The sequence below is a fragment of the Macaca nemestrina genome, chromosome 6 (assembly GCF_043159975.1).
Source record: "Macaca nemestrina isolate mMacNem1 chromosome 6, mMacNem.hap1, whole genome shotgun sequence".
In the NCBI taxonomy this organism is placed as follows: Eukaryota; Metazoa; Chordata; class Mammalia; order Primates; family Cercopithecidae; genus Macaca; species Macaca nemestrina.
In genome coordinates this window covers 148,001,881-148,146,059 of record NC_092130.1, presented here as the reverse complement: position 1 = coordinate 148,146,059, position 144,179 = coordinate 148,001,881, and the positions used below count along the sequence as shown (strand labels likewise).

Here is a 144,179-nt window from a genome sequence, read left to right as displayed (position 1 = left end):
ATCAATGGCATCTTATCATTCTGCACATCGAAAGGTTCACAGCATCTACATAGTTTTATCAAGTTATGAATTATTCTTAGTTGGGAGTGGGCTTGATATGATGCATTGAGATTTGTCACCCATTTCATTCTCTTCTGTGTTCCTCTTACAACACAGTGTTTGGGAAGGCTAAAAATGAAACTCTCCAGATTCCCTTGCTGTTAGGGTACTTGATGCATCTTACTTCCTCTTGAGACATTTGGAAAGCAGAAGGGAGGAAGACCTTTGTCCTTGTGGCAGTGGCAGCTGATGTGGGCATGAGTTTTCGAAGGACCCACAGTCGTGTTTTACAATTCAGCCACCATCTTGGAGAGGAACGGACAGCTGTGACATTGGCAGTAGGGCTGGATGTTGTGGCAGTAGGTTCCTGATCTTGAAATTGCAACCATGGTGGTGTGACCTTGAGGCTAAAAGTCTAGCCGAGATCTCCAATTCCGCTCCTCCAGTCTTTCCAATCATTTTTTCAAAAGCTGTAGTGTAAATAGTTCATTTTAAACAATATAGTCACCATATAACTTTCATTTCTGTTTTTAAAAAATGGGTTACGCCTATAATTATAATTAAGTTAATTTGGTGCAGACTGGGAAATATAGTAAAAATTAAACACATTTTCTGGGACTGGTATAATATTAACTCTGGAAATTTGGCACCCATCCCCACCTGTTAGAATTTGCTGGCATGGAAACACATTCCTACTCCTGGCACAGTGCCTGATGCAAAACAGGAGCTCAGTTCATGAGCACTGAACAAATAAATGCCAGTAGAAGTAATAAACAGAAGTTTTATGCTAAAATAATGTATAGAAATGAACTTTAAGAAAAATAGGAATCATGTAAGAAAGTTTGGGAGCGGTAGAAAGGGAGTTTAGTATTTTAATACAAAACAACTGCCAATTATTTTTAAGCATCTAAATCTTCGTATTAAAGTCCTTTCTGTTTGAAATAACTATGGTGGTTTCAATTTTCTGCAGTAACTCTTGAATGACACAGAGGATAGCTAATCTGAAGTAAGGAAAGATAGAAAGGCTGACGAATTTACTAGGTTTTATACTTTCAAATTTTCAACACTTGATTATCCCGCAAGACGGCTGGTCCACGCATTACAACAGCATTGGCTACTGATCTGAAAACTCTCTGATAACTGCATGGGTAGAATATGGAGGACCCCATAAAAATTTTTTCCCATTCAGGGTAGGGTTGAGGAGAAACTTGATTTTAGAATCTCTGGACCTCTAGGCTTTTTTGTTCACACTGGGGGTGAGATGGGGATCTTAGAAAAGAATCAGGAGATCAATTTGCACATTCCTTCATAGAAACCAGATAAATGTAGTCTGACTTTATAACAGAGCAAGCATGTCAGGGCGAGGTAGGGACTGAAAAGGAAAAAAAGTTAATATTGAGTTAATGTTGATGTCCTTATAGGTGTGAAGAGGGATTCCAAGAGAATATTTTGTTTTGTTTCTTTTTGTTGTTTCTCAATAGTTTGCTATTCATTGAAGGTGATTTATAGATGCTAAACCTAAAGGCTCCATAATAAAAAAGCAATGGGATGATTTAAAGTTGGCTTGAAGGAGTATCTATATTTGTTTTTAATATTTTGTAATCACATGGTTAAAAATACTAGTCCTGAGTTGCATCTCTTGCACTCTCAGCCCCCTTCCCTAAGGAAAGTTCTAGCTCATTTAATTTTTTGGAATGTTTTTGAATTAGGTTAATGAACAGCTGCAGGTGACCTCAAGTGAACATTAACAAGCTGTCCGCTATCCTATCTGTGGGTGCTTAGACAGGGTGTATCTTCATTTTGCCTAATGTTTGATGTTAGCAGAGATAGACATCTTCTTGGCATTCTGCTAATAGATTGTCAGTCAACCTTCCTTTATTTTGAGAGTAACAGGCTCAAAATGAGGTGTGGGGAAACAACTTAATACCATCTCAATGAATTGAGCTCAAGTGGAAGTGGGAAACTTGATTTTGGTGATTTAGAGTAACACGATTGTCTCAGAATTCTGTGACACAGTTAGTCCAGGATTTAAATCCTACCAGTTAATGATTATGTCCCTTTCTTGTTATCTCCTTCCCTTCTTGGAAGGATAAACCTTTGTGGTGGCGGCATGGCAGAGGGATGTGCTGTCTATGGAACGTGGCCCTGGGGAGGGATATTCCAGCCGTTCTGGCCTTCTGCTCTTGCTGGCCTCTGCTCCATAGGACTGGGTTGGCCTGGTCTTGTTCTTTACCTCCCTGCATCCTCTGCATCCCCTGCATCTTTACCTACTCTCTGGCTCCCAGGGTTGTCTCTGACATACAGTCCTTGTTCAGCCATTGCCAGCATCTGCCTGTCATTCTGTGAGGCTTCTGCTGGTCTTTCAGCCCTTCCGGCTATTTCTGCTTCTCTCCTGGGGGTATAGAACACATTCAGTGTCACCTGCATCTCACAGTGATGGGGCAGACTGTTCTTTTGGTATTAGCTCTGTTTAGAGCAGAAAACTGTTGCTGCTCTCTGAGTGATAGGAAACCACCTGGACCATACTGAAGAGTAGAGCTTAATAGAAAAAAATTATTTTGCTACATGAGATGACTCTTTTTACTTTTGGGTATCATCCTTTTAGAAAATCATGGTGATAACCGACCCCACAGAAATACAAACTACCATCAGAGAATACTATAAACACCTCTACGCAAATAAACCAGAAAATCTAGAAGAAATGGATAAATTCCTGGACACATACACTCTCCCAAGACTAAACCAGGAAGAAGTTGAATCCCTGAATAGATCAATAACAGGCTCTGAAATTGAGGCAATAATTAATAGCCTACCAACCAAAAAAAGTCCAGGATCAAATGGATTCACAGCTGAATTCTACCAGAGGTACAAGGAGGAGCTGGTACCATTCCTTCTGAAACTATTCCAATCAATAGAAAAAGAGGGAATCCTCCCCAACTCATTTTATGAGGCCAACATCATCCTGATACCAAAGCCTGGCAGAGACACAACAAAAACAGAGAATTTTAGACCAATATCCCTGATGAACATCGATGCAAAAATCCTCAATAAAATACTGGCAAACCGAATCCAGCAGCACATCAAAAAGCTTATCCACCATGATCAAGTAGGCTTCATCCCTGGGATGCAAGGCTAGTTCAACATACGCAAATCAATAAACATAATCCAGCATATAAACAGAACCAAAGACAAAATCCACATGATTATCTCAATAGATACAGAAAAGGCCTTTGACAAAATTCAACAACTCTTCATGCTAAAAACTCTCAATAAATTCGGTATTGATGGAATGTATCTCAAAATAATAAGAGCTATTTATGACAAACCCACAGCCAATATCATACTGAATGGGCAAAAAATGGAAGCATTCTCCTTAAAAACTGGCACAAGACAGGGATGCCCTCTCTCACCACTCCTATTCAACATAGTGTTGGAAGTTCTGGCTAGGGCAATCAGGCAAGAGAAAGAAATAAAGGGTATTCAGTTAGGAAAAGAAGTCAAATTGTCCCTGTTTGCAGATGACATGATTGTATATTTAGAAAACCCCATTATCTCAGCCCAAAATCTCCTTAAGCTGATAAGCAACTTCAGCAAAGTCTCAAGATACAAAATCAATGTGCAAAAATCACAAGCATTCTTATACACCAGTAACAGACAAACAGAGAGCCAAATCATGAATGAACTCCCTTTCACAATTGCTTGAAAGAGAATAAAATATCTAGGAATCCAACTTACAAGGGATGTGAAGGACCTCTTCAAGGAGAACTACAAACCACTGCTCAATGAAGTAAAAGAGGACACAAACAAACGGAAGAACATTCCATTCTCATGGATAGGAAGAATCAATATCGTGAAAATGGCCATAGTGCCCAAGGTAATTTATAGATTCAATGCCATCCCCATTAAGCTACCAATGACTTTCTTCACAGAACCGGAAAAAAAAACTGCTTTAAAGTTCATATGGAACCAAAAAAGACCCTGCATTGCCAAGACCATCCTAAGTCAAAGGAATAAAGCTGGAGGCATCACGCTATCTGACTTCAAACTATACTACAAGTCTACAGTAACCAAAACAGCATGGTAATGGTACCAAAACAGAGATATAGACCAATGGAACAGAATAGAGCCCTCAGAAATAATACCACACATCTACAACCATCTGATTTTTGACAAACCTGACAAAAACAAGAAATGGGGAAAGGATTCCCTATTTAATAAATGGTGCTGGGAAAATTGGCTAGCTATAAGTAGAAAGCTGACACTGGATCCCTTCCTTACTCCTTCTACAGAAATTAATTCAAGATGGATTAGAGACTTAAGTGTTAAACCTAAACCATAAAAACCCTAGAAGAAAACCTAGGCAATACCATTCTGGACATAGGCACGGGCAAGGACTTCATGTCTAAAACACCAAAAGCAATGGCAACAAAAGCCAAAATTGACAGATGGGATCTAATTAAACTAAAGAGCTTCTGCACAGCAAAAGAAACTACCATCAGAGTGAACCGGCAACCTACAGAATGGGAGAGAAAATTTTTGCAATCTACTCATCTGACAAAGGGCTAATATCCAGAACCTACAAAGAACTCAAACAAATTTACAAGAAAAAAACAAACAACCCCATCAAAAAGTGGGCAAAGGATATGAAGAGATACTTCTCAAAAGAAGACATTTATGCAGCCAACAGACACATGAAAAAATGTCATCACTCACCATCAGATAAATGCAAATCAAAACCACAATGAGATACCATCTCACACCAGTTAGAATGGCGATCATTAAAAAGTCAGGAAACAACAGGTGCTGGAGAGGATGTGGAGAAATAGGAACACTTTTACACTGTTGGTGGGAATGTAAACTAGTTCAACGATTGTGGAAGACAGTGTGGCGATTCCTCAAGGATCTAGAACAGAAATACCATTTGACCCAGCCATCCCATTACCGGGTATATACCCAAAGGATTATAAATCATGCTGCTATAAAGACACATGCACACATATGTGTATTGTGGCACTATTCACAATAGCAAAGACTTGGAATCAACCCAAATGTCCATCAGTGACAGACTGGATTAAGAAAATGTGGCACACATACACCATGGAATAGTATGCAGCCATAAAAAAGGATGAGCTCATATCCTTTGTAGGGACATGGATGCAGCTGGAAACCATCATTCTCAGCAAACTATTGCAAGAACAGAAAACCAAACACTGCATATTCTCACTCATAGGTGGGAATTGAACAATGAGATCACTTGGACACAGGAAGGGGAACATCACACACTGGGGCCTGTTGTGGCATAGGGGGAGGGGATAGGGATAGCATTAGGAAATATACCTAATGTAAATGACGAGTTAATGTGTGCAACACACCAACATGGCACATGTATACATATGTAACAAACCTGCACGTCGTGCACATGTAACCTAGAACATAAAGTATAATAATAATAAAAGAAAGAAAATCATGGTGACAGAAAATAAGAATTAGAATTATTTTAATGCCTTTTTCGGGGCAGGTGATTAGTGGAAAGCTTTTGTCATCCTTTTTCTATTTCCTTAACCCTCCTTCCTGCCCTCTCCCCCTCCCTCCCTTAGTTTCAAGAGAGGCTGATCAGTATAGTTTTTAAGCAGAGCAGATTGTTTCCCTGAATAAAATAGAGTTCTGTTAATTAAGGACAAAGGGGAGAATGGATGTTGGATGGGCAATTAGGCGTCTCTTCTGCAGATGGCTTCCATGGCTCAGAAGCCCAGCTCGGTAGATGTCCTCCAGCTCCAAAAGCTGGCAAAAGCTCATAGCCCCATTGCTTGTATTTTGTCTGTTCTTTGAGCTTCTCTCCAGTCTCCATGTACAGGCGTCATCCTAGAACCATTACCTTGGTTCTCCCTCCATGTACCATGGGCTGGCTTAAGCCAGAGGAGCCAGATGGTTTTCTGGGCTTGTCCTTGGCTTCAGTTGTTGGACTGGAAGTTATACTTTTTCCTAGGGAACTCTTAGTGAAACTCACCAACTATCCTTGAGCATGGTAGAATTGTTATTTTGATGGCTCCCCGTAAATCACGTTCCTGGTTCTCACACCCTTGTGTAGTGTCTTCCCATATTGACTCTGGTCTAGGCCATATGACATGCTGTGGCAGTGGAACATCAGCAAATGTCATGCCAAAGGGTTGATGAGCACTTGTGCACTGAGGCTTCCCTTCTTGGAACACTGCACACCACTATGTAAGAAATGCAAGCTACCCTGTTGGAGAAGCTTCATGGATGAGAACCGAAATGTTCCAGCCGACCGCCCCAGCTATTCTCCAGACATGTGAGTGAGGCTCTCTTGGACCTCCTTGCTCCAGATAACCTGCCAGATGAGCAGATATTTTAATGCCTTTTTGATAGGCAGTGAGACACCTCACTGTAGCCATGTGAGCTGTCTTAGAGAAGACACTAGAAGAACTGCCCAGCTGAAGTTACCTGCAGAATCCTAAGTAAATAAATGGTTGCTGTTTTAAGATAGTAAGATTTGGGGTGGTTTGCTATGCAGAAATAGAAAACTGAGACATCTGGTTATTGTTCAGAGAAGTTGTGGCTTGGGTAAGGGTTATGTGTTGGTCATACCCCTACCTACAAAGTTGTGGTTTAAGCGAGCACTTGTTTACTTGTTTTTGAACATTAAGTGAGTCCTTGTTTTTGGAAATTATGCATCCATTTCTTCTATTTTCGGCACAATACTGGGATTTTACTTAGGGAAATCAATTATTCAATGTATCACATGCAATTCCTTTGACCACAATGTTTGGACCAGAAGAGGTGGGTGACCTAATTCAGGACAATTAAAGATCAGATCCAAAACTTATGTTCAAACTCTCGTTTCGTCCAGAAGACAGACTCTGAAGTTAGGAAAGATCTCAGGAAACTGGTTCAGCTTTTCTCTTTGGGAATGAAGACACACCTGAAAGGTGTTAGAAACATATTGAATCTGTACTGAAGGAAACCTCCTTGTAGAGCTGGTGAGAATGTAAGCTGATGCTGCCATTTTGCAGAGTAATCTGGCTGTACTAAGTAAAATAAAACACGTATACCTTTGAGCTGGAAACATGTATCCCAGGAAAATGCTCATGTAAGTCTATAAGGGGACACCGATGAAGAGCTTCATCAGAGCAGCTTCTAGTAACAGGCAATTAGCATAGGTGTCAAGAGCGAGGAGAAGGAATAAGTAAAACATGGTAGTATGTTAGGCAGCATGCAAAAGTAATGATGTAGATTTTACACTTACTATTGTTAAGATCTGTTCATGCTATTCTCTGCAAAAATAAGAAGTAGCACAATACAATTTCTATGTTGGAATAATACATGAATACACAAGAAGCACTCTTTTTCAGGAAAACAGATCTATTTGCAGCATATATTAAACACATTAAGAAGAATCCTATGGAATGAAAGGAATGTGAAGAGAGCAATGAAGGGGCAAATTAAAATAAGACAAGAACCTTGCAGATTGGAAATGAGAGTGTGCCAAGAATTGAGGATATGGCTAATTAAAACTGAGGTTAAAAATGAGCCCAAAGTGATTCACTAGTACATGAATGACTTGCAAATGGGGAAAATGTGTACATTTATATACACTTAGACATGAGAAATTACCCAAGTGGAAAGTCATTTCCATGTCATAACTCAAGACAACCAAGAGCTTGCAAAACAACAGGATTCAGGTTAAAATAGCCTTACTATTTCTCCCAGACAGTTAGTTCATAAAGGAAAAAGAATAAAAAGGCTGACAAAAGAATACTTTTGTAGGATAGATGAGGAATAAAGAAGAATATTTAAAGTGAAAGGAGTTACCAATAACTGAATAGGAACAATGTCAGCTTGATGAAATAAACTTCTCCACTAATGTGAGGGCAGAATTTGATGTTACAATATGATTACCAAAAATATGAGAGGACAAATGTCAAGAATTTTCCTGATGTTTTCCTTATGGCATTCTATTCTATTTTAGTCTCATGCATCAGTTATCCAAGATGTAATACCAACTGGAATGTACTTGCTGGAATGAAACAAAAAATTGTATCTCACAACATTGCACGTCATGGTGATAGAAATCTCCCTCATTATCTTTAATTTCTGTTCCTAGCATAATAAAAGATAATGCACTGATTCTTTTTTAGGATATTGCATTTTTCTCATTAGCAAGGAAATAATCAAGAATTAAGTATGGACTGGGGGTGGTGGCTCATGTCGGCAATCCTAGCACTTTGGGAGGCCAAGGTGGGATGATCAGTTGAGCCCAGAAGTTTGAGACCCACCTGGGCCACATAGTGAGACCCCTGTCTCTACAAAAAAATAAAATTAGCCAGGCATGGTGGCATGTGCCTGTAGTCACATCTACTCAGGAGGTTGAGACAGGAGAATCCCTTGATCCTTGATCCTGGGAGGTTGAGGCTGCAGTGAGCCATGACTGTGCCACTGCACTCCAGCCTGGGCAATAGAGTGAGACCCTGTCTCAAAAAAATAAAAAGGGATCTTTGATCTCTTATATTGTTTGTATAATCAGAAATACAACATTATCATATTGGAATGTTCTGAAAATTATGATTTTAGAAATATACACAAATAAATTTGTATATAAATGAGCTAATTTCAGTTTGAATTATCTATTTTTTCCTTTTTTTGTTTCATTCTTTCTCTTGTAAATTCTGTTTCTTTAACTTCTTTAAATTCTTATAAATTCTGTAATCTTTGCATTCTTTGGATTTATCATTGGTAAAATAAAATTTTAAGTGATCACATATTGTTCTTCAGGCAGGGAATGCAGGATTGAAGAGAAAATACCAGCCCTTATGGAGTTTATATTTTAATGGCTTAAGGCTGACTAATTTAGAGTAGAAAATGTTTAATATTGTGATGTAACATGATCAGAAAAATGATTTTTCCAAGGTGGTTTTGAAATTTGGTATATTTGAATTCCGGAGCAAGATGGCCGAATAGGAACAGCTCCAGCCTCCAACTCCCAGCGCGAGCGACACAGAAGATGGGTGATTTCTTCATTTTCAACTGAGGTACCAGGTTCATCTCACTGGAGAGTGCCGGACAATCGGTGCTGGTCAACTGGTACAGCCCGACCAGCGAGACCTGAAGCAGGGCGAGGCATCGCCTCACCTTGGAAGTGCAAGGAGGAAGGTAATCCCTTTAGAAACTGAGACACACAACACCTGGAAATTCAGGTAACTCCCACCCTAATACTGTGCTTTACCAAGGGTCTTAGCAAATGGCACACCAGGAGATTATATCCCACACCTGGCCGGGAGGGTCCAACGCCCACAGAGCCTCCCTCATTGCTAGCACAGCAGTCTGAGATCTAACTGCAAGGCAGCAGCTAGGCTTGGGGAGGGGCGCCCACCATTACTGAGACTTAAATGGTAAACAAAGCGGCTGGGAAGCTCGAACTGGGTGGAGCCCACTGCGGCTCAAGGAGGCCTGCCTGTCGCTGTAGACTCCACTTCTGGGACAGGGCATAGCTAAACAAAAAGCAGCAGAAACCTCTGCAGATGTTAATGACCCTGTCTGACAGCTTTGAAGAGAGCAGTGAATCTCCCAGCACAGAGGTTGAGATCTGAGAATGGACAGACTGCCTGCTCAAGTGGGTCCCTGACCCCTGAGTAGCCTAACTGGGGGACATCCCTCACTAGGTGCAGACTGACACCTCACACCTCACATGGCAGGGTACACCCCTGAGACTAAGCTTCCAGAGCAAGAATCAGACAGCAGCACTTGCTGTTCACCAATATTCTATCTTCTGCAGCCTCTGCTGCTGATACCCAGGCAAACAGGGTCTGGAGTGGACCTCAAGCAAATTCCAACAGACCTACAGCTGAGGGTCCTGACTGTTAGAAGGAAAACTAACAAACAGGAATGACAACCACACCAAAACCCCATCAGTACATCACCAGCATCAAAGACCAAAGGCAGATAAAACCACAAAGATGGGGAAAAAGTAGGGCAGAAAAGCTGGAAATTCAAAAAATCAGAGCGCATCTTCCCCTCCAAAGGAATGCAGCTCATCGCCAGCAATGGATCAAAGCTGGACAGAGAATGACTTTGATGAGTTGAGAGAAGAAGGCTTCAGTTGATCAAACTTCTCAGAGCTAAAGGAGGAACTATGTACCCAGCGCAAAGAAACAAAAAATCTTGAAAAAAGAATGGGAGAATGGATAACTAGAATAATCAATGCAGAGAAGGCCATAAACAAAATGACAGAGATGAAAACCATGACACGAGAAATACATGACAAATGCACAAGCTTCAGTAACCAACTCGATCAACTGAAAGAGTATCAATGATTGAAGATCAAATGAATGAAATGAAGCGAGAAGAGAAGTCTAGAGAAAAAAAAGGAAAAGAAATGAACAAAGCCTCCAAGAAATATGGGACTATGTGAAAAGACCAAATCTATGTCTGATTGGTGTGCCTGAAAGTGAGGGGGAAAATGGAACCAAGTTGGAAAACACTCTTCAGGATATCATCCAGGAGAACTTCCCCAACCTAGTAAGCCAGGCCAGCATTCAAATTCAGGAAATACAAAGAATGCTGCAAAGATACTCCTTGAGAAGAGCAACTCCAAGACACATAATTGTCAGATTCACCAAAGTTGAAATGAAGGAGAAAATGTTAAGGGCAGCCAGAGAGAAAGGTCAGGTTACCCACAAAGGGAAGCTCACCAGACTAACAGCAGATCTCTCGGCAGAAACTCTACAAGCCAGAAGAGAGTGGGGGCCAATATTCAACATCCTTTTTTTTTTCTTTCTTTTTTAATTATTATTATTGTACTTTAAGTTCTAGGGTACATGTGCATAACGTGCAAGTTTGATGTTACATATGTATACTTGTGCCATGTTGGTGTGCATCAACTCGTCAGCACCCATCAAATCGTCATTTACATCAGGTATAACTCCCAATGCCATCCGTCCCCCCTACCCCCTCCCCATGATAGGCCCCGGTGTGTGATGTTCCCCTTCCCGAGTCCAAGTGATCTCATTGTTCAGTTCCCACCTGTGAGTGAGAACATGCAGTGTTCGGTTTTCTGTTCTTGTGATAGTTTGCTGAGAATGATGGTTTCCAGCTGCATCCGTGTCCCTACAAAGGACACAAACTCACCCTTTTTTATGGCTGCGTAGTATTCCATGGTGTATATGTGCCACATTTTCTTAATCCAGTCTGTCACTGATGGACATTTGGGTTGATTCCAAGTCTTTCCTATTGTGAATAGTGCCGCAATACACATATGTGTGCATGTGTCTTTATAGCAGCATGATTCATAATCCTTTGGGTATATACCCGGTAATGGGATGGCTGGATCACATGGTATTTCTAGTTCTAGATCCTTGAGGAATTGCCATACTGTTTTCTACAATGGTTGAACCAGTTTACAATCCCACCAACAGTGTAAAAGTGTTCCTATTTCTCCACATCCTCTCCAGCACCTGTTGTTTCCTGACTTTTTCATAATCGCCATTCTAACTGGTGTGAAATGGGATCTCATTGTGGTTTTGATTTGCATTTCTCTGATGTCCAGTGATGGCAAGCATTTTTTCATGTGCCTATTGGCTATATGCATGTCTTCTTTTGAGAAATGTCTATTCATATCCTTTGCCCACTTTTTGATGGGGTTATTTGGTTTTTTTCTTGTAAATTTGAGTTCTTTGTAGGTTCTGGATATTAGCCCTTTGTCAGATGAGTAGATTGCAAAAATTTTCTCTCCCATTCTGTAGGTTGCTGGTTCACTCTGATGGTAGTTTCTTTTGCTGTGCAGAAGCTCTTTAGTTTAATTAGATCCCATCTGTCAATTTTGGCTTTTGTTGCCATTGCTTTTGGTGTTTTAGACATGAAGTCCTTCCCATGCCTATGTCCTGAATGGTATTACCTAGGTTTTCTTCTAGGGTTTTTATGGTTTTAGGTCTAACATTTAAGTCTCTAATACATCTTGAATTAATTTTCGTATAAGGAGTAAGGAAAGGATCCAGTTTCAGCTTTGTACTTATGGCTAGCCAATTTTCCCAGCACCATTTATTAAGTAGGGAATCTTTTCCCTATTTCTTGTTTTTGTCAGGTTTGTCAAAGATCAGATGGCTGTAGATGTGTGGTATTATTTCTGAGGGCTCTATTCTGTTCCATTGGTCTATATCTCTGTTTTGGTACCATTACCATGCTGTTTTGGTTACTGTAGCCCTGTAGTACAGTTTAAAGTCAGGTAGCGTGATGCCTCCAGCTTTGTTCTTTTGACTTAGGATTGTCTTGGCAATGCGGGCTCTTTTTTGGTTCCATATGAACTTTAAAGCAGTGTTTTCCAATTCTGTGAAGCAAGTCATTGGTAGCTTGACGGGGATGGCATTGAATCTATAAATTACCTTGGGCACTATGGCCATTTTCACGATATTGATTCTTCCTATCCATGAGCGTGGTATGTTCTTCCATTTGTTTGTGTCCTCTTTTATTTCACTGAGCAGTGGTTTGTAGTTCTCCTTGAAGAGGTCCTTTACATCCCTTGTAAGTTGGATTCCTAGGTATTTGATTCTCTTTGAAGCTATTGTGAATGGAAGTTCATTCATGATTTGGCTCTCTGTTTGTCTGTTACTGGTGTATAAGAATGCTTGTGATTTTTGCACATTGATTTTGTATCCTGAGACTTTGCTGAAGTTGCTTATCAGCTTAAGGAGGTTTTGGGCTGAGACAATGGGCTTTTCTAAATGTACAATCATGTCATCTGTAAACAGGGACAATTTGACTTCTTCTTTTCCTAACTGAATGCCCTTGATTTCTTTCTCTTGCCTGATTGCCCCAGCCAGAACTTCCAACACTATATTGAATAGGAGTGGTGAGAGAGGGCATCCCTGTCTTGTGCCAGTTTTCAAAGGGAATGCTTCCAGTTTTTGCCCATTCAGTATGATATTGGCTGTGGGTTTGTCATAAATAGTTCTTATTATTTTGAGAAACGTTCCGTCAATACCGAATTTATTGAGAGTTTTTAGCATGAAGGGCTGTTGAATTTTGTCAAAGGCTTCTTCTGTATCTATTGAGATAATCATGTGGTTTTCGTCTTTGGTTCTGTTTATATGCTGGATTACGTTTATTGATTTGCGTATGTTGAACCACCCTTGCATCCCAGGGATGAAGCCCACTTGATCATGGTGGATAAGCTTTTTGATGTGTTGCTGGATTCGGTTTGCCAGTATTATACTGAGGATTGTTGCATCGATGTTCATCAGGGATATTGGTCTAAAATTCTCTTTTTTTGTTGTGTCTCTGCCAGGCTTTGGTATCAGGATGATGTTGGCCTCATAAAATGAGTTAGGGAGGATTCCCTCTTTTTCTATTGATTGGAATAGTTTCAGAAGGAATGGTACCAGCTCCTCCTTGTACCTCTGGTAGAATTCAGCTGTGAATCCATCTGGTCTTGGACTTTTTTTGGTTGGTAGGCTATTAATTATTGCCTCAATTTCAGAGCCTGCTATTGGTCTATTCTGGATTCAACTTCTTCCTGGTTTAGTCTTGGAAGAGTGTAAATGTCCGGGAAATTATCCATTTCTTCTAGGCTTTCTAGTTTATTTGCATAGAGGTGTTTATAGTATTCTCTGATGGTAGTTTGTATTTCTGTGGGGTCAGTGGTGATATCCCTTTTATCATTTTTTATTGCATCTATTTGATTCTTCTCCCTTTTCTTCTTTATTAGTCTTGCTAGTGGTCTATCAATTTTGTTGATCTTTTCAAAAAACCAACTCCTGGATTCATTGATTTTTTGGAGGGTTTTTTGTGTCTCTATCTCCTTCAGTTCTGCTGTGATCTTAATTATTTCTTGCCTTCTGCTAGCTTTTGAATGTGTTTGTTCTTGCCTCTCTAGTTCTTTTAATTGTGATGTTAGAGTGTCAATTTTGGATCTTTCCAGCTTTCTCTTGTGGGCATTTAGTGCTATAAATTTCCCTCTACACACTGCTTTAAATGTGTCCCAGAGATTCTGGTATGTTGTATCTTTGTTCTCATTGGTTTCAAAGAACATCTTTATTTCTGCCTTCATTTCGTTATGTACCCAGTAGTCATTCAGGAGCAGGTTATTCAGTTTCCATGTAGTTGAGCGGTTTTGATTGATTTTCTTAGTCCTGAGTTCTAGTTTGATTGCACTGTGGTCTGAGAGACAGTTTGTTATAGTTTCTGTTCTTGTACATTTGCTGAGGAGTGCTTTAATTCCAACTATGTGGTCAATTTTGGAATAAGTGTGATGTGGTGCTGAATAGAATGTATATTCTGTTGATTTGGGGTGGAGAGATCTGTAGATGTCTATTAAGTCTGCTTGCTGCAGAGATGATTCAATTCCTGGATATCCTTGTTTCTTTCTGTCTCGTTGATCTGTCTACTGTTGACAGTGGGGTGTTGAAGTCTCCCATTATTATTGTATGGGAGCCTAAGTCTTTTTGTAAGTCTCTAAGGACTTGCTTTATGAATCTGGGTGCTCCTGTATTGGGTGCATATATATTTAGGATAGTTAGCTCTTCCTGTTGAATTCATCCCTTTACTATTATGTAATGGCCTTCTTTGTCTCTTTTGATCTTTGATGGTTTAAAGTCTTTTATCAGAGACTAGGATTGCAACCCCTGCTTTTTTTTGTCCTCCATTTGCTTGGTAGATCTTCCTCCATCCCTTCATTTTGAGCCTATGTGTGTCTCTGCATGTGAGATGGGTCTTCTGAATACAGTAAACTGATGGGTCTTGACTCTTTATCCAATTTGCCAGTCTGTGTCTTTTAATTGGACCATTTAGTCCATTTACATTTAAGGTTAATATTGTTATGTGTGAACTTGATCCTGTCACTGTGATATTAGCTGGTTATTTTGCTCATTAGTTGATGCAGTGTATTCCTAGCCTCGATGATCTTTACATTTTTGCATGTTTTTGCAATGGCTGGTACTGGTTGTTCCTTTCTATGTTTAGTACTTCCTTCAGGATCTCTTGTAGGGCAGGCCTGGTGGTGACAAAATCTCTCAGCATTTGTTTGTCTATAAAGGATTTAGTTCTCCTTCACTTATGAAGCTTAGTTTGGATGGATATGAAATTCTGGGTTTAAAATTCTTTTCTCTAAGAATGTTGGGAGCAAGATGGCTGAAAAGGAACAGCTCCAGTCTCCAGCTCCCAGCGCCAGTGACACAGAAGACAGGTGATTTCTGCATTTTCAGCTGAGGTACTGGGTTCATCTCACTAGGGAGTGCCAGACAATCGGTGCTAGTCAGCTGCTGCAGCCCAACCAGCGAGAGCTGAAGCAGGGTGAGGCATCACCTCACCTGGGAAGCACAAGGGGGAAGGGAATCCCTTTTCCTAGCCAGGGGAACTGAGACACACAACACCTGGAAAATTGGGTAACTCCCACCCCAATACTGCACTTTACCAAGGGCCTTAGCAAACGGGCACACCAGGAGATTATATCCCACACCTGGCCAGGAGGGTCCCATGCCCACGGAGCGTCCCTCATTCCTAGCAACAGCAGAACTAGAGAAGCAAGAGCAAACACATTCAAAAGCTAGCAGAAGGCAAGAAATAACTAAGATCACAGCAGAACTGAAGGAGATAGAGACACAAAAAACCCTCCAAAAAATCAATGAATCCAGGAGTTGGTTTTTTGAAAAGATCAACAAAATTGATAGACCGCTAGCAAGACTAATAAAGAAGAAAAGGGAGAAGAATCAAATAGATGCAATAAAAAATGATAAAAGGGATATCACCACTGACCCCACAGAAATACAAACTACCATCAGAGAATACTATAAACACCTCTATGCAAATAAACTAGAAAGCCTAGAAGAAATGGATAATTTCCCGGACATTTACACTCTTCCAAGACTAAACCAGGAAGAAGTTGAATCCAGAATAGACCAATAGCAGGCTCTGAAATTGAGGCAATAATTAATAGCCTACCAACCAAAAAAAGTCCAAGACCAGATGGATTCACAGCTGAATTCTACCAGAGGTACAAGGAGGAGCTGGTACCATTCCTTCTGAAACTATTCCAATCAATAGAAAAAGAGGGAATCCTCCCTAACTCATTTTATGAGGCCAACATCATCCTGATACCAAAGCCTGGCAGAGACACAACAAAAAAAGAGAATTTTAGACCAATATCCCTGATGAACATCGATGCAACAATCCTCAGTATAATACTGGCAAACCGAATCCAGCAACACATCAAAAAGCTTATCCACCATGATCAAGTGGGCTTCATCCCTGGGATGCAAGGGTGGTTCAACATACGCAAATCAATAAACGTAATCCAGCATATAAACAGAACCAAAGACGAAAACCACATGATTATCTCAATAGATACAGAAGAAGCCTTTGACAAAATTCAACAGCCCTTCATGCTAAAAACTCTCAATAAATTCGGTATTGACGGAACGTTTCTCAAAATAATAAGAACTATTTATGACAAACCCACAGCCAATATCATACTGAATGGGCAAAAACTGGAAGCATTCCCTTTGAAAACTGGCACAAGACAGGGATGCCCTCTCTCACCACTCCTATTCAATATAGTGTTGGAAGTTCTGGCTGGGGCAATCAGGCAAGAGAAAGAAATCAAGGGCATTCAGTTAGGAAAAGAAGAAGTCAAATTGTCCCTGTTTACAGATGACATGATTGTACATTTAGAAAAGCCCATTGTCTCAGCCCAAAACCTCCTTAAGCTGATAAGCAACTTCAGCAAAGTCTCAGGATACAAAATCAATGTGCAAAAATCACAAGCATTCTTATACACCAGTAACAGACAAACAGAGAGCCAAATCATGAATGAACTTCCATTCACAATAGCTTCAAAGAGAATCAAATACCTAGGAATCCAACTTACAAGGGATGTAAAGGACCTCTTCAAGGAGAACTACAAACCACTGCTCAGTGAAATAAAAGAGGACACAAACAAATGGAAGAACATACCACGCTCATGGATAGGAAGAATCAATATCGTGAAAATGGCCATAGTGCCCAAGGTAATTTATAGATTCAATGCCATCCCCGTCAAGCTACCAATGACTTGCTTCACAGAATTGGAAAACACTGCTTTAAAGTTCATATGGAACCAAAAAAGAGCCCGCATTGCCAAGACAATCCTAAGTCAAAAGAACAAAGCTGGAGGCATCACGCTACCTGACTTTAAACTGTACTACAGGGCTACAGTAACCAAAACAGCATGGTAATGGTACCAAAACAGAGATATAGACCAATGGAACAGAATAGAGCCCTCAGAAATAATACCACACATCTACAGCCATCTGATCTTTGACAAACCTGACAAAAACAAGAAATAGGGAAAAGATTCCCTACTTAATAAATGGTGCTGGGAAAATTGGCTAGCCATAAGTACAAAGCTGAAACTGGATCCTTTCCTTACTCCTTATACGAAAATTAATTCAAGATGTATTAGAGACTTAAATGTTAGACCTAAAACCATAAAAACCCTAGAAGAAAACCTAGGTAATACCATTCAGGACATAGGCATGGGAAGGACTTCATGTCTAAAACACCAAAAGCAATGGCAACAAAAGCCAAAATTGACAGATGGGATCTAATTAAACTAAAGAGCTTCTGCACAGCAAAAGAAACTACCATCAGAGTGAACCGGCAACCTACAGAATGGGAGAGAAAATTTTTGCAATCTACTCATCTGACAAAGGGCTAATATCCAGAACCTACAAAGAACTCAAATTTACAAGAAAAAAACCAAATAACCCCATCAAAAAGTGGGCAAAGGATATGAATAGACATTTCTCAAAAGAAGACATGCATATAGCCAATAGGCACATGAAAAAATGCTTGCCATCACTGGACATCAGAGAAATGCAAATCAAAACCACAATGAGATCCCATTTCACACCAGTTAGAATGGCGATTATGAAAAAGTCAGGAAACAACAGGTGCTGGAGAGGATGTGGAGAAATAGGAACACTTTTACACTGTTGGTGGGATTGTAAACTGGTTCAACCATTGTAGAAAACAGTATGGCAATTCCTCAAGGATCTAGAACTAGAAATACCATGTGATCCAGCCATCCCATTACCGGGTATATACCCAAAGGATTATGAATCATGCTGCTATAAAGACACATGCACACATATGTGTATTGCGGCACTATTCACAATAGGAAAGACTTGGAATCAACCCAAATGTCCATCAGTGACAGACTGGATTAAGAAAATGTGGCACATATACACCATGGAATACTATGCAGCCATAAAAAAGGGTGAGTTTGTGTCCTTTGTGGGGACACGGATGCAGCTGGAAACCATCATTCTCAGCAAACTATCACAAGAACAGAAAACCGAACACTGCATGTTCTCACTCACAGGTGGGAACTGAACAATGAGATCACTTGGACTCGGGAAGGGGAACATCACACACCGGGGCCTATCATGGGGAGGGGGTAGGGGGGACGGATGGCATTGGGAGTTATACCTGATGTAAATGACGATTTGATGGGTGCTGACGAGTTGATGCACACCAACATGGCACAAGTATACATATGTAACATCAAACTTGCACGTTATGCACATGTACCCTAGAACTTAAAGTATAATTAAAAAAAAAAGAAATTTGGTGTATTTTTGTCCTGATAACGTTACTTTTGAACATAGCATATTTGCCTGTTGTAACGCGATTGGCTATCACACAGATTTAAATATAAATTGGGCCAAATCACATCCTCAAACAAAAGGAATGAATGTCTGATACAAAAGGTTCAAGCCATAGAGCACCATGGTCCTTGACATACTGTAGATATTTCAAAGGTTTCTTGAGTTTAATAAGAGCATTAAGCCCTGGGCCGGACATTTTTATAAGCTGAGTATTGAGTACATTAGTACATTCTACTCTTCTCTCATTATTTATAATAACACCCATGATCCAAAATTTACATACACTCCCCCCAATGCAATCCTCTTTGTGCCTTCATACAATCTGTTTCTGGCTCTCCTTCATCCTCAAAGTCTTGCCCCTTGCATAGCCACTTTTATTTTCACCCTTTCTTTTCTTGTCACCCCTGATGACTTCCTGTCTTCTCTTGCTCCCTCTAGTTCTCTCCAGCTGGAGACAGCCTGAGTTTTTGGAGGATACTGAAAGCTGTTAAGGGCACCTGTGGTGTAGCAAACATGACTTCTGTTCTATTTGTCCCATTATGTAAGAGAAAGAATATTGAACAAGTGCTGGTCTCAAGCTTACTTGGAAATATCTGAAGTTGGGATACCAGGGCCAATATCAAGATGACTACTAAAGGGTTCCCCCAGGGAAGCCACTGTTAACAAGCAAACATTACGCAGTAAGGTCTGTTGTGATCAGGTCGTAGATAATTCCAAACAAGTTACAACATAACAATATTGTCTAGAGTTTTGGATTCATTTGCTCATTCCATAAGCATTTATTGAACACTTACTTGGTGTAAAACTTTTTACCAGGCACTGAAGGGAATGTAATAAAAAGAGCTGCCATTTATTAATATTCTGCTGTGTACTAAGCACTTCGCATCTGCTCTTTCTCAATCTTATTGTTACAACACCAGGATGATATCTGCATTTTATTTATTTTTATTTGTCTAATTTTTAATTTTTATAGCTACAGAGTAGGTATATATGTTTATAGGGTATATGAAATATTTTGATACAGGCATACAATGTGTAGTAATCACATCAGGGTGAATGAGATATCCATCACCTCAAGCATTTATCTCTTTGTTTTATTACACACAATCCAATTATACAGCTTTACTTATTTTAAAATGTATGACAAATTATTGTTGACTGTAGCCACCCTGTGGTGCTATAAAATACTATATCTTATTCATTCTATTTAAGTTTTTTTTTTACCCCATTAACCATTCCTATTTCCTCCCTCCCCGCACTGTCCTTCTCAGTCTCTGGTAATCGTCATTCTATTCTCTATCTCCATGAGTTCAATTATTTTAATTTTTAGCTCCAACAAATATGTGAGAATATATGAAGTTTGTCTTTCTGTGCCTGGCTTAGTTCATTTAACATAATGGCTTCCAGTTCCATCCATATTGTTGCAAATAACAGGATCTCATTCTTTATTATGGCTGAATAGTAATCCACTGTGCATATAAACTACATTTTCTTTATCCATTAGTCTGTTGATGGACACTTGGATTACTTCTAAATCTTCGCTATTGTGAATAGTGCTGTAATAAACATGGGAATGCAGATATACCTTCAATGTACTAATTTCCTTTCTTTTGGGCATATGCCCAAGAGGGGTTGTTGGATTGTATGGTAGCTCTATTTTTAGTTTTCTTTTCTTTTTCTTTTCTTTTTTAAGATGGAGTCTCGCTCTGTCGCCCAGGCTGGAGTGCAGTGGCACCATCTCGGCTCACTGCAAGCTCCGCCTCCCGGGTTCAGGCCATTCTCCTGCCTCAGCCTCTCCAGTAGCTGGGACTACAGGTGCCCGCCACCATGTCCGGCTAATGTTTTAAAATATTTTTAGTAGAGACGGGATTTCACCGTGTTGGCCAGAATGGTCTGAATCTCCTGACCTCATGATCCGTCCACCTCGGCCTCCCAAAGTGCTGGGATGACAGGCGTGAGCCACTGCGCCCGGCCCTCTATTTTTAGTTTTTGAGGAACCTCCAACTTGTTCTCTATAGTGGTTATTCTAGTTTACATTCCCACCAACGGTGTACAAGAGTTCCCTTGTCTTCACTTACTCACCAGCATTTGTTATTGTCTGGCTTTTGGGTAAAAGCCATTTTAACTGGGGTGAGATGATATCTCATTGTAGTTTTGATTTGCATTTCTCTGGTGATCAATGATGTTGAGCACCTTTTCACATAGTTGTTTGCCATTTGTATGCCTTCTTTTGAGAAATGTCTATTCAGATCTTCTGCCCATTTTTAAATCACACAATTAGATATTTTCCTATAGAGTTGTTTGAGCTCCTTACACATTCTAGATATTAATCCCTTGTCAGATGGATAGTTTGAAAATTTTTTCTCCCGTTTTATGTGCTGCCTTCACTTTGTTGGTTGTTTCCTTGGCTATGTAGAAGCTTTTCAACTTGATGTGATTCAATTTGTTCATTTTTTGCTTTAGTGCTTGTGCTTGTTGGGTATTGCTCAAGAAATCTTTGCCCATACTAATGTCCTGGATAGTTTCCCATGTTTTCTTGTAGTAGTTTCATAGTTTGAGGTCTTAGATTTGATTTTTGTATATAATGAGAGATAGGGTTTCAGTTTCATTATTCTGCATATGGATATCCACTTTCCCCAGCACCATTTATTGAAAAGGCTGTCCTTTCCCTAATGGATGTTCTTGTCCTCTTTTTCAAAAATGAGTTCACTGTAGATGTTTGGATTTGTTTCTGGGTTCTCTATTCTGTTACATTGGTCTCTGTCTGTTTTTATGCTAGTACCATGCTGTTTTGGTTACTATAGCTTTGCAGTATAACTTAAAATCAGGTAATGTGATTCTTCCAGTTTTTTTTTTTTTCTTTTTGCTTAGGATAGCTTTGGCTATTCTGAGTCTTTTGTGGTTCCATATAAATTTTAGAACTGTTTTTTCTAGTTCTGTGAAGAATGTCATTGGTATTTTGATAGAGATTATATTGGATATGTAGATTGTTTTTGGTAGTATGGGCATTTAACAATATTGATTCTTCCAATCCATGAACATGGAATATCTTTCCATTTTGTTGTGTCTGCTTCAATTTCTTTCATCAGTGTTTTATAGTTTTCATTGAAGAAATCTTTCACTTCATTGGTTAATTCCTAGGTATTTTATTTTATTTTTAGCTGTTGAAAGTGGGATTACTCCCTTGATTTCTTTTTAAGATTATTCACTATTGGCATATAGAAATGCTACTGATTTTTGTATGTTGATTTTGTATCTTGTAACTTTACGGAATTTACCAGTTATAATATCTTTTGTGGAGTCTTTACATTTTTCCAAATACAAGATCATGTCATCTGCAAACAAGAATAATATGACTTCTTCCATTCCAGTTTGAATGCCCTTTATTTCTTTCTCTTGTCTGATTGCTCTGGCTAAGACTTCCAGTACTATGTTGAATAACAGTGGTGACAGTGGGCATCCTTGTCATGTTCCATATCTTACAGGAAAGGCTTTCAGTTTTTCCCTATTCAGCATGATACTAGCAGCGGGTTTGTCATGTATGGTTTTTATTGTGTTGACATATGTTCCTTCTATACCCAGATTTTTGAGGGCTTTTTAAATTGTGAAGGGATGTTGAATTATATTTAATGTGTTTTCAGCATCAGTTGAAATGATCATATGGTTTTTGTCCTTCATTCTGTTGGTATGATGTATTACACTGATTGATTTGCATATGTTGAACCATCCTTGCTTCCCTGGAATAAATCCTACTTGGTTACAATAAATGACCCTTTTAATGTGTTATTGAATTTGGTTTGCTATTCTTATATTGAGGATTTTTGCACCAATGTTCATCAGAGATATTGGCCTGTAGTTTTCTCTTTTTTTTGATATGTCTTTTTCTGGGTTTGATGTCGGGGTAACATTGGCTGCATAGAGTGAGTTTGGAAGTATTCTTTCCTTCTTGATTTTTTGGAGTAGTTTGAGTAGAATTGGTATTAGTTCTTCTTTAAATGTCTGGTAAATCCAACAGCGAAACCATTTGGTTCTGGGCTTTTCTCTGCTGAGAGACTTTTTATTATGGATTCAATCTTGTTACTTGTTATTGGTCTGTTCAGGTTTTGGATTTCTTCATGGTTCAATCTTGGTGATTGTATGTGTCTAGGAATGTATCCATTTCTTCTAGGTTTTCCAATTTATTGGCATATGGCTGCTTATAGTAGCCTCTAATGATTCTTTGAATCTCTGTGGTATTGGTTGTAATGTTTCCTTTTTCATCTCTGATTTTATTTATTCAGGTATTCTCATTCTTTTTTTAGTCTTGCTAAAGGTTTGTCAATTTTCTTTATCTTTTCAAAACACCAACTTTTCATTTTGTTCATCTTTTGTATTGTTTTCTTTGTTTCTGTTTCATTTATTTCTGCTCTGATCTTTATTATTTCTTTTCTTCTACCAATTTTGGGGTTGATTTGCTCTTCCTTTTGTAGTTCTTTAAGATATATTATTAGGTTGTTTAATTGAAGTTTTTTTACTTTTTTTAATGTAGGGGTTTATAGCTATAGACTTTCCTGTTAGTACTGCTTTCACTGTATCGTAGGTTTTGGTATGTTGTGTTCCATTATCCTTTATTTCAAGAGATTTTAAACTTTCCTTCTTAATTTCTTCGTTAACTCACAGATCATTAAGGAACATATTGTTTAATTTTCGTGTGTTTATATAGTTTTCAAAATTCCCCTTTTGATTTCAAGTTTTATTCCATTGTGGTCAGTGAAGATACTTGATATAATTTCATTTTTTTTGAATTTCTAGAGACTTGTTTCGTGGCCTAACATATGGTCGTTCTTTGAGAATGATTCATGTGCTGAGGAGAAGAACGAATATTTTGCAGTCATTGGATGAAATGTTCTGTAAATATCTGTTAGGTCCATTGGTCTATAGTGCAGGTTAAGTTCAATGTTTTGTTGTTAATATTCTGTCTGGAAGATTTGTCAAAGGCTGAAAGTGGGATGTTGAAGTCTCCACCTATTATTGTATTGGGATCTGTCTCTCTCTTTAGTTCTAGTAATCTTTGCTTTATACATCTGGGTTCTCCAGAGTTGTGTGCATATATTTGCAATTGTTACATCCTCTTGCTGACTTGACCCTTTTATCATTATATAATGATCTTGTTTGTCTCTTTTTGTAGTTTTTATCTTAAAATATATTTTGTCTAAGTATAGCTACTCCTGCCCTATTTCAGTTTCTATTTGCATGGAATGTCTTTTCCATCCCTTTATTTTCAGTCTATGTGTGTCTTTGTAAGCAAAGTGTGTTTCTTGTACACAACAGATGGTCTGATCTTGTGTTTTTAAATCCATTCAGCCAGTTTATGTCTTTTGATTGGAGAGTTTAGTCCATTTACATTTGGTGTTATTATTGATAAGTAAGGACTTAAGTCCTGCCAGTTTGTTATTAGTTTTCTGGTTACTTTTGTGGTCTTCTCTTGTTTCATTCTTTCTTGTCTTCCTTTTAGTGAGGGTGATTTTCTCCGATGGTATGTTTTAATTTCTTGCTTTTTATTTTTTATGTATGTGTTGTATGTTTTTTATTTGAGGTTACTATGATGCTTGCAAATAATATAACCCACTTATTTTAGACTGATGGCAACTTAACACTGATTGCATAAACAAACTAACAGACAAGCAAAAAGCAAATGAACAAAAACTCTGCACTTCATTTTTGTATTTTTTATTATTTTATTTTACTTTAAGTTCCGGGATACAAGTGCAGAACGTGTAGGTTTGTTACATAGGTATATGTGTGTCATGGTGGTTTGCTGCACCTATCAAATCGACCCATCATCTAGGTTTTAAGCCCTGCGTGCATTAGCTATTTGTCCTAATGCTGTCCCTCCACTCATCCCCTAACCCCTGACTGGTTCCAGTGTGTGCTGTTCCCCTCCCTGTGTCCATGTGTTCTTATTGTTCAACTCCCACTTATGAGTGAGAACATGCGGTGTTTGCAAAAACTCTGCACTTTAACTTCATCCTCCTGCTTTTTAATTTTTTGTCATTTGTATTTATATTTTCTTGTATTGTGTATGTCTTGAAAAGCTCTTGTAGTTATTATTTTTGATTAGTTTATGTTGTTGTCATTCTACTCAATTTATGAGTAGTTTACACACCACAATTACAATGTTATAATATTCTGTGCTTTTCTGCGTACCTACTATTACACAGTAATAGTGAGTTTTGTACCTTCAGATGGTTTCTTATTACTCATTAATGTCCTTTTCTTTCAGATTGAATCACTCCCTTGAGCATTTCTTGTAGGACAGGTCTGGTATTGACAAAATCCTTAGCTTTTGTACTTCTGGGAGAATGTTTAATTTTCTTTCATGTTTGAAGAATATTTTCACCAGATATACTATTCTAGTTTAAAAGTTTTTTCCTTCACACTTTAAATATGTTGTGCCACTCTCTCCTGGCCTGTAAGGTTTCTACTGAGAAGTTTGCTGCCAGATGTATTGAAGCTCTATTGTATGTTATTCGTTTCTTTTTCTCTTGCTGCTTTTAGGATCCTTTCTTTATCTTTGACCATTAGGAGTTTCATAATTAAATGTCTCAAGTTCTTTTTTGGGTTAAATCTGGTTGGTGTTATATAACCTTCTTATACTTGAATATTGATATCTTTTTCTAGGTTAGGAAAGTTCTCTGTTATTATCCCTTTGAATAAACTTTCTGCCGCATCACTCTCTCTACCTCCTCTTTAAGGCCAATAACTCTTGAATTTGCCCCTCTAAGGCTATTTTCTAGATTTGGTAGATGTACTTCATTGTTTTCTTTTAAATTATTTTTTCTTTTTAAAATTATACTTTAAGTTCTAGGGTACACGTGCACAACATGCAAGTTTGCTACATAGGTATACATGTGCCATGTTGGTTTGCTGCACCCGTCAAGTCATCATTTACATTAGGTATTTCTCCTAATGCTGTTCCCTCCCCCAGCCCTGCACCTCCCAACAGGCCCCAGTGTGTGATGTTCCTCGCCCTGTGTCCATGTGTTCTCATTGTTCAGTTCCCACCTATGAGTGAGAACATGTTGTGTTTGGTTTTCTGTCCTTGTGATAGGTTGCTGAGAATGATGCTTTCCAGGTTCATCCATGTCCCTGCTAAGGACATGAACTCATCCTTTTTTATGGCTGTATAGTATTCCATGGTGTATATGTGCCACATTTTCTTAATCCAGTCTATCACTGATGGACATTTGGGTTGGTTCCAAGTCTTTGCTATTGTTAATAGTGCCGCAATAAACATATGTGTGCATGTGTCATTATAGTAGCATGATTTATAATCCTTTGGATATATACCCAGTAATGGGATGGCTGGGTCAAATGGTATTTCTAGTTCTGTATCCTTGAGGAATTGCTACACTGTCTTCCACAATGGTTGAACTAATTTACACTCCCACCAACAGTGTAAAAGTGTTCCTATTTCTCCACATCCTCTCCAGCATCTGTTTCCTGACTTTTTAATGATTGCCATTCTAACTGGTGTGAGATGGTATCTCATTGTGGTTTTGATTTGCATTTGTCTGATGGTCAGTGATGATGAGCATTTTTTCATATGTCTGCTGGCTGTTTTTTAAAAATTATTTTTTCTTTTGTTTCCTCTGACTATGTATTTTCAAATATCCTGTCCTCATGTTCACTAATTATTTCTTCTGCATGATCACTTCTGCTATTAAGAGATTCTGATGCATTTTTCAGTAGGTCAATTGCATTTTCAACTCCAGAATTTCTCCTTGATTCTTTTAAATTATTTCAATCTCTTTGTTGAATTTATCTTATAGGACTGTGAATTCCTTCCCTGTGTTATCTTGGATTTAATTGAGCTTCCTCAAAACAGCTATTTTGAATTCTCTGTCTGAACGATCACATATCTTTGTCTCCCCAGGATTGATCCTTGTTGCCTTATTTAGTTCATTTGGTGAGGTCATGTTTTCCTAGATGATCTTGATACTTGTGGGTGTTTGTCAGTGTTTGGGCATTGAAAAGTTAGGTTTTTATTTCGTCTTTGCAGTCTGGGCTTGTTTATACACATCCTTCCTGGGAAGGCTTTCCAGGTATTCAAAGGGACTTGGGTATGGTAATCTAAGATTTTGGTCACTGCCTCTGTATCTGCATTAGGGGGTATCCCAAGCTCAGTCATGCTGTGGCTTTTGCAGACTTATAGAGGTACTGCCTTGGTGGTCTTGGATGAGATATGAAAGAGTACTCTGGATTACCAGACAGAGACTCTTCTTTTCTTCCATTTATTTTCTGCCAAACAAATGGAGTCTCTCTCTCTCTCTCTGTGCTGAGCTGCCTGAAGCTGGGGAGGGCTGACATAAGTACCCCTGTGGTGGCCACCACCACTGGGACTGTGCTGGGTCAGACCTGAAGCCAGCACAGCAGTGGGTATTGCCCAAGGTCTGTAGTAATCACTGCCTTGTTACCAGTTAGGTTCACTCAAGGCCCTAGGGCTCTACAATTAGCAGGTGGAAAAGCCAGCTGGGCTTGTGTTCTTCTCTTCAGGATGGTGAGCTCCCCCTGTCCCCAGGTGGGTTCAGAGATGCCATCCAGGAGCCAGAGCCTAAAGTTGGAAACCTTAGGATCTACCTGGCTCTCTAGTCTACAGTGGCTGAGCTGGTACCCAAGCCACATGACAAATTCTGTGCCACTATTCCCTTCCCTTTCCATAAGCAAAGGAATCTCTCTCTGTGGTCATCACCACTTCAGGATTATGATGAGTGACTTCCTGGCTACTGCTGATGTTCACTTATGGCCCAAGGACTCTTCAGTTAGCTTGTCATAAATACTGCCAGGCCTGCAAGTCTCCCTTCAGGGCACTGGGCTCCCCTCTGGCCCAGGAAATATCCATAAATGCCATCCAATGGCTTCTTGGGGTCTCCATTTCCAAGAGCCAAGGCCTGGAATTGGGGACCCCAAAAGCCCGTTTAGTGTTCTATGCCACTGTGGCTGAGTTGGTACTTAAGCTGGTACTTAAGGAGACAAAGTCCCCTTTATTATTCCCTTTCCTTTTCTCAAGCAGAAGGAGCCTCCCCCAGTAGCTACCACGGCTGGGAATGTCCTGGGTCACACCTAAAGCCCACATAGCCCTGGGTTTCACCAAAGGCCCATAGCAAATACTTCCTGGCTATTACTGCTGACTATTCAGGGCCCAAAGGCTCTTTAGTCTGCAGGCGATGAATCCTGCCAGGACTGGGTCCTTCCCTTCAAGGCAGCAGGTTCCCTCCTTGCTCAGAGTATGTCTAGAAATGTCATCTGGGAGCTAGGGCCTGGAATGGGGGCCTCAGGACTCCTTTTGATGGCTTATCCTACTGTGGCTGAGCTGGTATCAAAATTGCAAGACAGTCCTCTTTTCTCTTCCATTTCTTCTCCTCAAGTGGAAGGAAGGAGTCTCTCATGGAGCTGCAAGCTGCACTGCCTGGGTTTGAGAGACGGTGGGGTGCAAGCACTGCTTTGGCCACCCTGGCTGGTGTCTCTCTAGGTCATGTGCCCCCCACGTCCACTGGCTCCACGCCTAGCACAGCACCAGGACTTGCCCACAAATTGCAATCCCTGTGGCCTAGACTGCCTTTCAAGTTTATCTAGAACCCAGAGCACTTTAGCCCACTGTGGCAAGGCTTGTTGTATCTCAGGTTCCAACCACTAGGATGGATGATTCCCCTCTGGTTAGGGCTAGTGTAAATGCTCCCTCCATAGGCACTGGCTGAGTTCTGCTCAGTGTTACTTTCTGCTGTTAAAGGGCAGCACTGAGTCCCAGTGCAAAGTCCCACAGTCATTGCACTCTGTCTCTCAAGTGCACAGATTCTGTCTCCACACCACGTGGCTGCTGCTGGGGGATGGGGGAAGGGGAAAGGGGGAAGGGTAGCATTGGCAATTCAAGGCTGTCTTTCCTACCCTTTTTACTACCCATTTCAGTGATATGAAATGAAAACCAGGTACTGTGATTTATCATCTGGTTTTTGGTTCTTATGAAGTGTTCTTTTGGTTGTGTGTGTGTGTGTGTGTGTGTGTGTGTGTGTATAGTCGTTCAATTTGGTGTTCCTGTGGGGAGGACAACTGATGGAGCTTCTATTTAGCTAGCTTGCTCTGTCTCCCAATTGATATCTCTATTTTAGAAGTGAGAAAATTGAGAAAGTGAAGGTTAAACAGGTTAGGTGATAATGCATAGACAGGTTTATGAGGCTTCTAAATGCATGATCTTAACACAGTATACCACCCTAGAGACTAGATCCCAACCCAGACATGTTTTCCTGCAAATGGAAATACAGTTTGGTGTGATCACAAATCTGAGCAATGTTATGGAAACTGAGATGGGAGAGGAGATCATTTCTGAGGATATTACAAGAGAGTAAGACCCAGTGGCTCTGCAACATGCACTGGCATTTGCACATGGCCCAATGCCCATTCCCCAGCCAGTGCAGGAAAGTTTTCTAAAATTTGATTTTATATATTTGTGTGCTTTCTTCAATCCTTTTTGGAAGAAGGCAGCGTACAACTAAATAAGTCCATTAAATGTAGTCAGTATTGGTATGCATGAAGTTGAAGTGCATATAAGGGGTCTTCAAAAAGTTTGTGGAATATGTGTATTATGAAAAAACTATGCATAGATTTCAAAATTATTTTTTAACAAACTTATACTAACTTTTTATGACACGTCTGAATAGGATTCAATTTGAGGCACTATCAGAGCAAAATGAATTCTGCTGAAATTGAAGGAAGGCGAAACATTAAATTTACAGTGAAGCTTGGGTTGAAAAATGGTGAAGTAATTGGTGCTTTACAAAAAGCTTGTGGGGACAATGCCTTAAGGAAATCAGAAGTGTATAAATAGATAACTCATTGTGAGAAGGGACAAGATGATGTTGATAATGAAGCCCACAGTGGCAGACCATCCACATCAAGTTTTGAGAAAAAACAAACAAACCAACCAGCCTTGTTCATGCCTGTATTACTCCATTCTCACACTGCTATAAAGAAATACCTGAGATTGGGTAATTTATATTAAAAAAAGAGGTTTGATTGGTTCACAGTTCTGCAGGCTATACAGGAAGCAAGATGATGGCCGTCTGCTCAGCTTCTGGGGAGACCTCAGGAAACTTACAATCACGGCAGAAGGCAAAGGGGAAGGAGGCATGTCTTACATGGCTGGAGCAGGAGGAGGAGGGATGTGGAGGGGGAGATGCTACACACTTTTAAACAATTAGATTTTATGAGAACTCTATCACCATGGCAGCACCAAGGGGGATGAGAAACTGCCCCCATGACCCAGTCACCTCCCACCAAACCCCTTTTAAATATTGGGGATTATAATTCAACATGAGATTTGGGCAAGGACACAGATCCAAACCATATCAACGAGGAAGACCAGCGATTAACAGCAGAAACAATAATCGACACCATAGATATCTCAATTGGTTCAGCTTACACATTTCCAATGAAAAATTAAAGTTCAGCAAATATTCCAGTCCATGGGTGACAAAACTGTTGCAGCTAGATTAGTTGAAGACAAAAGCAGAACTTTCAATGGAAATTTTAAACAAATGAAAGATCCCAAAGCATTTATTTGGAGAACTGTCCCTGCCAAATCTCATGCTGAATTGTAATCCTCAGTGTCAGTGGCGGGGCCTGGTGGGAGATGTTTGGGTCATGGGGGAGTATTCCTCATGACTTGGTGCTGTTCTTGGCAATAGTGAGTGAATTCTCATGAGATCTGGTTGTTTAAGTGTGTGGCACCTCCCTGCCAACTCTGCACTCTCTCTCAGCATGTGAGGTGCCTGCTCCCCATTCGCCTTCTGCCATTCTTGTAAGCTTGCTGAGGCCCTCATTGGAAGCTGAGAAGATTCTGGTGCCATGCTTCTTGTACATCCTGCAGAACCATGAGCCAATTAAACATCTTTTCTTTATAAATTACCCAGTCTCAGTTATTTCCTTATGTCAATGCAAGAATGGTCCCTGTGTTGTCATTTCAACACAGGGGATGAAACACTGCTTTACCAACATGATCCTGAAGACAAACACAATGGAAGCAGTAGCTACCAAGAGGTTGAAGTGGTCAAGAGCCAAGGTTATGGCAACGGTTTCTTGGAATGCTTAAGGCATTTTCCTTGTTGACTTTCTGGAGGATCAAAGAATGATAATTTTTGTTTATTGTGAAAGTGTTTTGACAAAGTTAGGCAAAACTTTGCAGAGAAATGTCTGGGAAACTTCACCAGAGACTTCTTCCCCACCACAACAATACTCCTCCTCATTCCTCTCATCAAACAAAGGTGATTCTGTGAGAGTTTTGATGGGAAATCATTAGATATCTACCTCATAGTCCTGATTTGGCTTCTGACTTCTCTTTGTTTCCAGATCTTAAAAAAATCTGTAAAGGGCACTCATTGGTTTTTTTTTTTTTTCCAGTTAATAAAGATGACATTGACATGGTTAAGTTTCCAGGACCCTTGGTTTTTTAGGGATAAACTACAAGGTTGAGATCACCACTCAGAAGAGTGTCTTGAACTTGATGAATCTTATGTTAAGAAATAAAGTTCATATTTTAAATTTTTATCTTTTAATTCCATTTTACATGAACTTTTTGAAGTCCCCTCATACACTTATTTTTGTGAATATAATAATCTACATAAAGTAACTTGTCTATAAATCAATGATATAAGAATTCTTCATATAGCTTGCAAATCTCATGCCAGTATTCAGGTTAAATCACAGACTATATATTTTTCAGAAGTCTTTCTAAATGTCACTTTGCCTCAGAACATCTTCAAAGAAGTGAAAAAAAGATTGTAGTTGATAGAAATCTAAGAGGATTATAATACAGAAACAACTATGTGTTTTCAAAAGAACCCCTTAAGGTCACATTTAGCTGCAGCTTCTGAAGAAATTGAATCATAAATTTAATTAGAAAAAAAATAAAATTACTATTATTTATAGTGCTGGAAAATTAAAATAATAGATTTGTATAATAGAAGAAAAAGGGTAAGTTAATGAAGTTCCTGCCAAGGAAAGTGAGAACCCAGAGGCAAAGTTTTAATTTAATTTTTTGGCATCCATTGATTTTTTTCCCCACTTCTTGAATAGTTCCCTCTAAAACAGCAACTGTATGTAAAGAATGAAATCTCAACACTCATTACATTATAGAAATGTTCTTGAATTATTTGTAATGTTCTTTCATCTTTTCTGCCTCTAGGGGGGAGTGTGTTTTCAACAATTCTGGCCTCAGAAGGTATTTTATTGTGGGCCACAGGCTTCACAGGGGTATTCTTGAGTACAACTTTAGGACTGGCTCAACGAGGTAGAAAAGGCCCTTTGAAAATCTGGATGGGTTCTTACTTTAGAGGTTGCAGCCAGGATGCCAAGGGAGAAGAGTTGCAGAGACTGTTACGGTTGGTGGAGAAAACTTACTTCTGATAGAATTTCTAATACACTTCAAAGAATCACATGTTAGTTTCCCTATATTAATGCTGTCGTTCCTGGTGTGAGAAATAACATATAGACAGTAATTTCATTTCATAGAGCTGAAAAACGAACCGTTGAATACTTTATAGAAAACTTGCCACCTTATTGTAGTAGCTTAAAAAAAAAAAAACAAATAACAAACAAAACAACGAAACATGGTTTGTGGATCTTAAGTAAGACATTTCTAAACCTCATAAAAAGTCTATTAGTTTTGGAAATATCCTGTTTAGGGCTAACATCGTCTTTCTTTCAAATGGCTAATTTTCTTTCATTTTGTAGCATTTTCCGATAATTTTCCTTTGGTTTCATTCAACAACTGAAGCCAGAAAGGAAGCACCTAGTAAAAAGGTTACCACTCTTTTGAATGTTAAAAAAAATACTTATTTTTTCCCCATTTCAGTGTTTTACAGAATTGAAAGAAATAATATTTAAAAATCGAGTCAAAGAAATGAGTTATTTCTATTTTTTCCTTTTTTTTTCTTTTGGTTCATTTTTGTGACTAAAGTGCTGTAAAAATTCTACTATAAAATGTTATTTGTGGGTTTATTGTGCTGTAGTGGCCTCAAAACTTAGCTATATATATAAAAAATTGATGTAAAGAATGTTATTACTTAGAGTAGGAATTAACTTTGTTCCTAACACTTTTACATGATGTAACTGGTGGTCCATGGTTTGTTTTGAATCCAATCCAATTTAAAAATATTCTCAGGGGATGAAGAGGTATTTAAGTATATAATTTATACTGTTTGGGCCTTAATTCATCTAGAGAGTAAGGGGTGTCAGGCTGGGTGATTTAAGTCTTCTGGCCTGAAGATTTAGAACTACATATTTACACAAACTTTTAGTTGGTTGCAAAAATTCTAATTTGATGGAAAGTAAACAAACCCATAACACTGAAATCCATACACTTACATTACTTGGTGGGTCCTCCTATAATCTTGTGACTCTTTTCATTTGAAAAGGTTTTAAAAAATCTTAATTGTTGCTCCTTGGAATTCATAAGGGGTGTTTTGAGCCTCAGCAAAAGCATAACACTGGCATTTGTTTTTTATTCGTTCCGCTGCATGGTTTGGGGTCTCTTCCCTTCCGCAGGTTGGTCTTGTTGGTGCTCTTAAGTGTGACAAACTGCAAGTCGAGAGCTCTTGTCCAAAAGCTGCGGAGAGGCTACGGGCACTCACCCCTAACTTAGGTGCACTGCCCTGCTGTTGAACTGCGGGCGAGGTTGGTTTGCATCTGGGATGGGACAGGCGTTCACACTGGTGCCACTGAAACCCCAGGCTCTCCGCATAAACCCACACCACACACAGCAGAATCATATCGCCATTGGCTGGTGTTCCCCAGACACAGGGCATACCGCGGAGTAACAGGAAACCCTGGTTCCTTGATGTCTCCTGGCAACCAGTTTTGAAACCCATTAAGACCCTTGGAATTCATGATTTAGCTCTTGTTTTGTTGTTGTTGTTGTTCTTTTTTTTTTTTTTTTTTAAATCCATGCTGTCATAAATGCCTGTCGTTCTGCAAATTCAGGAAAGATGTAATTGCTGTGAAGCACTAAATCTCAATTTTCAGTGTGTGTGGATTACCTGTTTGTGGAATTAAATTTTATACAGACGTCTCTTTTGCTCCTGGTTAGTGGCGCTAATTAAATAAATGGAAATTCTCGCAGGAATTAGAAGCTCCTACTTAACGGGGAAGATTTCAGGATCACAGTGCATAATCTGAAATCTAAATTTCCCAGAAGCTGAAACATTACCCATAGTCACATTGACGTTTCCAGAAAGAGTGATGAGAGTGCTGTTAAGGGCGGCGAGCGCTGACGCCAGAAGTTGCCATATCTCCAGAAACCCCAGTTTGCCTTTTTACCCGTCGCAAGTGAGAACCAGAGCGCATTAGGGCCTCGGAGTAAAAAACGCTGGGACTGCCTCACCGGGGTTGAGTCGGGTGCAAGTTTCTGCCGAAAGAGGGCGTTGGTCTGAGACTAGAAGAAATTTGTGGATACGGACGCCTAGTTAAATGAAAGACCATTTTAACACATTTTCAATGTATTTAAATGTGCAGGACTTAATTGTCAGAATTCTCCCTCCTAGTGTAGCACGTTCACATTGCAAATGACTTGCAGAAGAAGGTCCAGTTCCGTTTTGACCTGCCCAGCCGCACGGCGGACTCCCGCGATGCTCCTCTGGTCACGGACTTCTCCAGAGCCGCTTCCCTCCGGTCTCCACCGCTGTTGTGGCTGTGGCCAGTGAAAGGACTGGGTCTCCGAGGCAGAACTTTTCTTGGCGTCGCAGAACCACGGCACAGTGCCTGGAGCGCTCCAGATGAGGAGCGGTTGGATCTTTGAGCGCTCAGGTTGGAGGGGAGCGTGTGTCGTACTCGGGGGACCTACCGGGAACGTTTTGGGAAAGGCAGTCCCTTTATTTAGGTACCTGGTTTAGCAAACAAAGCCCCGAGGACGCTTTGGGGATGCTTTCCAAGCTTTGTGACACCTCCAGAAGTTGAACCGTTCGCTCGCCTTTGGGAGCAACAAGTTTCACTTTCCTGCGCTCAGTCAGCTGACGGAGGGTCCATGAACTGGGACACTGTGACCCCGGCACCACTGCGATTCCAGCGCGAACCTGCGTGGCCCAGCGGGAGGGGGCTGGCTCGGGGCTGAGGAAGGCGGGGTGTGGGTGACGCCCGGGCCAGCCGGGCACACCAGGTCCGCGATGGAGCCATCTGCACTGGGACCTTGGTCCTTGTTCCCTGACCTTGCACCGAGGGACCAGGAAGGTCAGGTGCTCGCCTCCCGTCGGTGCGTCGGGAGGGAATGTGGCCGCAACCAGAAAGGTGAGAGCAAGCGGCACCTAAGGATTATTGCACCGAAACCACAATTTCTAGAACCATCCCTTTCTCCCAGTCCTGTTGTTGTTGTTTTCTTTTTTTTTGCACGGTGTGTGTGTGTACGTGTGCGTGCGCGCGCGCATTTCTCTACTTTAAAGCACATTTCCTTGTTTAAAGCCAGGAGCTGGAGCTGGCAAGGGAGAGGCGGGGATCGCAGAGGCACGCGGCGTGGTGGGAGCTCCTGCCGGTGCAGACGTGGGCGATTTCAGCTTTAAGGAAAAGGCCGAGGGCCGGCGGGGAGTGGTGGTTAGGGACAGGGGCGCGATGGGTAGGGAAGGGGTGCGGGGAGGAGCCCTGATGTAAGAATGTTAATGAGAGACTCCCCCAGCCCAGCCCCCACTTCTTCCCACCCCTACCCACCCTACCCGCTGGAAATACAAGCCCGGCCTCGGAGCGCCATGTGTGGTAACACGCTCAGCCGCTGCCACGCTATTTAAACGCGGGCTATGGATCCAGGAACCGGCGCGAATCAATGAGATCAAACGCGAGGGAGATGCATCGTCAATTACAAACACTTGGACAAGTCTAACTTCTTTTTTTCTTTTACAAAAACGCTTTCAAAAGCAACCTTAGCAACGCCCAAATAAGAAGCCACCTCTAAGCAAAATAGTATATGTATAAAGGGAGGGCGAATATATACAAGTATATATGTATAGTACAGACGCACAGGTTTACACCCGGTGAACTTTTTCTTTTTTCTTTTTTTCTTTTTTTAAGAAAAACTAGTGACATTGCAAAGAAGGACGCTTCCTCTCTCTCTTTTGGCGCATTACTGAAGGGGGTATTCTATTTCGTTAAAGCGCCCAAGGGGGCGCAGGGACCTTGGAGAGAAGAGTGGGGAGGAAAGAGGAAGGGTGGGTGGGGGGCAGAGGGCGAGTCGGCGGCGAGGGCAAGCGCTTTCTTGAGGCACGATGCGGTCTCTGCTGGTGCTCACTTTCTCCCCGTGCGTCCTACTCGGCTGGGCGTTGCTGGCAGGCGGCACTGGTGGCGGTGGCGCTGGCGGCGGCGGCGGGGGCGCGGGCATAGGCGGCGGACGCCGGGAGAGAGAGGCGCTGCCGCCGCAGAAGATCGAGGTGCTGGTGTTACTGCCCCAGGATGACTCGTACTTGTTTTCACTGACCCGAGTGCGGCCGGCCATCGAGTACGCTCTGCGCAGCGTGGAGGGCAACGGGACTGGGAGGCGGCTTCTGCCGCCGGGCACTCGCTTCCAGGTGGCTTACGAGGACTCGGACTGTGGGAACCGTGCGCTCTTCAGCTTGGTAGACCGCGTGGCGGCGGCGCGGGGCACCAAGCCTGACCTTATCCTGGGGCCAGTGTGCGAGTATGCAGCAGCGCCAGTGGCCCGGCTTGCATCGCATTGGGACCTGCCCATGCTGTCGGCCGGGGCGCTGGCCGCCGGCTTCCAACACAAGGACTCTGAGTACTCTCACCTCACGCGCGTGGCGCCCGCCTACGCCAAGATGGGCGAAATGATGCTCGCGCTGTTCCGCCACCACCACTGGAGCCGCGCTGCGCTGGTCTACAGCGACGACAAGCTGGAGCGGAACTGCTTCTTCACCCTCGAGGGGGTCCACGAGGTCTTCCAGGAGGAGGGTTTGCACACGTCCATCTACAGTTTCGACGAGACCAAAGACTTGGATCTGGAAGACATCGTGCGCAATATCCAGGCCAGTGAGAGAGGTGAGCAGGGGCGCGTCCCGGACCCCGGGCCCTAACCCAACCGCTCTCCGAGGCTCTTCCTGCACACCCGTCCACTCTGCAGACCCCACTCCCCCTTGCGGCGCTGAGGGCGGGTACGCGCGGGCACTCGTTCAGGTATGCGCTGTGTGGCTGCGACGACCTTTGACGACCGCCCATCGCGGTCGAGGGGTGTACATAGAGGGTCCCAGGGAGGTGAAGGGGTTGGAGGGGAGGGCGTCTGAGCCCGCAGCTCCTGCGTGCCCAGGTCCAACAGGTGCTGTCAAACCACTTGGGTGCTTTTTCTTCCCGGTTTCCACTTTGCCAGCACTGGGCTGGCGATTAGGGGGCGCACTCCCAGTGACTGGCACCATCCACGGTCTGAAGCATCCGAGACGGAAAGAACTTGTTCCTCAGTCCTTTGCCGGCTTGCACCCCAACTTAGTGCGGAAGCGTCCGCGGACGCCTCGCAGCCAGGCGTCACCACTTGGCTGGCCAGCTCTCGAGGTTTCCCTGACTGTTGTTTCCACAGACCCCAGGTTTCTTTTAAAGGCTTGTTGAACCACTCTTCTCATTCCTTTCATTTCCCTTCCAGCCCCTTATAAACGAACTTCTGTGGTTTCCATCAAAAATGCCCCTGTGTGTCTGAATTCTGGCTGCACTCACTTCCCCCGGCGTGTTCTGCAACGCAGTCTCTAATGCGCCCAGAGCTAAGCTTTGCGGGAGTACCTTTAGAAGAAACGGGAGCTGAATCTTCTTTCCACCTGTCCTCCAAATTTTCTCCATGGGTCTTTGGGTGTTGGAATAAAACCCAAACTGAACAAAGGGCTCGAGGCTAAGGATGGTGGCTATGGCTGCGGGGAGCGGGTGGACGCGGACGTGTAATCGCCAGTGTGGCCCATTTTACTGTAGGGTAGAATCTGAGGGAAGGCGGGCTGAGATCCCAGCATAGCGGCGATCCCTCCTCCCTCCAGTCAGGGATTAGGAGCACAGCGATGAGGGAAAACGGTCTCTGCTCCCCCTCGGCGCTCACGCACCTGGAATCTGAGTGGTGCAATCCCGGCAAAGCTCCCCGAGACCCCAGTGCCACGCGAATGAGACCGAAGGGGAGCGGAGCTGAGCCAGGCGCGGGGTGCGTCCACAACTTGGCATGGCCGGGCACCTGGGCGTTGGTCGTAGGGGACAGCGCAACCTGAGGCCCAGGGCCCCAGGAACAGGTGAGAGTGGACAGAGAAGCCATCAATATTGGCGCTGCAGTCACCGCCTTGCCATCTTGGCCACCTGGGACTCACCCTTTAGAGCAAAGAGGCGAGAGGTGTTTGACAGTAGGAATGCCTGGCCAAGTTTTGAGCTCTCGAACTCCAGGCTGTCTGTGCCGAATCCCTGCCAGCCAAGCAGGCGGGGCGCGGGCTTTGCCGATTATGAAAAAGGGCACGTGTGTCCAACGGCTGCGGGCTTGCCACGCCTCGGCAAGGAACCCACATCTAAGCTCCCAACTCGCAGTCGCCGGGTTTCTGCAGCCTCCATGGGGGAGTCTGCGCCCCGGGCTGCTATGGTTCCCGGAACCTGCTTCTTTAGTTCTCGGCTTTCGAGGGCTAGGAGCTAAAAGTCAGAGACTTCCCAAGGCGGGCTGGGGCTTGGGGTGTGTCACCCTACGGGCGAGATCCGCGGTTTGCTGACTTGTCCGTAATGCCACTACCCTGTAGGTCCCAATGTCAGCGGCTGCCCCGGCGCACGTGGCCTGGGATACAAAACCAAGGGCGTGTGTGAGCCCAGAGGAGGGCAGATCGCTGCCCGGGCCCCTCAGCCTCACAGCAGTGGCTGAGGCCTGGGACTGGGCGGACAGCAGTGCCCTGGTGGGCCTGGGGACTGGTGCGCCCCGGGCTTCAGAGGACTAGGGCTGCAGTCGGCTGCTGGGAATTATTTTTTAATTCCAAAAGCCTTATAGACGTTCCGAAGTCTCCTTGCTTTTTTTTTTTTTTTTTTCCTCCAAGTTTGCATTGAGTGGTGAAAGTTTGCTTAACTGACCTGTATATTTTACAAGTGATAAGATTAGTATTTTACAATTCTTACTCTAAAAAAGATTTCCAACAGTGACCTGGCAGATATTTAGAAATAGGAAACACAAGTTTCTCCTCTAATCGTCCTCGCCCTGCCACCCTGAAATTCCTTACACTCAAGAGAGAAAGTTGCCTAATAACAAAGCTCTCTTAGGGGACCTTTTACAAACACATTGAAATAACACAGTTACTTTACCATAAGAAGTTAATGTATTAAATAGGGCTTCGGTATATGGTTGCAGTGAAGTTTGTGGCTCGGTCACCGACTGGGGATCTTGGACTGCTATGAAACCTCTGTACCTCAAGCTCCTTAGGTAAAGTGGGGGTAGTCAGAGCACCCACGTCTTTGGGAAACTGGGAGGGTTAGAGGAGCTAACCCAGGAATGCGTGGGAGCAGTGCCAGGCGAATACAAAGTGCTCAATAAATGTGCGGTTTCATTGTAGTTATTGTTTTATATATGATGACAATCACCTTTACCCCAAGGGTGAGGCCATGCCATGGGAAAGAACCCTGGACTGAGATGCAGATGCTCTGGACTTGGCTGGTTTCCTTATGTGAGTTTTCTTCTCTGTGAAGCAATGTGTGGGGTGAGAATCAGGCCTCTTCAAACTGATATTCTCACCCAAGTGTGAAAATGCAGCTGACAGTATTTTTGCTTTTGAAAATTCCCTATTAAGCATTATGAATTAAAGTAGAGAGAGTTCCTCCCTCTTTTGGTGAGAACATTGACATTACTTTTTTTTTGGACTTAAGTTTCTCTTTAAAACCAAATCACACATGTTTGAACAAGTAAAACACTGACATGCCAGCATCTCAAATAATAATGCGACTAAAATTTCACATGGCGTACTATAGAAAGAAAAACTAAGGGACGTCAATTATTCCTTCATTTTAAGGATTTACCATCTAAGTCAATAATTTAAAATCTTTTTTTCCTGTCATGTCTTTTGCTAATACCACTAAAATAAACAGACCTGAACATATATTATTTTTAAAAACAATGATCTTTATTTAAAATGGATTTTCTTATACAGCCAGCTACTGCCCTCAGTATTCCACACACTTAACAATAAATTTAGTTTTAAAAAGACAGGCTTAGAAATAATTTTTTCAAGCAATAAAAGCCAGTAGTTGTTTTGTCGATGCACTTTATATGGTGCAGAACTAGAAGTATCCTAATGCAAATGTTGTTATGTGAAGAACTGTAGTTGTATCCTTTTAGTTATTAGTATGTCATTAATCTGGGCCTGCATAATGACTGTATAACATTATACAGTTGGTAGAGATAGAGATAACAGTATTTAATCCATACAAGAGTCATTTATTTTTAGAATTAGTCTGGGGTAAATGACCGAGTGGTCAGTCAGCAGCATTTTTAAGGAAAGAACCCATGATAAGTGTAAAATAACTAACACAGCAGGGGAAAAAAGTAGCTTTGTAGGCTGCAGTGTGGAAATTCTAAAGGCCTTTGGAGTAGATGGAGCTTTATGAACAACAGAAATAAAGATTCAATCTCCATTTTGCAAACAATATCCATTGCTATGTAGTGTAGAAACAACCAGAGGGAAACTTTTTTGAAAAAAATTAGATTTACTTTTTACCAAAGTTTAGTTCTACAGCTATAGAAAGTGAGAAAACTACACAAGGTTTATGAGGATAAAAAGGTTCCTGTCTCCTACTCTCCATTTTTCACTCTCAATTCTTGTTAGCTGTTCCTGTAGGTATTGGCCTTCATATCTCTTAATAACATGCTACTTTTTTTTCAGTTTTAGGTCTTATCTCTTGGAATCCTAGTGGAAGAAAATTCTCTTCTCGATCATTCTATTGCCTGTTAACCACACATGCAAGCTTTCTTTCCAGTCATCTTTCCAATATGGTTGTGTCAAAATTTTTCTCAGTAGGCTGAGACAGGAGGATTGCTTGAGTCCAAGAGTTTGAGGCTATGGATTGCACTATTTGAATAGCCACTGCATTCCAGCCTGGGCAATGTAGCTAGACCCCATCTCTTACACAATCTTTTTAGTTAGCCCAGTATTCAGTATAAGCATTATCATTACTTTCTAAACGATAGTTAAGGTTAAGTCACATAGGCTCTTATGTTGCCATTTCCTTTTTTCCCCTAGTTATTTTCCTTGGAGTTAAAAAAGTCCATTTTTGTTTATTTGCTTAATTTCCTATGGATTTATAATTAAGTAATCTTCTAATTCTTTATTTTAAATCTCCTGAGTTTTTTTTTTAAATTATGCTACTTTAAGTTCTAGGGTACATGTGCACAATGTGCAGGTTTGATACATAGGTATACATGTGCCATGTTGGTTTGCTTCACCCCATCAAGTCATCATTTGCATAAGGAATTTCTCCTAATGCTATCCCTCCCCCAGTCCCCCAACCATCAACAGGCCCTGGTGTGTGATGTTCTCCACCCTGTGTCCAAGTGATCTCATTGTTCAATTCCCACCTATGAGTGAGAACATGTGTTTGGTTTTCTGTCCTTGTGACAGTTTGCTGAGAATGATGGTTTCCAGCTTCATCCATTTCTCTGCAAAGGACATGAACTCAGCCTTTTTTGTGGCTGCATAGTATTCCGTGGTGTATATGTGCCACATTTTCTTAATCCAGTCTATCATTGATGGACATTTCGGTTGGTTCCAAGTCTTTGCTATTGTGAATAGCACTGAAATAAACATACGTGTGCATGTGTCTTTATCCAGCATGATTTATAATCCTTTGGGTATATACCCAGTAATGGGATGGCTGGGTCAAATGGTAATTCTAGTTCTAGATCCTTGAGGAATCACCACGCTGTCTTCCACAATGGTTGAACTAATTTACACTCCCACCAACAGTGTAAAAGTGTTCCTGTTGCTCCACATCCTCTCCAGCATCTGTTGTTTCCTGACTTTTTAATGACTGCCATTCTAACTGGCGTGAGATGCTATCTCATTGTGGTTTTGATTTGCATTTCTCTGATGACCAGTGATGATGAACATTTTTTCATGTGTCTGTTGGCTGTATAAATGTCTTCCTTTGAGAAGTGTCTGTTCATATCCTTTGCCTACTTTCTGATGGGATTGTTTGTTTTTTTCTTGTAAATTTGTTTGAGTTCTTTGTAGATTCTGGATATTAGCCCTTTGTTAGATGGGGAGATTGCAAACATTTTCTCCCATTCTGTAGGTTGTCTGTTCACTCTGATGGTAGTTTCTTTTGCTGTGCAGAAGCTCTCTAGTTTAATTAGATCCCATTTGTCTATTTTGACTTTTGTTGCCATTGCTTTTGGTGTTTTAGTCATGAAGTCCTTGCCCATGCCTGTGTCCTGAAAGGTATTGCCTAGATTTTCTTCTGGGTTTTTTTTATGGTTTTAGGTCTAGCATTTAAGTCTTTAATCCATCTTGAATTAATTTTTGTGTAAGGTGTAAGGAAGGGATCCAGTTTCAACTTTCTACAGATGGCCAGCCAGTTTTCCCAGCACCATTTATTAAATAGGGAATCCTTCCCCCATTTCTTGTTTTTGTCAAGTTTGTCAAAGATCAGATGGCTGTAGATGTGTGACATTATTTCTGAGGGCTCTGTTCTGTTCCATTGGTCTATATCTCTGTTTTGGTACCAGTGCCATGCTGTTTTGGTTGCTGTTGCCTTGTAGTATAGTTTGAAGTCAGGTAGCATGATGCCTCCAGCTTTGTTCTTTTTGCTTAGGATTGTCTTGGCAATGTGGGCTCTTTTTTGATTCCATATGAACTTTAGAGTAGTTTTTTTCCAATTCTGTGAAGAAAGTCATTGGTAGCTTGATGGGGATGGCATTGAATCTATAAATTACTTTGGGCAATATGGCCATTTTCATGATACTGATTCTTCCTATCCATGAGCATAGAATATTATTCCATTTGTTTGTGTCCTCTTTTATTTTATTTTATTTTTGTTGAGCAGTGGTTTGTAGTTCTCCTTGAAGAGGTCCTTCACATCCCTTGTAAGTTGGATTCCTAGGTATTTTATTCTCTTTGTAGCAATTGGGAATGGGAGTTCACTCATGATTTGGCTCTCTGTTTGTCTGTTATTGGTGTATAGGAATGCTTGTGATTTTTGCACATTGATTTTGTATTGTGACACTTTGCTGAAGTTGCTTATCAGCTTAAGGAGATTTTGGGCTGAGATAATGGGGTTTTCTAAATATACAATCATGTCATCTGCAAACAGGGACAATTTGACCTCCTCATTTCCTAATTTAATACCCTTTATTTCTTTCTCCTGCCTGATTGCCCTGGCCAGAACTTCCAACACTATGTTGAATAGGAGTGGTGAGAGAGGGCATCCCTGTCTTGTGCCAGTTTTCAAAGGGAATGCTTCCATTTTTTGCCCATTCAGTATGATATTGGTTGTGGATTTGTCATAAATAGCGCTTATTATTTTGAGATACATTCCTTCAATACCTAGTTTATTGAGAGTTTTTAGCATGAAGCATTGCTGAATTTTGTCAAAGGCCTTTTCTGTATCTATTGAGATAATCATGTGGTTTTTGTTGTTGGTTCTGTTCACGTGATGAATTACGTTATTGATTTGCATATGTTGAACCAGCCTTGCATCCCAGTTATTTTGTAGATATTTTGCACAGTTGGCCACTGTGGGTTCTTCAGCATCCTCCTGGGGCTTCCATCACCTGTCTGTAGAGCTAGATCCCTGTGTGTTTCTCTTTTTTGATTATGTTTCTGTTTTGGTGGAGCACATCTACCAAGAGCTTTCTGAGAAAGGATGAATAAGGCCGAAAGTTTGAGATGTTTTGTGACTAAAAATTTTCATTATACCTTTATACATAATTATAGTATTCTAGGTTGGAAATAATTTCCCTCAAAATGTGACAGTATTGCTTTACTGTCTTCTAAATTCTAACATTGTTATTAGAAATCTGGAATCAGTTTGGATTCTGAACTTATTGTTCGTTGCTTTGCTTTCCTGGAAATTTTTAGACTCTTCTCCTCTTCCTTGTGTACTCAATAGGCCTCTTTTATCCAGAAACTCATATCTTTTAATTCTTTTAATTCTGGGAATACTTCTTAAATTATTTCTGTGATACTTGTATCCTTTTCATTTTCTCTATTTCCTCTTTCTAGGTTTTTTTCTAATTTGGATGCTAGACCTCTTGGAATAATCCTCTACTTTTCTTACCTTCTGTTTACCACCTATCTTTTTTTTTTTTTTTTTTGTAATTCATCTTGTTTGGATATTTCCTTGGCCACTTTTAAAGTTACTGTTGAGTTTTTCATTTTTGGTATCATATTTTCAGTGTGTAGGACATGGCATACTCTGCTTTGCTTCCATGCAGTAATATCCCTCTTTTCCTTCTAAATTTAGAATTAACTGGAAGTTGGGTACAGTAACCAGATGGAGAATATGAATATATCCCTATTATTGATAAAACCAGTTGAACATGGATTTAGATCTATTTCCAAAAGGGCCTGCTTGCTATTACTTCCTCCCAGAATTAGGCAGGAATATCTACTAAATCACAGACAGTGCCATTTAGCTGCAAATCTCCCCTGCTAACTCTTGACCATGTGACAAAAGAAGCCCATGATGTGTGCTCTCTGCAAACAGCCACAACCCAAAGAAGAAGGAAGAAAAGACTGAGCCAGCGTACTCAGTTTTAGGCTCAACAGTCAGACATTTCACTTCTTTTCCTCTTGTTGGGGGTGAGGGGAGGGAAAATGAAAGCACATTGAGAGATGAGAAATGTTAAGCCATTAGAGGTTTCTCCCAATGAAAACTTGAGGTTTTGGAAATAACTATTCCCCGGATTCAGGGATACTACCTGGAATGTTTTTGATGCTCTGAATTGATACCTCTTTGCATTTCTCTCTGCTGTCCTTAGAGTGATTGCAAGAACATGATGCAATAGTGAGAAGTCATTTACAGAAGTAATTGTGGGAACCAGATGATGGAGGGTGGCATGGAACATTGAAAGTTCTTTGGCAAGGAGGATAAAATAGAGTAGAATGAGGAAAAGTCTATACATAAAGTTAGAGTTACATCGTCATCCCCTCTTTTAGAATTTTAACAATTTGACCCAAAATTAATATTTATGTATTTAACTATACTGAGATACAACAAAAACTGCCTTAATTAACCTCCATTTATGTAGGTCGCAGGATTAGCTGATGTTCTCTGTTCTCTATAAATCTTATCACTTGTTGGTAGATGCTGGCAGCTAGTAGAGTTCTCCTGAGTGTGCCACACACTTCTCATACTTCTTCATATATTTTCTAAGAGTTGTCCCCAAGTCCGTTGATGCTGGTTGTGCTTATTATGATAAATATGTAATTTAATTAGTTATTATATAAATTGATGAAACATAAGCAGGAAAAGAAAGTTATTTTAATTAGAACTATTCTAAACCTTTTGATTGTATAAAGGCAAGTTACTAAAAATACTTGCTGTTCAATTAGGCATGAGTGAGACAACCCTAAGAGATTGGGGAGCATCATAAAAATCTAGGATCGTGTACTCTGACTGCTTTGCCAGTGTCATTAGGTGCTTGTTCCAGTTTGAACTGAAACTGGATGATAATGTGCATTATGGGTTTGGTTTATTCAAGAAAGACAATGCTCTGCCTATGAACTTGGAAATTAGGGCTTCCTTTTGAGTCTTAAATCACATGGCCAACACAAAATGGATAAGATCTAAAATAATCAAAATCTGCTTAGATAGACACAGTGCCACTCTATGTCTCTCTTGCTCAGTCTAAGTGGGTACTAACATTTACCGAAAGAATGTAGGCTGGGTCTGATGGCTCATGCCTGTTATCTCAGTACTTTGGGAAGCCCAAGATGGGCAGATCACTTGAGGCCAGGAGTTTGAGACCAGCCTGGCCAACATGGTGGAACTCTATCTACACAAAAAGTACAAAAATTAGCTGGGTGTGGTAACATGCACCTGTAGTCCCAGCTACTTGGAAGGTGCTGAGGTGGGAGGATCGCGTGAGCCCAGGAGATGGAGGTTGCAGTAAGCTAAGATTGAGTCACTGCACTCCAGTCTGGGTGACAGAGTGAGAGTCTGTCTCCAAACAAACAAACAAAATAACAACAACAAAAAACAAAACAAAGAATGTGTCCATCAGAAGGACTTGGTGGTGGTGGGGTGTCTGTTAGTTTGTTTTCTGTTGCTATGACAAAATACCACAGACTGGGTGATTTATAAAGAAAGAAGTTTATTTAGCGTATGGTTCTAGAAGCTAGGAAGTCCAAGAGCATAGTGCCAGCATCTTGTGAGGGCCTTCTTGCTGTGTCATAACACTATGGAGGGCATCACATGGTAAGAGAGCAAATTTGTGCCAACTCAGGTCTCTCTTCCTCTTCTTCTAAACTGCCAGTCCCATCTTAGGGGACCCACCCTGATGACCTTATCTAATCGTAAGTATCTACCAAAGGCCCCATCTCCAAATACCACCAACAAATGATTTTGAGCATTAAGTTTCCAACACATGAAATCTGGGGGACACAACCAAACCATAGCAGGAAGAGAGAGAAGGAGATGGGCCAGGAATGTAAAAATAGAAAAAAGGTGCCACAGAGGCCAGTGTTTAGGGAAACTTCAGGCAAAGTTTAGGAAAACTGGTCCTCTGGTCCTTGGACCCTGCCTGTTTGGTCCTGAACCAGATATATCTCTTAGATGGATGCCTAGGGTCATCAAGTCCTGGTGACTTTGACAGCTGAATCCTCTACTGGCCTCCTTGATTCTGATTTCATCCTTACTTGCATCCTACTGCTTATAATTTGTCTCTCCAGTTAGCATGCCCAGTTATAGGGCATGTTGACACAAATATATTCATAACCATCCTGGACCTCATTGAATTTAAATAGTATGCATTTCAGATTACCTACACATATCTGAGTTAGGTTATTGGAAACTTGCCCCTAAGCAATGATTCTACTCTCTATATGTTGACAGAATCAGGTTCTGCATCTTGGAATTGAGAGCCAGATCCTGGACTATGATCACTTGCTCGAAAAATGATGAGGGCTGCTTGGTGGCCAATCAGCCAGAACTTCCCAGAACCTCCTGGAGACATCTACTCTTGGAATCCACATTCTTCAAACTTGTCCAGCCTCAGTCCCTTGTTGAATGTGTTATGGGACACCTTGACTCTTTGTTCATTTAAGAGGCTAGAATCAAATCAGAGGTAAAACAAGGGTCTAAGTCATAACAAATAATTAGGAGTTTCTTTGAAAACTTTCTTACTGAGGCATCTTGGAATTGATTATCCCAAATATATACCTATACTTTCAGGGCAGAAACAACACCTACTCCCATTGTTACAGATCTTTAAGAATTTTGTATTGTTTTAGAAACTTTTTCTCTAGAGCTTTTATGCTGTACACCTAGCCCTTCTGGGGTATGAAATGTCAGAGTCATGATCTAACACTGAATTAACGTGTGCAGTAAACTAAATATCAACAAGAGCCCAACCTCCATGCAGGTTGCCAAGGCTGCTTTGGCATAGCCTGAAGTTTGTTTTACGTCTTTCAGCACCCATGCTTTTACAAAGAATATACACATCTTGGAGGGCTGGCATGCATCGTGATAATGCGGTTTATAGCACCCAGGTCTCTCCAGGTCTCTCTGCACAGTATGTGTGCAGCAAAACACAGTGGATCTGGTCACGGAGACCTGGGTCTATCAACAGGGGTCAAATTGACTGGGTAATGGTCAAGCCCTACTTCACTCTAGCCTGTGTAGCCCTTATATGGTAGGCAACAATATCCAGTTCGAGAGGCTTTCGAGTTGTGTGAAGCCTCTTGAATCCAACAGTGTGGATATAAACTGAGAGAACAGGGGAGAGACACCTGGAATCTTACAAATGATTTCTTATGTATGTTGAGACAACCTGAAAATAATGTTTTAAAATTCAAACAGCAGAAAGCTTGTAGCACTCCCTGAATCCTCTGATTTGTCAAGTTAATGTTCTCTCTAAAATCATTAAGTTTGCTTTTTCAGGAGAGTGCATTTACTATGCTATTAAGTATAAAAAGCAGTTGACAATTTTCACTATCTTATATTGGGCAAATCTGGTGATTTATTTGATGCAGTTTTTTTTTAAAAAGAACTTTTTTCTTTTTTTTAAAAGAAAAGGTCCAGAATCCAATCCAGCATCACACACTGTAGTCAGTAGCCTATTCCTTTAAGCCTCTTTCAGTCTAGAATGTTTCCTCAGCCTGTCTTTGTTGTTCATGAAATTGACCATTTTAAAGAGCATACGCTGATTTTCTACAGACCATCCCCCAAGTTGGGTTTGTGACTTTCTTCCTTCTGATTAGATGTAGACTGCCCATCTAGACATTTTGGTCCTTAGAGTGTTATTCCACGTGTCCCATGAGTGTGTGTTCCCATGGTTGGTGATGTTGGCTTCCATCTCTTGGTTATGGAGGTGTCTGCTAGGTTCCTCCATGGTCCATTTGTAGTTTATAAGTGATTGTGAGGAGATACTTCAGGACCATACAAGTATCCCATTCCTTGTCAGATGCCCCTCACTGGTGTCAGCATGCTCAAAGTGCTCTGCAAAGGGGTGCCTCATGTGTGTTGTTTGTTCCTCCCCTAGTGGTGATCATGTGTGCGAGCAGTGACACCGTCCGGAGCATCATGCTGGCGGCACACAGGCATGGCATGACCAGTGGAGACTACGCCTTCTTCAACATTGAACTCTTCAACAGCTCTTCCTATGGTAACTCTGCTTCCACTTTCCCCTCCTCTGCTAAGGTTCCAAGAGAGGTTATCAGATGCCGATGAATGGTGGGTTGGATAAATAATATGTGGTACATAAACACCATGGAATACTATGCAGCTATATAAAAGAATGGAATCATGTCCTTGGCAGCAACATTAATGGAGCTGGAGGCCATGATCCAAACAAATTAAAGTGGGAACAGAAAACCAAACACTGCATGTTCTCACTTATAAGTGGGAGCTAAACATTGAGCACACATGGACATAAACATGGAAACAATAGGCACTGGGGACTCCTGGGGGTGGTGGGGATGGGTTAGAAAACGCTGTTGGGTATTTACATTCACTACTTAGGTGATGGGAAACATACTCCAAACCCCAGCATCACACAATATTTCCATGTAACAAATCTGCACATGTACCCCTTGTATCTAGAATAAAAGTTAAAATAAAAAACAAGGGGGTTGTGAGAAAGATTCAAAAATTTGAAATATGTCCATAAATGCGATTGCCATAAATGCAATTTTGGAAATTTGTGACTCTGAACACTCCTACAGCTTCTCAAATTTCTTGAATTTGCTTGATCTCTAACAATTCAATTAGAGCAAAAAGATACCATAGTCCTGTGATGTCAAGACTCCTGTCTGGGTATGAGCGTAGCCCAGTCCTGCACTCCAAATGATCATAAATCCAGGTCCCAAAGACCCCTTGTCCAGTGCTTTTCCAACTGCATGTTGCTATCATCATGAAAGTATCATGAACAGAATAATTTCAATGAGATTTGGGCAGAATTTTTAATAGAATGGAATAGACTAGAACATAACACTACTGAACAGGTAAAGGTGTGTCACACTTAGCATGTGTATTGTTTTAGAAAGTTTTTACTTTAGTAATATTATTGCACATTTGTGTGTATATGTGCATGTTACACCTGTGTTTACAATGGGCCACAGTGTGAAATAAAATAACTGTTATTGCAAATTGAGGTAAAAATCATTTGAAAGCTACTGTTCCCAGTCCCCTTTCTTTCAGATTACTGCACCTTAAACCTCTCCTATAGAGAAATTGTGAGCCACTAATGTATAGAGTTGAAAGCATTTAATTCCCTATAATGAATCTGGGGAAGTTTGCAGGGTTCCTGTTATGGAGGGTGTTTAAGGAGATCATAAAGATAATAGGTACAAGACATTTCTCCCCCAAATGTGGTTAGGGCTCTCTCTGAAGCAGACAGCACAGGGCTACAGAACATGTTCTCAAACGCTGCATGCTGGCTGCTCAGAGTGGAGCAGTGGTAAGGGAAGTGTAAGTGTGTATATCACAAATGGCATGTTTATACTGAGCTTCACGTCCCAGTTCTTGCTGATGAGATATAGTTGGACAGGATCTAAACCTTAAAACATAAGCCCCGGTTTCCTGCTCTGATATCCTGGTTTACTGGAGCAGTACATCATTGTGCATATACAGATAATAAAACACACTTATCATGGAGATAAAGAAAAGTTGATGAAACAAAAGTAGCCACTGCTTCCTGTAGCGGATAAAATTGGAGATTTGAGGTTTGCAAGATAAACACCCTATTTTGCCCTCCTTGCTGCCATGATGGTCTTTTCCTCTCTGTTTCACACAAGCAGAGTGGTGGTTTCACTTCTTGACTCAAGATCAGAATGCAGTTTTACTACGAGCTGCAGGGTTGAGTTCATTGAAATAATGGTAGAAACTAGTGAAAATGAAAAACATGTATGTTGAGTTTTGCAAGTTGGCAACTACAAATACAGAATTTAGAGGCAGTGCATGTGAATTTAGAGACATTAGGTCTGGCAAGTACCTAATACAAATGTTAGGTACTAGAATTCCTCTCATCCACAGATAAAGCCTTTATTACTTTTCCCTGTTAATTACAATACGTGAGTATTGTAGACAATTTAGAAAACACAGAAAAGCACGGGAAAGTAAATAAGTTATCATAATTCTGCCACGCAGACAAAAGTACATTGATAATTTTTAGAAGTATGTACATCCTGCCTATTTTATAAATATATGTCTTACAAAAATATTCTTCAATATATTGATCATACTATTTATGGTATGGCTCTATGTTCTTTCATAATGTTGATAATCATCTTTTATAAGTCTTATTTTTCAATATTGATGTTGTTCCCAGCTTTTTGCTATTAAGAACGGTGCTGTGTTGAGTATACACACACACATATACACACACTCTCTCTCACATATTTGTACATATATATATCATCTGTAAAATAAATTTCTAGAAGTAGAATTGCTGGCTCAAAGGTTATGTGCTTTTAATCTTTTTTTTTTTTTTTTTTGAGACAGGGTCTCACCCTGTTGCCTAGGCTGGAGTATAGTGGCGTGATCTTGGTTCACTGTAGCCTCAACACCCTGGGCTCAAGTGATCCTTCTACCTCAGTCTCCTGAGTAGCTGGGACTACAGGCATGTGCCACCAAGCCTGGTTAATTTCTTTTATTTTCTTTAGAGACAGGGTTTCATCATGTTGCCTAGGCTAGGCTTGAACTCCTGGGCTCAAGTGATCTGCCTGCCTCAGCCTCCCAAAGTCTAAAGGGACTACAAGCATGAACCACCATGCTGCCTGCCATTTAGGTTTTGATAGATATTGTTCATTTTTACTTTTGCAGCAAAGTGTGTAATTATCTGTTTTCTTGTAACCTTGTCAACCCTGTATAATCTAACTTTTACCTTATTTTATTTAATTGAATTTCTTTTTATGTTTATAAGCAAAGTTTTGCAGTTTTCTCATTTATATTGTGCATTTTTCTTGTGTTTGTTCTTAGGTATTTTATGTTTTTTGGTTGTTATTATGATCATGATCTTTTCCCATTGTATTTTGGAATGCTATTTATGTAGAGAAGCAATGAGTTCTTGTTTATTTATTTTGCAAGAATTCTACTTATTAAAATCCTCTGCTCTAATAGTTTTTGTATCATTTCAAATAACAATGACAGTTTTTTCCTCCATTTTGATAGTTGAACATCCTATTTCTTATTCTTTTCTCATTGCATTGGCAAGAACTTCCAGAATAATATCATATAACGGGGGTTATACTTTAAATTTTGACTTCTGTCATGAAGTAGATGGTAAAGTACCCTTTTATTCCTAGTTTATCAAGTCTGATTTTTAAAATCAGAAATGAATATTGAATAATATCAAATGCATTTGACCTGTTCTCCTAATAAATTTAAAAATATTGGGCCACCATGGCATTCTTGGAATCAAGTGTACTTTGTCATGATGATTTTTTAAAAGATATATTGTTGAGTTTAAGTTTTTAGTGTTTTATTTAGGGTTTTGGATCCATATTCATGAGTGAGATTCAAGAGCACTTTTTGGCTGGACTGCAGTGGCTCATGCCTTTAATGCTAGCACTTTGGGAGGCCGAGGCAGATGGACTACCTGAGGTCAGGAGTTCAAGACTGCCTGGCCAACATGGTGAAACCCCGTCTCTACTAAAAATACAAAAATTAGCTGGGCGTGGTGGTGTGCGCCTATAATCCCAGCTACTTGGGAGGCTGAGGCACGAGAATCGCTTGAACCTGGGAGGTGGAGGCTGTAGTGAGCTGAGATCTCACCACTGCACTCCAGCCTGGGCAACAAGAGAGAAACTTGATCTCAGAAAAAAAAAAAAGTATTTTTTTGGGACGACATTGCCAGATTTTAGTATCAGGTTCTTATTAGCTTTATAGAATTAATTGAGATACTTTCCATTGTTTTCCATGCTCTATAACAATTTTGATACCATAGGAATATTCCTTGAAATAAAAAAAAAGTTCAACTCTGTATTTGCACCTAACTTCTTTCTGGAAGTAATTTTTGGACAACTTAAAAAAACTCTTCTATAGTGAAATAATTTCACACATAAAAAACTTACAAAAAATGTAAGTTGAGAATCACTTATTTGAAATTCTTGGTATTAAAGTGTTTCAGATTCCAAGTTTTTATTTGGATTTTGGAATCTTTGTGTGATATATATATACGTGTGTGTGTGTGTGTGTGTATATATATATATATATATATATATATATATATATCTGTAAAATGAGACATCTTGGAGATGGGACCCAAGTCTAAACATGAAATTCATTTATGTTCCATATACCTTATACACATAGCCTAAAGATAATTTAACTTTTTCCCTAAGGATGCCGAATAATCTGTATATCGTGTGCCTGTGTTTTGACCCATCACATGAAGTCAAGTGTGGAATTTTCCACATGTGGTGTTATGTTGTTATGTTGGTGCTCAAAAAGTTTTGAATTTTGGAACATTTTGGATTTCCCATTTTTGGAGTAGGATGCTTAATCTGTATAGAGACTTCATGTACAGTTATGTGTTGCTTAATGATGAAGATACATTCTGAGAAATGAGTGGTTAGGCAGGTTCAGCATTGTATGAACACCATAGATGGTTTTCATACAAACCTAAATGGCATATAGCTTACTACACACCTATGCTATACGGTATAGCTTGTTGCTCGTAGGCGATAAACATGTACAGCAAGTTACCATACTGAATACTGTAGACAGTTATAGCACAATAGGATTTGGGTATCTAAACATAGATTCTATCTAAGCATAGAAAAGGTATAGTAAAAATACAGTTTTATAACATTATGGGACTGCTGTCATATATGTGGTTTGTCATCGACTGAAATGTTATTTGGGGCTTGACTGTACATATTTTACCAAGCTTACTCTAATGTTACCAGATAACCATAGTACAATGATCAAAACAGGGAAATTAATGTTGGCACAATATTATTAACTAAACTACAGGCCTATTTGAAGTTTACCACCACTTCTCTAATGTCCTTTTTCTGTTCCAGGATCCAATCCAGGATCTCACACTGCCATTTAGTTGTTATGCCTCCTTTATCTCCTCCAGTATGTGATAGTTCCTCAGTCTTTCCTTCTTTCATGACTTTGACACTTAAAAAAAAAAGTTTTCACTATGACCAAGTGGGGTTTATCCCAGGGATGCAAAGTTAGTTGAGGATATTTGAAAAGCAATCAATTTAATCCATCACATTAAGGAAGTTAAAGAAAAAAAAATCACATGATCATATCAATAGATACAGAACAAGCTTTTAACAAAGTTCAACACCCATTCATGATCTTAAAAATAAAAAAAATAAAAAATAATAAAACAAGAAATATAGGGGAACCTGCTTAGGTTGACAAAGAATACTACAAAAACCTTACAGCTGATATCACAATTAATGGTGAAAGACTTAATGCTTTTCCCATAATATGAGAAACTAAGCAAGGATGTTCACCTTCATTACTCATTCAATTTGCCACTAGGGGTTCTAGCCAGATAAACAGGGCAAGAAAGGAAAATAAAAAGCATACAGGTTGGAAAAGAAGAATCTGCTGTTTTGTACAGATGTCATGGCTGTCTATGTATTGAATCCCAAATAATCTACAAAAATTCCTTAAAGCTATTTAATGAGTTTAGCAAGGTCCCAAGATACAGGTTCAACATACAAAAATCACTTGTGTTTCTATATTCTAGCAATCAACATGTAGATGTCAAAATCAACAATATAATATCATTTAGTCAAAAAAGAAACATTTAAAAAATGTAAACTAAAAAATATCTAGTTTTTGTTTTTTGCTGAAAACTACAAAACGCTGATGAAACCACTAATGAAAGAAATAAAAAAATGATCTATATTAATGAGAGACATACCTTGTTCATGAATTGGAAGACTCAACATGGTGAAGAGGACAATTTTTCCTTACATTGAGGTTAAGTAAATTTCTTATAAAAATTTCAACAAGTTTTTTTTAGATATAAGGAAGATTATTCTAACTTTGACACTTTTCATGAACCCATTATTTTGTAGAATGTCTTTCAATTTGGATTTATCTGGTATTTTTCCACAATGAGATTGAGTTTGTGCATTTTGGTGAGAATACTGCAGGCATGATGTTGTGTCCCTCTCATTGCATAATACCAGTGCATAAGAAGCCATACTATATGACTTATTGCTGGTGATGTTTGGGCAACTTTTTAACACTTCCTTTCCTATGAGTTTAATTTTTCTGCTTCTTGAAAATTCTACTACACAGAGTTATACAGAATGCTCTTACACAACTTACAAAGTATACTTGGGGTTTCTGATTAGATCCTTTATATTTTACATTTACACCATATTTGCTCTGACTTTGTGCTTTGGTGTTGTTCTGCCTGAGAGGCTCTGCCATGTACTAGCTGTTAGCTCTAAGAGCTAAGGGTTAAGAGATGGTTAAGGGCTTAATCTTTAACCCTGGCAAAGTAACATAACTCTGCCCTCCCCTGCAAGCCTTAGTTTCTTCTAATGAGAATAATAATACTTATCTTACGGCATCAGATTGAGTAATAAATGAGGTGATGTATATAAAATATCTTGCAAATTTCTCGGAATAACTATTTAATAAATGTTAGCTATATTTTATTAGTCCTAGTTTATTTTGACCATTACACCTAATACTTAAAAAATTATCTTAAGTTTATACATTTTTTTCTGTGGTGATAGGTTTATAGATAGATTTAAGGCCATACATTCTGTTATCAGGTTAGCCAATGTTAATATAATACATCCCAATCACCTGGGTGCGTTAGGAATTGCATCTTCATGCACCTAACCAAGAAGTCCAGTTGTAGTGATTTTAAATAAATGTAGAGATTTATTCCCTTACCTGAAACACATCCAGAGGTGGGAAGTTGAAGGCAGGGATGATGACTTCCTAATGTCATCAGGAGTCCAGGCTGGTTCTGTTTTCCTGCTACTCTTAATCTTAGTGCATAAAATCCATTCTCAAGATCAAATATGGTGGCTAGAGCTCCAGGGATCATGTGTTAATTCTAGGCAAGACAAAGAGAAAAGACAACAGGTAAAAAGAGACCCTCCTGGATGACGTGGTTCTCTGTGAAAGGCTTTCCTGGAAGCCCCACTCATTAACTTCTGCTTACATTTCACTGACTAGCTCTAGTAATAAGGGATATCAGGGAATGTGTGCTTTTAATTGGACTCACTGCTATCCTACATCAATTTAGGAATCTGTTACTAAGGAAGAAGACAGCGTGGATGTAGGAAGGCAACTGTCCATCTTCCACAGACTCTGAAGCACCTTTTTCCTTGGGGTAGAAGCAGTCAACAGAATCACATGGTGGGCAGAGTGACCTAGACCGAGCTTCTGCTATACATCAGTAGTAAAGGGCCTTGTTTGAAACTTTGTACCCCAATAATCAGATATATATGTTCATGAAAAGTTCTTCAACATCTACCTCTCCCTGGGCCTCTTCATACCAAACCCTATACTTTTTCTAGGAAAAGGCCTCTGTTTTATTTTATTTATTTTATTATTTATTACTATTTTATTTTATTTGTTTTTTGAGACAGTTTCACTGTTGTCACCCAGGCTGGATTGCAATGGCATGATCTCAGCTCACTGCAACCTCTGCCTCCTGTGTTCAAGCAATTCTCCTGCCTCAGCCTCCCGAGTAGCTGGGATTATAGGCATGTGCCACTAAGCCCGGCTAATTTTTGTATTTTTAGTAGAGACAGGGTTTCACCATATTGGCTAGGCTGGTTTCGAACTCCTGACCTCAGATGATCCACCTGCCTCAGCATGCCAAAGTGCTGGGATTACAGATGTGAGCCACCATGTCCGGCCAAGGCATCTAATTTTAGTCACTACTTATTTGATGTTGGATTGAAACAAACATATTGATAGAGTATCTATTTTTACTAATTACTAGATTGTTTGATCTTGGTGAGCACTCAAAAAAAGATTCTCAGATTTGCCCAAATTATGTGATTACAGGAGTTCAGTGGATAATATATTATGGGATAATTCAAGTGATTGAAAATAAGACATAAGTTAGGTTTTAAACATAGGTTTAAAAAAGTCTAGAAAGAAGGTAATATATATTGCCCCATAGAGCTTTTAAAGGCACCAGTTGACATTTTTGTCCATTGGCATTACCTACTTAGAAGGTAGGTTAGGTGGTAATTTATCTGGGCGATCCTGTCCAGAACTGTTATTATTGTAGAGCTTCCCTATCTTCCTGAGAACTCAGAGAGCACTAATTAAGATGAGAACAGAAGTTCAGTAGAGATTGGTGATGCACACAAATTAAATTATTTGACTGGCTAAAAATGGAAAAATAACAGAAAAACCAGGGAGAGATTAGAATTATGTTTTGCCATAAAAGTGATACATGTACATTAAAGTTAATTTGGAACACAGAAAAAAGAAAAAGAATTCTCACATAATTCATCAATCATAACAGCTGCTAAACAGCATTTTGGCACTTCCCCTTCTGATACTTTTTCCTCTGCTACATTTGTTTTTAATGTTTTTGTCAACCACTGCATATACAATTTTAAATCTTAGAACACCCAAACTCTGATGAAATGAGTGTACTTTGGGTAGGGCATTGGTATTTGGAGTCTGGCTTGCATTAGGATCTTGTTCCTATCATTTATTAGCTAAATGACTTTGGGCATGTTAATCTCCTTGAGCCTCAATTTCCTCATCTGTAAAATAGGGATTGTACTTAAATCTTTTTCAAAGAGTTGTTATGAGAATTAAAGAAAGAAATACTGCAGGTTAGAACAGCTGTGTGGAGCGTGCACAATGGTAGCCCCCATTAAGGGGTGCTGTTATTAACAATGGGTGTAATTGGACCAGCCTAGCCATGGCAAGCATGTGACAGTGGGTCGTTTGGAGAGGGTGGGGGTAAGCCAAGGAAGGCAGTGATTTTCTCTCCTTAAATGACCACCAGAGCTGAAGAGCCACAGTACTGTGGGGCCAGGCCAGGTGAATGCTAAGCATTCATTTCTTGGACAGATTCTGATGGCTCAGCTACTCATTCAGGTGACATATATTGAAAGTTTACTATGTGCTAGGTCCTATATAAGTACTGGGAACTACAGGATGGCACAGTTACCCCAACATGGGTACCCTTTATTGGCTGCAGCTCTTCAGCCACAGGGTTGCTGGGCATAGGGCTTGGTGCTGAGCAGACTACTTTTCTCTTTCATAAGTATTCTGGACCCAGTGCGAGCTTGGGTGTTTAATACGGCATTAGTATCCACCACTCCTCTGCAAGTGCTGTCCTCAAGGTCACCAGTGAGCTTCTCATGACCAAATCCATTAGCCTTACCTGAGACCATGCTTCCATGCCTCCAAAGCTGTGCCACCCAATGGAACTTTCTGCAATGACGGCTGTGTTCTAGTCTGTGCTGCCCAATATGGTAGCCACTAGCCACATGCGGCATTGAGCGCTTTAAATATGGCAAGTGTGACTGAAGAGCTGAATTTTTAATTTTAATTGCATTTAAATAGTCACACATGTGGCTAGTGGCTCCTCTGTGAGACAGCACTGCTCTAGAGCATTCAATCTTGTTGTCATCCATCCCTTTCTGGTAACCCTATGCTCTTAGCTTTGGCGACACAGCATTCTTCTGGTTCTCTGTTAGCTCCTCTCTGTCTCCTCTTACTCCTCTTGCCCACTAAAAATAGCATCCCCCCAAAGTGTCTGTGCTCTGCCCTTCTCCCTCTGCTTTCTGCACTGTCTTTCATGTCTGGCGAGGCAGCCCCTGGTTTCTAACTTGGAGCCGTGTAGAAATGACACCCAGCACGGTCTCTAATCCTCACTCCTCTTTTTGACTTCGGACTAGTGTTTCCACCTTTAGCCTGGTGGTCACTTGGACATTCTGCAGTCGCCTTGGATTTACCATACCCCTAACTGAAATCATCATTTCCATGTCCTCCTAACCCCCTCCTCCTCCACCCGGCTCTGCTGCTGCTTTACTGATAACCTGTTTTCCTTTTCTCCTTGGCGTCATCTGTGACGTGCCTCCCTCTCTGTTGTCCCTCACTCCCTAACTGTTGTACAGTCTTAAGATTCCTAACGCACAGCACTCTGCCTTTGTTCTCAAGGGCTCTCTTTTTTTGATAATAAAAGTCAAGGCTTATTGTTGAAAATTTACTATATTCAGAAAAATACCAAAAAGAAAAGAAAAGAAAAGAAAACTTGCGCATAATTGTAACCATCCCGAGAACCATTTTTAACTTTTTTGGTGTGACTTCCCACATATAACCTTCCCTAACCTCTTGCCTGGATTACTGTGGCTGTGAACGCTTGGTGTCTCCCCCACCCTAATCCACTGCTATTTCCCAAGGCTGATTCTCATCATATCACTCTTCTGTTCTGCTCATAAATCTCCAGAGGCACCCAGTTGTCTACTGCATTAAGTTTGTCCCCACTGATGGGGCATCATGCCAAGCCGACCTCTGCTTTCCTAATGCTCAACAGCCCTGATATGGGAGATGTTACTGACACACCACAGTTAGAAATGCCCACAAAAGCAGGAACTCATAGTATCAGTTATGGTTAGAATAGATACCAATTTAGCTTGGCTTAAATTTATTAAGCACTACTATTTCCATCCTTTTTTTCTAGGAAGCAAAACTCCAGGCCAGGCTCGGTGGCTCATGCCTGTAATCCCAACACTTTGGGAGGCTGAGGCAGGTGGATCACTTGAGGTCAGGAGTTCGAAACCAGCCTGGCCAAGACAGTGAAACCGTGTCCCTAATAAAAATACAAAAATTAACTGGATGTGGTGGTGCATGTCTGTAATCCCAGTTACTTGGGAGGCTGAGGAAGGAGAATTGCTTGAACCCTGAAGGCAAAGGTTGCAGTGGGCTGAGATCATGCCACTGCACTCCAGCCTGGGTGACAGAGAGAGACTGTATCTCAATAAATAAATAAATAAATAAATAAATAAATAAATAAATAAATAAATAAAATAAAAGAAAGAAAAAAAAAAGGAAAAAAAGAAAAGAAAAAAAAAAAAAGGAAAACAAAATTCCAAAGCCATTACTTTTTAGATTGTGGTAGACAGATTTATTATACTGGATTTTGCTTCTTTGCAAATTAAAAAAGTTTTTGTCCATTTCGTTCCCTGAGATAGTTGCAGTTTCTAGTTCTATGTGTATTTTCTAATTACATAGCATACAAGTCTGTAGAGTTAAGCATTTCCCTTCTTAGACCCCTGGAGAAAACTTTTTTTCCAGAGCTGAAACTCGCTCCCTCTTTGCTTGAGACATCACCTCTACTGAGTCTTGATACTTTGAGTCAATGAAAAATGAATCAATAACTATTTATTGCATGCCTGCAAGCAATGGGCTCCTCCATTGGACAAAGATGTCCTGAGCATTCTTAGAATTTGGGGTCTTCCTGGCGATGGACTTGGCCTCTTAACAAAGGCCATGCTGTATCTTGATGATTGAGCATCCAGCTGGTTTTGCCTGCTTGATGGCTCACTGGCCCGAGCATGGGTATGACTCTGCCCACACTGTTGCCTCCTCAGTGTCTGGGAGGTTTCATGGGAGAGGAGGAAGACTTTGTCAAGTTTTGCTCAGTGGCCTGAAAGTTAATCTTGTGCTCAATGAGTTCAGATTTAGTGCCTAATGAATTCTGTCCTCAGCTGTGTCTTATTTATCTTTTAACAGCTCCCTGGCACATGTAAGCAACTAATAAATGGTTGCTATTATTAGGATTATGATTATACAGATGCCTCTGCAAACATTTTCTTTGTCTCTGCCTTTTCTCGGGCTCTAGACTAAGTGCCCAGCTGCCTCCTGGCTGTCAGGCACATTTGCACCTTGCCTGTGTTGTGATGTAGGCTCAGCCAAGCATGCCTTCCACCCTCCTCCCCTCCTATTAAAATCCTGTTCACACAGTTAGGACCTTTCTAATGCCTCTTCCTCACATGCAGCCTTCCCCCAGGTTAGAGCTCATTGCCTCTTCTTCTCTGCTCTGTGTTGTTTCTTGTACCCCCCGTAGTAAGCTGTGGTCCTACCTGTAATAACTTCAGTTGTTTACGTGTCACACCCTCAGCCTCTCATTGAATGTGGTGGAGACTGTATTTACAATGCTCACCCTGCCAGTCTCAGGACCTTGTATAGTTCATACATGTTTGTCTGATTCACACTGTCATAGAAATTCCAAAGCCCCCAAATCTTTGCTAAACTTCTTCAGAAAGAGTAGAGTGAGTGCCACAAAGTCCTGGCCGTATATCCCAGAGACATTCTCACGGCTTAGCTGTTGGGTTCGAGGCCTCTGCCAAGGATGAGGGGGCTGGCGCTGGACTCCGGCAGGTGGAGTTCCTTGTATTTTCAGAGATCACCAGGAATCATAATAATAGTTCATAGAAAAATAGCTTATTGTCAAAAGTTAGAGGTCCACCTTGTCTTTTGGGGCCCTGTAAGCCACATGTTTTCTGGAAAATAAAATAACGAAGAGAAAAGTAATTATTCTTACTCACGTAATTTTTTGCTTTTGTAAAAGAGAGACCTGTGAAAGACTGGGATACCCAGCTTCTCACTGCATCAGTTTCCTTATCTGTAAAATAGAGAGGATCATAGTCCCCATATCGCAGGGTCTTGTGAGGAGGAATTATTTTTATGCATATAAAGTGCTCAACAAATAGAGCTTTTATTATTTTTATTTTATTATTTATTTTATTATTATTACATATGTGCTTAATAAATGTTAGCAATGTTAATTATTATTATTATATATATACTTAATAAATGTTAGCAATTATTATATATGTACTTAAGAAATGTTAGCAATTTTTATCTCATTACCACTAATGCACTAATGGACATCGTCTAATAAATAATTTCTATGATGTTGCTAGCACTAGAGAGACACGAATCTTTGAGTTCACCTAAGCTACTGTTCACCCTGAAAAGATTCAAGAAATATCAATAATCTCAAACTTTTTTAACAGCACTAACTTTCTTTTTTTAAAATTATACTTTAAGTTCTGGGATATATGTACAGAACATGCAGGTTTGTTACATCGGTATACACGTGCCATGGTGGTTTGCTGCACACATCAACCCGTCATCTACATTAGGTATTTCTCCTAATGCTATCCCTCCCCCAGCCCCCCACCTCCTGACAGGCCCTGGAGTGTGATGTTCCCCTCCCTGTGTCCATGTGTTCTCATTGTTCAACTCCCACTTATGAGTAACATCACTAACTGTGTAATAGTTGTGCATATCCATTGTCGTGCGTCACTGTGACCTGCCGTCCCACCCACACATAACATCAGGTTTATTATGCCACACTAGCCACTTGATTCACCTGCACATTTGATCGTAGGTATTAAAAAAGAAGTGTGAATGGCAAGGAATAAAAACTGAATTCTTTCTTTTATAGTGCTGCAATTTTGGGGGTGGGGTAGAGCTGAAAATTGCAGTTACATGGTTATTACAAGGCAATTACCTCAACAGTACTCTTCTTTCTTGCTCACGTTTCAAAGGAACACATGTGCAAAGGGCCTTCTTCTCCTTTAATGGTCTTGACATCACATCATACCTAAGGGCAGAGCTATGACAATACTTCTCTTCCTGGTTGCCAAAAGTAACATGCGGGGGGCACATCGCAGTTGTAAAGGCAGAATGGCCTCTTTTTGGTGGCTGGCTTGGAATTGCAAATATTTTTATTTCTTTCATAGGAGATGGCTCGTGGAAGAGAGGAGACAAACACGACTTCGAAGCTAAGCAAGCATACTCGTCCCTCCAGACAGTCACTCTACTGAGGACAGTGAAACCCGAGTTTGAGAAGTTTTCCATGGAGGTGAAAAGTTCTGTTGAGAAACAAGGTCTCAATATGGAGGATTACGTAAGTGCCTGATTATGAACCTAGGCCTTCAGCATCCTGAAAACAGTCTTCTAATTAAATCAGAGATGACAGAGTGTCCTGTTCTGAGCCATTTAAAAATTCCTAGGTTCAGGTCTGAATTTCACTGTTGCCTTCTGTGTGTGTGTGTGTGTGTGTGTGTGTGTGTGTGTGTGTGTGTTTTCTTTCTGAGTGGTTTTCCTCCTTCCCTCCCAAATATACTCACTATCATCTGTACCCTTCACTTACACTTTTTCAGCTGCTGCAGGAAGGACCATTGCTATTTCGTGGGCACTTGTGGTGGTGCTGAGTAGAATGTCTGTAGACTTCCATCACGTATTTGACTAAGAGGGTTTTGGGGGAGAAGAAGGATGAAGGAGTGCCAAAGGTTTGCATGCCTCATTTTTCCAAAGCTTGGTGGCATTGGGTATTTGGGGTTTTAGGAGACTCTTTTGGCAGCCTGGCTTAGCGTTCTGGCTAGTCTGCTTGTGGATGGTGTTGTCGCCTCTTTCTGCTGGAAGTTGCTTCCTGCTCACATATTGCAGGACTTCACATTCCACTAGTGCTGTTGTTACTAGTGCATTTCAGGAGTGGACAAGAGTCAGAACCTTAGTTCAGACTGAGGATTAAGCAGAGGGACTCATCTAAGAGCTGGCACCGCAGGCAGCTGACCACACCTCATTTGGCATCATTGTTTTGACTGCCTCTGACATGCTTTGCTGCATGGCCAACACACCACTCCTGTAAATCCTTTCTTAGAGCAGGATGAAAGGTGGGCACCTTGGACTAGTTGAGTAGGTGTGCTGGTCTTCAAAACGAATCACTCTACAGCATCCAAAACTGAAAAGGAGCACCTTCTTCCTCCTCTTCTTTTGTTTTGAGTCAACATTTCGCTCTGTCTCCCAGGCTGGAGTGCAGTGGCGCGATCATGGCTCACTGCGGCCTCAAACTCCTGGGCTAATGCGATCCTCCCTGTTCAGCCTCCTGAGTAGCTGGGACCAGTAGGTGTACACCATCATGCCAGCTAATTAGGAGCACATTCTTAATGATAGGCATACGGCCTGGATAGTCCCTGCTCAAATTGGATAATGATCAACTTCATAAGAGATGGCCACTTCCAAACAGGGTTTCTCCTAGTTTCTCTACTTGAAGTACCACAGAGTACTGGCATTGGCCTCAGAGCTGCCTTCAGAGTCTAGATCTAGCACTTCTGAGCTGTGTGGCTTGGAAAAATTGCTCCGTTTCCCCGATTCAAATTACTTTTTCCTGCTGGAGGATTTAGGATTATTTACCTGAAGCATTTAGCACTATCCCTGTCAGAAAGTTAGAACGAAATAAATGGTACCTCTTTTGTACCACTGTTTCAAGATTATACCTGTCTTTATAGGAATTTGTTATCAAATGGCATACAAAGTGTCTTATAAACATATTTATTAATGTTTTAAATGTTGCATATACTACACTCACATCATTTAAAATATCTTTTGACTTTTTAAATCAGTGCTGTCTGGTAGTTATACAACGTGAGCCAAAAAAGTGAGCCACATATATAATTTTAAATTTTCTAGTTGACACATTTGAAAAAGTGAAAAAAAAAAACAGGTGAAATTAATTTTAATAATATATTCCAATTAACGCAATATAAACACAATATTTCAACATTTAATCAATTAAAAAATTTTAATGAGATTTTAGTGTATTTCTTGTACTACGTCTTGGAAATCCAGTGTGATTTTACACTTATAGCGTGCGAAGCCCTTGTTCAAGCTCCACATGACATAGCCACACATGACTAGTGGCTACCATATTGGACAGCGTGTTCTGAATTATGAAAGAAGTAGGGTTTCTGCAACAGAGCCTACGTTTAAGGAAACATATGGTAGTGCTGTCATCATCCAAATCCTTTGTCTCAGAAACAAGAAAGAACACAAAAGGTACTGAACTTCCTTCAGTAGTGCTGCCACATGTAGGCTGGGTCGTTATTGAAAACATCAAACTCTTTTACATATGCCACTGTATATTATTTTACTTTATTAGGTTCATATTAATTTTATGGTTTAAAAACTCAACAATGGTGCCATGTTGTCTGGTTTCCTCTCATTGGGCAAAAGTTGGCATCCCAGCCAGGAGCAGTGGCTGACGTCTGTCCTCCCAGCACTTTGGGAGCCTGAGGCCGGCGATTGTTTGAGCTCAGGTGTTGAACACCAGCTTGGGCAACATGGTGAAACCTCATCTCTACAAAAAATACAAAAATCAGCCAGGCATGGTGGCATGCACTTGTAGTCCCAGCTACTTGGGAAGCTGAGGTAGGAGGATCACCTGAACCCAGGGAGGTCGAGGCTGCTGCAGTGAACCGTGATCGCACCACTGTGCTCCAGCCTGAGTGGCAGAGTAAGACCTTGTCTCAGAGAAAAAGTTGGCATCCCACTACTGGGTAATTCTTCTTGGTTATCTGTTATTCTGTGTTCATAATATTACATCTTATTTTAATGGTAGTCTAAGCAAAATCTCACTGGAAACGTATACCTACTACAAAGCTTTATAGAGCATTCCAAACCTAATAAGAGCACTGTAGAGATTGTTTGCAGCCCTAGATTACCATACTGCTTCCCTCTGATAGTGGGACTGTTAAAACTGACTTCATAAATAAATAAAAATTAGAATTTTAAGTAGAAGTTGGAGCTAACTATAATAACTTATTTTAGTTCTGAAGATGTGTCCATCTTTTGTATGTATGTAGGTTTTAGTGGGCCTTTTTTTTTTTTTTTTTTTTTTTTTTGAGATGAGGCCTCCCTGTGTTGCTCTAGCCAGTTCGTGGGCTCAAGTGATCCTCCTGCCTTAGACTCTGGAGTAGGTGGGATTACAGGTGCACACCACCACGCCTGGCTGAGTTGGGCTCTTGTAAACACCAGCTGCAGAGGTTTATCAAGTTAGGTTAGACAGGTGGTCCTGGTGAGTATCATGGGAAGGAACTATGGGAGCCAAAGAGCCAGCACCTGGTGTGGCTGGGTTCCCAGATGCTAGTGCTTGATCTAATGTGGTGGGAGAGCCTGTAGGAGTCTGGGGTCTAGACTCAGTTTTTTTGCTTCTCTTACTTGTGCTAATGAGTTGTCTCATCTGCTTTCTTAGAACTCCAGTTGATGACACCCATCGTGAGCTCTTCATTCTCTGCTATCCATCTCGAATTCAGTGACTTTGGTGGACTCTCATTTGTTCTAAAATTAACCATGCATTTCCAAAGAATCACATAATCTAGGAATAGTGGCAGTTTTGTTTCTTTTAAATTCTTCTACTTTTAAGTATGTTTAATTGAAAGTGTACTTAAGAAGCTGGGCACAGTGGTACATGGGAAGGATTCCCAGGTACTTGGGAAGCTGAGGTGGGAGGATCACTTGAGTCCAGGAGTTTGAGCCCAGACTGGGTAACATATCAAGACCTCACCTCTAAAAAGATAAGTAAATAAAGTAACTTTTTAAAAGTATAATTAAGAATGTGTATACTTAATTCAAGTATTAAGTATATTGAATTAAAATTAAATATAATTAATTAAATTAAAACTTCAAATGGCCTTGGGTGGGATCCCAATACATGTTAAATATAAGCAGTGATAGTGGGCATCTTAACTTTAATGTAAAGAGTATATGACAGAATTCATATCTGTTCACATCACCACTTAAGCATGATGTTTGCTGTGGAGTTTGGGGGACACTCTTTATTAGACTGGCAATTCCCTTTTCTCTCTTGTTAGTGAAGTTTTTTTCTTTGGCAAAATGATTCCTTGTAATACGATAACTGAAACAAAAATAGCACATCAAGCATCAAGGTTTGTATAATGTAGGTTAAGGAAAATCTTTGGACATAGGTTTTTTACTTTAGGTGTTACATGTCATATGATACCACTGACTCTATTTCATATATGTTAGTATTGCATTCATCATATTACCATGTTTTCAGCATCCTTAAAAAGGTTATGGTCTTCTGAAAATGAAAAATTTGAAACTTTAAAATATTTACAGACTATACTAAAGCATTGGGAGAATAGAGTAGCAATGACGGTTTTAGTGAAATTAATGTTCCATATTTTTAACTTACCAAATTTTGATGGATTAATGCCATTTTGTTTTGGTAAAATTGATCTCTTCTCTCCTCTATCCATCTCTTGCCCTCTCTCTTTTTAATTGACTTTTTAGCAGAGATAATTGCACATTTACATGCAGTTTTAAGATGCAGTACAGAGAGATTCCTTGTATACATTTCCCAGTTTCCTGCAATGGTAACACTTTGGAAAATTATAAGATCACAACTAGGATATTGACACGGATACAATGTAATTATTATGCTCAGATTTCCCAGTTTTACCTATACTCTTTGTGTGTGTGTGTGTGTGTGTGTGTGTGTGTGTGTGTATGTATTAAGTTCTATGCAATTTTATTCTGTGTATATTTGAGTGTATGAATTTTATCAAATGTATATTCTTACACATATTGTGATACTCAGTGTTTCTTTATTCTGTTATAAAGTTGCGATGTGAGTTGCATTAGTAGATGTTTCTGATTGTAACCATTTATGCACTCCTAGAATAACCTAGGACCATCTCAACCTCAAGACTGAGTTGTTCTATTTCCCAGTTCACATTTTGGGGAATATACTTATGGTTGAACCTACACATGCCTGCCTAGCTGGAGATTTTCAGGCTGGGATGTCTCAAATGCTATTAGCAGCCTGTAAATTAGCTTCCCTGAGTCCAGTGTTTACTCTAGTTTCCCTCAGCTTGGGTGGTACATGTAAGTGGTGTGACAGAAAATACGGTTGTTTAGGGCTAGTCTATCACTGGGGCTGTAAGTGTTGCATATATTACACTTGTCTAGTCATCAGTACATGTATCTTATGATAGTGTCCCCACTATTCCTATGGGTAATATAATATTTTTAAAAAAGCATTTGTCCTTTTACTAGTGAACCAAGGGGAAATCTATTCCATTCTGATGCATTTTTTTTTTTTTTTGAGACAGAATCTCACTCTATCACCAGGCTGGAATGCAGGGGCACAATCCCGGCTCACTGCAACCGTTGCCTTCTGGGTTCAAGCGATTCTCCTGCCTCAGCCTCCCAAGTAGCTGAGATTGCGGGCACATGCCACCACACCCGGCTACTTTTGTATTTTTAGTAGAGATGGGGTTTCACTATGGTGGTCTATATGGTCTTGATCTCTTGACCTTGTGATCTGCCCGCCTCAGCCTCCCAAAGTGCTGGGATTACAGGCGTGAGCCCTCTCGCCTGGCCTGCATCATGTTTTAATGAGGCCCAGTGGCCACCACTGGAGGCAGTGCAGCCCAGTGGTTAAATATGCAGGCTTGGGATTTGATAGACCTGGCTGCCTCTTACAGTTCTTATCTTGGGCACCTTTCTGAGACGTAGTTCGTTTGTTTACTGGCTATCAAATGGGAAGCATAATTTTTAACTGACTAAGTTGTTCAAATAACTCAATAATTGTATAAAAATAATATAATATTCACCACAATGCCAGGCATTCATTGGATGGTAAGCATTCATTGGTGCTTGCCAATGATGAATACTAACCGTGACGAATACGTGGTAAGCATTCATCGGATGGTAGCTATCATTTCTCTTACTTTTGTTTCTTGTATTCCAGGCTGATCTATATGACACTCTTGTGTGCCTACTGCACGCAGTACTCTTACTCATCCTTCAGATTGTAACTCAAACACCACTTCCTCAGTACAGTCTTTCCTGACACTCCAGACTATGTCATGGCGCTCGGTTCCTTTCCATCACAGCACACCCCTTGGGTTGTAATTACACACTGATGTATGGGATTTTCTGATTACCCTTTGTCTCTTCTACTGTAAACTCTTCGAAAGCGAGAACTACTCTTATTTCTGCCCAAGCTTGCATTCTCTTACTGTGTACATGGCACATAGGAAGTGGCCAAAGTACCTATTATTATTGTTATTATGGTTATTATTTTTGTTATTATTGAATAGAAAGGACATGAAATCAAACCCACTTCCTCTACAGTGGCGGAAACTGAGGCTGAGAAAGGTGGGGTGGGCTTTCCAAATGTAACTAGCATATTGCAGTCAGTACAGTGATGTTGGCTGGTGGTGGAGTCCTATGCTTAGACCTTATTGGGTACACAAAGCCAAGTATTCAGTTTCTCTTATGCCATGGGAGATAGTGTGGGGATAGTAATGGGGTTTCGCAGTGGGGGTTCTGAGGACCATCTGGAGGTCACCTGAAATCTAAAGTGAGAAGTAAAGCCCACTGCAGAGGTTCTCAAGTGTCAGTGGGGCTCTAAGTATGACTCAGACAAGTTTTTGCCAAGTACCTGCCTGGCCTTCTCTGGTGGTTTCTATTGGGTTGCCCATACGTGCAGTGGCCCTCACTCAAGGGCGTCTTAATGGTGGTGGTTGGCCTCTGCCCACGAACAGTTCCAATTCCAGAGCACTGGTATTTGGTTTTAGAATGCACTGTGTGGTGGCCAAGCCAAGATTAGTTGCATCCCTTGACTCCTGCCTGGGTCAGTGACTTTCTTTTTCCACTACATCAGTCTGACCCTTTTAACAACAATGTACCCCATAAGGGGGCAAACCCATGACCTGAAGATCGTGTGTCTCAGGCTCTGCAAGTGAGCCTGGCAGCAACACAGGCTGAAGAATTTCCTTCCTTTCCCTGCACCCCACCTGCCCAAATACACACATGTAATTTACTGGTTTCTCTCTCCTCTTTCAGACACTTGGCAAAGTCTGGCTAGGACTTCATCTCCTCTTCATCCTCAGTGACCTAGTTTTCCTGTTTTTTTTCTGAAGTGTAAACCATCATTCCTTTGATCATCAGATGCTGTTTACTGAGTGCTCCAGAAGTATGAATGTGAGCCTGATCCTGGAAAATGAGTGATCCCATCTGGGGTGGGATCCTCACCCCCTAAAAATACTTGAGCATGTATATAAATATCCATGGCTGTGAGCTCTGGGGGCCCATGAGAGCTGCATTCCTATGCCAGCATGCACAAAAAAACAACATATACCTTACTGTAAAGCACTCTGACACGCTGGTGATAATCACAGGAGTCTGGACAGTTTATTTTGTAGCAGATCGAATGTGGCACATATGTGAAAATATCCATGTTTCTAGAGAATCAAAATTAAACACTGAGTTCATTTTGCTCTTTAGTAAGAGATACCTTTCAAATTCATTCATGTTTTCATGAGCTCGTTAGGTGGATGAGGGTTTCTTGACTTAGGGTGTGTTAATTCTTTATAATTATGTACAAAATGTTGTGTGTAAGTGCACATGTGTATACTTTTGGAGAGAAGAGTCAGCACCCATCATCTGATTCTTAATGGGGGTCAATGTAGCAAAAAGTAGAAAATCATTGAACTAGACCATGGCTTGTCAATTTTCCATTCACCCAGTTACTGTCTTCAGCTGTGTTTATTCACATGGCTAGGGTACTACAACATTGTGTATGTCAGGTTGCACTGAAAAATCACTCCTTGGAAGAAACTAAAGAAAGACCTAAATGCTGAACTGCTACCTTATCTTACATGATAAAAGCCATTAGTTTTATTTCTGAGACGAGAGACATACTCATTCATTCATTCTGTACCAGGGAGACAGTTCAGTCTTTTCAATTCCCAGTGTTTTTGCATTATGCTTTTAAGAGTAGACTTAAATTTGTCCCTGCTACTATTTCCCATGTTAGACTGAGTCAGTGTTGGAGACACATTTTCCTCTCAGTCAGTTTATTTGGCTTTTCTGGCCTGTAAATTCCACTTTTGGCTTGACCCACTCTCCTGATTGTGTTTGGCACTTTTGAGACCCATTCGCTGCCTGGCCCTTTAAAAGTTGGTTCTGTCTTTGGGTGAAGTTCACACTCCTTCCCTCATATTGTTGTTGTTTAAGTCAAAATAATACACAACTTTGTAGATTGAAAGGGCCCAATATAATGAATTGAAGAAAAGCCCACAATGAATTAAAAACACATTCATAGTACTAAAGAGTTATAGATAAACACGAATCTTCTTTTCTGCCCTTCTCTACTTCTAACTCCCATTTCCCTAGAGACAGTCATCACTAATGTTTTATCTGCTTTTCTGCTGTTTCTCTCCATATTTCTAAAATTGATTATTTATATTGCTGTTTTTGATAGTAAAAATTTTGATATTATCTCTTGACTTCCTAAAGTGGAAAAAGATTTAGCTAGCTCTTTTATGTACTCTTTCTCTGCCAGTTCTTCCTTTTCCTTCTACCTTCCCAATATTTTATAACATAGTTTCTGGTTAAAAATACATTCATAAAATAAAATGTGAAGAAAAGCTAAAAAAAATTCAGAACTTTTGTTATTATGACCATATAAATACTTAGAGTAGAACCATATAGTATTCTATAATTACATACCCTTTCCAGTACAGCTTTTTGTTTTCTCTGACCTTACTAATTGCCTTAGTTTTTTATTTGCTTCTGTGTCTGTGTAGTTCTTACTCTTTCATTTTCACTCTCTCAGCCAAACATTTTAGATAATGTCAATTTTTTAAATCCTTTATCGTCCTGCTCTAATCTAGAATAATTTATTTCTCCAATACTACCTGGAAATGTCCTACAGTTCTCTCCTATATTATATCTCTTTTCTTGGGTATCATATCTCCTTCTTTCTTAAATTTCCCCTTAGTTTTGAAGAAGAAAGGAGGCATGCATCAAAAATCTTTTTTTTTTTTTTTTTTTTTGAGATGGGGTCTCACTCTGTCACCCAGGCTGGAGTGCAGTGGTGTCATCTCAGCTCACTGCAACCTCCACCTCTGGCACTTAATAGATCCTCACACCTCAACCTTCTGTGTAGCTAGGACTATAGGCTACATTTTTAGTATTTTTAGTAGAGACAGGGTTTCATCATGTTGCCTGAGCTGGTCTCGAATTCCTGGGCTCAAGTAATCCTCCCACTTTGGCCTCCCAAAGTTCTGGGATTACAGGTATGAGCCATCATGCCTGGAAGGAAAATCTTTTGAGACTTTGAGTATCAGAAAACATTTTGTTTTAGTCTTACATTTAATTGACAGTTTAGCTGGGTATAAAATTTTCTTTGAATATTAATTTCCCTCAAAATTTTGATGCTGTTACTCTACTGTTTTGTGGCTGTTAGTGTTACCATTCTGATTATTTATCTTTTTCATGCTTTCTTTTTCTCCAGCTCTAAAAGCTTTTAGTATTTTCTCTTTCTTGTTGATTGTATCAGTAAGGACCTAGTCAGGAAAATGGAGCCTATGCCAGGTGATTCAACAAGGATTTAATACGAGGAATTACCTTTAAGGTGTAGAAAGAGCTGAGATACCAAATGGCGGAATAAGGCAAGCCAGAGATTAGCAACAGCAGAAAGCTATTACCACCTGTAGAGCTGGAAGGACCACGGAAGAGATAGTTTTCCCAAGACTCCAAAGTTAGGGTTGCCATTGGGAGATAAAAGGATAGAGTAAATGCAGCTTCTTCTAAAGATGCTGCCCAAGGCAAAGGGAAAGTGGGAGAAATATCCTGGCTTTTTTCTTCTTTCTGGTAGGACCAGAAAGAAGTGCTTCTTCTTGGCTGAACCAACTAGATGTCAGCTGACAGGGAAAGGGACCTGGAGGAGTTATTTTCATATGATATAGGGCACAGCAAAGCAGATGAAGGGAGGGGAATGAATTGGCGGGGAATGAAATAGGCAGACAACTAGATTCACTGGTATTCTGAAATTTCACAGTAATATGAGCGTTTTTACATCCCTGTTATGAGCACTTTTTGCTTGCCTTTTCTGGAACTTTAAAATGGGATGTTGGCTCTTCTCAGTTGATTCTCTAATTTTCTCTCCTATTTTCCAACTCTTCTTTTTTCTTTTACTTTCTGAGAAATTGACTCACCTTTACCTTCCAGCTTATTTATTGAATTTTTAATTTTTGCTATCATATTTTTAATTTTCAAGAGCTCTCTCTTGTTTTCTGTGCCCCCTCCTTTTAAAAGATAGCACCTTGACTTGTTTCCTGTATACAATAGTTTATCTTTCAGAGTGCATGCTTTCATCAGTTGTAGAATACAATTTAAAAAATATTTTAACTTATCCAAAGTTGAGATTCATTTTATAATTGGTGGACTGTCATAATTTAATAAGTAGAATTTTTTCTTTCTAAGGGCAACTTAGAAAAAAAGGTGCTTCTTACAATTGCAGGTATATTACATTTGTTGAGATAAGGTTTTTTCCCCTGAGAACTAAATCAGAAGAAAAAAAAGAGATAAGTTTTTTGAAAAATTTTTTTTTACTTTCTGCATAGTGTATGCCTTTCAAGTTCATTTTTTTTCTATTAATTTTGATCTCTTTCTCTTATAAACTTTTCTCAAACTTTTGGTAATCCTTAGCTGTCTGTTTATATTTAAGGGTGAGCCACTCTGGAGCTTTCCTGGAAAGCTCTATGTGTATGAGTGGAACTTGTTATAATAATGTATCAAGCTTGTTATTCAAAGGATTATCCCAAATATGAATATCTGGAAGTTAGTTTCTTATCTTAGGTTGGTCAGTTTTACTACAAAATTCTCCTCCAAATTCCTTCTTGAGGGTCATAAGGCTGCCCTATATTCTGGGGGCCCAGGGAGTGAGAGTCTTACCTTTAGGACAGCAGACTTATTACTTAAACCCAATTTTCAGTTTTATGCTTCACCCAGTCTTCAGTTGTGCCTGGTACCTTCCTGTTCAGATCTTCTTTGCTTCAACATCTTCAGACAATAAAACTAAATCCTTTTGCCTAAATGGGATGGGGCACTTTCTTCTCTGTATAAGGTTAGGGAGGAGATCTGACTCAATTTAAGGTTGAAAAATGGGATATTTACATAAAAATAATTATGAGAGCTCCTATACAGACTTTCAACTAGTCTTGCTATTTTCAGTGCCACTGCATCCCCCACCTCCAGAGGTAGCAGTGGCTCCAGTTCTAGAGCCTCTGAACTGGAATGGCTTTGCTTCTTGTTGGAGTTCCCTGCCACCCTCCTGCGTACACTTTGGTTTATATTTTGTCAATTCTATTGAGTCAGTTACTTTTCCCAACTTCCAGCATTTTGTTGATATTTCTTTTCTTTTCTTTTCTTTTCTTTTTTTTTGAGATAGAGTCTTGCTCTGTCACCCAGGCTGGAGTGCAGTGGCGCGATCTCAGCTCACTGCAACCTCTGCCTCCCAGGTTCAGCAATTCTCCTGCTTCAGCCTCCCGTGTAGCTGGGACTACGGGCGCCGTCTAGCACGCATGACTAATATTTGTATTTTTAGTAGAGACAGGGTTTCACCATGTTGGTCAGGCTTGTCTCGAACTCCCAACCTCAGGTGATCCACCCACCTCAGCCTCCCAAAGTGCTGGCATTACAGGCATGAGCCACTGTGCCCAGCTTGTTGATATTTCTTATCTGCTATTTCCTTTCTGTACTCTTTAGACTTGTGGGTTTATGCCTTAAAACATTTATTTATTTCATCTTGGTGGGGGTTTTAGAAGGAATCTGTGTTTATATGGCTGTGATTTACCTGAAATCTCTTCTGTATTGTTGACTTTCAGTACCATGCAAGTGTTCAAAGACGGTGGTGCCATTTTTTGTGGGGTGGAGGTGGGGTGGGGAATAATCTTACCAAAGCAGGGGTAAGAGAGACAGGATGTGTTTGAGGGAATGAGTGAACAAATGTTTTGGTCCGAAATGCCCTAGCTCTTTTAGAAATTCCCATTTGGTTATAGTTTCCTTCTAAGGACCGCTTTTCTTCATTTACTAGCTCAGTACATTCTTTTACCCTCGTGGACATACCTGACTTCTGTGATTCTTTGAAAGCAACTACAGACAAGCAAAACACATGAACAATAATGCATACCAATTTGGCGGTCTGCGGGTTTGTCATCTTGGTGTGTGAAGACTGCTGATTTTACTTTATGCCTGGAGCTGTTTCCTTTAACATAGCTCTTTGTCGGCTTTTAAAACTGAGTGTTTTGTACATGGACAGGAACATCATCTAGGGATCCTGTTCCCAGTGTAAGGAGACTTTTTAGGTTTTAACGTAGATTTTAAAAAATTGAGCTGATTCAATTTTAAGGTGAAAAAAAGGGATATTTACATAAAAATAATTGGAGATATTTGTGTCCTGGCAGGTTATTTGTAGTTTATCACAGTGTAATGTAGCAATTTTATACCCTTTCTATCTGTTAGAAAGAACTCTTTTGTTGTAAAATAAGACAGAAAAAAGGTGAAAAATATTTGAGGATATAAACTTGTTGAAAGGGCCCCAGTTACCTTCCATTGTACCTTAGAGATTCTGAAATGAATCCACCCTATAGTAATCATTGTTGCAGACAGCATCCTTCTAGTGCCAAAGGAGGGAGGGCAGGGTCCTGACTGTGGCCAACCACAGTGGACTTGGGCCGAGAAAGCCCTTGGCTAGGTCCCTCGTCTTCCTGGTGCTTCCTCTGTTGTGCAGCCAGAGATTCGGACCCCCACCACAAGGGGCCTTCCCATTCCCAGGATTTTGTTATTACATGCAGGCAAACAGTGTTTTTCTAATAGTCTTAATTTAGAGACTGAGTTTCATTGTTGTTATCTGGGTATGGAATTTACTTAGCCCTTATTGACAAATCGGAGTCCCAATAATCACAGTCACCACTTCTCACCCCCCATCTGAGGAGAATGTTTTAACAATCAAGTATTCTGCTGCTTGTAACACTATATCAGAAACATCTCTTGGAAATTTTCATTACTCAAGCTTTAAAATACAAAGGACCAGCGTTTCTTCAGCTCTAAACTGTCACCGTTCTATGGTGTGTAACTGTTTCTCAATGCAAAACCTACTGTTGTATACACAAATTAAGTAATTGCAATGTTCTGTGTCCAATATGTGTTTGCAAAGATACAGTTGTGTAGTTATGCAAACGTAAAATTAGAGCCTAGTTTTTAAAAGTGGGTCAGAATTTCTCCAATGAATTTCAGAGTTTGGATTTTTTTTGCTTTGTTTTGTTTCATTAAAGTTGTGTTAGTTATAAAGAACATGTAAAGTACATTTTAAATAAAATAATGTTGCATCCTTAATACTTTGGCTTTCAAATTCAGTTTTATGTTTATTAATGTGACCTCTGTTCTTGTTTTTGGGGTAGAATTTGGTAAATGCTGTTTTTATTTCTAACCAGGTATTCTGAGCAGGGGGTGATTTTATAACCGTGGATATTTGCCCATTTGAGGTTAGCAGGCCACCCGTAGCTTGTTTTTTCTCCTCATTTAGAAGTGAAAATTTAACTAATTAAACAAACACCCCAGTAGTAACCAATGCACAGCAGTATTGATAGGCAGGTGGGATGTGTGTTTGGGCGTTCCCTCTCTCCCAGGTCTCCCTCTGACACTCAAATATGAAACAAGAGGTTGAGGAGCAGGTGGTTTATCTAGCCAAGGTGTTTGAAAGGGACTGGTTTTAATAAGTAATTGTTTAGAATAGCCAGACGTCACATGTTGGAAAGTCTAAAATGTTGAAAAACAATGCTCTAATTTCCTTAAATGAGGAAGAAGTGTCAGCATTAAAGCTGTTTAAATCAACTTGGGGCTAGGCGCGGTGGTTCACACCTGTAATCCCGGCACTTTGGGAGGCTGAGCCGGGTGGATCACCTGAGGCTGGGAGCTCAAGACCAGCCTGGCCAACATAGTGAAACCCCATCTCTACTAAAAATTCACAAAAGTTAGCTGGGTATGGTGGTGGGCGCCTGTAATTCCAGCTACTCGGGAGGCTGAGGCAGGAGAATCACTTGAACCCAGGAGGTGGAGGTTGCAGTGAGCCAAGATCACGCCATTGCAATCCAACCCGGGCAACAAGAGCGAGACTCAGTCTCCAAAAAACAAAAACAAAAACAAAAAACCGACTTGGATTTTGATACTAGTTTTGCACAGAAGCAGCATGGAAGGTGATATTATTTGAAAAGTTATCAGATCATCAGTAAAATCTTGGCCAGGCACTTCCTGCCCTCTTGTCTTGTACAATATCATTTAATTGGAATTGTATACTCCTACGTAAAAAATTTTAAGCTAATGGGAGAAGCTAATGGGAGGAAATAAAATGAAGCCGTATTCGCCCAGCTTCCAGCGAGACTGCAAGGCTGAGCTGCATCTGGATAGAAGGAGGCTTTCCCCTCCCCTCCTTCGCCCTCACCCCCTTTCTTTCAAGTCAGCCAGGGAGTAATTTGTCCATATATAAAGGTCCTTTCAGGCACTGGAGGGCTTTGCTAATTGTATTTGAGAGAATAAAGGTAAACCACAAGTTGGCTTTTAACAACAGAAAAATAATGAGTTCGCATGGCAACATGTTTAGTAAGATTAGTTTTATTAGGAAAATGTAATCAAGTGGACTGAGGTCTTGCAGGAGGAATGGCTGATGAAAAGCCATTCATTTTCTGTAGCTAAAGAACTATCAGTTGGTGCTCAGAAAACATTTAAATAAACAGGTATTTAAATCTAAAAAATATATGTTCCTCCCATTTTCTTGGACTAAAAGGGAAACTTGTTTATTCCGCTAACATTTAATTAACTTTAGTTGTGCTAAATTAGAATATTTGAAGAACTTGGGAATCTCCTGATTAGAGTGCTTTTTGTTTGATTGTAAATAAGTATTTGCTTGCAATTGGCACATATTGGCAGGTGTGGATTTATTAATTTCAAAAATACTATTGAAGTGGTACAATCTGAAAATGTGAAGAGCCACAATACTTGTGAAAAAGGCCTTTTCCAAGTAATGAGCTTCATTTTGCCCTTCTGAAAGATAGTCACTGGTTTTTTTCCATTACGTGTGGTGATGTAGTTAATTTCAGTTAGAAAGATGTTTTGTGCTAATGGTGACAATACACTTAAATATGCATGAGTAAAATAGCAATGCAGTGTGGGAATATGTTTCATAATTGAAATGCTATGCTATTTTCTTTTTTTTTTCTGTATGAAGGAGAAGGGCACTTTAGTTAATTTGGCCAACTTCTTCACAATTGAAACACAATTTAAATTCTTGTTAGAATAGTCCAATCACTTAAAATATGGACTATAGACACATGACCAGTTCAGCCTGTAGAAAGAACATGTATCAGCTCCAGCAGTTATACCCGTCAGTGTAACTGAAGGAGTCTGAGGCAAATCTGTAGAGGATAAAAGCTCGGATTTCCTTTTTATTTCCTATCTTTCTTACCCCTTTCAATGCCTCTGAGCACCTCAGGGTCTCAGCCTTTTTTTTTTTTTAACTTGGTGAGGAACTCTTATATTAGAGGCTCAGTAGATTAGCTTTACCAGGACATTGCATTTAAAGGAGGAACCTGGGAAAGGAAGGCTTAAAGTAAACAAATTTAAAGGTGATTTTTTGCTGTCAGTCACAGGAGATGAGAGTGTCCCTCAAATGCCAGGATTTACTCCTTTGATAAGAGAGCCCTGCTCATGAGACATGTCTTCAGTCAGACCACCTGATGGCCACATTCACAGCTGAAACTCCCTTGCATGAAGTTTTGCATTGCACTAGTAAAGCAGAAGCAAAATTACTCTGCATTTTAGATCATTTGACAGCACCCAGAAATGCATGCCCATGTAGTCAGCCTTCCAGCTTGGAAGAAGAGAGACTGACAGGCCACTGCCAGCTTCCTTGGCCACGGTACTAACCAAGGACTCTGGTGTTTGATGCTGACAGCAGCCAAAGATTTTTAAAGTCTTAGGGCAGAGTTCTGGTTCATAAGGTCTGGCCATTGATGCTGCTATCCATGTGGGTAGATGTGGTGGAGGAGCCCAAGGTAGTGGTTCAATAAATATTAATTGATGGGCTTTAAAATAATCGATGACCCGAGGGTGTGCCAGCTGGTGTGCCAGAGACTTTAATTTGTTAAATGAAGTAAACCACACTGAGTTGCTCTTGGAAGTTATGAAAAATGATTGTAAAGGGTTTTTTTTTTTTTCCTTTTTTAAGCTCAAGCACTTTGAGTGATAGTATCCAAAGAAAACAGCCCAGCAGCTGAGTGCCGAACCTCCCTGTGGCCCTGCAAGCAGTGTGTATATAGTAACAGTTTTAAGTGATATCCTTTCTGGGGTCCAGCCAATTGTTAACAGAAGGAACTGGAATAATATATTGCTGGGGATTCAGCCCTCTTACTGATTGTAACATTTCAAAGGAGCTCAAGCTGCAGGAAATTAGTTTGGATTAGTATTTATCTTCTGATTTTTTTTCTCCTCTGGAGAAAAAAACTTGTTTCTTCTATAAAGATCTTTAAAAATCTTGCCCCACAGACTGTGATTTGGAGGTGGGGGGGGGTGCACAGAGGGTTATGTTTTGTATAATAAACAATATGACTATTGGCCTGAATTTGAAGACCTTTATTAATTATTTCTTCTACCCAGATACTCTATGTGGGATAATTACTAAATCACTGGTGTTGGACAGCTGTGTTTCTACCCTGTCTTAAAGATCTTAAAGAGATTTAATTTCTTTGTTAGTCAACAGTTCTGTGTGAGATTGACATACCAGTTTTCCCACTGTTGCCACACATACTACATTCATTTCGATCTTAGGTTATTTTTCCTTTTCTGTGCTCAGTGGTGACATATATTTATGGTAACCGTATGTTCAAGAATTCCTTGGATTAAACAGATTTCAGATGCGGTTTATTTGACCTCTCAGTGCACATATATTTTTGCTAACCACTTGACTCTCCTTATCAGCACGCATATAGTTAAGCCTGAAGATGGTTGGTGGTTGAACCCATATACGCACCCTCCAGCACTCACTGAGCTCCTCCTCTGGGTAAGGTATTGTACTACGTGCTGTGAGGACAATTTAGCACTTGTGTTGGGGGCCCCTGGTGGATCAAAATAGATGAGTAGAGACGAACCTCTTAAGTGAGGCAAATACAGGAAATCCAGGCTTAGAATTAGAGATGCATTAGACACGTTTAAGGAATAGTGAAATAACCCCGCTTGAATGGAGGGATTCTTAGAGGAGCGGTTTGGAAAGATCTGTGTCTTTTTGAGATTTGTTCCTTCCTTGACTGCCAAAACACCGTCATCTCCAAGTTCTCTACCTACATTGCCGCATCCTTCTTAGTCTTCTTTGATGACGCCTGTTTTTTACTTACTCCACGAATACTGATGTTTCCCAAGCTTTTTCCCTTGGCCCTTTTCTCTCTAAACACTGTTTCTAGGCAACACATCTGCTTGCCTGAGCAGGATGTTCACCTCTATGTGGATAACACCTAACCTTCTATCTCAGGCTCCAACCTCTCTCCTGAGTGACAGCCCCACTTCCAGTTTCCCGCTGGCACCTCTGCCTGAATAGCACTGTGTCTATCTACATCTTCTTATTGGAGACTACTCCATTCAGAGTTCTGTGACCAAGCCTAGAAGATGAAAGTCTGAGTTCAAAGAGCTTATTTTGCCCACAGAAGAATGTAGGAAGGCAAGGGGATAGTAGTAAAAAGTATGATTTCCAAGGATTTTGAAAATCGAGTTGTTTCAGGTGATAATAAGGTCTATGGGCTTGCTACCCAAAGTGTGGTCTATGGACCAGTGGCATTAGCATCACATGGGAGATTATAGAAATGAAGAATCATAGTCCCCCATTCCTCAGACCCACTGAATCATGATCTGCATTTGAACAAAATCCTCAGGGGGTACTGTCTGCATATTAAAGTCTGGGAGACATTGGTAGAGAGTATGTGCATAAAAGTGAATTGATGAAATTGAATGGAGATGAAATAATGGCGGGCAAGGAACCAAGAGGCTACCGTGTTGAATGAATGGATAATGCACAGGGACATTGAAGTGGCTCACCAGGAATGCAACAGAATGTTTGGAGAGGAAGAATGTGAGCTGACTTCTGACCTCCGTAATGTATTCATTATGCCCTGAGAGTGAGGGAGGGCACTTGTATCAGATGATAATGATATTTGACATATAAGATTTTTGATGCCTCAGTTCTTTGAGAACACTGGTTAAGATGATTTTTTTTCCCTTTAAATTCTGCATCTCAACTCTTAAAAAATTATAGCAGATCCTTAAATAATGATGAATTGGCTTTGTCAGCAGTGGATCTAAAGAGATTAGCCTTCTTTTCTGGCCTTATGTCAATTTACAAAATTATTTTCAACAACCCTAAGGCTGACTTTAACAAATCTAATATCCAATGTTACCTTTTTTTTTTCATAGTTCATATTTTCCTGACAGTTAATTAAAAGTTGTGTTTGCTAGGGCAAATTTCTTTCTTTCTTTTAATCCCACCTGATATGCGGATAACATCTTGGAACTCTTTATACTTGCTAGAGAAGTCATATCAAGTCTTCTAAAGAAGAGACTGATATACTTGGAGTTCTACCCCTGGGTGTAAGTTAGGTGTTTAGGGAAGTGTGTTGCTTGATAAACACATGGACACTGATGTTAGAGGTGCTTGTTTGGTGTTAGGAGACTTCAGTTCTAGTTGCACCTCCATCCTTCCCTCTGCATGATGTTGGGTGAATCAGGCTACTGTTGTGGGCTTTAGTTTCTCATGTACACAGTATACTGGTTGTACTGTATGAGGTCTAAATTCCCTTCCAGTTGTAAAATTTTGTGATCTGTAAGCCTGTTAAGAATTCCTATAATGTTGAGGTAATGTATCCCCCTAAGACATGTACCCAGGAGTCTCTCTTGTATGGTGGCCAGTCTATTTATTGGGCTCAGGTCATTCTACCTTTCAAAATATTGAGAATATCTTTATGATTCCAAATCATGATACATCTGCTTCTGGAATACTCTGTATAGTTTTGATAAATTTCTTAAGAGAAATAAGTCTCACCACATTAGTAGAGTATATTAGCCTTAAAAGTTTCAAAAAAGAAATAGAGTATCTTTTAATTGCCCAAAGGAGTGAAACAATTTTCTTATAAAATAGGCTAAAAAGATCAGTCTCTTTAAAATATATAAGATATAGCATGACCCAACCTTGTGAAGACTATGGGACATTTCTTGAAATTTGAAGACAATGGAATTCTCAAACTGAAGGGATACTTTCAGGATAATTATAATGAATTATTATTTTTCCTGATAGCTAATAAGCATATAAAATCCATTATTTCCATAGTTTCCAAAGACTTTTAAGTGGGTTCCAGAATGATTTAAATCAGTTCAGTATGATGGATTGCAAATGGGAATAAGAGAGTGTTGATCATTGGTGTGTTACCCTATCCTTTTAGGTTGACATTTGAGATCTACAAATGTCTTTTTTAAAAAAAAAAAATTATTTTCGTTAAATGATGAGAAACCAGTACTAGACTGGACAAAAATACAAATGTTGACCTTATTATTAATGGTTTTTCATGTATTCTAAAGGTACGGACTGTGGAAAAGCTTCTACAATTTTCTAGGCTTAGGTTGTTCATTTAGGAAATTGATTAATACGCAAAACTTTAAAAAATGGCAAATTTCAAATATACACAAATAGAAAGCCCAGTAAAGGGAAACTCCGTGACCCCATCACTCAGATCCTACAATTATCAGCTTGATCTTATTTGATTTATAACCTTTTCCCTACTCTCACATCCTGAAAATTTTGAGGCAGATCTAAGGCATCATGATTTCATCTGTAAATATTTTAGTATGTGTTTAAAAGATAAGATTCTTTATTATTTTGTTAAAATTTGTATGCAATGAAATATGTAGATCTTAATTGTACAGTTTGGTCAACTTTGCTGAAAGTGTATGTCCTTGTAAGCACCACTCAAGATATAGGACATTTGCAGGATCATATACTGTTCATTCATGTCCCTTTCCAATCAATCACCATCTCCATAAGCAGGCATTTTTATTTCTATTACCACACACTAGTTTTGTCCAGTTTTGAATTCATACAACACATATTGTATGAGTGAAATCATGTGGTTTATACTCTTGTGTCTAGCTTTTTTCACTTTATATGCTGCTTTTGAGATTTTGCATGATGATGCATACCTTAGTAGTTCATTCTTTTTAAAAAAGTTGCTGAGTAACACTTTTTTTTACTATACTTTAAATTCTAGGGTACATGTGCACAACGTGCAGGTTTGTTACAAATGTATACATGTGCCATGTTGGTGTGCTGCACCCATTAACTTGTCATTTACATTAGGTATATCTCCTAATGCTATCCCTCCCCCCTTTCCCCACCCCATGACAGGCCCTGGTGTGTGATGTTCCCCACCCTGTGTACAAGTATTCTCATTGTTCAATTCCCACCTATCAGTGAGAACATGCAGTGTTTGGTTTTCTGTCCTTGCGATAGTTTGCTGAGAATAATGGTTTCCAGCTTCATCCATGTCCTGGCAAAGGACATGAACTCATCCTTTTTTATGGCTGCATAGTATTCCATGGTGTATATGTGCCACATTTTCTTAATCCAGTCTATCATTGATGGACATTTGGGAAGGTTCCAAGTCTTTGCTATTGTGAATAGTACTGCAATAAACATACGTGTGCATGTGTCTTTATAGCAGCATGATTTATAATCCTTTGGGTATATACCCAGTAATGGGATGGCTGGGTCAAATGATATTTCTAGTTCTAGATCCTTGAGGAATCGCCACACTGTCTTCCACAATGGTTGGACTAGTTTACAGTCCCACCAACAGTGTTCCTATTTCTCCACGTCCACTCCAGCACCTGTTATTTCCTGACTTTTTAATGATCGCCATTCTAACTGGTGTGAGATGGTATCTCATTGTGGTTTTGATTTGCATTTCTCTGATGGTCAGTGGTGATGAGTATTTTTTCATGTGTCTGTTGGCTGCATAAATGTCTTCTTTTGAGAAGTGTCTGTTCATATCCTTCACCAACTTTTTGATGGGATTGTTTGTTTTTTTTCTTGTAAATTTGTTTGAGTTCTTTGTAGATTCTGGATATTAGCCCTTTGTCAGATGAATAGATTGTAAAAATTTTCTCCCATTCTGTAGGTTACCTTTCACTCTGATTGTAGTTTCTTTTGCTGTGAAGAAGCTCTTCAGTTTAATTAGGTCCCATTTGTCAATTTTAGCTTTCGTTGCCATTGCTTTTGGTGTTTTAGGCATGAAGTCCTTGCCCAAGACTATGTCCTAAATGGTATTGCCTGGGTTTTCTTCTAGGGTTTTTATGGTTTTAGGTCTAAAATTAAAGTCTTTAATCCACCTTGAATTAATTTTTTGTATAAGGTGTAAGGAAGGGATCCAGTTTCAGCTTTCTACACATGGCTAGCCAGTTTTCCCAGCACCATTTATTAAATAGGGAATCCTTTCCCCATTTCTTGTTTTTGTCAGGTTTGTCAAAGATCAGCTGGTTGTAGATGTGTGGTATTATTTCTGAGGCCTCTTTTCTGTTCCGTTGGTCTATATCTCTGTTTTGGTACCAGTACCATGCTGTTTTGGTTACTGTAGCTTTGTAGTATAGTTTGAAGTCAGGTAGCATGATGCCTCCAGCTTTTTTCTTTTGGCTTAGGATTGTCTTGGCAATGCGGGCTCTTTTTTGGTTCCATATGAACTTTAAAGTAGTTTTTTCCGATTCTCTGAAGAAAGTCGTTAGTAGCTTGATGGAGATGTCATTGAATCTATAAATTACCTTGGGCAATATGGCCATTTTCACGATATTGATTCTTCCTATCCAGGAGCGTGGAAAGTTCTTCCATTTGTTTCCGTCCTCTTTTATTTTGTTGAGCAGTGGTTTGTAGTTCTCCTTGAAGAGGTCCTTCACATCCCTTGTGAAGTTGGATTCCTAGGTATTTTATTCTCTTTGAAGCAATTGTGAATGGGAGTTCACTCATGATTTGGCTCCCTGTTTGTTATTGGTATATAAGAATGCTTATGATTTTTGCACATTGATTTTGTATCCTGAGACTTTGCTAAAGTTGCTTATCAGCTGAAGGAGATTTCGGGCTGAGATGATGGGGTTTTCTAAATATACAATCATGTCATTTGCAAACAGGGACAATTTGACTTCCTCTTTTCCCAATTGAATACCCTTTATTTCTTTCTCCTGCCTGATGGCCCTGCCTGGAACTTCCAACACTATGTTGAATAGGAGTGGTGAGAGAGGGCATCCCTGTCTTGTGCCTGTTTTCAAAGGGAATGCTTCCAGTTTTTGCCCATTCAGTATGATATTGGCTGTGGGTTTGTCATAAATAGCTCTTATTATCTTGAGATATGTCCCATCAATACTGAATTTATTGAGAGTTTTTAGCATGAAGGCTGTTGAATTTTGTCAAAAGCCTTTTCTGCATCTATTGAGATAATCATGTGGTTTTTGTGTTTGGTTCTGTTTATATGCTGGATTACGTTTATTGATTTGCATATGTTGAACTAGCCTTGCATCCCAGGGATGAAGCCCACTTGATCATGGTGGATAAGCTTTTTGATGTGCTGCTGGATTCAGTTTACTGGTATTTTATTGAGGATTTTTGCATCGATGTTCATCAGGGATATTGGTCTAAAATTCTCTTTTTTTTGTTGTGTCTCTGCCAGGCTTTGGTATCAGGATGATGTTGGCCTCATAAAATGAGTTAGGGAGGATTCCCTCTTTTTCTATTGATTGGAATAGTTTCAGAAGGAATGGTACCAGCTCCTCCTTGTACCTCTGGTAGAATTCGGGTGTGAATCCGTCTGGTCCTGGACTTTTATTGGTTAGTAGGCTATTAATTATTGCCTCAATTTCAGAGCCTGCTATTGGTCTATTCAGGGATTCAACTTCTTCCTGGTTTAGTCTTGGGAGGGTGTATGTGTTTAGGAATTTATCCATTTCTTCTAGATTTTTTGGTTTATTTGCATAGAGGTGTTTATAGTATTCTCTGATGGTAGTTTGTGTTTCTGTGGGATCGGTGGTGATATCCCTTTATCATTTTTTATTGTATCTATTTGATTTTTCTCTCTTTTCTTCTTTATTAGTCTTGCTAGTGGTCTATCACTTTTGTTGATCTTTTCAAAAAACCAGCTCCTGGATTCTTTGATTTTTTGAAGGGTTTTTTTTGTGTCTCTGTCTCCTTCAGTTCTGCTCTGATCTTAGTTATTTCTTGCCTTCTGCTGGCTTTTGAATGTGTTTGCTCTTGCTTGTCTGGTTCTTTGAATTGTGATGTTAGGGTGTCAATTTTAGATCTTTCCTGCTTTCTCTTGTGGGCATTTAGTGCTATAAATTTCCCTCTGCACACTGCTTTAAATGTGTCCCAGAGATTCTGGTGTGTTGTGTCTTAGTTCTAATTGATTTCAAAGAACATCTTTATTTCTGCCTTTATTTTGTTATGTACCCAGTAGTCATACAGGAGCAGATTGTTCAGTTTCCATGTAGTTGAACAGTTTTGAGTGAGTTTCTTAATCCTGAGTTCTAATTTGATTGCACTCTGGTTTGAGAGACAGTTTGTTATAATTTCTGTTCTTTTACATTTGCTGAGGAGTGCTTTACTTCCAACTGTGTGGTCAATTTTGGAATAAGTGCGACGTGGTGCTGAGAAGAATGTATATTCTGTTGATTTGGGGTGGAGAGTTCTGTAGATGTCTGTTAGTTCCGCTTGGTGCAGGACTCAGTTTAGTTCCTGGATATCCTTGTTTCTGTATTGTTGATCTTTCTAATGTTGACAGTGAGGTGTTAAAGTCTCCCGTTATTATTGTGTGGGAGTCTAAGTCTCTTTGTAAGTCTCTAAGGACTTGCTTTATGACTCTGGTTGCTCCTGTATTGGGTGCATATATATTTAGGATAGTTAGCTCTTCTTGTTGAATTGATCCCTTTACCATTATGTAATGGCCTTCTTTGTCTCTTTTGTTCTTTGTTGGTTTAAAGTCTTTTATCAGAGACTAGGATTGCAACCCCTGCCTTTTTTTGTTTTCCATTTGCTTAGTAGATCTTCCTTCATTTCTTTATTTTGAACCTATGTGTGTCTCTGCATGTGAGATGGGTCTCCTGAATATAGCACACCAATGGGTCTTGACTCTTTATCCAATTTGCCAGTCTGTGTCTTTTAATGGGAGCATTTAGTCCATTTACATTTACAGTTAATATTGTTATGTGTGAATTTGATTCTGTCATTATGATATTAGCTGGTTATTTTGCTCGTTAGTTGATGCAGTTTCTTCCTAGCATCGATGGTCTTTACATTTTGGCATGCTTTTGCAGTGGCTGGTTCCAGTTTTTCCTTTCCATGTTTAGTGCTTCCTTCAGGGTCTCTTGTAAGGCAGGCCTGGTGGTGACAAAATCTCTCAGCATTTGCTTGTCTGTAAGGATTTTATTTCTCCTTCACTTATGAAGCTTAGTTTGGCTGGATATGAAATTCTGGTTTGAAAATTCTTTTCTTTAAGAATGTTGAATATTGGCCCCCACTCTCTTCTGGCTTGTAGAGTTTCTACTGAGAGATCTTCTCTTAGTCTGATGGGCTTCCCTTTGTGGGTAACGCGACCTTTCTTTCTGGCTGCCCTTAACATATTTTCCTTCATTTCAACTTTGGTGAATCTGACAGTTATGTGTCTTGGAGTTGCTCTTCTCGAGGAGTATCTTTGTGGTGTTCTCTGTATTTCCTGAATTTAAATGTTGGCCTGCCTTGCTAGGTTGGGGAAGTTCTCCTGGATAGTATTCTGCAGAGTGTTTTCCAACTTGGTTCCAGTCTCCTGGCAACTTTCAGGTACACCAGTCAGACGTAGATTTGATCTTTTCACATAGTCCCATATTTCTTGGAGGCTTTCTTTGTTTCTTTTTACCCTTTTTTCTCTAAACTTCTCTTCTTGCTTCATTTCATTCATTTGATCCTCAATCACTGATACTCTTTCTTCCAGTTGATAGAATCAGTTATTGAAGCTTGTGCATTCATCACGTAGTTCTCGTGCCATGGTTTTCAGCTCCATCAGATCATTTAAGGACTTCTCTACATTGGTTATTCTAGTTAACCATTCGTCTAATCTTTTTTCAAAGTTTTTAGCTTCTTTGCGATGGGTTCAAACTTCCTCATTTAGCTCAGAGATGTTTGATCATCTGAAGGCTTCTTCTGTCAACTCATCAAAGTCATTCTCCATCCAACTTTGTTCTGTTGCTGGTAAGGAGCTGTGTTCCTTTGGAGGGGGAGAGGTGCTCTGATTTTTAGAATTTTCAGCTTTTCTGCTCTGTTTTTTCCCCATCTTTGTGGTTTTATCTACCTTTGTTCTTTGATGATGGTGACGTACAGACGGGATTTTGATGTGGATGTCATTTCTATTTGTTAGTTTTCCTTCTAACAGTCAGGATCCTCAGCTGCAGGTCTGTTTGCTGGAGGTCCACTCCAGACTCTGTTTGCCTGGGTGTCAGCAGTGGAGGGTGCAGAACAGCGAATATTGCTGAACAGCAAATGTTGCTGCCTGATCATTTCTCTGGAAGCTTCGTCTAAAAGGGGTACTTGGCCATGTGAGGTGTCAGTCTGCCCCTACTGGGGGTTGCCTTCCAGTTAGGCTACTTGAGGGTCCTCCACTTGAGGAGGCAGTCTGTCCGTTCTCAGATCTCAAACTCTGTGCTGGGAGAACCACTACTCTCTTCAAAGCTGTCAGACAGAGACATTTAAATCTGTAGGGGTTTCTGCTGCCTTTTGTTTGGCTATGCCCTGCCCCTAGAGGTGGAGTCTACAGAGGCAGGCAGGCCTCCTAGAGCTGCAGTGGGGTCCACCCAGTTTGAGTTTCCTAGCCACTTTGTTCACCTACTCAAGCCTCCTTGCCAGTAATAACTATGTTGTTCAAATACACCACGATTTGTTTGTGTATTCTTCTGTTGATGGATTTTTTTTTTTTTTTTTTTTTTTTTTGCCAGTTTGGAACTATTGTGACCAAAGTTGCAATGAGCATTCTTGTATAAGTTTTTTGCCGACCCACGCTTTCATTTCTGTTGAGTAAATATCCAGGAATGCAATTGCTGCATCATAGCATAGATGCATGTTTAACTGTATAAGTTAAACATGTATAAGAAGCTGTCAAAGTAGTATCATTTTACATTCCCACCAGCAATGTATGGAGTTACAGTTGTTCTACAACCTCATCTACATTTGGTGGTGTCAGCTTTTTAATTTTAGCTATTCTGATGTATGTAAAATGCTGCCTCACTGTGGTTTAAATTGTATTCCGATGACTAGTGGTTTTGAGCTACTTTTCATGTGCTTATTGGCTACTTCACTTTTGTGACCAGTGTGCTGAAATACTTTGCCCATTTTAAAATTAGGCTGTCTCTTTGTTGTTGTTTGAAAGAGTTCTTTTTTAAATGTTCTGGATATAAGTCAGATGTATGTATAATGAATATTTTCTCTGCCTTTTACCTGCATTTTAATATTTTAAATGTGCTTTTTGATGAGCAGAGGTTTTTTTTTTTTTTTTAAATTCAGATGTAGTCAGTTTTTTTAATGTTCAGCTTTTTTGGTATCATCTTTAATAAAAAATTTGCCAACCCTAAAGTCACAAAGATATTTTCTGGTTTTCTTTCAGAGCTTCATAAAAGTTTTGACTTTTATTTTAGGTCTGTGATCTGTCTCAGGTGAATTTTTGTATTTGCTGTGAGTTGGGAATCAAGTTTTAGTTTTGTCCCATCTTCTTTTGTTCTGCCACTCTGCATTGAAAAGACTTTGTTTCTCCCATTGACTTGCTCACGTGTCTTCGTCAAAACTCAAGTGTGGTTTTTAGACTCTTTATTCTGTTCCATTTATCTATTTGTCTATTCTTACACCAGTTCTATACTGTCTTAAAAACTGCAGCTTTGTAGCAAATATTCAAATCTGGCAATGTGAGCCCCCTAATTTGTCCTTCTCTTTGAAAAAGTTTTGCCTACTCTATGGTTTTTCCTTTTTCTATATAAATCAACTTGTCAATTTGATTTAAGAATCAACTTGTTAGTTTCTAAAAAAAAATCCTGGATTTTTGATTTGGATTGTATTGATCTGTACACCAATTTGGGGGAAAACTGACATCTCAGGTATATTGAGTCTTTCAATCCATGAACATGAGACACTTCTCCATTTATTTGGGTCTTCTTTATCTCAGCAATATTTGTAGTTTTCTGTGTAAAGATCCTGCATATTTCTGATTTTTTTAAAAAAGTGATTTTATGTCTTTTGCTGCTGTTGGACACAGAATAAAATAATCATTTCCAGTTGTTCATTGCTAATATATATAAATACACTTGATTTTTGTATACTGGTGTTTGTTTCTGTTCTTTAGATTGGGACATTTTCTACTGCGATACCTTCAAGATCATGGACTCTTCTGCTGTCTCCAATCTGCTTTTAAGCCTGTCTAGTGACTATTTCCTTTTTCAATATTGTAGTTTTCAGTTCTACAATTTCTATTTTTTTTTTTATAACTTTCATTTCTCTGCTGAGATTACCTATCTGGTAACTCTCTTTGGCCAACTTTTTATTTTTATTTTTATTTTATTTTATTTTTAAATTTATTTTCATTTCAATTTATTTTCATTTTTTATATTTTTAACTCAAAAATATAAGTTTTTTTTTCATTGTACTTTAAGTTCTGGGATACATATGCAGAATGTGCAGGTTTGTTACATAGGTATACACGTGCCATGGGTGGTCTGCTGCACCCATCAACCCGTCATCTACATTAGTTATTTCTCCTAATGCTATCCCTCATGTAGTCCCCTACTCCCCAGTAGGCCTCAGTGTGTGATGTTCCCCTCCCTGTCTCCATGTATTCTCATTCTTCAACTCCCAGTTATGAGTGAGAACATGTGGTGTTTGGTTTTCTGTTCCTGTGTTAGTTTGCTGAGAATGATGCTTCCCAGCTTCATCCATGTCCCGGCAAAGGACATGAACTCATCCTTTATTTTATGGCTGCATAGTATTCTGTAGTGTATATGTGCCACAATTTCTTTATCCAGTCTATCAGTGATGGGCATTTGGGTTGGTTCCAAGTCTTTGTTATTGTGAACAGTGCTGCAATAAACATATGTGTGCATGTGTCTTTACAGCAGAATAATTTATAATCCTTTGGGTATATACCCAGTAATGGGATTGCTAGGTCAAATGGTATTTCTGGTTCTAGATCCTTGAGGAATCACCACACTATCTTCCGCAATGATTGAACTAATTTACACTCCCACCAACAGTGTAAAAGTGTTTCCATTTCTCCACATCCTCGCCAGCATCTGTTGTTTCCTGACTTTTTAATGATCACCATTCTAACTGGCGTGAGATGATATCTCATTGTGGTTTTGATTTGCATTTCCCTAATGACCAGTGATGATGAGCTTTTTTTCATATGTTTGTCAGCCACATAAATGTCTTCTTTTGAAGTGTCTGCTCATATCCTTCTGTTTTTAAGTGTCTGTTCATATCCTTCACCAACTTTTTGATGGGGTTGTTTCTTTTTTTCTTGTAAATTTGTTTATATTCTTTGTAGATTCTGAATATTAGCCCTTTGCCAGATGGATAGATTGCAAAAATTTTCTCCCATTCTGTAGGTTGCCTGTTCACTCTGATGATAGTTTCTTTTACTGTGCAGAAGGTCTTTAGTTTGATTAGATCCCATTTGTCAATTTTGGCTTTTGTTGCCATTGCTTTTGGTGTTTTTGTCATGAAGTCTTTGCCCATACCTATATCCTGAATGGTATTACCTAGGTTTTCTTCTAGGGTTTTTATGGTTTTGGGTCTTACATTTAAGTCTTTAATCCATTTGAATTAATTTTTGTGTAAGGTGTAAGGAAGGGATCCAGTTTCAGTTTTCTGCATATGGCTAGCCAGTTTTCCCAACACTATTTATTAACTGGGAAACTTACCTCATTGCTTGTTTTTGTCAGGTTTATCAAAGATCAACTGGTTGTAGATGTGTGGTATTATTTCTGAGGCCTCTGTTCTGTTACATTGGTCTATATCTCTGTTTTGGTACCAGTACTGTGATGTTTTAGTTACTGTAGCCTTGTAGTATAGTTCAAAGTCAGGTACTGTGATGCCTCTAGCTTTGTTCTTTGGCCATCTTTTACATCTTTTATTTTTTATTTATATTCATTTATTTATTTATTTTTTGAGACAGAGTCTTGCTGTGTTGCCCTGGCTCACTTTCAGCTCACTACAACCTCTGCTTCCTGGGTTCAAACAATTTTCCTGCTTCATCCTCCCTAGTAGCAAAGGCCACCTCTCTCAGCTATTTTTTTTTTTTTTTTTTTTTTTTAGAGACAGGGTTTCACCATGTTGGTCCGGCTGGTCTTGAACTTCTGATCTCAAGTGACCTGCCCACCTTGGCCTCCCAAAGTGCTGGGATTACAGATGTGAGCCATCATGCCCGGCCTCTTTGGCCATCTTTGTGAAAAGTCCCTAAACATATTTATAATAGCTGCCTTACATCTCATATCTGCTAATTCCAACATTTATATCATCTCCAGGTCACTTTCTATTCATGATATTTTTCTTGAGTATAGGTCACCTCTCCAGCCCCTGCATGTCCATTATATTTTGATTTTATACTGGATGTTGTGGATGATATGTTATAAAGATTGTATTCAGAGTATTCATTTGAAGCCTTAATTTTTGGTCTAGCAGGTAGTTAAATTACTGACTGACATCCTTGAACTTTTGGAAACTTGGTTTTGTTCTTTCTTTTTTTTTTTTTTTTGTTTGTTTTTTTAAATTTATTTATTATTATTATACTTTAAGTTGTAGGGTACATGTGCATAACGTGCAGGTTTGTTACATATGTATACTTGTGCCATGTTGCTGTGCTGCACCCATCAACTCGTCATTTACATCAGGTATAACTCCCAGTGCAATCCCTCTCCCCTCCCCCCTCCCCATGATAGGCCCCGGTGTGTGATGTTCCCCTTCCTGAGTCCGAGTGATCCCATTGTTCAGTTCCCACCTATGAGTGAGAACATGTGGCGTTTGGTTTTCTGTTCTTGTGATAGTTTGCTAAGAATGATGGATTCCAGCTGCATCCAAGTCCCTACAAAGGACTCAAACTCATCCTTTTTTATGGCTGCATAGTATTCCATGGTGTATATGTGCCACATTTTCTTAATCCAGTCTGTCACTGATGGACATTTGGGTTGATTCCAAGTCTTTGCTATTGTGAATAGTGCTGCAATAAACATACGTGTGCATGTGTCTTTATAGCAGCATAATTTATAATCCTTTGGGTACATACCCAGTAATGGGATGGCTGGGTCATATGGTACATCTAGTTCTAGATCCTTGAGGAATCGCCATACTGTTTTCCATAATGGTTGAACCAGTTTACAATCCCACCAACAGTGTAAAAGTGTTCCTATTTCTCCACATCCTCTCCAGCACCTGTTGTTTCCTGACTTTTTAATGATTGCCATTCTAACTGGTGTGAGATGGTATCTCATTGTGGTTTTGATTTGCATTTCTCTGATGGCCAGTGATGATGAGCATTTTTTCATGTGTCTGTTGGCTGTATGAATGTCTTCTTTTGAGAAATGTCTGTTCATATCCTTTGCCCACTTTTTGATGGGGTTGTTTGTTTTTTTCTTGTAAATTTGTTTGAGTTCTTTGTAGGTTCTGAATATTAGCCCTTTGTCAGATGAGTAGATTGCAAAAATTTTCTCCCATTCTGTAGGTTGCCTGTTCACTCTGATGGTAGTTTCTTTTGCTGTGCAGAAGCTCTTTAGTTTAATGAGATCCCATTTGTCAATTTTGGCTTTTGCTGCCGTTGCTTTTGGTGTTTTAGACATGAAGTCTTTGCCCATGCCTATGTCCTGAATGGTACTACCTAGGTTTTCCTCTAGGATTTTTATGGTATTAGGTCTAACATTTAAGTCTCTAATCCATCTTGAATTAATTTTCGTATAAGGAGTAAGGAAAGGATCCAGTTTCAGCTTTCTACTTATGGCTAGCCAATTTTCCCAGCACCATTTATTAAATAGGGAATCCTTTCCCCATTTCTTGTTTCTCTCAGGTTTGTCAAAGATCAAATGGCTGTAGATGTGTGGTATTATTTCTGAGGACTCTGTTCTGTTCCATTGGTCTATATCTCTGTTTTGGTACCAGTACCATGCTGTTTTGGTTACTGTAGCCTTGTAGTATAGTTTGAAGTCAGGTAGCGTGATGCCTCCAGCTTTGTTCTTTTGACTTAGGATTGTCTTGGCGATGCGGGCTCTTTTTTGGTTCCATATGAACTTTAAAGCAGTTTTTTCCAATTCTGTGAAGAACTCATTGGTAGCTTGATGGGGATGGCATTGAATCTATAAATTACCTTGGGCAGTATGGCCATTTTCACGATATTGATTCTTCCTATCCATGAGCTTGGTATGTTCTTCCATTTGTTTGTGTCCTCTTTTATTTCACTGAGCAGTGGTTTGTAGTTCTCCTTGAAGAGGTCCTTTACATCCCTTGTAAGTTGGATTCCTAGGTATTTGATTCTCTTTGAAGCAATTGTGAATGGAAGTTCATTCCTGATTTGGCTCTCTGTTTGTCTGTTACTGGTGTATAAGAATGCTTGTGATTTTTGCACATTAATTTTGTATCCTGAGACTTTGCTGAAGTTGCTTATCAGCTTAAGGAGATTTTGGGCTGAGATGATGGGGTTTTCTAAATATACAATCATGTCATCTGCAAACAGTGACAATTTGACTTCTTCTTTTCCTAACTGAATACCCTTGATTTCTTTCTCTTGCCTGATTGCCCTGGCCAGAACTTCCAACACTATGTTGAATAGGAGTGGTGAGAGAGGGCATCCCTGTCTTGTGCCAGTTTTCAAAGGGAATTTTTCCAGTTTTTGCCCATTCAGTATGATATTGGCTGTGGGTTTGTCATAAATAGCTCTTATTATTTTGAGGTATGTTCCATCAATACCGAATTTATTGAGCGTTTTTAGCATGAAGGGCTGTTGAATTTTGTCAAAAGCCTTTTCTGCATCAATTGAGATAATCATGTGGTTCTTGTCTTTGGTTCTGTTTATATGCTGGATTATGTTTATTGATTTGCGAATGTTGAACCAGCCTTGCATCCCAGGTATGAAGCCCACTTGATCATGGTGGATAAGCTTTTTGATGTGTTGCTGAATCCGGTTTGCCAGTATTTTATTGAGGATTTTTGCATCAATGTTCATCAGGGATATTGGTCTAAAATTCTCTTTTTTTGTTGTGTCTCTGCCAGGCTTTGGTATCAGGATGATGTTGGCCTCATAAAATGAGTTAGGGAGGATTCCCTCTTTTTCTATTGATTGGAATAGTTTCAGAAGGAATGATACCAACTCCTCCTTGTACCTCTGGTAGAATTCAGCTGTGAATCCATCTGGTCCTGGACTTTTTTTGGTTGGTAGGCTATTAATTGTTGCCTCAATTTCAGAGCCTGCTATTGGTCTATTCAGGGATTCAACTTCTTCCTGGTTTAGTCTTGGAAGAGTGTAAGTGTCCAGGAAATTATCCATTTCTTCTAGATTTTCCAGTTTATTTGCGTAGAGGTGTTTATAGTATTCTCTGATGGTAGTTTGTATTTCTGTGGGGTCGGTGGTGATATCCCCTTTATCATTTTTTATTGCGTCGATTTGATTCTTCTCTCTTTTCTTCTTTATTAGTCTGGCTAGTGGTCTGTCAATTTTGTTGATCTTTTCAAAAAACCAACTCCTGGATTCATTGATTTTTTGGAGGGTTTTTTGTGTCTCTATCTCCTTCAGTTCTGCTCTGATCTTAGTTATTTCTTGCCTTCTGCTAGCTTTCGAATGTGTTTGCTCTTGCTTCTCTAGTTCTTTTAATTGCGATGTTAGAGTGACAATTTTAGATCTTTCCTGCTTTCTCTTGTGGGCATTTAGTGCTATAAATTTCCCTCTACACACTGCTTTAAATGTGTCCCAGAGATTCTGGTATGTTGTATCTTTGTTCTCATTGGTTTCAAAGAACATCTTTATTTCTGCCTTCATTTCGTTATGTACCCAGTAGTCATTCAGGAGCAGGTTGTTCAGTTTCCATGTAGTTGAGCGGTTTTGATTGAGTTTCTTAGTCCTGAGTTCTAGTTTGATTGCACTGTGGTCTGAGAGACAGTTTGTTATAATTTCTGTTCTTGTACATTTGCTGAGGAGTGCTTTACTTCCAATTACATGGTCAATTTTGGAGTAAGTACGATGTGGTGCTGAGAAGAATGTATATTCTGTTGATTTGGGGTGGAGAGTTCTATAGATGTCTATTAGGTCTGCTTGCTGCAGAGATGAGTTCAATTCCTGGATATCTTTGTTAACTTTCTGTCTCGTTGATCTGTCTAATGTTGACAGTGGAGTGTTGAAGTCTCCCGTTATTATTGTATGGGAGTCTAAGTCTCTTTGTAAGTCTCTAAGGACTTGCTTTATGAATCTGGGTGCTCCTGTATTGGGTGCATATATATTTAGGATAGTTAGCTCTTCCTATTGAATTGATCCCTTTACCATTATGTAATGGCCTTCTTTGTCTCTTTTGATCTTTGATGGTTTAAAGTCTGTTTTATCAGAGACTAGTATTGCAACCCCTGCTTTTTTTTGTCCTCCATTTGCTTGGTAAATCTTCCTCCATCCCTTTATTTTGAGCCTATGTATGTCTCTGCGTGTGAGATGGGTCTCCTGAATACAGCAGACTGATGGGTCTTGACTCTTGATCCAGTTTGCCAGTCTTTGTCTTTTAATTGGACCATTTAGTCCATTTACATTTAAGGTTAATATTGTTATGTGTGAACTTGATCCTGCCATTATGATATTAACTGGTTATTTTGCTCGTTAGTTGATGCAGTTTCTTCCTAGCCTCGATGGTCTTTACATTTTGGCATGTTTTTGCAATGGCTGGTACCGGTTGTTCCTTTCCATGTTTAGTGCTTCCTTCAGGGTCTCTTGTAAGGCAGGCCTAGTGGTGACAAAATCTCTAAGCATTTGCTTATCTGTAAAGGATTTTATTTCTCCTTCACTTATGAAACTTAGTTTGGCTGGATATGAAATTCTGGGTTTAAAATTCTTTTCTTTAAGAATGTTGAATATTGGCCCCCACTCTCTTCTGGCTTGTAGAGTTTCTGCTGAGAGATCCACTGTTAGTCTGATGGGCTTCCCTTTGTGGGTAACCCGACCTTTCTCTCTGGCTGCCCTTAAGATTTTTTCCTTCATTTCAACTTTGGTGAATCTGGCAATTATGTGTCTTGGAGTTGCTCTTCTCGAGGAGTATCTTTGTGGCGTTCTCTGTATTTCCTGGATTTGAATGTTGGCCTGGCCTACTAGGTTGGGGAAGTTCTCCTGGATGATATCCTGAAGAGTGTTTTCCAACTTGGTTCCATTTTCCCCCTCACTTTCAGGCACCCCAATCAGACGTAGATTTGGTCTTTTTACATAATCCCATACTTCTTGCAGGCTTTGTTCATTTCTTTTTCTTCTTTTTTCTTTTGGTTTCTCTTCTCGCTTCATTTCATTCATTTGATCCTCAATCGCTGATACTCTTTCTTCCAGTTGATCGAGTCGGTTACTGAAGCTTGTGTATTTGTCATGTATTTCTCGTGTCATGGTTTTCATCTCTTTCATTTCGTTTAGGACCTTCTCTGCATTAATTACTCTAGCCATCAATTCTTCCACTTTTTTTTCAAGATTTTTAGTTTCTTTGCGCTGGGTACGTAATTCCTCCTTTAGCTCTGAGAAATTTGATGGACTGAAGCCTTCTTCTCTCATCTCGTCCAAGTCATTCTCCGTCCAGCTTTGATCCGTTGCTGGCGATGAGCTGCGCTCCTTTGCCGGGGAGATGCGCTCTTATTTTTTGAATTTCCAGCTTTTCTGCCCTGCTTTTTCCCCATCTTTGTGGTTTTATCTGCCTCTGGTCTTTGATGATGGTGATGTACTGATGGGGTTTTGGTGTAGGTGTCCTTCCTGTTTGATAGTTTTCCTTCTAACAGTCAGGACCCTCAGCTGTAGGTCTGTTGGAGATTGCTTGAGGTCCACTCCAGACCCTGTTTGCCTGGGTATCAGCAGCAGAGGCTGCAGAAGATAGAATATTTCTGAACAGCAAGTGTACCTGTCTGATTCTTGCTTTGGAAGCTTCCTCTCAGGGGTGTACTCCTCTCTGTGAGGTGTGGGGTGTCAGACTGCCCCTAGTGGGGGATGTCTCCCAGTTAGGCTACTCAGGGGTCAGGGACCCACTTGAGCAGGGAGTCTGTCCCTTCTCAGATCTCAACCTCCGTGTTGGGAGATCCACTGCTCTCTTCAAAGCTGTCAGACAGAGTCGTTTGCGTCTGCAGAAGTGTCTGCTGGGTTTGTTTAGTTTACTGTGCCCTGTCCCCAGAGGTGGAGTCTACAGAGACAGGCAGGTTTCCTTGAGCTGCTGTGAGCTCCACCCAGTTCGAGCTTCCCAGCAGCTTTGTTTACCTACTTAAGCCTCAGCAATGGCGGGCGCCCCTCCCCCAGCCTCGCTGCTGCCTTGCCGGTAGATCACAGACTGCTGTGCTAGCAATGAGGGAGGCTCCGTGGTTGTGGGACCCTCCCGGCCAGGCGTGGGATATGATCTCCTGGTGTGCCTGTTTGCTTAAAGCGCAGTATTGGGGTGGGAGTTACCCGATTTTCCAGGTGTTGTGTGTCTCAGTTCCCCTGGCTAGGAAAAGGGACTCCCTTCCCCCTCGCGCTTCCCAGGTGAGGCAATGCCTCGCCCTGCTTCAGCTCTTGCTGGTCGGGCTGCAGCAGCTGACCAGCACCGATCGTCCGGCACTCCCCAGTGAGATGAACCCAGTACCTCAGTTGAAAATGCAGAAATCACCGGTCTTCTGTGTCGCTCGCGCTAGGAGTTGGAGACTGGAGCTGCTCCTATTCGGCCATCTTGCTCCGCCCCCTCAGCTGTATCGGTTTTGTTCTTTCTTAGGGTTACTCTGTTTTGGTTTTGCTTTTAGTCTTAGGATGAATTGTTAGTCTTTGGACATAGTCTTGACTCATAACGTGTAGTCCTTTTGTGGAGTTTTAGTGGAAAGTCTGAGGCATTCCCCAATTTCCTCTAGCTTGGTGGAGTTCAAACTCCAAACTCTCTTCTGTGCAGAGGGCAGCAGTTCAGATGTTCCTCAACTTCTCAGCCTACCCTCTTGCTACTGGACTCCTGATGTCTCCCTTGTGCATGTGCAGTTTAGGAATTAACCAGGGACTACAGAAGTTTATGAAAAGACTTGGGTGCTCCTTTCTCTGTGGCTCTGTTCTTCCCAGGAATTACCCCTTGATACCAGCTCTCACCTATCTCTTCTGATCTTTAAAGCCAAGAAGCTTGTGACCTTCTGCTTGAGTGCCACCTGCCCCCTGCTTCTGGGACCAGGGGGTACCCTCAAGGGAAAAGCCCTGTCAATTTAGTTTCCAAATAGTGTTGTCTCTTCTTTTGAGGGTCAAGTCTCTGCTAGCTACTGTCTGCATTTGGTCAATTTCTAGTGCTTTCAAGTAGTTCTTCAAAAAAGAATTTGGCCGGGTGCGGTGGCTCCTGTCTATAATCCCAGCACTTTGGGAGGCCGAGGTGGGTGAATCACCTGAGGTCAGAAGTTCGAGATCAGCCTGGCCAACATCGTGAAACCCCATCTCTACCAAAAATACAAAAATTAACTGGGTGTGGTGGTGGGCGCCTATAGTCCCAGCTACCCGGGAGGCTGAGGCAGCAGAATTGCTTGAACCCAGGAGGCGGAGGTTGCAGTGAGCCAAGATCACGCCACTGCACTCCAGCCTGGGTGACAAGAGTGAGGCTCCATCTCAAAAAAAAAAAAAAAAAAAAAAAAAAAAAATTTTGTCCAGGATATAGAATTATTTTTGGAGAGAGTTAATCTGATACAAACTATGCCACCAGTACTGGAACCCTCTTTTTAAAAACATAACAATATTTCTACTAATCACACCAAAAAGTTGCCAATGATTCCTTAATTTTACCCAAATGTAGGGAATCGAGTTTCTGATGATGGAGATAATATTTAGTTTAGCTTTTTTTTCTTTAATAGCAAACTTGATAGAAAAGCTTTCTTAAAAAATGAATTTACTCATTCACTGGCTGAGAAGCATATTGTTATTAGGTTGGTGCATGAAAAGTGATGGCAAATACCGCAATTACTAATAGTTATAGCATGACTGTCCTTATCTTGGTGTTAAAGCCTGGAAATCTTCCCCTTGGCAGCAGCTGCTGAGCCAGTTTTATAGTAATCTCAGGTATTCAGGACACAGTCAAGAGAAAAGAAGTATGTGACAAAGGCCTCTGAGCAGCTAAAGTAGATTTATAATCAATTAATTTTATCACAGGGGAGTCTTTCAAATCCTCACTCAGAACCTATTTACCCTGAGTTTAAGTACAGCTATAACAAGCCTTGTGATTTCTCCCCCTGGCTTATAGAACATTAGTGGGAGTGAGTGAGAGTGGGGACGATGGCATGCTACGGGCAGGCACAATGTCAGTGGCAGGAAGTGACTGGTGACAGCAGCATTAACTCCAGTGAGTGCAGTTTCTGTATTTGACGCAGGGCTAGGTCCCAGGGTAACAAAGACACTGGAGGTTTTGCTTGTGCATCAAGGAGCTTGTGCAGTATCAGGGTACGCAGATGTGCAAAAGTGCAAAATGGGCTGGTGAGTGAAATAATAACAAACTTTCACTGAGTGCAGTTATGGAAGGAAGGAGGAATTGGATGGTTCAGAGAAGACTTCAGTGAGAAGAACTTTGCTGGCTCACATAAGGTTGATCTCTGTCTGTAGGAGTCTTTGGAGGATACATTCGACACATTGAAAGGAAATCAAGTGGAACTTATAAGTAAAGGCACTATTTTCAAAGCTATGTTTAGGAAAACCTGCAAAGGACGGTTAAGAACCCCAGGGCCTATGAGCATGGTGGGAAGCTGTGACCACCCCTAGACCAGAAGGAGCAAGAGGAGGAAAAGTTACCAGAACTGCAGGGCCTGTGGCAGTTGCGGAGAACTGCCTGTGGCGTCTGGTCTGGGAGAGCAGCCCCTGGCATCCCACCTTTATCTCCTCTGCCCTCTCACCTCCTGCTAATACAACCAGAAGCCAGAGGAAGGGTGGGGGGTGCCCATTGGTGCTGTGGGTATATGTCGGCTTCCCAGGGCACAGAGATGGCTGGAGAAGGGTGGGAAGTGAACTGGAGGGGTAACCTGAGAATAGCCAGCAAAGTTGAGTAGAATTTTGTCTTAGGTGACACATGTCCCTCGGGGAGGAGAGTCCCAGCCCCAGAGCTAAGGTGTGAAGTATCTCAAGGCATGCTCAGAGAATCCAAGTGGTTTTGTAAGAAGTAGGGCACAGAGTTCATCTGGGGGGTGGCTAGCAATGGACAGTGTTCCTTACCCTCCTGAAGCATTTAGACTGGATTTGTGAGCTGTTGAGATCCCTAGAGGTCCCCAGCAGGAAGGGGACCAGCAGCCAAGGGGAGAAAGCATGGCAGGAAGGAGTGAGGGTCGTCAGCTCATGTTCCACCAGTGCGGACGAAGAAATAATATCTGAAAAACACAAGTCTGGTGTCAGCATTGTGTAGATAGCACAATCCCCACCTCAGTAGTGATGGAGGCGACTGGACCGTTCATGATCGTAGCCTTACATATCACAGTCAGCATATTTCTGTTACCAAGGCAGCAATGTCTGTGGTTCATTTTAGGAGCATTTCCAACCAAAGGTCTTTAGATTACATAAAAAGTTTTGATACTTAGAGAAATGATATTAAGGAACCTGGAAAATTTGCTTATTTGAAACATCTTTTTTTTCCCCTAATGAGATAAATGAAGTTTTGCTACATTTATTATTATTATTGTAATTTATCAAGGCTATTATTATAATTATCACTCCAGAATAAAGAACTTAATTTATAAGAAAAAAACAAACAACCCCATCAAAAAGTGGGCAAAGGATATGAACAGATACTTCTCAAAAGAAGACATTCATACAGCCAACAGACACATGAAAAAATGCTCGTCATCACTGGCCATCAGAGAAATGCAAATCAAAACCACAATGAGTTACCATCTCACACCAGTTAGAATGATGATCATTAAAAAGTCAGGAAACAACAGGTGCTGGAGAGGATGTGGAGAAATAGGAACACTTTTACACTGTTGGTGGGATTGTAAACTAGTTCAACCATCGTGGAAAACAGTATGGCGATTCCTCAAGGATCTAGAACTAGAAGTACCATACCACCCAGCCATCCCATTACTGGGTATATACCCAAAGGATTATAAATCATGCTGCTATAAAGACACATGCACACGTATGTTTATTGTGGCACTATTCACAATAGCAAAGACTTGGAATCAACCCAAATGTCCCTCAGTGACAGACTGGATTAAGAAAATGTGTCACATATACACCATGGAATACTATGCAGCCATAAAAAAGGATGAGTTCATGTCCTTTGTAGGGACATGGATGCAGCTGGAAACCATCATTCTCAGCAAACCATCGCAAGAACAGAAAACCAAACACCGCATGTTCTCACTCACAGGTGGGAATTGAACAATGAGATCACTTGGACATGGGAAGGGGAACATCACACACTGGGGCCTATTGTGGGGAGGGGGATGTGGGAGGGATGGCACTGGGAGTTATATCTGATATAAATGACGAGTTGATGGGTGCTGACAAGTTGATGGGTGCAGCACACCAACATGGCACATGTATACATATGTAACAAACCTGCACGTTGTGCACATGTACCCTAGAACTTAAAGTACAATTAAAAAAAAAAAACTTTCAAAACCAAAGTCATCGTATTTCATAGTGAGTGCTAGTTGGAAAGCATTTAATCAGTAGATCTTTTATTACCTGGTGGAGTTACTCATGTGTTTAGCTGCTGTGTGAGGTAGGACATTCATCCTTCATGTCTGGCTTATTTAGAGGCATCTTTGGTGAGTTCACGACTTAGCAGAAATCCTGATTCCCTTGACCCGATTCTTGAGTCAAGCTGTTGTTAGCTGCTTGTTTAAAGACTAGGTTGAGATGAGGGACAATTAGTTTGTTGTCTCATGTCCTGTTTTGCCCTTTCTCTTCCATCTTCTGCCATGTCATTCCCTCTCCAGGTGCAGGTTCTGTCCCTCCCTCACCCTGATGATGGGTTGGAGGTCAACTCAGTCACAGCAACTGAAGGACATTGTCAGTTTTAGTCTTGTGTCATTTGTCTCTCTCAGTGTACATGCTCACTTGTAGAGCCACCCAAGTATTGGCCAATTAAAAACACAAACTGGAGCACAAAACTGTTTTCTCATATTTGCTGGCTTAACAAATGTGTCAATAGGATAAATGTTATAACTGGGCAAGCCAGCTTTAGACTCTTAAAAACTTGCCCACTCAACGTTTTCTTGAGTTTTGACCCCATCCACTGACCAAGATCTCTTTTTCCTGTTAGGATGTTAGTCAGACTCCCCATCTATGAATGTTTTGTAAGGTGCAACAGAACTCAAGCTATGTTTACATAACTCCTAGCATATAGTAGGTGTTCAATAAAAGTTGGCTATTATAATTATTGCCCAGCAGTGAAGAGAACTGCTTGACTTTGTTTAATTTAGTATTTTGTAAATCTGCTTAACCAAAATACTGCTATTTCTAGAACCATTCATTAACATTTCAAGGAATGCTACTGTTCTGTGGAATACAGCTTGGGAAACTCTGAATTAAGAATTGGACAAAATTAAACTGTTGGAGTTGGGGTTCTGGATCTTAGCTTAGTCCTCACCACACCTTGAAATTGCTTAAATAAAAACAGGGAAGTTTCATTTTAGGGTATAAAACAGAAATTAAAAAAAAAAAGCCACCTGTATAAAAGCCTGTATTTTTGTCCATTTATTCTTTGTAAACACATCTCTAGGTGACTCGAAAAGTTCAAGGGAAGCTGTCTGAAGTTCTCAGGACCAGTTTAAGAGGGTATCGTGAAGTCAGAGAAATTAGAATTATATGCTCCTTCTGATTTTGGCCTATCAGAAGTAATAAAGCCAGAAATTGTACCCCTCCTCTTTCCCTGTCTCCACCTCCCTTTGACCTGGTCACCCCTCTTCCTGTCTGTATTGCTGCCTGGCACAGTTGCAGGGTGAGTGGGATGCCTGCTCCTGCTCCTGTTCCTGCCCTTCTCCTGTTGGGTTTTGGTTTATGCCTTTGCCCACCTCAACTTCGTGCCTTGATAGGACACAGACCTCTGGGAAGAGAGGCCTGCATGTGTCCCGAGCAGTCTTATGGGGGTTGGGTCACCAGCCTTCCAGAAGCATGTCTGGTTGGCACTGGTGAATCGTCAGGGCCTAGGACAGACATCACTCACTTGCTCATCTGAAGGCCAGGAACGATTATGTCATTATGTGTGTGCATTTCTCAACTAAGCCTTCAAGAGGGTGATGGGATGAGAAGCATCTGTATATGACGCATGTGTGACACATCCAAAGGGCAAATATATCAGATGACCATCTTCCCTGTGTGAGCCTTGGGAGAATTTTCAAAAGTCATTCTCACGTACTTGTGCTCCATACCCACCAATTCCAAAAATCGATGCCCACGGAGATGTCCTCGTTGCTTCCCACGAACAGGACCAGCGTTCCTTGCTGAGGTGTGCTCATGCCTCTGGATTCAGCTCTGTGACCCTCTGCTGTCCCTGTCATTGTGGGAGGTGAATGAGGGCTCTAACTCTACCTAATGATCTTCCTAAGATTGCTTTTGTTTAATGATCCAGTCTGTTCTAGGCGATGAGAGGGAAAACAGTTTGCAGGCAGCCCCACCTCAGGAAGGTCCAAGTTAATTTGCCAGCCCAGGGCATTGCTACCAGTGCAGAACTGAGCCCATGATAGGGACAGTTATTTGGGAAACTTAAGTCAGACCCCACCCTAAATAAGTTCTAACTTCGGTCTGTGGAGCAAGAAGTATGCCAGAGGGTTCAGCGACGCTTCCGCTATGCACAGAGTTGCAGAGGAAGACCCGGGCTCTCTCCCTGTGGTGTTTCCTGACTGTCAGCCACCTGCCCTTTGCATTTTCCCAGAGTTCCACTGGGATAAGGGTGCAGATTTTCAGCTTCACTTTCCTCAAGGCTAAAATACATCATCAAGTGACCATGTGAGAATTCCATGAAGGCAGTCCCTCTACAGAACAGACATGGGGATCTCTGTCAGTAAGAAAGAGATCTCCCTCTGTTTGGTGCTGAGGAGGTTGTGAGGCTGCTCGGTTTATGGCAGTTGCTGCTGTGACCCTAAATTGTACACTTAATTTCATGATTGAAAAGGAAATTGAACAAAAATAGATACTCTATTTTTAAAGTCTAGGTACTGTATTGTATTTGTAAAGTGTTCATCAAATGCGGAATGTTCTTTAACCTTCGTGCTATGCACACGGCGTTCCCAGACCACTTCCTTCTGCTATCTACCACCTCCAGAATGAAACTGGACCAGTTTCATCTCAGGTCAGAGAAGGTGGTCTGGCCATTGTTCACTATGATGAGGGACAAACCTGTGATGGGCCCATCTCCTCTCTGACCTACTTCCCATCCAAATTTCCCTTTCCCCCATCTCCCCTTCAACCAAAATGGGTGATTAGATGGCATGTCTTTTGCAAGTGATTCTTGAGAAATGCTGCCTGGCACCCTCAGTTTCCCTTCTTTGCACTGGGAACCACCAGTCTGTGGTAGGGAAGGTAGAACTACTGTGTGCTATGCTTGAGTTCCCGTGAACACCAAAGGCAAAGCTCCAGGACAGCCTAGCTAAGCATTGAACTCGGTCACTTTCTTCCAGCAGCCTCTGTCTGAGAGCTTGACAGCCTTTCTCAGATATCCAGCAACCCCAAGAGCTAGACCACTCTCACTTTACAGAACAGCTGAGGCCCGCAGCGTTCTATGCTGACTTGTTTGGAATGCAGGCATTGAGGAATTCATCTGACTATGAATTTGCGTCTCCAGAGAGAAGTGAGAGCGACGTGGCTCGCTGCCATGGTTGGGAGCCAGGCTGTGAGCAGCAACACTTTATGATCAGTTAGAAAATAAACAGCAGCAACAACTTGATTTCTATTCAGCTCTCCCCATGATAGAGGATCTAAAAAAACACTAATAAATCAATGTGGCTGGCAGGTGCTATCAGAGAGGAAGGCCGGGGCAAAAACAGTGTTCTTCCATTCTGGCCAGCTGCAGAGGACAGAATCAAGAGAATGGAGATGACGGGCCTGGCACGGTGGCTCATGCCTGTAATCCTAGCACTTTGGGAGGCCGAGGTGGGCGAGTCACTTGAGCTCCAGTTTGAGACCAGCCTGGGCAACATGGTGAAACCACATGTCTACAAAAAATAAAAAAATTAACCGGGCATGGTGGTGCACACCTGTAATCCCAGCTACTTGTGGGGCTGAGGCAGGAGGAGCACTTGAACCGGGTAGGTCAAGGCTGTAGTGAGCTGAGATTGCACCACTGTACTCCAGCCTGGGTGACAAAGTGAGACTCTGTTTAAAAAAGAGAAAGAAAGAGAGAAAATAGAAATGAAAGGAATGAGAGTTTATGCCTTCTTGTCATGCTATCTTCTTTTTGCAAGAATAAGTGGAACATGGTGAAAGCTTTTCATCTCATTGGAAGGCCACTTGATTTGATAAACAGCACCAATAATGATTACCCTGGAGCATGGTTTTCAGCGAGGCCCGTGTCACAACTTAGCAACTTGCATGCACATAGCTGTCTACCTGTTTGTAGGTAGCAGTGGTGCTTTTTGGTGGAGATTGGAAACTGCATTGTTCTCTTCTCCCCGTTTTCTGAGCATCTAGTAGAAGAAATGGCTGCATGTAGGAACTTAGTTAAGGCTTATGGCTGATGATAGTAAGGAAAATTTCCTGGCAATAAGGGATGCTAATTACTAGAACAGGTTGCTCCGTGGGGGAATCCCAGCTGTTTACCTGTGATAGCTAACAGCATCATGACCTGTGTTGGTCAGGACTTGGACTTTGAGGTTCAAGGGTTGTTCTGTCCAGAGGCAGGGGGCGTATTAGCTGACCTTGTTCCTTTCAGCCTGGAGGGCCAATAGGAAGTGTTCCTAAGCCAACTTCATACTTGGGGTTTTTTTTTCTCCCTTATTTTTTTCTTAATTTGCACGTCTAATTTTCAGTGTCTACAATGTGCTAATGGGCTTTCCACCCACTAAAAATCACGTGTAGATGTGAGAATGTTCTGGAGAAAAGCCGGTCTCTGGGGCTTTGCTTCTGGCTTGAGGTTCTGTGAGGTAGGTGTTAGGAAACCTCCCCCGCAGTGGGCCGGGTGCCAGCAAACCTCAGCGGGGTCAGCAGCTCTTCTGATAATTTTGGCAGGAGAGGGAGACACTCAGCCACCCTGAGAAGAAAGAATGTATATTTTGCGATCCATTTGCAAATCAAGCTAGAATGCATTTTCAGAACTGGGTGTGTATTCAGGGCCTGTCTATTTCTTTCCACCATCAAACCTGCGAGGACAAAAGTAACTCAAGTTCAATATAACTCAAGTTCATTGTTCTCCACCACATAATCTTTCTTCCTATCCTGGATTGTAGCGGGGCAGCTCAGAAGGCATGTCAAGAAGGAAGGAAGGGGAAGGGCAAGACAGGATATGGTAATGGGGCGCACAGTCAGTGCTTCGGGTGATCAACATCAACATGGTGGTCCTGGGTTAGGATTTCGAGGAGGCGACGGAAGGAGGAGGATGAGAGGGGGATGGGTGATGCCTGGTGGCTGGTGCTTCACAATTTAAGCAAGGCGTGTCTTGGGAACCGCAGGAACAAGGAACTTGCAGGGCACAACCCTTGTACAACAAGGACAGAATGCAGGAAGGCTGAGGAGAGCAACCAATGCTCTTCGGGTCTTCAAAGTAACAAGGGGATTTGATCAGAACTTTCTGAGGGCACCTGGCATCTCCCACAGGCCATGACTCTGTGATTCTCTGACTTTCCTCTGGAGCTGGCTGGCTTCTGTAAAATTATCAAAGAGAAGATAGACCTTAAACTTTAAAAAAATGTGGCCTGAGAATGAAATTATACCGCTAAAGTTCACTTATTAAAATTCATCAGCATGAAGACTTTCTCAAGCCATAATGACTTCATGGCCTAAGTGGAAATTTCATATTCCTTTGGAAAATCAAATTGGCATAGCCAAATGAGCAGAAAATTGTCTTTGACTTGTAGATGTTATTTCTACATTATTTTTCTTTGCGTGAGAAACTAATCACTCACTCTGACACTTAGGCTTGACAGCTAGGAGTAAGAGTCAGAATCTGTCAGTTGCTTCCATGGAACTGTTTGCGGTGTTTTACGTGCACTGGTTCATTCAATCCTCAGAAGAGCTCTCTGAGGTGAGATGGTACTAAACCCCCACTTAACAGATGAGGAAATGGAAGATTAGAGAGATTAAGTAACCCATCAGGGCCAAGACTGGACTGTGTGTCCAGCCAGCTAATTCCAAACTCCTGCAAATCATCAGTCTTTCCCACTCTCCACCTCTTGCAGAGGGTCAACAGATGACCACTTGAACTGCACCTGTCATAGTAGGGTGGAATTAAGAGCTTGGTGTTGTGGAACAAAGAGAACTGTCTACTGTCTGGGGCACAAACAACATGAACACTAGCCTTCTCTCCCACTGAGTGTAAAATGGGCCAATAACACACATGATAACTGTAAGAAAATCACTTATATATTGAATACTGCTGTTAAGAATTTGAAACTAAGCAGGATCTCTAGGTTAATAATTCTCCATCTCTAGAGCGTCACAACACCAAAAGCTAACAGTGAATGCTGACTCTGTCAGACACTCTTTGAAGTCTTCTACATTTTTTCATTTGTTTAAACCTAACGGCATCCCCATGAGATAGGTACTGTTATTTTTCTCATTTTCCAGATGAGGAAACCAGAACACAGCTAGGAAGTGGCAGAGCTGGAAAGGGCGTCCAGGATATTTAACCATTAGGCTAAACTGCTTCTCAGCACTAGTTTTTGGCAAACATGAAATATCTGCTTCTGGGATGCAAACAGGAGTTCCCATCCTAGGGGTGGGATAAGGTTAAGTAGATCCAGTTGCCGAGCTGTATCTTGTGAATGTTTGTGCACCTGAACCAGGTGATGCAGAAGGTCAGTTGCAGCTGTCTTCCCACGAGGTTTCCTTCTAGAGATGGGGCGGGTAGTGGGGTTTCCCCACTAAGCCATGCCAGGTGGTTATCTACAGAATGCCCAGTTCATTTTGCATCATTGGCATTTTGTCTTTGACATTTTCTTCTGAAATGAGAAGGCTTGGACTTTTTGTACTTTTTGTACAGAGTTTGTTTGTAAGCCTCTTGGTGTTTCAAGATAGAATCTGCTCATTCATATCCAATGAATGTTATAATGGGTTTAAATGTGGTATTAGAATTTATCAAAGGTTGCTTTTAATGTAGGTAAGGGGTGAACTAAAGTGATTAGATGCCTGCTGAAGACAGTCCAAGTTCCTCAGTGTGGTCTCCAGATTCTCGATGATCTGACTCTCCTTACCTCTCCAGCCTCCTTACCTCTCCATCTTGGTGTGACCCTGTTTCTCTTGCTTCCAGCCTAGCAAAACATTTGCACTTCCCAAAATACACCAGGCTGTCAGAATGTGCCCTGACTCTGTGTCTTTGCCCCCACCTGAGAAACATCTCCTCATCTTCAAAACTCAGTTCAACTTTTTTCACTGCTGTTAAGCCTCTCTTTCCCGCCCTTCTCCAACCCATCAGACTGACCACTCCCATTTTGGTATTTGTACTGTATTCTGAACAGACCTTGAACACAGCACAGACTCCAACACTTTAAAGCCCATAAAATATCATGATAGCATTGGCTTCTGTTAGTTGGGAATTTGATATGTGCCAGGCATGATAATACCAAGCATTTTATTTAGCAGACTTCTTGCAACCACCTCTTGAAGCAGGCATTAGTCTCATGGTCAATATATAGATGAAAAGAACAAAGCTCAAATAGATGAAGTGACTTCCCCCAATCCACATGACCAGTGTCTATGTTTAGGAAACTTTTAAGTTTCCTGAGGGCAAGGGCTAGCTTACTTGAGTCAGGGCTCAACTGGGATATACCAACAGTCCAAGCCTGTTTTCCATTCCTGTCCTTGGAGCTTGGCAGGGAGTAGGGATAGGGAGTGGTTAGATGTACTCAAAACACAAATTGGAAAGAGAGACTAAGACATTTTTACTAATGGGAGAGAGGACACAAATGCTAGGCAGACAGGCAGAAGTTACAGCATCTACTCTTCTTTGCACTTATAGCACCAGCACTCTAGTAGGTATCAACAGTTGTTAAATATAAACGAATGGATCTCTACTGTTCTTTCGTTATGCTCCACATTCAGAGCATGAAGAGATCATGGGGCTGTTGAAGATGGAGAAGACCTCAAAGGGGAGGCTGAACTCACATAAGCTTGAGATAGAGGCAGATGTGGGGAAGGAGGAGGGGACTTGTCCAAAAGGGACCGTTGGCAAAGGTGGGCACACTTGAAATTCTTGACCTGGTTAACAGGTACAGTTTTCTTAACTTCTGTAATAGGCTTTCCAAATTCCCCAACTGGGGAAGGGCTTTCCCCTCTGAGTCATGCCAGGAAAGTCATGGCATGATTCTTGTTAGTGCCCCTTCTGCCCACCTCTGCCATGGCTAACAGCCCTCAAGTCTAACTTGTTAACCCTTTGGATTGCTCATCTTATTCCTGACATGAGTCAGTCATGTGGTGTTTTGGCTCACGCATCTGGGGTTTTCTTTTCAGGTTAACATGTTTGTTGAAGGATTCCATGATGCCATCCTCCTCTACGTCTTGGCTCTACATGAAGTACTCAGAGCTGGTTACAGCAAAAAGGATGGAGGGAAAATTATACAGCAGACTTGGAACAGAACATTTGAAGGTAGGGATTCCATCTATAATCAATGACATGGGGCCAATTGAGCTGCTGATTTTCTGGTTCTGGTTTTCACAGTTGCAGCTGTGAGGCCTTTCCAGCTTCTTGCTTTTCTCAGCTATAAAGCGGCCCATCTCATAGGCTTGTTGTGCCAATTAAATGAGTTAATACATGTGAAAGTGCTTTGAAAAAGCCCCACTGAAAGAGGAAAGGCCTTGTCTCCTGATTACTTAGGTAACAGCTCTATGCTTCTTAATATTGCATTGAACACAAGCCTCATGCATGACAGGACAATCAGTTTGTGAAGAGTTTTGTGATGATTTTAAAACCAGTATTAATCCCAGATATACATTCATGTGTTCAGACTATGTTGGTTTTTGTGAAACGCAGAAAACATTAACTGTCACAGTTAAACCTGTTGGTTTGAGATGATTAGCAGGTCCAGTCGAGCCTGTGTTTTTTTGGTTTTTGTTTTTCGTTTTTTTTGAGATGGAGTTTTTGCTCTTGTTGCCCAGGCTGGAGTTCAGTGGCACGATCTCGGCTCACTGCAACCTCCGCCTACTAGTTTTAAATGGTTGTCCTGCCTCAGCGTCCTGAGTAGCTGGGTTTACAGGCACTCACCACCACACCTGGATAATTTTTGTATTTTTTAGTAGAGACAGGGTTTTACCATATTGGCCAGGTTGATCTCAAACTCCTGACCTCAGGTGATCCACTCGCCTTGGCCTCCCCAGCTTTCTTAATAACAGGGAAGTATAGGAAAACAACAAAAAATGGCCCATAATCTCATCTCAAGCAACCTCTGTTGGCACTGAAAAATAGTACAAGATAAGACTATGTTTGGCTAGGAAATTTAAACAGTACAAAAATGTGCAAATTGAGAGGTGAAAGCTTTCCTTCCCAACCTAGTCCCCTCTCCCCACTGTGAATCACTATTAACGATTTCCTATGATTCTGTCTACAAATATTTTAAGTCTTCTGCCAGCACATATGCATTTGTATATCTTATCTTAAAATTTGCATGAAAGGGGTCATAGTATGAATGCTATTTTTCATCTTAGGTGTTTTACTTGTATGTCAAGTTAAAGAATTTTCCATATGAGAACTCACTGATCCAACACATTTTTAAATGACAGTTACATATTTTTCTACTGTATGGCTGTACAGGAATTTCTTTAACCAATCTCCTATTGATGGACACTTGTAAAGTTGTTTACAATTTTTGCTATTATGCAATATGCTGTCACAAGCCTCTTGCACATCTTGAAGAATTTTTGTGAGTCCTTCCAACAGGGAACATTCCTACTTGTGGGATTTCTGGGTCCAAAAGTATGTTGGTGCTTTTTAAAGTGCATTAGAAATTGCCAAAAAGCTTCCAGAAAGTTCTGCTAATCTATATTCTTGCTAACAGTGTATTTAAGAGTGCTAGTTTCCTCTCACCTCGCCAACACTCAAAGAAAATGAACATGAAACTCAATATGGAAGTGACCTCATTACTGGAGCCTTGCAGATATCAACTCTATATTCATTTATTCATTCAACAAATGTTCATTGAGCACCTACTATGTACCAGGTGCTGTTCAAGGTACTGAGGATTCAGCAGTGAACTAAAGACATTTCATGCAATCAGTTGAGCTTACATGCCAGTGGGGGGAACAGGCAACAAACAATGAATACAGTATACCTTTCAGAGCTATAAAATAAGGTAGGATAGGAAGCTAGAAAATGCCAGGCAAGGAGGAGTGGGACTGCTAGTTTAGAGTGGTCAGGGAAGGTCTCTGTGAGAGTGAAGTTGAGTAGAGACCCAAGGGAAGTGAGGGAAGCTCTGTAGCTGTTTAGGAGAGAGCATTCCAGAGGGAGTGGTAAACGTGGAGATCCTGAGTGCATGTGGGAGACTATGGAGTGTCCCCAGAGAGAGCAAGATGGCTAATGTGGCTGACACCAAGTGTGACAGGCAGTGTGATAGGTGCCAAAGCCCGAGAGGTAATGGGGTCAGATCATGCGGACCTGCAAGCCTTGCTGAGGTCTTTGGGCTCCACCTGGGTGAGACAGAAAGTCACCTGAGGCTTTTGAGTGACACGATCTGCCTTGTGTGTTAAAAGGGGTCCTTATGGCTGCTATGTGGGAAATAAAGTAGATACGCTTATGGGTATCACTTGACAACCCGGTACATAAAGTACAAATCGCTGAACCAGGGTTCAGTGCATCCTAGCTACTAACTAGTAACCTTGTCCTCTGAGCTTCTCTTTCTTCACCTGTGTGATAAGGAGGTTGGTCTAGTTAATGACTGACAAGAGCTCTTTCAGTTTTACATAGTGCTTGCTCTTCCTTTGAGCCCTGTAATGCACTGGGGTATGCCTATATCTATTTGTAATCACACTAGTGACATTTTTCAATGGCAGGAGCAAATACTGCCAAGTTTAGATTTGAGGCACATTTTTTTTTCAGTTGGGACTTCTGTCCCTCGGTTTGTCCTCAGTTCTTAGAAAGGGCAGGACAGGACAGTAGGGAGAGGTTGAGCTCCATCTAGAGTTGTCTGGGCAGTTTCTATGGTGGCAATTGGCAGATTTCATTTCTCTCTAGTGGATGCCATGTCTTACTCAAAACCAGAGTGACATCTCCCTTAGCATTAGACAGATTGTAGTTCATGGGTGAATACACCTCCGGGATTATCTTATTTTACCTCTGACTGCTTCAGTTGAGGAGCTGGAATCCAACAGGATAATTCTGGGGGCATATTAGGACAGAGCCAAATTTCCCAGAAGTTTTGCACAATACACTGAGAACCTGGCATCTGTGGACACGACCTTGGTCGGCCACATCCCATTCTTAGCTATTACTCACCACGTGGTGTGGTCATTTGTTCTTGGTCTTCTGACAGAGGGACAGGAGCCAGAGTTGGGGGATGCTGGAGGGCGCCACTGAGGGAGGGTGTGAAGGGGAGGGTAGGTGCCCATGATGGCTGGAATGTATTTTGGTTAGAGCCAGGGCATGGGCTCAGTTTTCCCATAGGCTATCTTGATGTCTGTATTCTAAGGCCAGGTCTACACAGGCAATATGAAATGAGTCCTGAAACAACCAACTGTGCAGTTCAGTCTACAATTAGAATCTCATTTGGTCAAATGTAAAGATAATTGAGGCCAAGGTAAGTTTTCGGCTTGAATTGCTTGGAGAGCCCATTTTATTTGCTAAACAATGGTCCATCTGAGGGTAGGCCTAAAAAGAACTCTAAGGTATCTGTATGAAGAAAAACCCAAACCTTCCTAAAATTAAAAACAATTTTAACTTTATTGGTCACCATTCAGTGACCATTAAATTGTCAAGGGAAAAATACTCTGGCTGTGATTTGACAAATTTGGCTTTTATTGCCATGAAACCTGTGATCAACTCTCATTTCAATAAATGGCCTGGGAAGAAGCTGGATTTCCTCTGTGTGAGAGGTCAGAGTGACAAGGTAAATAGGACTGTGGCTTAAACTTTGAGCTCCACTACAGCCAAATAGAAATGGGGTGGAAAGTCTCATTACTTATGTACAGGAAAATTCTGCTGTAAGCCTGACAATCTCACCTTATGTACGATACTCTCAGGTGAAGTCTCACTTTGCTAATTGGCCACCCTGAGGATTCTCACCCCATTTCTTGGCAGAATTGCAATAGCTTAAAGGTACAATAGGTCTTAAATTACTAGGGCCACCTCATCTTATAAAATGCTCTGCAAAATACTTAGCAGGACACAACATCAGAAACACCTCTCAACAGAATGACAAATGGTTTTGGATGGCCAATAGCTATATATTTTAAGCCTATTTATCACTTAAGAGTTGTATAGGCTCTCAAGGATACACAAGTTTATGGTAGGTGTACCCTTTGTAACCAGTCTATATTAAGAAGACAAAAAAATCAAAGTGAATGCTAGCTTCCATTCTGTTTCTGGTAAAGTAGACCAAAGTCTGGAAAAATCAGTGGGCCTTCAAACCACAACCCAAAGGACAGTAAACCTAAATACCTGCCCTCTCCAAGCCACACTAGAGGATGGAACTTTCCCTTGGGATCCTTTTTCCCAGACATTCATTTTACTAGAGGAGTCAGTACTTCCAGAGAGAACCAAATCAGAGAACCAAATCAATAGAAAGGCCAATTAAGAATTACACCAAACTCCCCCCAGATGAAAAGGAAATAACTTTAGTTAATAAAAATGGGGCTGATGTATGCAATCTCTTATTCAGTGAATGAGAATTATGACACAGACATATTTAATATCAGCCAATAACATATATTTGTTTTATTGATTAGCTGCTCTGAGCCACCATTATAGGCCAAAGCAAGTGGATACCCAAGGCCCTCCATTCTGTGGCCACCCGGTTCCAGCCTTATATGTCACTGACTCCCTTTTTCCACATGGGCCATCTTCCCAGAAATCTCACAATTCCTCTGGTCTCTTTGGGCCTCTGTGCCTTGGTAGACACACCTAGGCCAGCCTTTCAGCCTCTCTCCCACTTCTTGATTACTGCTTGCCCAATCTCAGACTTCCTCCAACATCCCTATGAAATTCCTGCTCTTTCACTGAGTCCTCCCTGATTCTCCAGCTTGATGTGCTGGCTCCTCCTCTGAGTGATGTGGGCACAGTCAGGTCTTCTCTACCAAGAGTAATTATAAAATAAATAGTAGTAATAACAGTGATAGTAATAATGACAGTAGGTGAAAACAATTAACATCCCTTAAATGTGCTGAAAGTGCTTCATTTGTTTTATGTCATTTAATCTTCTCCACGGCTGCTTGGTAGGGAGGTACTATTATGCCCATTTTACAGTTGTGGAGACTGAGGCTTAGAGGGCTAAGTTCCTTGTCCAAAGTCATGGAGCTATGTAAATGTAGAAACTGGTATTTGAAAGCAAGTGGTTAGATTCTGGTGTGAACAAGCTAAATCCCCAGTCCAGGCTGCCCCTCTCTAGAGCAGACAATGTGTTCAATTCATCTTTGCCTCAGCTGCAGCACTAATTCAGTACTAAGCGTCCAGAGAATGTTTGGATAAACAATCAGCGAAGAACTCAACCGGGATAAAGAAGAATAGCTTTTCTTAGCTATTGGCCCCGGTGACCCACAAAGCAGGCCCGCTGCTCTCCTGTGTATTAAAGCAGCCTGGAAAAAAGCACATTCACTGAGTCCTGGCCCTGGAATGATTTTTCTTTTATAATGTTCGTCCAATGATAACGCAAACCCATGGCAAATCTATAAATGTACCCTACCTCCACTTCTAACTCTGCAATAAAAAAAAAATTAATACAAAACTCTGGGATAAGCACGCTGCTTTCAGGATTAGCCTTAATCTTTTTTTCAAACATATTCCCCAAAGAAGATCATTTATTTCTTTTTCTTTTCATTTTTAAATGGAGAAATGTTAAGAATTTAGGAATGCAGACGCAGATGAAATTACAATGTCTTTCCAAAATGCCAACAAAAATGCTCAGAGTCTGATGAGATTCCCTGTGCCATGAGTTTGTTTAAAAAATCCTGCCAATTCATTCTCTTGTTTTTGTTGGCAGACAGAGGTATTTTAAGTAACCAACGTTGAGTTCTTCGCTTCTGGTCCTGTAGGTATCGCCGGGCAGGTGTCCATAGATGCCAATGGAGACCGATATGGGGATTTCTCTGTGATTGCCATGACTGATGTGGAGGCGGGCACCCAGGAGGTGAGCACGTGAGACCTCTGTACCAGTTGCTCCTTCTGCCCGTGGGGACTCTGAGGAATGCATTTGTTCTGGTGGCCAAAGAGCTGTCTCCAATGCAGCTTCCAAATAAAAATGAGTTGAAAAACCTCAACTTTTGATTGAGGGTATCAAGGAAGACTTCAGGAAATGGTTTCATGTTTATTCTAAGTGAGGAAATCCTACCCTTCAAGTGGCGAAGAATCACACCTTAGTCTTATGGATGAGGGTGTTGGGGTGAAATCAGTAAAGTGAAACTAAGTTTCCTCCCTTAAGATTTGAGTTTTCTGGCGGAGTGGGAGGGTGGGTGGTTGCAAACTCAACGTGTGTTCACGTTTCCAAAGATGATGTAGTTTCAGGATAATATCGTGAAGAGAAAAGAGTGCCCCGGACACAAAGATGAGTCTTCTGTGCTTGGGAGTGTGAACTCTGCCTCAGTTTCCTCATCTGTAACATGGAAATCATCATGTCTTCCTGGCTGATGTCACATGATTACTGTTATGGGGACAGGTCAAATGAAACCTAGAAAAGTACTATCTACATTTTAAATTACAAATATACATATACAATTATACAAATATGCAGTGCTTCAGCAAAGAATGCCACTTCCTCAGTTTCCTTGATCGCTGGCTCCCAGGGTCATCGCTCCGGTGCCCTTCATGGGACCTGGCATATGGGACTTGCTGTTTTCCTCTTTGTATGTATCAGGTTGGTGCAAAAGTAATGCGGCTTTTGCCATTATTTTTAATTATTTAGTTTTAATGGCCAAAACCTCAATTACTTTTGCACCAACCTAATAGATGCCTGGCTCTTGTGGGAAGTTCTGAAGCAGCAGGAGTCACCCTCGCTACGTTTAATGAATGATTTTTTTGCCCACTGAGTGGTCTGTGTCTCATCTGTATTCCTGGTTCCCCCCCCGGGAAAGGTGGGTAGCGACAGTTCATCAGAGTCCATTGTGAGGTTGCAGGGGTGAAGGTGTATAAAGCCGTTGGCAAGTGCCCAGTACACGCCAGCGATTGTTATATTTTGGTGGCGATCTAGGCTTCCTCTAGACCTGACGTGGCCTGTGAGAACCTGCTGCACCTCGGTCAAGAGAAGGGGAGGAGATGTCCCCAGCCACTCGGGAGCCATATGCTTGTTTTCAGACAAAAGAGCAATGACTCCCGAGAACCTGCGTGGGAAGGCACTTCTAGAGTGGGGCTTGGGGAACTGATCAAACAATCGTTTTAACCAGAAACTGAGGGATAACCATGGAATCAAACCATAACAGAATAGCGATTTTCCAGGGGCCAGAGGAGCCAACTAAGAGAAAGAGAATTCAGCCTGGAAATGGGGGTGCACATAGGGTGGATTCATCAGAGAGGAGAGTGCAACTCTTGAAGGAAGTCTGGCAACCGGAAGCGGTCAAACAGGAGGTTCCTGAAAGACGCTCTTTCATTATATGTTGAACAATTGAGGGCTGTGAGGCTGGGTACCTGTCATACGCTTAAATCGGGTATACAGTGGACCCTGGCTGTCCTTCACATGTCCCTGAAAGTAACTTGGTCGTTACAATTGGCTGACGGGGTGGGCTGCTCTGGGACAGGTGGGTGGGACAGTGCCCTGTCCGATGAACAAAGCAAAAGCCAGGAATTCCAGGATTATTCCTTTCCACTAGGTGGTAGTGACTGAAGAATCCTAGGGGCAGCGCTGACAGGGCTGGGCCTTCAGTGAGGGCAGGGCCCGGGGGCACCACTCTCAACACTTCCCACCTTCTTCTGCTCTGGCACGACCGCTCTTAATGCCCTCTTGAGAGCACCATTAGTGACTTCAAATCTTGACTTATAAAGTCCCCAGAACACACAATGACCATCAGTGTGGACAACCGAGGAACCTGCCCAATGTACCGCGCTTTTCTGAAGCACTTGCTGTCCTTGCCCTGGAGACGGTGATTTGATGAAATGCCCAGAGGCAGCCAGTTTAGATCAGGCTGTGCATTTTGGGGAATAGCTGTGGAAGACTGCGAGCTTTGTGCCTCCTTTGACCTTTCGGCTATTTGTTTTTTTGCCTCTATATAGGTTATTGGTGATTACTTTGGAAAAGAAGGTCGTTTTGAAATGCGGCCGAACGTCAAATATCCTTGGGGCCCTTTAAAACTGAGAATAGACGAAAACCGAATTGTTGAGCACACAAACAGCTCTCCCTGCAAATCATGTAAGTCTAGAGACTTAATTTGCTATGTATGTCATCACCTCTAACCTCAGCGTAATGTAAATTTAAAACCCAAGTGTTTCTAGGGCTTACATTTTGGAAGTTTACATTTCTTTCTCTGATGTGGTAAAACATCAGAGGGAACAGTTCACAAACTGGCATCTTGCCTTTAGCAGAGGCGTTCAGGTCTTGTTTCCCTTCCAGCCTTCTCTTCCACAATGGTAGAATGTTTCTCCCTATTTTTACATCTCTTACTATCATCTCTTGGCTAGGCCATGTTTCCACTTTTAGAGAAAATCAAAATATCAATTAGTAAATATCACTTGCTTATTCATCTCTCATAGCAAGTCTCGTTCTGATTTTCCAAGTTTGTGGTTACTTTCTAGCTCCTCAGAACCAAAGAGATAACATCCCTTAAACATCTGAACATTTACACATTGGCAAATAAGTGTAAGATGTATTACTTATGAGCAGTTTTGTATACAAGTAGAGAAGCAAGTGGATGTCCTCATAAGTAGCTTACAAATAGGAAAGTTGTTAGAAATCATTGTTTTAGAGAATAAGGTAGGGAGGGAGAACAAAGTGAATATAGGTCTTTCAGGAGGCCAGTTGATCATTTTAGGCTAATATATGTGTGCTTTTGAAAGCGTCTTTTAAACTGTTAGGTATTTATGTCTATGCAATAATTACGGGAAGGAATTAAGGAGGAAGTGTGTTAAGAACACACTGGGGAGATTGGGCCTGTATTTGAAATCTCACTGTTGTTACTTGCTGGTTTTGTGACCCTAGGAGTGTTCCTTCAGCTTTTTAAGCAGTTTTCCAATGTGTAAAGAGAAAGAAAAGTGCCCAAAGCTTAGGACTGTTTTGAGGATTACACAAGATGACGCATCGAAGGCTGCATACTAAACTCTAGATACAAGCTAGCTATTTATCATTTTTCTATAACTGGGACACCACTGAACTTGATTGTTTCAAAGTGTTATCCACATTTTCACAAAGCTATGTAGGACATTTTGACATGAAACTTTGGCTTTGGTGAGAGAACATCTAAAAACAGAACATTGACTCAATGAATTTTTCATCAAATCCTCTAGCACTTTGAAGTGTCACCATCCATCTGTGAAAAATAAGAAGCCCTGGGTCAGTGCCCTGGTCCATCTGGTTGTCTTCTTTGACTTTATTTATTTATTTATTTATTTATTTTTGAGATGGAGTCTTGCTCTGTCACCCAGGCTGGTGTGCAGTGGTGCAATCTCGGCAAGTTGCAATCTCCACCTTCCAGGTTCAAGTGATTCTCCTGCCTCAGCCTCCTGAGTACCTCCAGGTGCCTGCCACCACACTCAGCTAATTTTTGTATTTTTAGTAGAGATGGGGTTTCACCATGTTGACCAGGCTGGTTTCTAACTCCTGACCTCAGGTGATCCACCCACCTTGGCCTCCCAATTCTTTGACTTTAAACTCAAAAGAGAGTGGCTATATCTGAATTCTTCACTTCCAGTTTTCCTCTGATTCTTGAATTTTCTTCTGTTCTCATTGTGTCCACACTCTAAATAGTGTGCTTGTTTATCTAACACTTTCTCAAATGGTTCTTAAGCTTTGCACTAGGCAAAAACAAACCAAAACATAAAACAAAACACAAGTGTACTGTCCCTTAGAAAATATTTCTGAAAAAGGAAAAGTTGCCTCCAGTGGGAAATCGAGGGACATCTTGCAATGAATGAAACTCGAGGCATTTCTAACTGTATCTCAAAATGAACCCTGGTTATCTATGCTTCTTTTTCAAGCAGGTGGCCTAGAAGAATCGGCGGTGACAGGAATTGTTGTGGGGGCCTTACTAGGAGCTGGCTTGCTAATGGCCTTCTACTTTTTCAGGTGAGAACCATTTGTAAAGGTACAATTCACTCTCTTCTACTGTCTTTGTCATTTGTTTTTGCTTGATTCTCTTTGTGACTTGTCCACATCCTCCTTTCACCCAGGAAGCACAGTGGTTAAAAAATCTCATCCATTCTTTTGGTGTGACTCTAGGTTTGGTGGTCAGTGGTTTAGCATACTGGGTGCTGGGGTCATGGGTTTCAGTTACATCTCACTGTGGGACAGAGAGCTGCTGCTGCCCTTTGATCGCAGATTTTTATTTTTTATTTTTTTGAGACGGAGTCTCACTTGTTCTGTTACCCAGGCTGGAGTGCAGTGGCACGATCTCTGTTCACTGCAACCTCCACCTCCTGGGTTCAAGCAATTCTCCTGCCTCAGCCTCACGAGTAGTTGGGACTACAGGTGCAGGCCACCTTGGCTGGCTAATTTTTTGTAGTTTTAGTGGAGATGTGTTGACTAGGCTGGTCTTGAACTCCTGACCTCAAGTGATTCATCCACCTTGGCCTCCCAAAGTGCTGGGATTACAGGTGTGAGCCACTGTGTCCAACCCTTTGATCACAGATATTCTGACAAGAATTCCTACCACCCACCAAGTGAAGCAGTTGGGGAGGGAATCTGGATAAAGGGGGAAATAAACTTCTCCCTTCTCAGGCTTTCTCCAATTCAGAATTAGGTGCCGGGGCTCACCTTAAAGAGGAGGAGGGAGCTTTGCGTAGCCCATGCTCTCAGGCTGATCTGTGCTCAGTATCTGGAGAGCCCACATGCTCATCTGCCACTGTGGTTAAGCTCCAAGGCTTGCAAAATTGTAGTAATGTATGTGTGTTCAAGGTACCGATCGTTCTGCCCCGTAAGGGTGGTCCATTCCTTTGTAATCTTTGGTGGTTGAGTTTGTGGTTTTTTCGTAAGTCATTAGAGCAAGGTTTCTTTATTTCTGCATGGGATTGTAACTAGGCGTATGTGACCCTTTGTGGGAACATTGTATTCCTGTTCCTTTGGCCACACTACCCGTAATTTGATTTTTATCTAGGGCATATCCTGGGAGTCAGGGAGAACTTCTGTAGCGGAATAGACAAGACCTAACCCCCAAGGCACCCAGGGAAGAAGGGGAAGGCTTGTTCTGTGGTATTTGGAAAAGCATGCCAATTTTCTCTCTTGAATAAGGGCATCACGCCTGGGGGCACACTACTTTAATCTCTGACCAGGGTTTCATGTTCTGTCACTTCTCATTTATCAACTCAAACCCAGATGTCCCTTGAGGGCACTCTTTGTAAGAGAAACCGTGGTATTTTGTAGCAAGTTTTATTACGACATTCACTTTCCCTTTACCCAGGAAGAAATACAGAATAACCATTGAAAGGCGAAACCAGCAAGAAGAAAGTAACCTTGGAAAACATCGGGAATTACGGGAAGATTCCATCAGATCCCATTTTTCAGTGGCTTAAAAGAAGCCCCCCGCTTTTTTTTTTTTCTGCCTGAGATTCTTTAAGGAGATAGATGGGATGAAAGACATCAATGAAACAGAAGGGGCGTTCTTGAAGAATTCATTATTTTAAGCAGTTAGTCATTTCATTTTCAAATTTCTTTAGAAGCTCAGGAACTATTGTTAATCACCATCTGCCTCCAGGCCTTTCATCTCATGACAAACAAATGTAATAATGATATCATGTCACTCTGTTAAATGTTCATACTGTTTCAAGGGCATATGATTAGATTTATGTTTTTAAAATCTGATGTCTCCATATCTTGATGGCTTTTGGCAGCATTTCACACAAGGATATAAAATGTGGTTTTCTTAAATGAAATGTTTCGTAGCTAGAATAAAATTATTTTTATAAGTAGAACATTCTTGGAAAGAATTTAACACCCAATAAGGGGAAAATGTAATGAAAAATCTCCAGGTTGGTAATACAGCCTTACTCCCTCTAGAGCTGGAGGACAGGTTTGTGGTTGAGGACTTCTATGTCCGACGTCTACATTCAGGTTCTGACTTCATATCTTGAAAAAGGATTTCCTCCCTTTTTCAGTGTCTCATAAATGCTACTCTGGATTGTTGTAAATATTAGTGAGATGGGAGGATTTACAGAAGAAAAGCAAGTCTAAAATGTTTCCTTTTTGATGTAAAAAAAAAAAAAAGTCCCATTTCACACTAACATTTTATTTTACAAGTATTTTAATCTTATATTTTGGCATTAGAAAAATTTATCTTTTTTTTTTTTTCATTTTGAAGGTTAAAGGTTGCTTACATTTTAAAAGCATGGGTGAAGTGTACAACAAACCAATAATGATAAAAAATGCTTCTCTTTTTCTCCCCGTTTCCCTCTTTCCCTTGGGCACAGCCAAATGCTAATTTCTGCTTTAATTACAGAGATGTGGAAATGTATTCAGATTTCAAACTCTATAGGAATATATCAAAATTTTAACTCTTTTGCATTTTTACTGTTTAACTGTTTTAAATGCAAGTTATTTTACGGTGATACTCCTTCCAGTTCTGGCCAAATGATGAGTTTCAAGATCAAGAGTAAAAAGTTATTAGAATTAAACAGAGTTTTATAAAGGGAGATAGCCCTTTTCCCTCAAGAACAACTTTGTTGAGAGTTACAACTTGACAGCAAGTACAGAAATGACAAATTTAAAACTTTTACATGTGGCATTTACCAAAATTCCCAGTGATGATTTTGGTTAAAAGAGGGAACCTAAATAGCTACTCTATTCCGTTTCAGTTAACTCCACAGAACTCTGTAGGCATCCATGAATAACTGTAATAGTGGGTTAGGTGTGGAGATAGGGAATTTGGACAAAGTTGAGTAAGTTTTTATTGGTTATCTGCTTTGCACCCAGTAGTCTGCACATGAGTTTAAACTCAGGTTACCACTTTCACTTATACTTCATGGAGAAGATAGACAGTGAGGGAGGAATGGGAAGCTGTCATGTCAGTGCACCATCTTGGAATTACATAACTGGGGTCTTTCCTCAATAACATTTTGAGCATCTGAAAAATAGTTTAAAAATTATCTTAATATCTATTGAAGGGCATGTCTAGGGAGGAAACAGGAGAATTTGAGCAGTCTCTTGGTGGTGATGAAGCTGGTAGTTCACACAAGTAGCAGTGCAGGCAAAGGTAAGCGCAAGCTGCCTGTCCCAGATGCTGGCCCATGTGTGCGTGCTTCCCTGGGAAGCTCCCACTTGAGTCACAGTTAACAGATGATTTCTGTGTGAGGCACATTTCTCTTCTGTTGTTTAAGAAATGGGAGCTGGGAGGCAGCTAAGAGGGCGTGATAAAAGAATTAAGTACAATCAACGGAAACAACTACGTTGTAGTTCTCCATGCTGGATGCAAAGGAAAAAGTGTCGAATTCCAAAAAGGATGGAAGAAGAAGGCAAGAAGGGCAGCCTCCAGAAGGTCTAGTGCAGGAAGAGAGTTTGAGAAGTAAAATGCAGGAAAGCAAAGCATTGTACCGCTTGGGACTCCCCGAGGTGAAACAGCAAGGAAGAATTGTGTCCATTTCAGTTACTTGAATTGGAGAGCTTGTTTCTCTCATTTTTATTTTTCAATGATTTTATTTTATTTTTTTATTTTAGAGATACTAATTTTCTCTTGTGCTTGTAAAAAAAATTCACATTTCAAGTCTATGTGCTTATTACCGGAGAAAAATAATCTACCTGGTTGCAGTTTTTGAGTATAAACATTTCTAACCTTTTTAAAATTTCTATAGCAACCCATTAACACTAACATTTTTAGAACAAATATATTCTATTTTAACTTCAGGTAGAGGAATAGTCCTAAACTTAATATGATAGCTCTAGATAAACTCTTAAAGACAAGTGAGCATTTAGTATTCTAAAAATGGCAGAACAAATCATGAGGTTTCTGGATGCCATACCAATTTAAAATCAATTCTCACGTTAAGATTGCTGGCTGGGCGCGGTGGCTCATGCCTGTAATCCCAGCGCTTTGGGAGGCGGAGGCGGGCAGATCACGAGGTCAGGAGATCGACACCATTCTGGCTAACATGGTGAAACCCCGTCTCTGCTAAAAAAAATACAAAAAATTAGCCGGGCATGGTGACGGGCGCCTGTAGTCCCGGCTACTCCGGAGGCTGAGGCAGGAGAATGGTGTAACCCGGGAGGTGGAGCTTGCAGTGAGCTGAGATCGCGCCACTGTTCTCTAGCCTGGGCGACAGAGCGAAACTCTTTCTCAAAATAAATAAATAAATAAATAAATAAATAAATAAAAAATAAAAAATAAAAAAAAATAAAAAAATAAATAAATAAAAAAGATTGCTTATTTACATGTCAGTCATGTACGACTTTATCCTTGAAATCTGCGTATGGGTTACAAAAACTCTGTTAAGTTTTGAAAATTCCATTAAGTTGGAAATCTTGGTTAAAAATGTAGGTGCTTGGCCCAAGGTTACCCTGAATTCAGATCTCTCATGATTATATTTGGGGATTTACGTTCCTAACTGCTAAGCAACATCTTTGACAACTAGTAATTCATACTCTACTAGTAGTCACATGTCATATAGTAAAATAAATAGGGCTTTAGTTCTTAAGTCATTCTATAAGTTTTTACCCTGAAATCGAGGGTGTTCAGATTTCAAAAGGGATACTTTATCAGTATTTTCTCATCCAGTCAAACTTCAGCTGACATTGATACAGGTCAAAATGCATAGATGCTTTTTGGTGTTGGAAATAAGTGTGTGTCTTATGGTCATCATTGTCTTCTTAGATTTTTGGGTAGGTGGGCAGGTAGGGGGAGACTCAGAAATATAAGTGTTCTCCAGATCACTTCTATCTGGAAAGAATTTTCTGTACAGAGTCCGTCTCTCCCTCAAGACTGACCACAAGTTTCATGAGAAGGCCCCTGAAAACATCACATTTCTCTGAAGAGCCATCAACTTGTCTTCTCTGGAACCACAGGCATGGTTCTACAGACCCTACTGTAATTCTTCACACTTCAGAACCCATGATTAATGGAGGGGAGAGAGAAATGCATGGGAAAAGAACACCTCCTTTCCTCCTTTCTCTTAAATTCAAAGACGTTTGCTTTGGAATGCCCTCACTTCTCTCTATTCACAGGCTTCTAGAATCATTAATTTACTCAAGGCACATGTGCCTTCTTTGCCCCAAATGCATCAGTTTCATTTTAGTTATGGCTGATTTTGGGTGTGTGTGTGTGTAAAATATGCAGTCAACAATGAGATGAAGGCCATTGCATAGATCTCATGCAGATAGTGATGGATTCAGAAAGTAGGTTCCAGTGGTGTCGCTACCTTCTTGTAAGCCAGTATACACTGGCTATTTGTGGAAGTCTCTGGGAGGTCAAATAGAGCGTTATGCCACTGGGAGTGTTTATAAACTGGAAGGAACAAGCACCTGTGTTTCTTGGGACACAAAGCACTCAGATCCTGAGTGGATGCAGACATGAGAGTAAATGTCAGCCCAAATTAGGCCACTCGACCTACGGACATTTCATGGGTTTTACTTAATCACACCCCATGGTTTCGGGCTACATAAGGAAGCTGGTAACGAGCTGAATTTCTTATTCGGTGGAAAAAACGGAAACTGTCTGAAAACACAGGATATATTTTAGGGGTAATTGTGGAAGCAAAGAGAATGAGATGATGATGTTCAGAGGGACCGGCTTCTTCTTCAGTTGTATTTAGAACTGAATAATAATCAATAATTTAGTCCCCCTTCAACAGCCATACTCAGCAAGAAGCGTGGGACATACTGAGCAAGAAGAATCAGAAGCTTGATCCTCTAAAAGAAATAGGAGAGGGTAGCTTTGCCTGTTGCCACTGTCTTTACTCTCCCTTCTGCCCCCCACCCACATCCACATCCAGCGTCACTCCAAGGATGCGTCAGCATCTTGCACATGCAGGTAGAAATTTGTGAGTAGGCCTGCATACTTCCTCGGGGGAAGAAAGACAAACTAGTGCTGGTTGTAAGAATGTAGCTGGCTTTTCATCAGAACCCTTATGCTAACCTGACCACACTTGCTCTCGGGGAAGTTCGAGCCTGTGATGTGCATAAACTCTAACAAGCCTGGCTTTGGTGCTCAGCACGCAGATTCCATAAATGTCTCTTGCAGGCATAGCCCACAGCTAGACTGCAGGATTAAAATAACTTCCAAAAGGTGCTGGATTGGAGTTTGTTCAAATTTCTCATTAACCACTAATGTTAATTCATACCAAATGCAAAGTATTCTAAACCAGCTGATGCTGTTAATGTTCATGTTTTAAGCTACTTCAAACACAACGAAAGTGTTTCAGTGGGAGTCAAGTCTCACAAGTAAAAGTCCATTTTATAATAGCTCTCTGATGTATCAGGTGCGAGATGATACGTAGGGGAGAGATTTGAACAAGCAGAATTAAGTGTTAGCAAAAATGCTTCATTGCTTCGATTCATGTTTAAAGACCTAAATTTCTATGCACAAGGAATAAAGGGCCACTTACCAAGTGTAAATCACAACATAGGCTACCAAAATATTTCTTATTTGCTAGGAGAACAAAGCTGTCACAGTGCATAATAGTTGGACAGAGATGGCTAAAACAGAGGCAAATTCAGATTTGGAAACAGGTGTCCTCTTTATTATTGATTGCCAAGATCTGAAAATCTTCAGTGTCTTATAAGATGACAATGAAGTAGCCCCTGAACAGCATGGAGTTGCTGTGAGCATGTTCATTGCAGACCTTTGCGTTGGGTCCTGGGAATCTGAGCTTTGTTCTCTGTGCATGGTGGATAATTGAAACCAAGAGGACGTGGGATAGACCTTGTGACAGATCAATTCTGCGACCTCTGTTTTCTGGGTCACATTATTCATTGTTAATTTAAATACAGGACTACCAAACAGTACAAACCTACCATGAGTCTGGTAGAAAAGTAAAAGTAAAAGCTGCACAAGTTACATACAGTTTATTATTCTAATGTACAACTATTTGCATATAATGTGATTTAATTTATTGTTGTTTTGTGTAGAAAAGGAGAACTAATGACTGTGGATATAACCCCTGTTTTGTATAATATATTTTATTTCTTGTGCAAACTGGTCATTTGAAATATCTACTTCATTTGATGTTTGGATATAAATGTGTATGTGTCCTTGTAAATGTTTCTATTAAGCAAGAATGCCACATACTCAGAGTATAACAATGTGTTCTCATTAAAAAATACATCCCACAGAAACCTTTTCCTGTTTATAATTCAACCAGCACACACTGCACATATCCATATTCTTTGAGGGCTTTTGTTCTTCTGGGACTTGTTTAAGTCAAAGGGCAATAGGTGGGTCTGATGAATTGTAATATTTGAATGATCCCCATGAAAAGACTCAAGAATTTCTGCCTAGCAAAGGCAAATTGACAGAATTTTAAAATGGGGGGTAAACTTTGAATCAGCAGGTAAGGGAAGAAATCTTCATGAATGACAACCATCATCTCGAGTCACTGCAGCTCGAGAGCACTTCATGGTTGACCTCACGACTCATGTTATTAAGTCCTTTGCCATTTTAAAGAGATCCTAAGTCAATTTTGTCACTTTAAAGACCTTCCCAGGTTCCAGCATACTAAGCAGATTAACCAGCCTCCAGCATCTCCAGTTGCCTCTGGGTTGTAAAAAGCTGCTTCACCATCTGGGAAGTTACTCATGATTTATTTTAAGCCCAAGAAACACATAGCAATTCTTATGGTTGGAGCAATGTTTCCCTGATCCTGCTGCTGCTGCCACCACCAATGAGGTCCCCAGATGACATCACGAATGCCACTCAAACTCCCAATGTTTGAGGAGATTCTGCTGACTTGGGGTGGAGTGGGGTAGGGCATGGGGGCATGGCAGGAATGAAGGGTAGAGACAGGAAACCTCTGGAAAACAGGCTTTTCCATTGTGACTTTTCCACCTCTGTTTTGGGAGACATGGCCTCCTTGAATCTTTCCACCCTATTCCGACCTCCCCAGTCCCCTCTGAATTTCATTTCATGCATACCCAACAATCCATGATGGGCTAAAGGTGCCTTATGACTGGCTCTTTGGGTTGTGCCCACTGAAGAAGCCCTAGGGAGCTCCAAACACCATTGATTTAGAGCTCTGCTCTAACCCTAAATCAGGGGCATCTCGCATTGACTTAAATAGCAACTATTATAGTGAGAGGTACCAATGGCCGTGTGTCTTTAAAAAAAAATAGCTTTTTTTTTTTTTTTTTTTTTGAGATGGAGTCTAGCTCTGTCGCCCAGACTGGAGTGCAATGGCGAGATCTCAGCTCACTGCAACTCCACCTCCTGGGTTCAAGCGATTCTCCTGCCTCAGTCTCCTGAGTAGCTGGGATTACAGGCATGTGCCACCATGCCCAGCTAATTTTTGTAGTTTTAGTAGAGATAGGGTTTCACTATGTTGGTCAGGCTGGTCTTAAACTCCTGACCTCGTGATCCACCCACCTTGGCCTCCCAAAGTGCTGAGATTATAGGCATAACCCACCACACCTGATCAAAAAATAGCACTTTCATAAACCATCCATTAGCATCAAACTAGAGTCAAGAAAAAAATTCCCTTTGCAGGCCTGTGCAACGCTGATGATCATTAGCTGCTGAAGTTCTTGAAGAGTGGAGAGGAGGAAGAAGATAAGCAGGGCAAGATGTGCTATGTGTTTTGTATTAATCCATCATGCCATTTTCTCACATGCCCCTTCTGTCATTTCCATTTCATAGATGGCGACACTCTGGAGCCAGACTCCTGGGGTTCATAGCCTGGCTCTGATCCTTGTGTGAAAATGAGGTTAATACTAATTCCAAACTCTTGGGGCTACTGTGAGAACTTTACATTTAGGATTCTGCCTGGCAGGTAGTGAAACATTCAGTGGAATTACTATTATACTCTCTTGTCTTCTTGGATAAGGAGACAAACCTCTCAGTTGGTAATTTTTGAGGCCTTTAAGGCAAAAGGAATTTCTACTGTTGAAAGCCAGGCAGTCCACTTTTCTTTCTTTTCAATTTGGCTTGATGACAAGTCGCCTCGACCTCTTGGAGGATGAAATGAAAGGCAAGAGGTCCGTTTCCTGTACACCGCCCCTTTCCAAAGGGTCCCGACAAGGGCCGAGAAAGGGACGGTGACGGCCACATTACCTCTGAAGCTTTCAGAGGGCCTGTGCAGCTGTACTCAAACCTGGATTCCCTCCTTAGAGTGTAGGCACCAACCCTGGAGCAGCGGGCCATACATGCTGTACCAGACTTCCACCCCCTGCTTTCTCCCCGCACTGAGACGGGCCTGGGGACTGCTCTTTGGAATTCATCCCCTCACTACTGTGATTGGTCAGAGCAGTTCCTGCCATGACATAGAGGACTCATGTGTCCTAAAGAAGAGCCTCCCACCTTGGTGCCCTCAGCCCCAGGGCTTTCCAGAGAATGCTGGCATTTTGTCCTAAATGCAAGAGTAACACCTCATTAAGGATATTGGTGGGTAGGGGATTTCCCAGTGTGGACAAAGGAGGTTTTCATTCCACCGCTACTCCAATGGCCCGAGAGAGACCAGGCGTCACGCAGGCTGGCAGAGAATGCTGCATTAAGGTGACCTTTCTGGACTAGAGGACATGAGGTTCCTGGTACCCACAAGGTCCTCCTCCTCCCAGTGCTAGCAGCTACAGAGACCAGAATAGAGATGACATCCGCTCTTCTGGAAGGGCCTCTGACAGTTCAGTTCAGAATGAGGATGGAATAAAGCAGATCTGGGAGGCTTACTCCAGGCTGTGTCACCCCCTGCATCCCTTGCAAGTGACCCCTGCTAGGTTCCCTCTGGTGGTGCATAGACTGGTTCTGTGGAATGCTTGAGAAGGACCAGCAGTACATGAAGAGATTGGTGTTCCCCCAGTGAGAACCTTTTGGATGATATCAAAGATACGCTTTCAGGCAAACATCCAGCAAGAGGCTGACTCTCAATAGAACTGGACACCTGGCATTTTAACCATATACTACTTTATGACTATTCTCAGCATTTTATTCAGAAGGAAAATGAAGACAGCAGAAAGTATGCCATTCTCAATTTGATGACACTAGCTATTTGTTGAGAGCCTTCCACATGCCAAAGGGGGGCTTAAGTACCTTAGATGTATGCATGTATTGCACTCTCACAGCACCCCTATGAGCTAGGACTGTGGTTAACCTCTTCATCTTAGAAATGTGTAAACTACGTTGCAGGCAAGATGGCCAAATAGGAACAGGTCCGGTCTGCAGCTCCCAGCTAGATCAATGCAGAAGAGGGGTGACTGCTGTATTTCCAGCTGAGGTACCTGGTTCATCTCACTGGGACTCGTTGGACAGTGGGTGCAGCTCATGGAAGGTGAGCAGAAGCAGGGTGGGGTGTCACCTCACCTGGGAAGAGCAAGGGGCCTGGGAGCTCCCTCCCCTAGCCAAGGAAAGCCGTAAGGGACTGTGCCGTGAGGAATGGTGCATTCCACTCCAGATACTATGCTTTTCCCACAGTCTTTGCAACCCGCAGACCAGGAGAGTCCCTCAGGTGCTTATGCCATCAGGCCCCTGGGTTTCAAGCACAAAACTGGGCGGCCATTTGGGCAGACACCAAGCTAGCTGCAGGAGTTTTTTTTTTTTTTTTTCATACCCCAGTGGCACCTGGAATGCCAGCAAGACAAAACCGTTCACTCCCCTGGAAAGGGGGCTGAAGCCAGGGGCCAAGTGATCTAGCTCAGAGGATCCCACCTCCACAGAGCCCAGCAAGGTAAGATCCACTGACTTGAAATTCTCTCTGCCAGCACAGCAGTCTAAAGTCGACCTGGGATGCTCAAGCTTGGTGGGGGGAGGGGTGTCCATCATTACTGAGGCTTGAGGGTGGTTTTCCCCTCACAGTGTAAACAAAGCCACCTGGAAGTTCAAACTGGGCAGAGCCCATGGCAGCTCGGCAAAGCTACTGTAGCCCGACTGCCTCTCTAGATTCCTCCTCTCTGGGCAGGGCATCTCTGAAAGAAAAGCAGCATCCCCAGTCAGGGGCTTATAGATAAAACTCCCATCTCCCTGGGACAGAGCACCTGGAGGAAAGGGCCGCCATTGGCACAGCTTCAGCAGACTTAAACATTCTGCCTCCCAGCTCTGAAGAGAGCAGCGGATCTCCCAGCACAGTGCTCGAGCTCTGCTAAGGGACAGATTGCTTTCTGAAGTGGGTCCTTGACCCCCATGCCTCCTGACTGGGAGACACCTCCCAGCAGGGGTCAACAGACACCTCATACAGGAGAGCTTTGGTGGGCATCTGCTGGGTGCCCCTCTGGGATGAAGCCTCCAGAGGAAGGAACAGGCAGCAATTTTTGCTGTTCTGCAGTCTCTGCTGCTGATACACAGGCAAACAGGGTCTGGAGTGGACCTCCAATGAACTCCAGCGGACCTGTAGCAGAGGGGCCTGACTGCTAGAAGGAAAACTAACAAACAGAAAGGAATAGCATCATCATCAACAAAAAGGACATCTACACAGAAACCCCAGCCAAAGGTCACCAACACCAAAGACCAAAGGTAGATAAATCCTTGAAGATGAGGAAAAACCAGTGCAAAAAGGCTGAAAAATTAAAAAAAAAAAACACCTCTTCTCCTCCAAAGGATTACAACTCCTCACCAGCAAGGGAACAAAACTGGACAGAGAATGAGTTTGATGAATTGACAGAAGTAGGCTTCAGAAGGTGGGTAATAACAAACTCCTCCGAGCTAAAAAAGCATGATTCAACTCAGTTCAAGGAAGCTAAGAACCTTGAAAAAAGGTTAGAGGAATTGCTAACTAGAATAACCAGTTTAGAGAAAAACATAAATGAACTGATGGAGCTGAAAAACACAGCACGAGACCTTTGTGAAGCATACACAAGTATCAATAGCTGAATCGATCAAGTGAAAGAAAGGATATCAGAGATTGAAGATTAACTTAATGAAATAAAGCACAAAGACAAGTTTAGAGAAAAAAGAACAAAAGGGAACAAAGGCCTCCAAGAAATATGGGACTATGTGAAAAGACCAAATCTATGTTTGATTATTGTATCTGAAAGTGATGAGGAGAATGGAACCAAGTTGGAAAACACTCTTCAGGATATTATCCAGGAGAACTTCCTCAACCTAGCAAGAGAGGCCAACATTCAAATTCAGGAAATACAGAGAATCCCACAAAGATACTCCTCGAGAAGAGCAACTCCAAGACATATAATCGTCAGATTCACCAACGTTGAAATGAAGGAAAAAAATGTTAAGGGCAGCCAGAGAGAAAGGCCAGGTTACCCACAAAGGGAAGCCCATCAGACTAACAGTGGATCTCTCTGTAGAAACCCTATAAGCCAGAAAGAGAGTGGGGGCCAATATTCAACATTCCTAAAGAAAAGAATTTTCAACCTAGAATCTCATATCCGGCCAAACTAAGCTTCATAAGCAAAGGAGAAATAAAATCCTTCACAGACAAGTAAATGCTGAGATATTTTGTCACCACCAGGCCTGCCTTCCAAGAATTCCTGAAGGAAGTACTAAATATGGAAAGGAAAACCTTGTGCCAGCCACTGCAAAAAATACCAAATTGTAAAGACCATCGATGCTATGAAGAAACTGAAAGTAACAGGTAAAATAACCAGCTAGCATCATAATGACAGGATCGAATTCACACAAAACAATATTAACCTTAAATGTAAATGGGCTAAATGCCCCAGTTAAAAGACACAGACTGGCAAATTGGATAAAGAGTCGAGACCCATCAGTGTGCTGTATTCAGAAGACCCATCTCATGTGCAAAGACACACATAGACTCAAACTAAAGGGACGGAGGAATATTTACCAAGCAAATGGAAAGCAAAAACAAAACAAAACAAAACAAAAAACAGGGGTTGCAATCCTAGTCTCTGATAAAACAGACTTTAAACCAACAAAGATCAAAAGAGACAAAGAAGGGCATTACATAATGGTAAAGGGATCAATGCAACAAGAAGAGCTAACTATCCTAAATATATATGCACCCAATACAAGAGCACCCTAGTTCATAAAACAAGTCCTTAGAGACCTACAAAATCACTTAGACTCCCATACAATAGTAGTGGGAGACTTTAACACCCCACTGTCAATATTAGACAGATCAATGAGACAGAAAATTAACACGGATACTCAGGACTTGAACTCAGTTCTGGACCAAACAGACCTAACAGATATCTACAGAACTCTCTAACCCAAATCAATAGAATATACATTCTTCTCAGCACCACATCACACTTATTCTAAAATTGACCATGTGATTGGAAGTAAAACACTCCTCAGCTAATGCAAAAGAACAGAAATAGTAAAAAAAAAAATCTCTCAGACCAGACCACAGTGCAATCAAATTAGAACTCAGGATTAAGAAACTCACTCAAAACACACAACTACATGGAAACTGAACAACCTGTTCCTGAATGCCTACTGGGTAAATAACAAAATTAAGGTTGAAATAAATAAGTTCTTTGAAATTAATGAGAACAAAGAGAGAATGTGTCAGAATCTCTGGGACATAGCTAAAGCAGTGTTTAGAGATAAATTGATAGCACTAAATGCCCACAGAAAAAAAGCAGGAAAGATCTAAAATCAACACCCTAACGTCACAATTAAAAGAACTAGAGAAGCAAGTCCTTTTAAGAGAACAAAATTCAAAAGCAAAAAAATTCAAAAGCTAGCAGAAGACAAGGAATAACTAAGATTGGAGCAGAACTGAAGGAGATAGAGACCCAAAAAACCCTTTCAAAAATCAATGAATCCAGGAGCTAGTTTTTTGAAAAAATTAACAATATAGATAGACCACTAGCCAGATTAATAAAGAAGAAAAGAGATAAGAATCAAATAGACACTATAAAAATGATAAAGGGGATATCACCACCGATCCCACAGAAATACAAACTACCATCAGAGAATATTAGAAACACCTCTACGCAAATAAACTAGAAAATCTAGAAGAAATGTGTAAATTCCTGGACACATACACCCTCCCAAGACTAAAACAGGAAGAAGTAAAATCTCTGAATAGACCAATAACAATTTCTGAAATCGAGGCAGGAATTAATAGCCTACCAACCAAATAAAAGCCCAGGATCAGATGGATTCACAGCCGAATTCTACCAGAGGTACAAAGAGGAGTTGGTACCATTCCTTCTGAAACTATTCCAAACAATAGAAAATGAGGGACTGCCCCCCAACTCATTTTATGAGGCCAGTGTCATCCTGATACCAAAACCTGGCAGAGACACAACAAAAAAATATTTCAGGCCAATATCCCTGATGAACATCAGTGTGGAAATCCTCAGTAAAATATTGGCAAATTGAATCCAGCAGCACATCAAAAAGCTTATCCACCACAATCAAGTTGGCTTCATCCCTGGGATGCAAGGCTGGTTCAACATACGCAAATAAACAAATGTAATTCAGCACATACACAGAACCAATGACAAAAACCACATGATTATCTCAATAGATGCAGAAAAGGCCTTTGACAAAATTCAACAGCCCTTCATGCTAAAAACTCTCAATAAACTAGGTGTTGATGGAATGTATCTCAAAATAATAAGAGCTATTTATGACAAACCCACAGCCAATATCATACTGAATGGGCAAAAACTAGAAGCATTCCCTTTGAAAACTGGCACAAGACAAGGATGCCCTCTATCACTGCTCCTATTCAATATAGTATTAGAAGTTCTGGCCAGGGCAATCAGGCAAGAGAAAGACATAGAGGGTATTCAAATAGGAAAAGAGGAAGTCAAATTGTCTCTGTTTGCAGATGACATGATTGTATATTTAGAAAATCCCACCGTCTCAGCCCAAAATCTCCTTAAGCTGATAAGCAACTGTGTCATGATACAAAATCAATGCAAAAATCACAAAGCATTCCTATACACCAATAATAGACAGAGAGCCAAATCATGAGTGAACTCCCATTCGCAATTGCTACAAAGAGAATACAATACCTAGGAATACAACTTATAAGGGATGTGAACGACCCCTTCAAGGAGAACTACAAACCACTGTTCAAGGAAATAAGAGAGGACACAAACAAATGGTAAAACATTCCATTTGGATAGGATAAAAACATTCATGGATAGGAAGAATCGGTATCGTGAAAATGGCCATACTGCCCAAATTAATTTATAGATTCAGTGCTATCCCCATAAAGCTACCATTGACTTTCTTCACAGAATTAGAAAAAAGCTACTTTAAATTTCATAGGGAACCAAAAAAGAGCTCATATATAGCCAAGACAATCCTAAGCAAAAAGAACAAAGCTGGAGGCACCACACTACCTGACTTCAAACTATACTACAAGTCTACAGTAACAAAAACAGCATGGTACTGGTACCAAAACAGAGATATAGACCAATGGAATAGAACAGAGGCCTCAGAAATAATGCCACAAATCTACAACCACCTGATCTTCGACAAACCTGACAAAAACAAGAAATGGGGAAAGGATTCCCTATTTAATAAATGGTGTTGGGAAAACTGGCTAGCCACATGCAGAAAACTGAAACTGGAGCCCTTCCTTACACTTTATACAAAAATTAACTCAAGATGGATTAAAGACTTAAACATAAGACCTAAAACCATAAAAATCATAGAAGAAAACCTAAGCAATACCATGCAGGACATAGGCATGGGCAAAGACTTCATGACTAAAACACCAAAAGCAATGGCAACAAAAGCCAAAATTGACAAATGGGAGCTAATTAAACTAAAGAGCTTCTACACAGCAAAAGCAACCAACATCAGAGTCAATAGGGAATCTACAGAATGGGATAAAATTTTTGCAATCAATTCATCTGACAAAGGGCTAATATCCAGAATCAATGAAGAACTTAAACAAATTTAAGAGAAAAAAACAACCCTACCAAAATATTGGCAAAGGACATGAACAGACTTTTCTCAAAAGAAGACATCTATGCAGCCAATAGACACATGAAAAAATGCTCATCATCACTGGTCATCAGAGAAATGCAAATCAAAACCACAATGAGATACCATCTCAATGCTTTTACACTGTTGATGGGAGTGTAAATTAGTTCAACCATTGTGGAAGACAGTGTGGTGATTCCTTAAGGATCTAGAACCAGAAATACCATTTTACCCAGAAATCCCACTACTGGGTATATACCCAAAGGATTATAAATCATTCTACTATAAAGACACATGGATATGTATGTTTACTGCAGCACTGTTCACAATAACAAAGACTTGGAACCAACCCAAATGCCCATCACTGATAGACTCAATAAAGAAAATGTGGCACATATACACCATGGAATACTATGCAGCCATAAAAAAGGATGAGTTCATGTCCTTTCCAGGGACATCGATGAAGCTGGAAACCATCATTCTCAGCAAACTAACACAGGAACAGAAAACCAAACACCACATGTTCTCACTCATAAGTAGGAGTTGAACAATGAGAGCACATGGACACAGGGAGGGGAACATCACACACTGGGGTCTGTTGAGGGATGGAGAGCTAGGGGAGGGATAGTGTTAGGATAAATACCTAATGTAGATGATGGGTTGATGGGTACAGCAAACCACCAGGGCACAAGAATACCTATGTAACAAACCTGTACGTTCTGCACATGTATCTCAGAACTTAAAGTATAATAAAAAAATTCGATTTACCATAATTTTATTGATCTTTACATGAATTGTTGCTTTTGTAGGTCAAAAAGTGGTCAACTATTGGCAATTTCACGTAGCTCGATCTAGTATTTTGGAGCTATGTTGCTGATGTTTGTTTGTTCAGGTTTGTTATATTTTCTGATATATTGTGTGATAACCTTTTTTTACTTTAAAGTCTGTTTCATCTGCCATTTATATGTTTAGAGCATCTTTATTTTGATCAGTATTTTAAAAATGTAATCCACTTATCTCTCTTCTGATTAAATTCTATTTGGACTAAAAAAAAAAAAGAAATAAAAAGAAATGTTTGATGAATTAAAATAAGTTGGGCTGGGGGTATTAATTCTAGGAAAGTCAAGGTATTGCTGTCTAGTACCTAGTGTCAGGGAGGATGGTTATCTCCATAGCCAGTGTATGATACTGATACATACTGATGACATATCTGAGACTGGGAAATTTATAAAGAAAAAGAGGCTTGATGGACTCACAGTTCCACATGGCTGGGGAGGCCTCACAATCACAGTGGAAGGTGAAGGAGGAGCAAAGGCACATCTTACATAGTGGCAGGTAAGAAAGCATGAGCAGGGGAACTGCACTTTATAAAGCCATCAGATTGCAAGAGACTTATTCACTGTCATGAGAACAGCACTGGAAAACCTGCTCCCATGATTTAATTACCTGCCACCGGGTCCCTCCCACAACACATGTGGATTATGGGAGCTACAACTCAAGATGAGATTTGGGTGGGGACGCAGCCAAACCGTATCAGCCAGACAAGTTTTAAAAGGCTTTATGAGATGATGAAAGAGGTTGGGAGTCAATCAGAGACAAGATCAGGACTTGTTTTTGGGCTCCAGTGTCTTGTTTGGGTGTGTTAGATGAATCATTTAACCTCACCTATAAAATACATGTATGTTTGTATGTTTTGCACCTCTTACAGAAATATTGTAGTTACAAAGTAAGTGGCATCATTGGGGCTTTTTTTTTTGTCCTCCAAAATAAAGCTCTACCAACACAAGAAAAAAATAAATAAAATAAAAAAATGTGTAAACTAAGGCACAGAGAGATTAAGTAACTTGACCAAAGTCTCACAGTTACCTAATGGCAGAGCTGGGGTTGGAGTCAGGCTGCTGGCTGTAGGCAGTGGCTATGCCAAATGGCTCAATTCATTATTCATCATTTTCCATCTTCTATAAGTGACCTCCCTTACTTTTCACCACCTCACACCCATCTCTCTCTCTCCATTTCCACCACCCCTAAACAAGGCCTTCATCACCTTATCTCCAAATGAGAGGAAGAAGCCTCCTAACTGTGCTCCTTCTAAGCTCTCCTCATTCATGCAACTGTCATCTCATCCTTCCTAAAATACTGCACTGATAATGTTACTCCTGAGATAGGAGTTAAGAAGAAATTACTTAGGCGATAGTAAGGGTATGGGAGTCCTTGGTAAGGCTTTTCTTTTTTAATGAAAAGCAACCCCAAATCATTTTCTAAGAAAGAGCAGCCCCCAAGCTAGGAGCTTGCAGGCCTGAATGCTGGCAGGAACTAAGGACTAGAGCTGTTCAAGATGGCGGCTCCATCTTCCCTTCTCTGCTAGCCACGTGTGCTGTAAAGGAGCAGAGAAGATGGCACCTCTCAACTGGAAAATCCATTTGCATAAGAAAATTAGACCAGCCTTCCTCAGACACTACGTGCAGACGTGATACCTGATTGAACAAATCTGTAGGGCCTATGTAAATTAGACACTGCCTTCTCCACCCTGCCTATAAAATCTGCTGTAGCCTGCCGACTTCCCCTCTTTTTGGACATCTCTTTCTGTTTGGCAAGGGGCTGCTCTCTTCTCTCCTTTCTCCTGTCTATTAAACTTTCCACTCTTTAACCCACCCACCTGTGTCCATGTCCTGAATTCTTTCTCAGTGCTGGAGGATGAACCCCAGGGTATGTACCCCAGACAGTGTAGCAGTTTCACTCCCTTGCTCAAAAATCTTTAAGTACTCCTATCCCCCACAGATCAGGTTCCATATTCTACGGCTGATGTCCAAAGCCCTACAACCTCAGTCTTGCTGTATTGATTTATTATCATTCACTATTGCTTCGATGCAGTTAAATTGTGCTGCATTTGACTTAACTGAAATTGATTTATTTCCCTGCCCTTTCCTGCCAGAGAGTCTCAATTCCCACTGTTCCTCCTGCCTGAAAAAATCCTTTGCTTTCTAATTGAGTCCACCCATCTGCAGTTTGAAATCCTATTTCCTCTGTAAGCTTCCCTGTTCCCCCTAACCTGAAATGAACTCTACCTTATTTTGTGTCTCAGGGGCTATGAATGGGTGGTCAGCAGATGCGTTTTGTTTGGGCAACCAGTTTTTAGAAAGAAATGGAATATGAATGTCTTTGGATAGGGCAAATGTTTTCGATTTGCCAGCCTCCCTTCACTCCTGATGTTCTTAAACCCAGCTCTCTTCACAAACTTATTTTAGGGTTTGCAAACCCTGTGTGTACAGCTAACTGGTGAGCTCTTCTCTCTTCTATTGCTACCTTATTTATCCTTTTAACGTTATAATTTCCAGACTGCTGGCCTTCAGAGAATTGCCTGACACTGTAGATTTGTCTTTCTCTCTTTAGCTTCTTTATCAAGTAATAACTGATTCCAAAACAAAATGTTTGCTGTACCAGGGGAATTATTATTTGAAGAAATTCTACAGTATTTTTGTAATGCTAATACTCCATAATAAGTCTGCATTGTGAAATCAGATTTTCTGAAAACTGGCTTATTCTTAAGTGGCTTCCCACAAGAAAGACTCTAAGAGATCATAAATCCCTGCTTTTCTATATTCTAGCTCTGTGGCTTCTGCAAACCATAGGACCTTTTTGCCTTTGTACAATTGGGAAGATAATAACTCCTTTGTAGGGTTTTCAAGTGGTGACTGATATGCACCAGAAACTCAATAGACTGGAGCCATTCATTAATCTTTTCATGAGGTAAACCTTATTTACTTAGTGCCTCAAGTTACTGGGTTCCTGGTGTTAAGACTGGCCCATAATGGAAGCCCTGGGGGCCTCTTTAGTGTGTGGCTCAGAGCAGGTACATTCTCATTCTCATCCTCATTCTGTGTCTGGAGTTGGTTCCTTCTGGTGGGTTCCCGGTCTCGCTGACTTCAGGAATGAAGCTGCAGACCTTCCCTGTGAGTGTTACAGCTTTTAAAAGTGGCACAGATCCAAACAGTGAGCAGCAGCGAGATTTATTGTAAAGAGCGAAACAACAAAGCTTCCACAGTGTGGAAGCAGACCTGAGTGGATTGCCTCAGCTGGCTGGGGTGGCCAGCTTTTATTTCCTTATTTGTCCCCTCCCATGTTCCGTTTCTGTCCTATCAGAGTGCCCTTTTTTCAATCCTCCCCATGATTGGCCACTTTTAGACTCCTGCTGATTGGTGCATTTTACAGAGCACTGATTGGTGAGTTCTACAATCCTCTTGCTAGCTACAGAGCGCTGATTGGTGCCTTTTACAAACCTCTTGCTAGCTACAGGGCGCTGATTGGTGCATTTTTACAGAGCACTGATTGGTGCCTTTTAGAATCCTCTTGCTAGCTACAGAGTGCTGATTGGTGTATTTTACAATCCTAGCTACAGAGTGCTGATTGGTGCGTTTTACAATCCTCTTGTAAGACAGAAAATTTCTCCAAGTCCCCACTCGACCCAGGAAGTCCAGCTGGCTTTACCTCTCAATTCAACAGATAAGGACACTGAGGCACACCCAAAGTTGTGGGTGTGAGGGTTCTGGCTGGAGCAAGGATGAGCACTGATGTGTGTGACACGGACTGTCTTCCACACTCTGGGCTAAGCCCCTAGTCTCACACAATCCTCACTGTACCCCAATGAGGCAGGCACTGTGGTCATCTCTGAGACACAGAGTGGTTAAACAACTTGTCCCAGTCACCCAGCCATGAAATGACAGGGCCAGAACATGATAGCAGGGAGTCTGGCAGCAGAGCCCAGGTGCTCCTCCACTCCAATGGCTGCAGTGGCACTGCTGGTGGTCTCCAGGGTGCATGCCTTAGGAATACCTGGAGAACGCTCTAGAGGCCCTGCCATCTTTCACCCCTGTTGCCTGCTGCCCTATCAATCATGATGAGAGGAAAAGAGTGCCTTTACAGCAGAATTGAGGATCACAGCTCAGGGCTTCCCAAATGCCCATCTGTAGACTGGTATCAATTCAGAAAGTTTTACCAGTCTGTGCTGAAATACAGAAAAACTAAGATGAATTAAGATGATGTAGGGAAGTGTTCATAAACATAAACTGATTAAATATTTAAATATCATTTTTTTTTTAGCAGTCTTGCTCTGTTGCACAGGCTGGAGTGCAGTGGCCTGATCTCAGCTCACTGCCACCTCTGCCTTCCTCAGGCTCCAGTGATCCTCCAACCTCTGCCTCCTGAGTAGCTGAAACTACAGGCGCATGCCACCACACCCAAGACATTTTTGCTTTTTTGGGTGGAGACGGGGTTTAGCCATGTTGCCCAGGCTGGTCTCAAACTCCTGGGTTCAAGCGGTCCTCCCACCTCAGCCCCTTGAGGTGCTGGGATTACAGGCGTGAGCCACCAGACCCAGCCTTAAATATCAAATATTAAATATCAATACTAAAACAATATGTAAAGCTTTTTACTCACATTATAACTTCATGATTTTGTGTATGAATTGTGAAAATACCTTTTCTGTTAAAAATGATAGTGATAATTGTGGATTTTTTTTTATATTCTTACTTGACAAAATAAAAAGTTGGCAAACTCACTTTTTTTTTTTTTTACTTGAATGAAATTCATAAAATCGATGAATCTAGAAACATTGCTTTAGGCTGTTGCTACATGGAATGACATCATGTCTGCATGCTTACTTACTCATTGTAACGTGAGAATGTGTCTTGTCTTCCGGGCATCAGGATTCAGTTTTTCCCTCATTTCGTACCCAGTGACTTAGAGCTATCTGTTCAGTAAATCCCTGCTGGCTGATTCTTCTAAGGGCCACACAAAACCTATGTCCCAGCCCAGGTTCCTAATAGTGTATCTCTGTCCTTCTGTGAAAGATCTCTCACATTCTGACTATAGCTGAGTGATGAACAAGTCATCCTCAAACCAAAACCGTTGGCAAAACAAACATCTCAGACCACTGCTCTTCCCTTGAAAGGTTTTCAGAGCTGCTTCTCAAAACCAGGCCCCGAGGTTGAACTTTCAGCTGCATTTACAAGCAGCCTCTATAGTGAAACAGATCACTACTCACCGGCTTATTAAAACAACCACAATAATGGGAATGATAATAACGTGACAACACATTAGAGACGTTTTACTCAGTGGCTCCTTCCAAACTGTGACACTAAAACGTATTTTTCTAACTTTAAGACTTTTCTAAACTTAGCTGCTTTGACTTGAGAGATAAACAAGGAAATCCCATGTCTCCAAAATCCCTGTGTATCAGGGATGCTTTTTGCATTTTATTCTCATTTCTACCCACCCAAGATCCTGTATCTTCTCATTCAAGTAAGCCTCGGCTCAAAGCTATTATTTATTATATTTTATTTAAGAATGACTAGGCATTCTCTGGTTCGTCTCTGTCATATAAAAGAAACCAACCCGCTGGCAGTGTGCTGGAGCTGGCTGAGACTGGCTTGTGAGAACAAGTGATTAAATTGTTAGAAATTTTGTGAACCGGTTGGAAACTAAGCCATTCTTGAAAAACAAAATTATAAAAGTTTATAATTAAATAAGCTTTATGAAAAAAAAAAGATAATGAATACTCAAAGCACCCCCCCCCTTTTTTTTTTTTAACTTTTAAGTCCAGGAGTACATGTGAAGATTTGTTACATAGGCAAACTCATGTCATGGGGGTTTGTCTCATGAGTCTCAATGTGTGTTGTTATCCTCTATGTGTCCATGTGTTCTCATTACTCAGCTCCCACTTAGAAGTAAGAATATGTGGTATTTGGTTTTCTGTTCCTGTGTTAGTTTGTTAAGGATAATGGCCTCCAGCTCCATCCATGTCCCTGCAAAGGACATGATCTCATTCTTTTTTATGGCTGCATAGTATTCCATGGTATATATGTACCACATTTTCTTTATCCAGTTTACCATTGATGAGCATTTGGGTTGATTCCATGTCTTTGCTATTGGGAATACTGCTGCAATGAACATATGCATGCATCTGTCTTTATGATAGAATGATTTATATTCCTTTGGATATATACCCAGTAATGAGATTGCTGGGTCAAATGGTATTTCTGTTTTTAGATCTTTGAGGAATCACCATACTTTCTTCCACAGTGGTTGAACTAATTTACACTCCTACTAACAGTGTATAAGTATTCCTTTTTTCTGTGCAATCTCACCAACATCTGTTATTTTTGAATTTTTTAATAATAGCCATTCTGACAGGTGTGAGATGGTATCTCACTGTGGGTTTGATTTGCATTTCTCTAATGATCAATGATGTTAAGCTTTTTTTCATATGCTTATTGGCCACATACATACCTTCTTTTGAAAAATGTCTGTTCATGTCCTTTGCCCCCTTTTTAATTTTTTTTTTCTTTTAAATTTGTTAACATTTCTTATAGATGTTGGGTACTAGACCATTGTCAGATGTGTAGTTTACAAATATTTTCTTCCATTCTGTAGGTTGTCTCTTTACTCTGTTGATAGTTTCTTTTGCTGTGCAGAAGCTCTTTAGTTTAATTAGATACTATTTGTCAATTTTTACTTTTGTTGGAATTGCTTTTGACATCTTCATCATGAAATCTTTGCCTGTTTCCAGAATGTTATTGCCTAGATTATCTTCCAGGTTTTTTTTTTTTTTTTTTTTTTTTTTTTTTAAGTTTTGGGTTTTAAGTTTTGAGTCTTTAATTCAATCTTGAGTTATATATATGCAAAACACCACTTCCTAATGATTTTTACTACATATTACTATTATCTATGTTGTTGAGGTTATTTATATTTACCTTTTTGTAGGATGGAAATCCTATGTGATGATGGGCTCTGTGCATTTCTTCCCGACTCTGTGTTCCATGATGTCATGTTGGTAGCTTGAGATTGGCCACGGTGCAAGTATTTACAGCATGGAAATCAACAAATGCTGCAAATCATGGCACATTTTCCTCAGACCTGGTTCTTATGTGCTTACCAGGACACCACTGCCTCCCATTCTCTTCTTCCTACTAGGTAGACCCAGAACCCAGCCCATCAATGACACTTTTCTTTCAGAGGTAAGGAAATCGATGTTCTATGAAATTAAAACTCAAAGCGGAAAAATGGCCAACCCAGGGCTTCAAAAACCTAACTAGTGCTCTTTTTTTGCTTGTGAATGAGGACACCTCTGACCCTGAAAACTGTCTTCAATTTTAGGGTGAGTTTTCCAGCTTCATAATGGCCCTGGAGAAAGTTCTGTTCTAAGGTCTGCCAGGAGATCAGAGATCTCGATTCCTGAAACAGAAATCCTTAAAATACAAAAATTCTTTTATGGTCTCAGCTGAAAGCCCCAAATTGTTGTCTCACCAGAAACCTTAAGTATTTCAGTGAGGTTTGTGTGTGCATTGTAATTTGGGGGATGGATAGGAAAGCAAGTAGGGGACACAAAAGGAAGAGAATCACTAGGAATCTGACAACAGGAAGTTCTGCTATTGAACCTTTCAGGCCTCTTACCTCCTTCTAAATTTACTGCACCTACTGCCACACACCACTTACAAATGCAAGGCACACATGGTGAAGGTGGAAACATAAAATATATGGAACATAAAAATTCAGTTGTAAACAACTGAAACTGTAGGCCTTC

At 40.8% G+C, this 144,179-nt stretch overlaps 1 protein-coding gene across 4 annotated transcripts; it reads left to right on the top strand.

Annotated features, from left to right (window-relative positions):
* Positions 1-34,091: 34,091 nt before the first annotated feature.
* Positions 34,092-121,577, top strand: LOC105473032 (natriuretic peptide receptor 3). 4 transcript variants are annotated; one of them, XM_011726592.3, is made up of 8 exons: positions 34,092-35,000; positions 48,376-48,498; positions 62,063-62,229; positions 109,841-109,976; positions 115,565-115,659; positions 117,732-117,867; positions 119,652-119,736; positions 121,067-121,577. In XM_011726592.3, the coding sequence occupies exons 1-8, from the start codon at positions 34,880-34,882 to the stop codon at positions 121,176-121,178; spliced, it is 975 nt and encodes a 324-aa protein (XP_011724894.2). In that variant the 5' UTR covers positions 34,092-34,879; the 3' UTR covers positions 121,179-121,577. The 4 variants fall into 4 exon arrangements, with proteins under 4 accessions (XP_011724894.2, XP_070955154.1, XP_011724893.1 ...); XM_071099053.1 differs by having other exon boundaries at positions 119,649-119,736; XM_011726591.3 differs by lacking the exon at positions 34,092-35,000 and adding an exon at positions 35,413-36,734.
* Positions 121,578-144,179: the final 22,602 nt, after the last annotated feature.

Coding starts and splice junctions, on each gene's coding strand:
- LOC105473032 (XM_011726590.3), top strand. CDS start 35,966: ATGCGGTCTCTGCTGGTGCTCACTTTCTCCCCGTGCGTCCTACTCGGC. Junction 62,230..109,840: donor GTCTCAATATGGAGGATTAC/GTAAGTGCCTGA, acceptor TTTTCTTTTCAG/GTTAACATGTTTGTTGAAGG. Junction 117,868..119,648: donor CAGCTCTCCCTGCAAATCAT/GTAAGTCTAGAG, acceptor TTCTTTTTCAAG/CAGGTGGCCTAGAAGAATCG.